This window comes from Peromyscus californicus, unplaced genomic scaffold (assembly GCF_007827085.1).
Source record: "Peromyscus californicus insignis strain IS unplaced genomic scaffold, ASM782708v3 Scaffold_14__1_contigs__length_90479793_seg_2, whole genome shotgun sequence".
Taxonomy (NCBI): Eukaryota; Metazoa; Chordata; class Mammalia; order Rodentia; family Cricetidae; genus Peromyscus; species Peromyscus californicus.
The window spans coordinates 22,566,183-22,667,787 of record NW_026294436.1 but is presented as its reverse complement, the minus strand read 5'-3'; the positions used below and the strand labels follow the sequence as shown (position 1 = coordinate 22,667,787).

General features: G+C 51.1%; 2 protein-coding genes across 2 annotated transcripts; one reads left to right on the top strand and one right to left on the bottom strand.

Moving 5' to 3' along the window:
• The first annotated feature begins 10,022 nt into the window (after window positions 1–10,022).
• On the top strand, window positions 10,023–55,693 carry Pkp1 (plakophilin 1). The gene is made up of 14 exons (XM_052736564.1): window positions 10,023–10,383; window positions 20,193–20,299; window positions 37,925–38,322; window positions 40,817–40,961; window positions 42,535–42,742; window positions 43,547–43,724; window positions 45,091–45,205; window positions 46,761–46,916; window positions 47,642–47,818; window positions 48,928–49,081; window positions 49,394–49,580; window positions 50,090–50,174; window positions 51,596–51,702; window positions 53,142–55,693. Exons 1-13 carry the CDS (start codon window positions 10,182–10,184, stop codon window positions 51,668–51,670), a joined length of 2,187 nt encoding a protein of 728 aa, XP_052592524.1. The 5' UTR covers window positions 10,023–10,181; the 3' UTR covers window positions 51,671–51,702; window positions 53,142–55,693.
• A 27,231-nt stretch (window positions 55,694–82,924) lies between these two features.
• Window positions 82,925–95,254, bottom strand: Tnnt2 (troponin T2, cardiac type). The gene is made up of 13 exons (XM_052736704.1): window positions 95,214–95,254; window positions 91,562–91,680; window positions 89,595–89,687; window positions 89,323–89,358; window positions 88,421–88,454; window positions 87,370–87,433; window positions 87,039–87,155; window positions 86,311–86,388; window positions 85,731–85,841; window positions 84,332–84,441; window positions 83,755–83,845; window positions 83,462–83,502; window positions 82,925–83,165 (listed from the first exon to the last, which is right to left on the bottom strand). The coding sequence occupies exons 1-13, from the start codon at window positions 95,252–95,254 to the stop codon at window positions 83,120–83,122; spliced, it is 981 nt and encodes a 326-aa protein (XP_052592664.1). The 3' UTR covers window positions 82,925–83,119.
• Window positions 95,255–101,605: the final 6,351 nt, after the last annotated feature.

Below are 101,605 nucleotides of genomic sequence, written 5' to 3'. Positions count from 1 at the left end.
CCTTTTATAAGCAAGCAAACCGAAACTCAGACAAGGCCAATGACTTGTCCAACGTCACACAGCAAGTTGGCAGCCAAGCCAGGCCCAGAACTCTGCTCTGTTTGTATAAAGTCAAACAAAGAGCAAAGGACTTTTGCCGCTTCTGCTCACCAGCCCTTCATACCTCATTGAGGCTGGACAGGCTGTTTGGACTCTATTCTGGTCATCTCTTAAGAAGATATCAATCCAGAAAAAAAAAAAAAAAACTTCCTTCTATACCCTGGTGGGCCTTCAAAACCACGTGCACTGATGGGTAACTTGATCAGACCCTATGCTGGCTCTATTCTTGGACAAGACCTCAGTCTCCCCATTATTACAAAGTAACAAGTGGCCTCCGCAGACCCTGACTGCTGTCTGAGCTCCCCGATGAAAGGCCCATAGAAAGACAAAGTCCTATTATGTTTCCTTGTGTTTAATTGTGGCGGCCTTGCTTTGCCTGCCTGCAGACATCCCATTAAGTAGGAAAGTATGAAAATGACGGGCCGCCAGGCTGAGAGACTGGCGGTTATTAGAGGCTGGGCTCCTCTGACTTCCTGGCAGAGAGGCGTAACTGGCTTCATAAATTCCTCCTGGCAGAGCGGTGACGTCTCCGTGGCCGCCGCTTCACTTTGCTGAGAGCGCCACTGGGGGCTTAGTCCTTCCCTCAGCTCGGAGTGGAAACCAAGTATCAACACAGGTGCAGGAGGGGAGGGCAGGGAGTAAGTGGTTGGCTCCCCGGTGCTGGGCGAGAGCTGGCCCCTACACTGTGCCATTGTGAGGGGATGGTGTCGTTCTGGCACCTTTCCTCCCTAGTCTTGGGTCCCTATCCCCACCAAGATGCATGCCAAGTGACTCTGTTGCTGAGAAAGGCTAATAGCTCATGCTATCCACTGGGGAGTTGTAGGGCCAATATCAACATCACGTTCTTGTGCTCAAGCTCCCATGATCTTGTATCTTGGAATAGTAGGAAATTATTCTCCCTCATTCCGGATGCCATAAACCCAGAATCGTTGGCCTGGCTGGCTCTATCTTTTCATACATATTTCTTACAGTTTTCACTGACTTTCTGATCCCTTACATGGGGCAGCAGAGGTCTTATTATTGCCTCCGTCTCCACGCAGTCTCTTCTGTGACTCAGACCTCCATCCACCTTTCTCTTAGGAATATATTTGATGTGGGCTGTGGTTCAGGAAGACCTCTCTCCCAAATGCACCATACTCACAAACTTTAGTGGTAAGGATATTGATATTTGGCAGGGACACTACTCAACCCACTAAAAATGTCCCCCGAAGACTATGCCCTTTGGCAGCTTCTTCCTCCCAGAGATGTCTTAAGGCGTGTATGGTGTGGCCTGGAGGAAAGTTGTTTGTCTCAGGACCATAGCAAGCACCTCAAGATCCAGCCTTGCCACTAAGTGGTGGTAGCTTTGGGCAAGTCATATTCCTTCTCCAAGACCCAGTTTCTCGTCCTCCCAATGGGAAGAGGTGTGATGAGGAGGTGACCATACTTCTCAGGGAATTGAAGGGCAGATCGCAAGAGATATAGGACAAGAAGCCAAGTCCATAAAACACTAGACGGCTTTAAACGTTATCAAAACAGATGGATAGGCAAATTTACCTGAACCAGCAAGTGGTCCAGAAAACATTCATTCTTTGTGAGAAGGCAAATGATCACCCTTTGTAACAATAAAGACAAAACCTTTTGCCCTGAACTTCGAACCTCCTTTCCCTGTTTCTGTGGTCTCCAGAATTCTCTGGATGCTATGGGCCTTCCAAATCCTGTTCCCACGTCCATTCCCAGCATTCTCCTTTCCCTTAGCCTGATCTCTCCAGCCATGGACCTGGGATATCTGCCTAAGCTGAGTTTCAGGAACCAACAGGAGAATCCTGGGGTCATACCTCATGCCAACTCGGCTCCATTTTATTGACCAGCGTCCAAGAGAGTAGGAGTGTGGATAAAAAATCCTCCGTGGTAAAGGCTACTCGGTCTTTCTTGGCATAGCAAAGGCTCTCTCGGAGCATGCCAGTCAAGGACGGGATAGTATTGTGGAGAGCACACCCAGATGCTGCTTTGGAAAGGAGTGAGACGTGCCTTCCTCAGATCTTCGGCCTCTCCTCCCTCCTCCCTTAGCAGCTGTGAGGACAGTGGAGTCCCAAGTTTGGGGATGATTAGAAGAACAAGCTATCAATGGATTCCCTCAAACCCTCAAGGGCTTTTTGTCAAACTAGGCCCAAGCCCTGACTGTACCCCAGCAGTATCTAAAGTTAAGGCCATGTGGGTGTTTTCCGACACGAGATCTGGTGACAGGGATGTCATAACAAAGCATGTGAATGGAATGCCGGTTGCCCAGATAGGCAGTTATCAAGCATTTCAATATTCAGAGCGCAGTAGTGGGTATGCTGGTGATGCAAAGAGCTTGGAGTGCGCCGAGGGACAGCATGGTGCACCAAAGTGGGCACCGGGGTTGGCCATTTGCTGTAAGACGTGAGAGAGGGGGAGAGGGGCCGCTCCAAGGTGAAGGCATCTTGAAGGTCATTGGGGGAGCTGGAGATGGACAGGCCTGATTCCAGTGGGCTCTGGTGCAAGAGCAGCTTTGTCCGGGAGAGAGAGCCAGAGTGACCAGGCGTGGCTCCCGCTCAGGACCAGTGGGTGGGAGACTCTAGACCCTTTGTTGCAGCCCACAGCTTGGGTTTTATTGAGCACAGGTGGGGGAGCTGCTGTGGCTTGTTCTTGGTGATGTTCACAAGAAGGTGCCTGGCTTTCCATGGGAGGCTCTGGCCGGACTGATGGGGCAATACAGATGGGAGGCATTGACACTCAGCAGATTCTTAGCCTGGCTGAAGGCCCTGGAGTGTCTTGGCTCCCACCGATGCCCATCCACGAGCTGGCAGGCTGCCTGCCCAGCAGCTCAGAGCAGAAGCAATGCAGGGTGCCAGCTGCATTGGGTGTGGCCGCCGTCTGCAGGCAAGGGCAGGTGACTCATCACATCATCATCAGCAGGCTGTGCAGGCCTGGGGTTGGGACTGGGCAGGTGATGGGAGACAAAAAGGAAGAACACAGGGCCCTTCTGGGCTCTCAGGCACACACCCCAAGCAACTCCCACCAGATGCAACTCCCACCACGGCCTTTCCCTGGGCTGTGGCTCCACCTCCTGAATACTAGCAATTCTCGCAGCATAAGACATTACAAGGACATTATAAGAGCGGTACTTCCAAGTTCAGGTCTGTTCCAGGCACTTTGCTCTCTCCTCTGCTTCTAAAACATCAAGCTTATCACCCCATACCCACCCCACCATCTACCCAAAAGGGGGAAGACCGGTGCCCCTGAGGTGGGAGGAGGCAGGGCCAGACACCAAGGATGTCCATCACAAGCCTACCTCTCCAGGCCTCCCGCTATCAACTCACCAATTCCAATAAGTCAAGGGATTCACCAGGTCTCCGAGAGCCCCTCGACCTCCCAAGTATCCATGGGGAATGACAGGCCACCATTGAAATAAAAAGAATTAATTCAAAGAGGGGAGGGAGGGGCAGGAACAAACAGAGAGGGGGTATTTAAGTTGACCCTGGAAGGGGGTATGACCCTGCTCCAGAGAGGGAGGGAACATCTGAGGGACCTACCCCTTTAAGAAGCCAGGGCCTGAGTAGAGTATATGGCCCTGGGTAGTATGGAAGACTGGCAGCTAGATAGGAGGTGGAAGCTGCTGGAGGAAGAAGCAAGCGCTCATGAAGCCCTTATCATGCTTCTTATTAAGCACCTACAGTATTCCATGTACCGTGCAGTGTGTGTGTGTGTGTGTGTGTGTGTGTGTGTGTGTGTGTGTGTGTGTGTGTGTGGTGTCTATATGTCTTATGGCTATAAGAATCCCGTGAGGAAGGTTTTGATGTTACCAATAAAGAAACTGAGGTACGGAAAGGCTAAGTGGCTTACTGAAGGTCCCACAGCTAGCAGTGGCGAAGGCATGGTTGCACCCCTTGTTCTGCGGGCTCTAGAACGCCATTCTTGTTTTCCCAGGGTCCTTCTTGGAGTCTATTCTTGAAGTGAGCTTTGGTGTCTGGGTAAGGTGGGGACTGACGGAACCCTGAGGTCCACCGGGGGGGGGGGGGGGGATCACAGGGCAAGACTACTAGCTGTAGGCTGAGGCCAGAGGCAAGGCGGGGCCTCGGGAAGGCAGACCGTGCCAGGAGGGCAGAGTGAAATCTGGGTTGGCAGGAGGGCAGGGCGCAGTGCGAGTCTGGTGCTGACAGCAGCTGTCAGCCAGCGCTGGGTTGAATCCCTGCTACTATTCATCGCCCTCCCTCCCTGCTGGCAACCGCCCCACCCACCCCACCCAGAGAGACCAGAAGGGCAGCTCGGAGACAGTCCTGGTGGCCCAGGAGCCCTCAGTGCACACCCAGGCCTCACCCCTCGGCTGGCTAGCCCAGCACGTCCTAGATTCACCCAGGACCTCCTACCCAGCCCCTTGATGTCTCCTCCCTCTGTCAGCCCTGCCCCCCAGCTCTTCCAGGACAGAGCTGGGCTATGTCTCTGCCCACAGGTACACCGCCAGTTTCTAGCCCCAGCCAGATGCTCGAGTCCTCCAATTGGAGTGCTTGCCAAAGGGATGTGAGCATGGCCGCTGCTGTTTCTAGGCTTCTTCCATTCCCCCATCTCCTGGACCATGGCTGAGAGCTCCTGTATGCCCCCTGTAACTTCTAGGACCAGTGGTCTTGCAGCCTGGGGAAAGGTGGCATATGGTCTCATCATGAGTCAAGGTGGAGTCTGGTCCGTTTCTGGTCTGGTACCTTGAGAGAAGCCAAGGTTCAGGATTTCTGAAAGGACTCACCATAGGGTCTCTGTGAGGCATGGGTTTTGGAATCCTGGTGAAATGAGTTCCAAGATGGAGTTATTGTGCGCTATCCTGGTCAACGCAGCGTTAAATAAATTCTGGGTTCCTGGAGTAAATTTACCCCGGGAACTGAGAGAGACAGGCTCCTTGTGTTCTCATGGACACCCAGAGGTATGGGCTAGGAGGTGAGCGTGCATTGCTGAGATCCCTGCTAGCAGGTGGAGCTCTTAGGGGAAAATGGGCTTTAGAGTCAAAGGCTGGTGGTGACCTGAGCCCAGCTGACTCAAGGGTCTGGGAAGGGTCTGTATCCAGGCTTGTTCGTGCCCAAGATGAAAAGTCAAACAAATGTTTATGAAGCACATGGACACAGGAAGCTGCAATGAACGACAGTGTCTTCCCCTCAAACTGCTCAGATTCACAGAGGCTCCCGGGTCTCATGAAGGAGGCAGGGGGCCACAATGGGCTCCAGGAGGGAGACTGAATTTGGCTTGGGGATTGTACTTCAGGGATAACAGGGATGAACATGGCAATAAGGAAGGAAGTGGACAGTTTGTCACCGCCTTTAGTAACACCCGAGAATGGCTTCTCGTTACTCTTAGAAAGTTCAACTAGACAGAAGTCACAGAGTGAGTCCTGCACTGCCCAGTGTAGTGGCCACTGGCAACGTGTGGCTACCGGGTGCTTGACGTGTGGCAGGGTTTTAAACTGCATGTGGTTTTAACTGAGTGAAGCAGCCCTCACAGACATTTCCCTCACTGCAGGAAGCTGGTCAGAATGGTGCTGCCTGTCTACCCACCCATGCCTACCGCCTCCTTGTCACTGACCTACGGGTTCCGAGGGTATGCCAGACTTGCTCAGCAGACCACCGCCTCAGTGCCCCAGGTCTCAGCCTGCTGGCATTCTCTGTCCTGGTGGCTCCAGTCACCTCTCTGGATTCTCTCTCACCACTCATGTTTCCCACACGGTGCCTAATATAATTTGCAGTAATTTTGCTAGCTCATTTAATAGTTTGTCCTTGTGCATCCTTTAGGAGGTAAGCCCTGTGGGACACAGATTGGGAGTTTCTTATTGTGTAAATTCCAGGGACTGGTGTGGCCTCGAGCTCACTTCGGACTCAGTCCACTTAAGTGGCTGACTGAGGATGCTCCATGCGGCGGGAACATGTGAAGGCATGGGAGCAGGCATCAGCACAGGGGTGGGGAAGCCACGGAGGGCTAGAAGAGAAATGAAGGGTAAGGAAGGGCACACATGTAGATTGGGAGGAGGGGATGTGGATGTCACAGGGAGGCTGAGTCCTGAGTCGGGCAGCCTTTGAGAAGCCTGCTATATGGTTGAAAAGGCTTGACAACAGAGCCAGCCCCATGTCCACTGTTCTGGAACGTGGGACACATGCAGAGAGGTGGGCTAAATAAGGAGGGACCATCCTGACAAACACAGGAGTCCAGAAAGCAAGAGTATCCCATCTTTCATACCCCTGGGGATTCTATACAGTTTGAAATACAGGTGGAGATGGTCCACTCATCTAGTAGGACTAAATCTAAGCAAGAAGAATCTGCAGCCCTATTGGAAGTAACAAGAGCCCAAGAGACCTCGGAACCTTCTCTGGGCCTTCCTCCATTGGCGGGGCTTCCCCACCACGCAGTAAGGAGTTGCTCAGTAAATAATGGTTGAATAAACAAATCCACCTTCCACCAAGACCACAAGATATTCTCTTCTCATGAAGACTGGGAGAGAGTCTTGAGTGTTGAGTGAAATCTGGGTCAATTAAACGCTGTAGGCAAGTGGCGGACAAAATTAGAGGTCCATTCTTACTCATTCCTTTCAGTGACTTTGAGGATGCGATGCTGCTTGCATTGTTTCATAATTAGGTCAAAATAAATTTCTTCTAGGAAGCTTTCCCCAGACCATTCCTTTAGCTTCCAAACTCAAACCGACCCATCAAAATTCTCTCCCTGTCTAATTGCATGTTCAACTATCTCCCGAAAGCATGGCCATAGAGCTCCGCTTGGGCGGCAGCACCTCGGCCACATTCTGCACCTGAGAAGCACTCCCTTCTTTTCCGACTAATTTCTGAGATAGGATCCTCCATGGAGTGGGACAGGAGGGAGAGAGACGGTGGAAACACAGGATTATTCCCCTTCATCTGGTCCTGTAGGGGTGACTTCACTGTCCCTTCTCCCCTTCTCATAGCTTACAGGTTCTTGGCTCTGCCAATGGCTTAGCTTCAAAGTGTGTTTTCTCACATGAAGAATAACACCTCTCGGGATGGTTTGGGGGATGGGAGACCAGATAAAGAATACACACAATGTAGACCAATGTAGACCTTCTGCCATGCACAGCGGTGGGTGAGAGGGGCTAGTCAGCACTCCTGTGGGCCCTGACAGGTTCTGGTTCACTTTGGTGTTGGGAGCATTGGGGACATGGGTTTTCAGAGGACCTGACTCGAGAGTCTCCTTTTCTATAAACATCGCAATGATATCACAATTACAGCGTTAGGATTAGGGTGAATACCAAGATCTGGCAGATACGTCCCGTCGACTTTACAGGTGTGGTGCAGGCGACAGAGGACGTCACAGAAACGTTAAGGGACACCATGAGGGAAGTTAGGGATATAACCCAGCTTGCCTGGCTTCCATGTGCTGGAAATCAATATTTCTAAAATTGGAAGAGTTTGGAGCCTGCCACTTGATAAAGAAATGACAAGAAGACAGCCGAGTGCTGCCATACTCTGGATCCAGCTGTTTGTGCTTGGCCTCACCTCTGCCAATTACTAACCGGATAACCTTACAGTGCCTCAGTTTCCTCATCCAAAAGAAGAGAAGTGCTGGTGCCAGCACCAAGTTCACAGGACCATTCTCAGGCTGGCGAGGGCTTGGTCTGTAGGCAGTACCTGTCGCAGCATATTAAATGCTGCCCATCGCTATCGGCGTAGTAAAAATGATGTCAGGATCCAAATCATACCTCGGGAGCGAGACAAATTGAATTTTACACCTGGAAAAAAAGTTTTAAAGGTCATCAGTTTGGACGTCCATGGACTTGATTTTCATAAGATTATTCCAATCACCCACTTCAAGGTCCTGTGCATTATAGAAGATAGCAAAATTATCACTATTTAAAGTCTCAAGGTTTAGTATAGCTAACACATTTGGTCTCAGATAGTCCAATGGATGATATAATGGAGCTGCATTTTTATAAGCTGTCCCTGTGTACTTTGTTGTATACTTGGGCCCTTAGGTAACCAATGTGTGCAGCATTAAATGCCCATTTTATAGGGCTTTTCTAAGAGAGGCTGGTAGTGTGAAGGAACAAGCAATGGGCCAGAAGCCACCAGGCCTGGGTAGAAGAAAGGCTTTGTCGCTTACTCACTGGGGCACTAGGAGCAGGCTGCCTCTCTTCCTATCATTACAGTATGGAGGCCGTCAGGGTGATGTACACGTCTGTCTGTGCTGGATGGAAAATTAACCAAGGGAGTGATGGCGAAGGACTGAGATGTTTAACTTTAATATCTAATGATGGCATGTCTCTTAAGGTTTCTTTTCTTTTCTTTCTTTTTTTTTTAAACACAACCCCCGTTGGGTGGTGGTGGTGGCGCACGCCTTTAATCCCAGCACTCGGGAGGCAGAGGCAAGCGGATCTCTGTGAGTTCAAGGCCAGCCTGGTCTACAGAGCGAGATCCAGGACAGGCACCAAAGCTACACAGAGGAACCCTGTCTTGAAAAACCAACCAACCAAACAAAAACAAAAACAAAAAACCCCACAACCCTCAAATAGAAAACTGTTTCCAGAGGAAGCCATAATCTGCTTCATAATAATCTTTTATGCAGGTGGCTCCCATGAGTGCCCTCTGGGGAACAGCTGAGCTGCCTGTATGTAACACCCACTTCTCTGGAAGAGAGGTGATGACCTGCTCGGTCACAGTCAGCCTCCTTGGCCATTCCTTGATGCATAAGTAGCAAGAAGTCTTACTTTGTGATTGCCCCTTCCTCTGCAGATTAAAGGAGTGAACTACAAGGGACTTTTGTGGGCTAGGAGCTACAGCTACACCCGAAAGCAAGCCCCAAAACAGTCACAGCTACGGAGACCCCTAAACCTAAGCTGACCAGATTGCACGGCTACATTCTTCAGCGGTGGATGTCCAGAACCAGAAACCTGAGTCATCAAGAAGTGCGTAAAATACTTCCAGTATCGCTTGCTTCCGTGGGGAAGGCTGGGTGTGAAGCCTTTTAGAAAGATTGTCATCAAAGGGCTTTTACGCGTACTCAGCTGCTGTTGCACACCAAAGTCACTGCTGTGGGCTCCCTCCATAGGATGCTGCCACATGCTTGAAACATCCCATGAACGTTCCAAGGTTGTTGGTACACAGAGGAGAGCACACACAGTCCCTGGGTAGCAGGCACATAGTAGGGAGTTTTAGAGATGAAGCGGTTTCCAGTTTTTCAGTAAGGGTCTGAGTGGGTTTCAAGTTAGAGTTTATCAGAACTTTTCTTGAGTGCCTATTGGATGCCAGGCATTGTTGTAGGAGTAGTCTATGGCATTCCAGAGGAGATCCACTGTCGACACGATTTCTCCGGTGGGTAGATCCACAAGTGACAGCAGTGATGCTTTGCGGTTTTTTTTTTTTACCCTAAGTTTCGCCTTCCTCCTGCCCAGACTTCACTCCCTTCAAGCTGAAGGCTTCCTCAGTGTGGAAGGGGTTTGTTCCTGTAAGACTGAGCGGGCCAGGGGCTGTGTTTCTACCGTCAGCCTGGGCGCCCCCATGGGACAGGGCTGGTCTCTGCCTTGACCTCAGTGCTGGAGGAGCACGTCGCTTTAGGGGGCGAGAAGGGGAGCTGAGCCAAAGTTCCCTTTTCCTCGACAGAGGTCCCCCTGGGTCCTGAGCTGAGCACGCACTTTCTCCAGGAGCCAGCAGGAGCAGGGCCGAGGGGCGTCTCCCCTGGACCTCAAGGGAGTGGGAGAGGAAGGACAAGGCTGAGAGCTTTGCACACCGGGCACTGCCCCTCCCCGCACCCCCCCCCCCTCCAACACACACCCCAGCGCCCTCCCCGAAGAGGCAGTGCCCTGCAGCTTGCGTCTGAGCGGCGGGCCGGCGGAGTGGGTGGCGCAGGGCAGGGGTGGTATATCCTGTCTGACGGAGGGCGGGCCCCGCCAGTGCCTGCCGAGGGACGAGCCGGGGCGGAGGCGCCAGGAGCAGCAGCCGGGAGCCTCACGCGGACCAGCGCTCTATGGCCATAGGGAGCCGCTGAGAGCAGAACACGCGCCCGCACCCCGCTGCACCGCACCCCGCGCCTCTCGGTTCCCCCGGCCCGCGCCCCCCACCCCGCCCCACCCCACTGCCACCATGAACCACTCGCCACTCAAGACCGCGCTGGCGTACGAATGCTTCCAGGACCAGGACAACTCCACGCTGGCTTTGCCCTCCGACCAAAAGATGAAGACCGGCACGTCGGGCAGGCAGCGTGTGCAGGAGCAGGTGATGATGACCGTCAAAAGGCAGAAGTCCAAGTCTTCGCAGTCGTCCACCCTGAGCCACTCCAACCGAGGTAAAGGCGCGCGCGGCGGCGCCCGTGGGACGTGCGTCCCTCCCGACGACGCGCTTCTGTCTGCCGGTGGGGACTGAGCGTCAGTCCGCCCCGACGGGGTGTGTGACCACAGCCCAGCTCTCAGGCCATCGCCACAGGGTGGACTCGCTCGCCTCGGGCTAGCCTGCGGCTGGAGGTCGAGTTCGCTGTGGGGTCAGGATGGGTAGCTCACTGGGGGACGCGGCTGGGAGTACTTTCGAGCGAGATCTGAATCCGGAGGGCTCTCTTTTCCTAATCTTGCTCCGGGGGGGTACCAGTCTCCCATTATCTTTAAGTGTCTGTCCTGAGGTCCCAGACTCAGCGCTCTCACCTACCTCGCGCCTACCTCCCCCATCTACCTCCCCCCGCACCCCCCCCCCCCCCATGGCTCTTTTAGCCTCCAGCTTGCACCCAGGTTCAGAGGGATAATATCCCTGGTGGAGGTGGTCTGTGGAGCGGGGAAGAGAGTGACTGAATTATTGTGATCGAGTCTGGGTTCAGGAGAGGCATTGTGGGATGGGGAGGTAGTCAGGAATCCATCTTCCCCCACTCCTAACTAGTCCCTGCCACTTTACCTGGAGTCTCAAACCAAACTGGGAAGATGCAATGTGACTAGAAGGCCATCAGGGAAGGAGGGCCAGGTGCCTGCCTTCATTCTCTAATAGCTAACACTGAGCCCCCTTCTCCTGACCCAGCTTAAGTAGAAAACAGTGTCAAAGCGGAGATGAGTGTGTGTGTGTGTGTGTGTGTGTGTGTGTGTGTGTGTGTGTGTGTGTGTGTTGTGGGGGGCGGGGGTGAGTCCACTTCACCAGTTTGGGCTTCCAGTCCTGTCCTCATCCCAGGGCCTGCGAGTGACAAGGCCACAGATTGGGGAGGGGAGGGGGTCCCTGAAGCTGAAGGTGGAGACAAGTTGTTAAAGTAGAAATTTTAGAGTAAAATGTCCATGCGAAGGATTCCCAGTGAGAAATACGCCAACCTTTGGTTATCAAACATCATCAGAAAAACTCGAACGTGTTGCTTTATTTTTATTATTTAGCCAAATTGAGCAAAATGCTAACGAGAGGGCACACTGTGAGCCAGTCCAGGTCAAGCAGGGCATGCTTATTAGAGACAGAGGAGACAGTGTTGGGTGGGGGGCGAGGGGAAGACTAAGGAAATAGGCCTGCCAGTTCTCCAGAGTGCCCAAGGCCCATGCTCTCTGCCCGGGGCATGTGTTCTCCTTCCCCTCTGCTCCCCAGTGACCCCTGGGCAGCGCTAAGGGAGAGAAAATGGCTGTCGGCCGACTCTGCCACTTCCCACACCGAAAAGCTTTGCTGTTGGCCGTGCCCTTTGCCCTCGTCTGGGCTCCTGGCTCCTCTCCTACCAGAGGTGGCTCCTCGCCTTTTATGGAGTGTCTTTGTCACTGCTTACTAGCTTCATTTGAAAGCAGGTTTGGAAGGACAAAGGGCCTCGCCACAGCCCAGGGCACAGCTTAAGGCCACCCACTCTTCTCTGGTGCGCGCTTGACCTTGTCTCTTTCCACCCTTATCCTACCAGCCTCAGCTCCTGGCTCACAGGGCCAGGAAAATCTCAAACTGGGTCCATGGGCCCCCCTCGTCCCTTCTCCCTACCTATCAGGATGTTTCCTGACATCCGTCATCTCAGAATGCTGCTTCTATCTAGCTTGGTCTTTGTGGGTAACCATCTGAGGGTGTCTCTACCAAAGGTCCCCGAAGGGGATTCAGCCAGGTGAGGGCTTAGGGCTGACCCTGTTGCCTCCTGCTGCATACTTGCCTAGAAACTCTCCTGAGACTGGCCCTGTAGGTGTGTCTCCCTAACCTCAGCCTCTGGGGAGGTTCCCAAAGGGGGCCAGTTTTCCCAGCTGGAATAGGCGGTCGGGGCACTCAGATCTGGTGTGTCTGGTTTATCTGGCTTTGTTTTCGTCAGATTTCTCCGTGCTCTTCATCCGAAAACGCCCAAGCATTCTGTATTCGCTTCACGGCCACGCTGCCCTCTCTTTCTCCTGGTGATTTCCATGCCAGGAGACTGCTTTGCATCCTGGCAGAGACCAGTTGGCAGCTATGGAAGTCATCTGCCCCTGGACACTTGACTTCTCACACGGTCTTCTCCTGGCACAAAGCCATTGGTTTCCATGGGTCTTGAGCTCCTGACCTCAAATCCAGGGCCTCTCTGGTTAGAACCCAGCTCTAAAGAAAGCTGGCCCCACCCAAAGGGTTGCTTGGCAGAATAGCCACTGCTCCTAGTGTCCCTGGTGAACAGTCAGAACATACACCCATGACCCTGGCGGTTAGAAAAGGCTTTTCCTTTTTCCTCAGACCCTTGTCCACCAGGTCTATCCTTGTCACCTCGCTCTTTTTAGGATGGGGCATTGAGCTGTTGGGGGGCTGGAGAAGGGATCTGGCACCATTTAAAGGTACATCTCTACCTATTCCCTCCTTATTCACGGTAGACCAGATTCTTCAGCTTGGTCATGAAGTCCCCAAGAGGGTTGAAGACCATTCAGAGGAAGGTGGTTGTCTATCAGCTGGAACTGGCCATGAAGTTGCTCCCCTGTGTTCTCAGGGTGTCTCTTTGTGTGTCAGGGTGTTAGGTATTTTTCTTCCTGACTGTGTGGGAAATAAGAGGCACATGGTGGTGGGGGGTGGAGTTGTCAAATTTGCTCAGCAAGAGATCTTTGCTAGGGACTGTTGATGTCCCTAAGGGTGGGGAAGGCCCTCTGGTTGTTGTTGATCTGTCCTATGAGGGTGAGGGGCTGACAATGAGTGACACCTTTCAGACTTATACAACTCATTTGGAATCTTTTCCAATAGCTTACCCATGATCTCATTTGATTCAAACACAACACCTGCCACCAGGACATACAGGTCGCACACAAAGTTCCATAAAGGGGGCTCCCTTCTTTCTACTGCTTCTTCCAAGGAATCCAGCACGACCAGCATTTGAACTGTACGATGTTGCCTACTTAACTACCTGTGATTCTAAATTCCCAACTCGGGCCAGAAGTTCTTCCTTCTCGAAAGTGGTGCTTCCCACTAAAACACACAGTCTTTATTCCCCTGTGCTCAGAGACTGGAGTTTGTCTAGACTGGTGGAGGTGTCTGCTCACCTTCCAAGTTTCCCGCCTGCAGCCTCATGCCAGCTCCTCCATGCTATGAAAGGGCAGCCTAGGGCAGCCCTGCCTTTGGTGACTTACGTGTTTGCATTTGTCTGTGTCTCAGCATGAACCCCTGCCGAGGAAGGTTCTTTTCTTTCCACTCTTGAGAGTTGCCCTTTCCTGGCCACGGACCGTGGGTAGACAGCACTGTGGGGTTGTTTTCTCGGGCGCTAAGCAGAGATGAGCGATGGTAAAGGGCTTTTGTGTTTAAGCTTGTTCCAGAGGCAAAACATACTAATTAAACTTCAAATGAACTAATTCTGTTTCTTTACCATTCTTGGCTTGAAGTTGGGGGTTTTAGCCAGTATTTCTGTTGACCTGTTACAACACATGCAAAAATGTGGAGTATCCCGGGGTGTTTTGAAGCAAACACTGTTTGTTTTCCTGGATCCCATCCTCTGCTAAGCTGCCAAGAGAGTTTGTCAAAATGCATTGGAGGGTAAAATGGGAGAGCGGTGATCACAGTGCCAGGTAACCTGTGTGGTGGGCTGCCCTCCCAAATGGTAAATACTAATATGTCATTCAATCTAGGTTTAAAAATCTGAAAAGTGTTTCTGTGATGGGATATAACTTCTAGAAAGTATATGATGTTTGACCATAATAAAGTGGAAGGATGTCAGATATTCTTATTTGACATTTTTTGTAGGTTTGTGTTATATACATGTACCTACATTCTTCACATGGATATACATGTTGTAGACATACAGTTACTCTATGCACATGGATATATACAATTACATATAGACACATGCTCCAATATACATGAATATACACACATATGCACACATATATGTACAGTGACATGCATACACAATGCACATATACATATGCATATACATATAAACACCACACATGGACATACATTTGCATGCATACATTTAGTGCATGCATCTATGTATACATGGGTAGATTTTATATTATGAATATATTCCCACACATGAACACACACATTTACCATATCCATCTATTCACAGAGGCACACACAACACATCCTGTGCATGCACATGTACAGATACACGCAGAGCACATAGCCTAGGCATGCACACACACCACACCTTGCAGCTTGTACTGTGCCAGGAATCCAACTTGGCTATCACTAGTCTCTACCGAGCCCTCTTGGGCAAGTCACTGCCTTTCTCTGGGTCTCTGCAGCTGTTGGGAATTGGGTAAGATCTTATCAAAAGTGCTTTGTGCTCTTTGGAACTAGATTTGCAAGTCCCTCCCTTGGTCAAGACTTTGCTCAGACTGTCTGCAGCCATGCTCTTCTCCGGGCTTCCACTTGGTGCGTCTCTAAGTAAATACCCCAACTAGCACACAAAAGTAAAGTTCCCATCAGCTCATCTCAAACTTGGCTGCAGGTTGGGATGACCTGGGAATTTTTAAAAACAAATCCTTAGGTCCTGCTGTCTGAGGCTCTGATTTAGTCCATATAGAGGGTGGCATAGGAAGCGGTAACTCTAAAACCCTCAGCTGATTCTCCTATGTAGCGAAGTTCAGACCAGCACAAGGAGTCCCAGCACCTGACATACCGCTCACTCTCTCTCTTGCTCCCCTGGTGGAGTGGTTGCTAGTGATGGGTTTTACTCCTGACCACAGCTCAGTTCCCTTGCCTACTTTAACCCACCATTCTGCCCATGCCAGATCTGCTTCCATAGAAAGCTCTACGCTCCACCCATGCTGTGGGTTCTGTTGTCGCCATACAGGTTCCATCAGAAAGAACAGGCTCTGGCAGGGCTGGCCTTAACCGTTGCTCAGCAGAGCCTGCCGGAACCTTACGAGGCTGAGGAGAGGGTGCCTAATGAAGGCAGCAGAGTGTGTTTTGTCCTTTGTGTTGTGTGCATACACCCAGGAAAGGCCAGGAACCACAACGGAGTGCTTGATGAGGTTGCATTGAACTGTCTGCTCTTCCTGGGAGCCTCGGCACCAGAGAAGGAGAAGCAGTTGGCAGTGTTTCCCGTGGCCAGGCAGATGCTCAGGGAACAGGCTAGCCCAAGTCCTGCTGGGATACTTGACCATCCGTTCTCACAGTCCATTTCCCCCCGACTCTTGAACATCTTGTGAGGGGATAGTGTCACACTTATGCAGAGACATTATTGCCTCATTTAAATTCCTCTTGCTGTGGCCCTCGCTGTGGGCACCATAGTTGAAGAGAGTTCAGGGGTGGAGGGGTAAGGACTTTTTAAATCTGAAAGACTATGGGCTTCTTTTTCAAGATCTTTATATTGAGGAATAGGTGAGCTTGATTCAGGTATAGAAGAAGCAAAATGCAAAAAAAAAAAACAACAAAACAAAAAACAAAAAACCACATCAGCCTTATGGGAGAGAGATACAGACTTCCAAAGAAGTTTCCCTCTGAAAAGTCCAGCTCATCAAAGTAGAGAGATTTAGGAGAGAAGGGAAGCAGAGGAGTTTCAGATGCTCTCTGCCCCCGAGGGCTGCCTATTGTTCAGGAGGGATGTGTCCTGAGGTCCTTTTTGATGTAGAAGCTAGACCGGGGCTGGAGGTGAGGTGAGTCTGGTTCAGTACAAGGTCCCTTGCTTAGGGAGCTCTCAGTTTTCTAGAAGAAGGGTATGCATAGGTGCGTGGACACACACACACACACACACACACACACACACACACACACACACACATATTCCAAGAAGCACACCAGCCAGCACAGCTAGAGTAAGGGCAGCCATTGGACCCAGGGCTAACGCAATTGTGATGAAGGTCTGGAGTACCAAAAGATGGGTGAGATCACTGATAGCTGAGTTTTGAACAGGGAATTGATTGCAGAGAGGGGCATTACTCAAGAATGCTTCAAGAGCAGTGTGTGTAACCTGCTTGAAAGCTTGGAAGTGGAAAAGAATGCTTTGCCCCTCCTATGTGAACCTGCCTTTCAAAGATTTTTGTAGCTGAGAAAGCTTGGGTTGCCCACACGACACAGGAATGCCAGCCAGTCTCATCTAAGGCACGGAAGAGAAGACGAACACAGTCTTTTGTCCTCAGTACAGCAGACTGACATGGTTTCACACAGTGAAATTCTACATTGATGCAGGCTGAGGCAAGCCACTCATACTGATTGTCGAACAGGGAAATTCATCGATGTTCTAAGGCGTTGGGGTTCTGTGTGGAGGCAGATGTGTGTCCCGATGGTGATGCCCAGGTTGAGATGGCTGCCAGCATCACTGAGAAGTCACCATTATTTTTGCTCATGGCAAATGCACCTCCGTAGGGACCAGTGGGAAGGCAGGAACTGGTCAGGAAGGGCAATAGGATTCTGAGGGGTGAGCTGGATGTTCGGATCCCCTCCCTTTACCCTCACTCCCAGGATAAAGAATCCTTCTCAAGGAGGTGGACTTGAGCCTCTGTAATTCCATACATCCCCGTCTCTTATTCCAATTAACACTGCCCTCCAAGAACCTTTGGGGTAGAGGAGGCCCTGGCTGATAGAATTCTAAGACTATTTGGCATTAAATGGAGGTGTTGAGCCCCTACGGTCCAGAGTACCTTCCCCACAGGACTGGACAGGAAGGAAAAGTGGTACCAAAATGTCCAGCTCAGGCCAATTAGGCTTCCTAGGAGTAAGTTTTGTAGAAGTAGAGAGACCAGGTGGAGAGTGAGCTCTCAGGGTTACACTTATTGAGAAGCTCCATGTGCTTGCTGCTGAACTTAGTTTTTAGAGGACCTGGCTAACCCTCCAGACACCCTGGGGTCAGGAGAGAGGAAGTGGTTTCTGTGTGAGAACAGCTCATCTTCTCTCCCTGACGACGGCTAGACGTGATTCGGAATGTGTCACACCTCTGGATTCCTCCCCACCTTCGCCATCCCTCCAGCCGTGCATCCACCTTCTGCCAGAAAAGCTGTGCTGGCTGGCGTAATGGCCGCCTCACTCTCACAGGGAGCCAAGCAGCTCCCTAATTGCAGATAGGTTTTGGAGGATGCCTTCAGACGTTGCCTGGAAGGAACCGACCCAGTGAGAATTACAGCTCAGAGCTGTTGTCACCTGAGTCACAGTGAGACATGGGGACTTGCTCTGGGAATTACAGAGTATCTCATGCCCTGCTTCCATCTGTTCATATGTCCGTGTGTCTATCCACGTCTGCCTCCATGGCACAGTTCCTACTTCACCTGGAGAATGTGTAGGAGAGCAGCCAGCAGACTGCGGTGGCACACGCCTTTAATCCCAGCACACGGGAGGCAGAGCCAGGTGGATTTCTGTGAGTTCGAGGCCAGCCTGGTTCTACAGAAGGAGATCCAGGACAGGCTCCAAAACTACACAGAGAAACCCTGTCTCGAAAAGCCAGAGAGAGAGAGAGAGAGAGAGAGAGAGAGAGAGAGAGAGAGAGAGAGAGAGCAGCCAGGCTGGTGAAGGGCATGGAAAGGGGAGATGCTTTATATGACCTGTGGGTGTCAAGTCATGATGGTAGATTCCCTCTCACGGGGGTGGAGGCCTGAGTGGGAGCCTCCAGGAGATGATTCTTAAAGTAGGAGGCCTCCCCGGGGCTTTGTTGAAGTATCTGTCACCACCCCAGAGTTTCCATCTGGAAGTAGCTGGCTGACCCATACCTGCCCTTTGCTAAGAAATGCCTGCTCAAGAGATGTGAGCCAAGCAGACACTGGCCTGCCAAGCTTTGGAAGAGATGACGGACATGGGCTGGATCAAGGCGGGTGAGACCTGGAGGACAGCTCCTTGGAGTCCTGATGATGTCTGTGCCTGGCTGTGGCCCCTTCTCTGGTGACCGAGTCCACAGGATTCTCCCTGTTCCTTATGAAAACACAGTCTGTCCAGAGGAGCAGCTGCAGTTTGGACAGACAGGAGCAAACTTACTGTACCTGCAGAGGGCTGGGAGTAAGTCAGAGGCTCTGTGGACCAGGCAGAATCCTAGGACTTCACTTTTAGGGGAAGGCCTGCACCTGGGCCCTATGGGGTGGGATTCTGGGACTCTATGGATGGAAGAGCCCCTAGAACGACCCCGAAGCAGGAGGCAGAGGAGGTGGGGCCAGTCTCAGTTGTCTGCCCATCTTCCTTGAAAGATAGACATTATCTTAGAGAAGCTTCCTGGGATGCCATCAGGCACATGTCACTATAGCCACAGAGCTCTGGGAGTGTATGGACCGTTTAGGATGCAGAGAAACTGTTTTTTACAGAAAAAGAAGCTGAGGCCCAGGGAGAGCTTGTGGGCCAGGCCAGGACCAATTCCAACCACTAGGCTTCTGGGGAAAACTACGACTGTCACAGCTAACATCCCGAAGTCCCACTCACCCTTCAGGATCAGGAATGGGAATCAAGGGAAATGCCCTTTGTCATGGGTCTGGCGCTGGACAGAGGAGATGGCCCTAAGCAGGATGCTCGCCTGATTATGAAGTGCCAGTCTTGTTCCTGTTCCCAGTTCAGACAATTTGGTTCCTAGGAAATGACCTAGAGCTGGTGGGTGTGGCAGAAGTGTAAGGGCTAATGGATTCAAGGGAGATCAAGGTCCAGGCCCCCTCCTCCTTAGAGAGGATTTCTGATGGGGAAGTCCAAGCATCACTTTAGAGGAAAGGCGTGCACATCCCTTAGAGGATATGTTTGATGAGAGTAAGGAAGACTTGCTATGGACATGCAGGCCAGAGAACCTTGGCTTATCTTTCACAGAGTTCTCAATGTAGCCGAGGAAATATGGACACCAGGTGGCACATGACTTGGGGTACAAGAGCAGGGTACAGCAGAGACTAGAGGGACTGCCTTGAGCGGGGGCTGGTTAGTAAGGGGTTCCTGAAGGAGATGAAGTCTTGAGCCTCGCTTTGAAAGATGGATGGAATGTGATGGCTATAGCCCGGGAGAGAAGACGGATTCAGCGCAGGGGGACTATGTCACTGAGAGCCATGTTTCCTGACATTAGGACCTCCAACAGACCAGCTTGCTCAAAGTTGGGGCTGTATGGTAGGCCTCCCCACTCCCTGCCATTCTGTGAAAGGAAGAAGGAAGGTGGGTCCCTGCCACGAACCTCAAATCCAGCCTGCTTTTTGTGATTCAAAGCCACTTTGCCGCTAATAACCCTAATGACACCGTGTCCTCCCGCATAGCCTGTCATTTGTGGATCTCGAAGCACTGTGAAGGCATTAATTAATCCTCACTGGGCCTTTGAGGTTGATTATTGCCCCCCTTTACCAGCGGGAGGACCTTAGAGAAGGAAGGGGCAGGTTACCTGATCACCCGTGGGGGCTGGGCTCGGGCTGGCATTCACAGTCCGGGCAGAAGCGGACTCTAAGCAGTGTGCACTGCTGTGTGGCTCTGACCTTGAACCTCTGGACCTGGAATGTCGAGATCCTGCCTTCCTTCCCCATGCATCTTTGTAGAGCATGGACTCATGATTCCCTGTGTTGGAACTGCCGTTCTCCAAGGCTCTCCAGGCCAGCTCGTGACCTGTAGGTGTCCATTTCTCCCAAGGGGTCTAAGAGCTGTCCTTGTGGCAGTCTGGTGGCTCTTTGCTGGGCCCTGGCTATGGAGGATGTGAAGATGGGCATGGCTGGTAGATGGCACCCTTCCCCAGGAACTCGGACTGCTTCCCTCCGTGGAGGTGGTGGACCTGGATGTGGATGATACAGCGGGAGCAGGGATGGGTGAAGATGATGGTCATCCCTGCCCTAACCTCCCTGCTCTTCCCTCCAGGTTCCATGTATGATGGGCTGGCTGACAATTACAATAACTACGGGACCACGAGCAGAAGCAGCTACTTCTCTAAGTTCCAGGCAGGGAACGGCTCCTGGGGCTATCCGGTAAGGAACTGCTTCTGTTCGGAAAGATCTAGAACGTCTGTGGACGTGGTCTGGGATTCCCGATGCAGAAAGCTTTCACTGGTTGCTCAAAAAGAGAAATGCAGACTTCAGCCAGTAAATGAGGACTTCAGGTCTGACGAGGGCTGTTCGCTGGGCTATCGCCTCCCAGGGAACTCTGTGCAGTCTCCTTCGGTGCTGATTGGGGATTTCTGGGTCTCTCAAGCATTTTACAAGTCTGTTTCCCAATGTTTCTGATTTTGACCAAGGGGATGTGAGAAGTCTGAATTCTGGAGGTCCTTTGTAGACAGGTTTTTAGGGAAGTCCTGAAGTAGTCTCTCTCTTCGTGTGTACTGTTGGTCAAAGAAGGACCCAGAAGGTACCTCTGAGACCAGGAGATCTTGTCCATTGCAGCAACATCTGCAAAGGCTGCCTTGGCTTGGAGAAGAGCTTTGCTTGAGTTGACTAGTCAGAGACGTATGAGTTCAGATTCAAGCCCTGCCACTCACTGAGCCTGTGTCTTTGGGTTTCAACTTCCGGGCCTCAAGTTCCTCACAAGTAAAGTGGCTATTATAACAAAGTCTTCTTGGGTTATTATCAAGATTGAATGAACTAATACATATAAAAAGCAGATACAGTTTGTAAGGTTTTAAAAAAATTAATGTGGGTAGAGATAATTCTAGATCCTTCAATCCGGGGTCTGGCTCCATCTTTCTCGACGCCCTCCACCCACCTGTCCATTTCCTGAACAGAGACCTATGGAACTGAGCTTGCTATAAAGCACTGTGGCGGGTGCTCTGGATAAATCATATGAATCAGTGCGTGTTTCATCCTATTCTAGAACTGGGAATACTGGGCTACCTGGCACTCAGGGTTTCCCAGATTCCTCAGATTTCATGAGTTCTGTTTACTTTTGCTAATTCCAACATTAACCTGCATTGTTCTTGGAAATTCTTACGTGAGGCTCAGGGATAAAAGATGTGCCTCTATGCAAAGCTGAGGCGGTGTCTTCTTGGGGTCCCAGGATCAGTAGCATTTTATTTTGAACAAATGATCACAGATGTCACTCCAAGTTGCTGAAGATCCTGGAGTCCTGTGTAAAGAAGAGTGGGGAGCAGGTTTGTGAATTCAATGTTCCTTCACTGTGGCTTGATTTCCTTTCTCCATCAGTTTTGTTGGGGCTGACTGTGGAGGATGTATCTTCCACAGGTGTTACACTCTGGAGACGAAAGAAAAGAAAGAACTCAGTCTGCTACAAATTCATTTCTCATTCCTTCTTTGTGTGGAGGGGGCATTTATATCCGTTGTCACTCTCAGGACAACCGAAATTTAGTTGATCAAACCAAATAAGTTTGCAGAGCACTCATAGATGTGAGATGGCTTTAATACAAAAGATGATGTCCACATATATTCAGAAAATACTTTAGTAATGGAGAGTAAAGGGATTAGCTAAAAAAAAAAAAAAAAAAAAAAAAAGCTAATAACTGGACCTACTGATCCAAGCTAATAATGCTGACATGGTCATGGTCGTGCTAACAATATACATGTTCCGTGTTACCAGGCTGGAGCTTAGAGTTTCTGAGCTGTTTCCACTCTCCTCTGTGACTCTCGATAAACCACTCTGGGCATCAGTTTTCTCCTCCGTAACATGAGACTGATGGTACCAGTTTTTCTGCTTCGTTCACATGTTGCTATCATGCTACATTAACTATGTTATCAAACGGAGCGCGTAACCATGGAAATGTGGGAGGAGGTGTTTCTAAAATACCTCCTATGGCCTGTGCCTTTCTGACATTTTCTTCTAGATAATTAATCCTTAGTTGTCTCATTTGCCTTTTAATGCTCCCAAACAGCCCCCACACCTCCCCTGTGCCCATTTTCTGACAACCACTGAAAATCCTTTTCCTTCCCCGCGCCCTAAGGCCCATCCCTCTTCACTCCTTTGCTGGCAACCCTGCAGACATGACTCATGACAGGGCAGCTGCCGAGGCTTGTCCCGTCTCCTCTCAGTTCAGGAGAGGCTATGGGAACAGGGAAGAGCTGAGCACACACGAGGATTTGGCGGAGGGAGGGAGGGAGGAAGGGAGGGGGGCTGAGGAGAGAGGAAGTAGAATAATTGATATTGAAGCCAGACATATAATCAGCTGAGCACTGAGAAAGACCAAGTGGGGTCCAGATTTGGAAAGGGAGAGAGTGGGAGAAACCGTAACAATGATCTGTGGTGTGAGATAATCCCATGCCTGTGGATTTTCCCAGGGTTGGTACAACTAGCATGGAACGTTGCACTTCCCACCCTCTGGTGAAACCAATATGGCAGCCCAAGGCAGGGAATACAGGGAGGAGGGTGTGGTTCATTGGCACAGGCACCGTCAGGAGTTTCTGAGAGCTGGTGAAGGACCATTCCCTACAGACACATTCTGTTCATTCAATCAGTCAGCCGGCTGGCACTGAGCAAATGCTGGACTCAGCATCACGTGATGCACACTGTGGATGAAACTGCAAAGACTCCCTTTGTCCTCAGTGAACTGCTAGTCCAGTTGGGAGAAGCAAAGACCAACAGAAACAGAGTAGATAATCATTTCTGTCCTGGAGAACTACACCAAAGCCCGGCTCAAATGTTTCTAGAACCTGTAAACGTTTTTTAGAAGGAGCTATTTCCAGTGTGTTTTAGAAGCCACGTAGGTACCAGTGACTTCTTTATTAAGATGATCTCTGTCAGATTAGAAGCAGCACAGCCCACTTGGAGCACTTCATTCCTTGGGTTTGGTTCCGATTCCAAATATCACACCATTCTCAAATTACAAAGCTTTATCACTAGTGAGTAAACATGTGTTTTAAATGTAGAGGGATTCTATAGGCAATCCTAAAAGAAAAGCCTAATGATATTTTAAAATCAGTAGTGTCACTTCATATTCTGAATCATCAACAGCCTTCTAATTTAAAAAAAAAATCTTTTCTGTTTCATCTATGACCAAATATATTACAAATTTTAGGAAACTGAATAAAAAGAGTCCTATAATGAAGCTTCAAATGAAGTGATTCTGACCTACAAGAAGCGTCCTACAAGGGGCTTAAAGAAAAGATTGGTCCAAAGAAAACCATTTGACTCAGCGTTCCCCTCATGATTGTGGGTCGCTGCAGCCTCCTTCTTTAGAGACAGGAATTTGCCCAAGAGTCCCCCAGGCCTCCGGAAGAGGGAGGAATCTGTGCAATGAGGCAGAGTGTCCCCACACCGGACACCTCAGGTGGGCTGATGCTGTCCCAGTTCTCAGAGTCAGAGCAGTGGGCTTTGCATTTTACAGATGAGGAAACTCAGGCCCAGAGACAATAAATGACTCAGTGGAGGCCACACAGATGTTTACTAGTATGGCAGCCTAGATCCCTGACCTACTACCTGCTAACCTGGGAGCTCCGCTTTCCTTATTCCGGGTGCTTATACTTTGTGTGGTGATCATTGTATCGGTCTCCATAAACCTCTGTGTGTCGAGATGGCAGCTGCGTTTGAGGGACTCACAAGAGATCCACAAATCCAAATCTTTTCATTGCTCTCTTTCCCTGCCCTCCAGCCAAAACTGTCTCTCCTTGAGAGAGTCTAATGCTAACAGGAGAAGGAAGGGAATGGTCATATTTTCTCTTCCTAGACTCAAACTCTGTTCATTTAGCAATAATTATTAATAGGGAGTGGTCATAGTAAACTTGTAGGGTAAAACAAGTACAACAAGTAAATGGTTTGGTAAATAATTATAATGAAAAATATTAATATCAGAGATTCAAACACAGCTATGAGTGTCCTGTGTTCTCAGTTTGGTACGCTAAGTCATTCCTGACATTAAAACAAGTGTCCATAAGAGCTCCTCTACTGGGCTATGGACCCAAGGAGAATGACGTCAGATGCAGTTGTTTCTAGTTGGGAAATGGAGGCCTTTTGGTCCCTATTTGTTAGACAGCTAATATAATGGGTCACTTGAATACCCTTGTCTGGGTCAGGTAGACCAGGGTGAAGGGAACAGAGAACCGAGGCCATTTGGAAAGCATGGCTATTGTATTCCAAAGCTGTAAACAGTCACGATCATATGGGTCTGTATGGATCAGGTAGACCAGGGTGAAGGGAACAGAGAACCGAGGCCATTTGGAAAGCATGGCTATTGTATTCCAAAGCTGTAAACAGTCACTATCATATGGGTCTGTCCCAGATGCAGCTAGAGTTTTCCTATTTTTAAAGCAAGAAACACATCATGAGCATTGAGTTATTTTGAGAGTGTTCTTTAGATGTGGATTGAACTTGACCATCCTTCCCGGGATCTGATCTATAGAGGAGAGAAGTCATGGGGATAATACCAGCCAGGAGTTCTGAAAGCAAGGTGAACCATGGTGTTTGCCATATTGAACCACACACATCCAGCTTGGCAGTCCTGAGGTGAGAATCTCTAGGAACATAAGGAGAGAGAATCCTGTCTTTGTCCTGGATCTTTCTCCTGGCTGCTTACCTAATTGATACATCAGTGTTTGATGTTCCCTTCATGACAGAATCTTGTGGTTATGCACTAGAGACCCTTTGCGCTGAAGAGAACCAAGCCTGTTCATTCTGGACCCAAAGCAACCTGTGGGAGCCCCTGGTACAGCTGGAAGGATGGCAGTTGTGTCCAGCTGCAGTGGGAAATAGAAAGCCCCAGCACTGTGCTGTCTGGGTTGAGGGTTCATCTTCTGTCAGAGTTACACTGTTGATTATGCAAAGGGCTGGATTGTGGACCGTACACTGCAGAGAGGTTGCCAGGACACGTGGCAAGATCCTTTGTCCTGGGAGCAGTAAAAAGAGACTGCCCTTGCTAATCCATAGTTAACAGAGGCTGTGACCCAAGATAGCATGATGTAGGGGAACAAGCCCCAGGCTTGGCTCAGGACCTTCAGCCCACATTCTGGCTCTTCCCCTTCATTATTTGTGTGACTCCAGGCATGTCCTTAATCTACCTGAGCCTCAGTCTCTGAAATGGGGAAAATCTCTTTCTCAGTGTAGTAGGAGGACTGTGTACACAGCATACCTACATAGCTGTGTGATGCTTGGATTCTAGTCTCAAAGAGACTGCTACAAGATGAGGGACCTGAAGTGGCATTTGTTTTTCAACACGGAATAAGAATCTTTGATTAGCTTTTTGCCAAAGGCTAACATGGGGCTCCATGGGGCTTGAGAGCTCACTAGTGACTCCTGAGCTTTGGGGCTGAAGCCAAATCTGGGTGGCCCCTGGTTGGAGTTGGTGCAGATCCTCTAGCCCAGGGGCCCTGCTTCAACCCTCCAGCTGACTGAAGGCTCTGTACTTCCTGCTCTCATGTGACCATCTCTTCCCACCAGGAAAAACGGAAGTTAGTGAGCTCTTGCAATAGCTACACGAGTAACTACTTTACCTTAAAGTTCAGACTCTCCACCCCCCGCCCCCTCTCCCCAGCCCTGAGTGCCACTTTCCAAGTGTGCAAGCTGGCACCTTTGGCAATGCCTGCTGGCTGGCCTCTGCCTTTTCCTGCAAAGTCCAGGTGAGGGAAGATAGAGTAGACTCCGGCTCTTGCTCCCAAGGAGGCATGGGTCCTGCTCTGTGAGGGAGCGATTGATGTATCTGCCAACTCAGTGTCCTTGCTGCCAGCTCGTGACTCACCCCCACCCAGCCTTGCGAGATAGGAGGGTCCCGCAAAGGCCCCAGGCTATCACCCAACAAGAAGAGGCAATGATCCTGCTTGCCAAAGGACAGAATGTGCCTCAGAGAGAAAAAAAGGAGGTAAATGAGTCGGCGGGTGACTTGGGAAGTGACCCTTCCCTGTAAATGTGGCATGTCTCTGCCAACTAATTGCTGCTACAAGGATGCTCCTGGCACTTCAGCTGTGGAACTTCACCTGTGACAAATGTCCACATCCAAAGAGACAAGCCATAGTCCATCAGAGTGGCTCTGCTTACACCTGAAACATTTCTAGGTTGGGCAGCTTCCTTTTTATGCTTCTCCCTTCATAGCTGACTTAGCTTTCCCAAGTAGCTTGAGGCTATACTTCCCAGCTGAGGACCTCTCAAGTCTAACATCCATAGCCTGAATCCTTCTTTGGGGAGGAGAAGTGGAGGATGCTCGCTATGCAGGCCCCATGGTCCTACAGAGGTAGGAGGGCATGATCATGGTATGTAAATGTGAATGGCATCCCTGAGTACGAGCTTCAGATGGGGGACCCGAGAGGCCTCTAGGAGATGTGAAATGTTGAATTGTGTGGAAAGAGAGGAGAGAGGATGGAGAACACAGCAAGGTCCTGGGGCTAGGTAGGACTGGGGAATGAGATTACTGCTCTGGCTATCCCAAAAGAATGGACATCACCACACCAGGTAGCAACTTGTGTGTGGCCAGCCCCAGAGGTCTTACAAGCCGCCCCCTCGCCCCGCCCCCCGCTTTCTGCAGCCAATCCCCGAGGACCAGAACTCACACTACCCCTCAAAGTGAATTGAACATGTCAACTTACCTCCTCCTGGATCCTCTGGTCCCCATGAGGGGCTGTAGGAGGGGTGAGTGGTGCGTTATTAGGGACGGAGAGGGAAGGCTGGGTGTAGAGCTAGCCCAGGACATGGTCAGCAGCCCAGGACATGGCCAGCAGCAGGCCCTTCTTAGAAAGTCCCCAGAAGAGAACGTTACTGTCTCCTGGGACAGCAAAGCCAGGTTCAGCTTGAAGGATCTGCTGTAGCTTCCACACAGTTCACGCAGAGCTCCAAGGCTAGTGGCCAAATGGGAAGAACCAAGGCTTAGACTGATTCACCAGGCTCAAGTCCTTCCTTCCTGACTAGGGATTAGGAGGCGCTTCAGAAAGCTCTAGTCCCTGAGGATGGGATAAGGAGGAAGCTTCCAGAACAGGTAGCCTTTGCTCTCTTCCCCACCCTCACATCTTCTAAGTACAGTCTCCAAAACTTTAGAGGGAAGACGTGAAGACTCCAGAGGAACTGGAAATATCTCTAGTTTTCTCCAGCAGTGACTAAAGGAGCTGTGTTTGGGGCCCTTTGGGGAGGGGGGCGGGGGCTGACAAAAAGCCATCTACTTAGCCAGCGAGTCTTAAAGTCCTTACACTGTGGTTAAAGACAAAGAACAGACGAAACAACTGCCTGAGAAGGGACATAATTAAAAGCTAAATTCTACAGCACATGCTGACTTCAACCTCTCTAGGCCTCAGTTTCCTGGTCTGTAAAGGAAAGCTGGGAAGGGTGGGGGGAACTGGGCAGGGCAGGTGATTGCCAAGCCTTCCCAGCTGGAGTCATAGGGTTTGGGGATGTGGTCCTCAGGTTCTGGATTAAAACAAGCAGGAACATGTAGGGCTAGCTCACCCCTCCACATTCTCCGTCAACTCAGATCATGTGATAATCCCTGGGATTAGGGCTGTTTTTTTTTTTTAATTCACACAGAACATTCGTTCATGTTTTCATTCCCTGACTTGATTCCTTGGGTGTCCGTGAGATGGGCGGATACTCAAGCACTTTTATTCTGATTTGATTTGCAGGGGAATTAAGTTGCAGAAAGGTGCAGGGGCCTGCTCATGACCTCACAGGTGGAGTTGGCAGAACTGAGTCTGGAGCCCAGTGGCCATGAAGGGGTGTGAAGAGTGAGGAGAGATAGGAGCCAGGAGGGGCAGGAAAAGATGGGTGGTATCTCTCCCCTGCCAGCCAGCCCTGAGCCAGGAAGTGGGGACCAGAAGAGGGGCCATAGATGTGAAGTGGTAGAGGCATTTTCTGGTGCCTCTATTGGTGAGAATTTTCCTTTTGTCACCGAGCCCAGAGAGACAAATGCAGTAGCCTTTCCCAGGTGGGTGGAAGAGCTATCCCCACCCTTCACTAGGGTGAGGCTCAGCTTTCTCCCCCAGGGCCCTGGCAAGTCTCTGCGAGGCCTGCCTGCCTACCTGCCCCAAGAGCGCAAACTCAGCTGAAAAACAAAATCAAATCTGGTTGTGGAGGGGCAGGGCGGGGAGGGGATGAGAAGAGACACAGGTGGGGAAAGAAGCAGCTTGGGGGCCGCCCCTAAACCCCCACCCTATGTTCCGGGGAGTGGCCTTGAAGGGGAGGAAGACTGGGCTGAGCCAGGTTGGCCAGAAGGGCTATGATTTCAGCAAGGACTGAATCAATGTCTGCCGAAAACCAAAAGCCTTCTGGAGCGGTCTGCGATTGGAGAAACTGAGGCTGAGGAAAGGAAGCTGATTGCCCAAGTCTGCACACCTAGGCGGGGGGAAAGAGGACTGAATCCAGGTCTCCCGATCTCGTGCTCAGAGTTCTCTGTCCCTGGGTGTCTTAAGTTTCTTTTTAGCCACCGTAATATTCCCAAAACCTAGGTCGTGAGCACTCAAGGATCACAGTTTTACAAAATCATCATACCAACTATTACTTACTGTTGAAGGAATAACTTTTCAATTTCAGTGCATTTCCTTCGCAAAGAAACCACAGATCACTAAGCCAGATGACACAAGCAGTATTCTTTGCTACTAAAGGAAGGCCCGCCATGTCCTTGATAACCCAAAATAACAGAACAGCGCTTAATGCTTGTGAGGTCCATTTGTTCCCCTGGAAAGGTTGAGCTGTTTTGCATTGAAAGAAGTGTTGCTGAGTAATGAAGACGCACAGGGAGCCATCCTTAGGCTCAGGGCCATCAGACTGGAAATACAGGCGTTTCTATGTGCTTCAATGATGGCCACTGCCTGTGACCTAAAGTCCTCTCACAGCCACCAATGGTGCATGGCGAAAATATGTGAGGACTCTGAGTCATGAGACAGCCATGTGGGATGGTTGTCCCACGCTGACTCCCACCCAGGTCATGCAGAGAGCTCTGTGGGCCAAGGAGAAAAGCACCTTGTGGAGCTCCTGCCCCTCAATAAGGCCAGCAGCCCCATGCCTAGCCGGACACTTTCTGCGAGTGGAGTATGTATGTAAAGAGGAGGTCTCTGACTTTAGTGTCTGCCAAGGGCCAGGCTCTGTGGAATGGAACCCCCCCCTTTGGGGTTCAGGGACAACCCCCAACTTCTTCCACCTTCACCTTAAATTCTAATCACTCTTTTGGAGGTCCCACAGTGCTGGAGAGAGAGTGGGAGTGCTCAGGGAGAAGCCAATGACCCATACTTTCCTCTTAACCATCCTAGAGTCTTGGAGCAGGGTGGCCCAAGCCACCCAAATCCAAAGAAGTCCAGCAATAGTTGGCTAACTCCAAAGGACTCCCACTGCCAACCTTAGCACAAACTCCTGTGTCCCCCACACAACTTATATGACACAAAAGTGCATTGGGAGCAAGATATGGCTTGAGGGAACCTGATCCTCCCCTCCATCATTCCACTCATGTCCCTATACAGAACATACCGGCTCTAACAATCACAAGGTTTCCGTTGTCCTGGTGTCCTTTGGCTCAGAGGGTCTTTTCAGCCCTGGCTTTGGGCAGTAGACTTGTGTGACACCAGTGATCAGCTAAGTCCCTTGTTTCTTTCTCTTTTTTCCCCCACCCCACAGCGCTGAAGATAGAACCCAGGGCCATGCACATGCTAGGCAAGCATTCTACCCCTGAGTTTGCCGCTCCACAAGCTCTATTCTCTACTTAAATATATTCATGATCTCTCAGGACCCATAAAAAGAGAAGAGGCAGGTACCTCCTAGGCCTGGACTCTGTCAGAACCAGGCTCACCCATAGCTAGAGAAACCTTTGACGTTTCGGCGGGGGGCCACCTAGGATAGAAGCGCTTTGCCTTTAGCTCTTGTTGTTTCGTTTTGTTTTGTTGAGATAGGTTCTCACTAGGAAGCCTAGAATGGCCTGGAATTCATGGTTCTCTTGGTTCAGCATCTGGAGTGCTAGGATTATAGGCATGTGCCACCACATCCAGTACTCTTAGCCCCTTATGCCTTGTTCCGTCATTACCAGACTCTATTAGTTGGTGTCTGGTGGCTGGAGGACAAACTTTGAGAGGAGACCAAAGATCTGGTTCACTATCTACCACATCTTAGCCAATGGCCTCAGACAAGATCAAGGAACTTCTCAAAGATTTTCCTTACATAAGACTACCTCTGGAAAAATGTGTGTTCCTCAAGTGTGTAGGTGGGATGTGTATAGGATGGGTATGTGCCCCCTTACTCCTCCCTCCCTGGATTGACCCATCCCTGGGACAGCTGAGTCGGCCTCCGAGTTCAAAATCCAGAATCCACGACACTGCAATGTAGAATAACTTAGACTCCAACTTATCTGAGTTCGTGGGAAAGAGACAGTCAAGGGCCTGGGCTCTATTGCCACTTGCATATGAGAGGGCCGTGTGTCAAACACCAGCTCAGACTTCCCTTCTAGAAGGAAACATGGGGGACTTTGCAGTTAAGAGCACTGGCTGCTCTTCCAGAGGACTGATGCTCGATTGCCAGCCCTCATGGCACACGGCTCCTAACCCTCTGTAACTCTAGTTCCAGGGGATCGATCACCTCTGTCCTCAGTGGGCACCTGTACTAACAGGCACCTATCCACGGGCAGACACGCACTCCTATACACAGTGAACAATCATTTTCTTTTCATCTTTAAAAAGAAGCATGCATATGAAACCTGGTGTCCTTGTGGCCAAGTTCGTGCTGGCAGCGGTAGGAGCTCGAACAACTCTGCTTCTGGAGGAGTGTGCTGGAGGGGGCCGGAGAGGTGCTGGGTGAGTGATAAAGCAGGGAGCAGGGTTCAGAGACAGCGGGCGCTGGCATGGCATGGCGGCCACGTTGTTATCAAGCGCGGCTCACTTGGATGCCTCCCACTGTATGTGAGGAGCCCCTGTGGGCTTCGTATGGAAGACTTGGAGCCTGTTACAGCCAAAGAGGCCAACTAACAGGGACGTTAGGTGTCCCCAGAGAGAAAGTCACCTCCCAAAAGCCTCCCGGGCTACTGGCTGGAGTTCTGTAGCGTCCTCACACCTGGGTTTCAGTCATCTTGAGGCCCTGGGAGATCTATCTTCAGTTATTGCAAATGTTTCTTAATACTGACCGATGGGGTAAGTGCCCGCAGCTTCTACTCTTCAGTGGTCATGAGAGACGCTGACAATTCTTGACCGGCTTTCTCGTAACATCTACATAGGCTTCCGAGGTGGGCACTAAAAGGTTTTTTAGGTGACAGCCCATGTGCAGTGGCTCATCCCTGTAATCCTAACACTCGGGAGGCTGAGGCACGATAATTATGACTTGGCTATGTGTTAAGACTCTATTTCAAACAAACAAACAAAATCAGTTAACAGAACATATCTGAGCCCTGGGACTAGACTGTGTTGGACTTGTCTGGTGTCCCTCTTCTCAATAAATAAGCACTAGCTGTCAACCAGACACTACCCTTTAGTTCACAGGCATCTCTCATGCTTCTGGGGTGTCCCTGGGAAGACACTGTGGGTTTCAGGGTGTTGGTGATGGAATTGTGGGTGTGTCTCCTCCCTGCCTTTGAGGACTTCACAAAGAGGCGCTCCTTCAAGGCCAAGTGGCACCACTCTCTGCCTGGACGGACATCAGGGATTCTGACCAGTGGGGTTGTTCTCACAACCATGTGCCAGGAAATCAGAAACCCAGCCCAGGGTGGGACCTCTGCTTCTCAAGAGGAAGGTATACCCAGAGAAATCAGGGACTGACACTCTTCCTGATGAAGTCCAGTCTTTGGTGACTCAGGCCTCAGTGGCTTCCTCACTGATGCAGACTGCTAAGAAAGCAACATCCGGTGCCTTTAGGAGAACTCTCCACGCCTTGGGTCCTACGTGCCCCTCTTGGGTGCCTTATTGGTAGAGGACCCGAGTCGGCCAGCACCTAGGAAAGCTCAGCCGAGTAATCGGCCAATCAGGTGTCCCTTGTTACTCAGGAGTGAATGCAAGCTTAGAAAGTTCCAAGAGGGCTGTTGTCATTACTGTGGAGGGTCCTCAGTGAGCACAGGCTGGCAGTGGTAGTTGCAAGATAAGCAACCATGGAGCCTGTCCTGGAGGGGCTTCTGTCAAGGTCCCTTCTCTAGAAGGCTCTCTCCAAGCCCGAGAGGGATGAGGACTCTGTGAAGTTGTATGTGTGCTGGCTTTCATGAGGAGGGCGTGGGGAGACTGCCTCGCTGAACATGGCCCGGCCGGACACTCCACTGGGTGTGTGACTTGCCAGGCAGAGAAGGGTGTGTCCTGTGGCAGAGCCGGTTTGGCCAGCCCCACCTTGTTGGCAGAAGCGTGGTTTCAAAATGGTCTAATAGCCGGGGACATGGACACTCTTTTCATCTTGGCCTGCCTGGCATGGCATACATACACTGCTTCCAAGGAGGTAGGCAGTTTCAGTCTGGTTATCCAGAGCTGAGGTAGAACTTTCTGGGCTCAGCCAGGTATCAGCTATATCCCAGGTCAGCCTAAAGGAAAGTGTCCTGGACCTCAGGTTGCGAGTTCAGGCTGTGTTGCCCTGCTCAGAGCCCTCCTACCCTCCACCAGCTCATTTTGTCTGTGGTGGACCCCGGGGCAAGGAGGCCGTGGGCAACCCAGTGCTCCTCAGCAACCGGAGTCTCCATTCCCAGAAGAAATTCTCCGCATCAGTGGTAGCTCTCCTTTCCCCCTGCTAGGCACAGCTTTTTGGTTTGAAAAGCTTGGAGGACTAACAGCCCGATGGGAGTCACCAGGGAACAGACAAGGCCAGGGGAGACTGGGTGTGCAGCTGAAGGATTCCAGCTGTGAGCACCCCGGGCCAAGATGGGGCCGAGCCGACTTCATGGAGATGACAGGTTTGAGCAGAAGCTTGGGAGGAGTGTGGGGTTCCAAAGCAGGTGGGCAGAAAGCAGGCGAGGCAGGGGCCAGCATGTGTCTGCTGTTGTGGGACAGTGTGAGAGGGTGTGTTTGGGAGGGACAAGATGGCTGGGTAGACGGACTAGAGTCAAGTTGATGTGCTTGCCTGGTAAATAGCAGGGACACATCAAGTTCTCCAGCATGGTTGGTCGGGGCTAATGGAAGCTTTGCCTGAGAAAGCAGAGAGCGATGGTGTGGAAAGGCCGGGATCAGAGCAATGGTTCTCAACCGGTGTGTCGCGACCCCCTTGGGGGGTCACATATCAGATATCCTGTAAATCAGATCTATTTGCGCAGGAGTAAACCGAGGAAATGCAGGCCCAACAGTCGAAGCAGTGGCAAATCAGAAGGAGGAGGCAGACGAAATGCTCAGGTGGACACCACCTCTTCCAGGACGGCTGCTTCCTGTCCTCCCCAGTGACTCTGACAAACAGGAGTTTCTTAGGCCTTTGGAGCCTAAGAAAGGCATTGGTTTACTTTGCTCCAGCTCACTCTAGAACTCACGTTCCTTGCCTACAGAGTGAGTAGTGGGCTCCTGAGAGCTTCCTACTTAACTTAAAGAAGAACAGGGCTACAGAGACCATCAACGTGGGTTGAAATGCCACACTCCTTCAGGAAAAGGGGGGAGAAGGGAAAAAGGCATTTAGGGGCCCGAACAGCCTTAAAGGCAGGGCCACTAAACAACCTGGGTGCCTCATTAGCATAATGAAGACGGTCTTCCTCGGATGCAGGAAGAGCCATGTAAGGAGACAAATGCCTTCAGGCACAAAGCCTGGCTTCACTCTTAGAGTAGGTGAGTAACTAGTCTTAAGTCAGTAGAAGGGAGGGCAGAACACAGGCTGGCTCGGGGAGGCTTTTGGCCAATGCAGTCTGTCTGGCTTGCCTTGGACTGTGGTTGACTTTCAAAAGCCCCACTAGTGTTCCAGGTGGAGAAGCATGTCTCTGAGTCCACACTCTGGGCTTCAGTTGTAGCCACCTAATCCAGCCTGTTGACTGCATGGTCAGTTCTGCTCCTAGGAAGCTGAGTGTCTAGTCTGGAATGCTTTGATTCACAGTCTGTCCCCCCTGAGGTTTGAGATTCCCAAGAAAGCATGGGATAGTCCGACTGTGTGTGTGTGTGTGTGTGTGTGTGTGTGTGTGTGTGTGTGTGTGTGTGTGCCCCCTTTGTATTCAAAGAGGAGGCTGCCAGCAGATTCCTATCTGAGGGTGGGGGTGTGGCTGGAGAGGGACTGGCAGTGAAGTTCTCCCACCTGCTGTGGGCACAGGTGTCCATGAATTCTCTTCTGACTGCAGCTGTTTGCTGAGGACTTAGAAGACAGTGTTTGGGAATGGGGGTGGGAGTGGGATTGCTATCATCTGGAGCCTGGGGGCAGGGCCACCACAAACATCCTGTGGTGCTTGGGCATCCAGACAATGGAGAAGTCTCCTGCCCCAGATGCCAGGAGCACCCATGTAAGGACTACACCGCCTGGGCAGAAAGCCTGCTTCGTTCTCCATGTACCATCTGGGCAGAATAGGTGCCTCTATTTTTCTCCAACATACTTAGACCTGTTCTGTGCTATGTAATGAGCTCAGCATGGGACTCTGAATCCTGGGTGTCCTCTTCCTGGGCTCACCCCCTTATGGATTATCTAGAAACTTCTTTAGAAATGGTGTGGGTTATTAAAAATGCCTGCTATACAACAAGCATGAGGACCGGAGTGTCGATTCTAGCACCCACTTAAAAGCCAGGCACAGCAGTTCACATCTGTAACTCCAGTGCTGGGGGAATGGACACAAGCGGATCACTGAAGTACGTTGGCCAGCTAGACCAACTGAATCCAGGAGCTCTGGGTTCGGTGAGAGAATTTGTCTTAACTAATTAAGACAGGGATGGAAGCAGAGGGGATGGGGAAGTGGCTCAGTCAGTATAAGTTTATTGCCATGCCAGTATGAGGACCTGCGTTTGAATCCCCGGGATTCATGTGAAAAGCTTGGCACGATGGCATGTGCGTGTGATCCTAGCATTAGGGAGGGAGAGCCAGGGGGATCCCTGGAGTCCATGTGCCTGTGTGTGCACCCTCAGCCAGCTCCTAAAGGCAGCCAGTGTGAGAGTCAGAGGGATGCAGATGGTCTAAGTACTCCTGTCCAGTTCTAATTTACAGACATTAGTCTAATGATGCTAATGACCCTCTATGTCATGAACAATTAGGATCTCAGTTAGACAGCTGGAGAAACTCAGACATCCTGGGTTTAAGGTTATACCTCAGGTTATACCCAAGGAGGCCACTGAGACAACCAAGGCAGTGTGACTCCAGTCTGAGCTCTCGACGACCACATCTCCTTCTCATGCCTAAGTCCTAACCTGGTCATGCTTGAGGAGAGTATTTGGATTCCCAAGACGCCACTGCCAATTCAGCCTTAGAGGCTGCAGCTACAGCTGGATCCTGGGCTAGAGGCAGTATGCTTTATCTGACCCTCGGCGGCAAGCACTCAGGCATGTGTAGCACCAGGAGAGGACAGGGTCCAGCTAAGTTTATCTCCTGCTTGTCGAAGTGACAGCGAAAGGCAGTGGAGATGGGAGAGCCACCTCTAGCTGTCATACTCACACAATCCAGCACTGTGACTTTAAAGGCTGGGGTGGGGCTCCCAGAAATGGATGACACTACTGGGGTGTGGCTGATGGGGGGGGTAGGCTGGTACTACAATCTCACAGGGGCGTCCTCGCCCATTCCCTGGGGGCAGCCCACCTCGCTGAGACTTGCCAGGGCCGCCTGCTGCTCCTTTTCCCAGCACGGGTTGCTGAGCCCAGAACCTCTCTCAGGCTTAATCAGCAGGATGGCGTCTTCGCTGGGTTTGGGCCAGGAGAGCATCTGCGCTCCTCATCAGGTGTCTGAGATGACGTCCAGGTGTGTCACTTACTGAGAACAAGGGAACTCCTTGTTGTCTTTCCCTCCGAAGCGCAGCCTGCCTTGGGGAGTGTACAGCTTTCCCCTCCTTCCCTGGAGAAGAAGGCAGAGTGTGGCCATTGCCTGGAGCAGCGGAGGCCTCTTGACATTTTGCATATAATTGTCAAGGAGTCCGGTTCACCTCCAAACGACCAGAAAACTGCCGGCTCCTCTCACCTCTGCCTTACCAACTCCCACAGACCGGCTCACTGTGTGGCAGGGTGGTTTGACCCAGTTGGGGGAAGAAAATTGTGCCTGCTTGGCATGGGGAAGGGAGTGTACCTGCCACCACCAAGGTTAACAGTCTGTGGCTTCTGGGTTTTGGATGCCGTTTCCAACGGGTAGCTTGACGCCCATTCTTTTCGGGGAACTGGAGCAATGGGCCCCTCCTTAGGTCTGTGTGGCTAGATCCAATGTAGAGGGGAAGGGAATCGCTGGTCTCCTAACAGCCTCCCCTGCTGACACACGGTTTGCACCCATTTTCCCTTTCCTCACCTTTCTACCCCATCCCTTGATGAGGGTTGGGTGGGCAGCCTCTGGGCTGGACTTGGCCCTTGCTCATCCCAGCAGAGGTGAGTCCCAAGTCAGCACCTGTATGGAGAGGTTTTATCAGGCTCAGTGTTGATCCTGTAGTCTGAGAACAAGTTCCGGCAGGCAAGACCCGCCAGCTTTCGGGTCTGGGAAAGTCTTCTGTGGAGAGTTCAGTACCAGAGCTGATTCCCACCAAGTCTCCGGCTTGGCAGGCTCCTCCCAAAGAAGTAAATTCCCAGTTGGGCTGTTGCTCATGGTACGTGTTTCCCTTTGGATGAGTTTCTGCCCTGCCTCTTCTCCAGCCAGCCTGACGACACAGCCCAGGGGTCTCCCCATACTCCACCCTGCAGCCCTGTACCCCCTCTGTGTGCACCATGGCTTCCTAGTTAGCAGCTCTTTGTACATGAATAGAATAGACATTTCCAAACGTGCGCAAGGGCTGATGCAGGGCTGGCTGTGTCAGAAGCTGCTGCTGTTTGGGATGGCCTGCAGGGACAAGGCAAGGACTCGAGACAAAAGCCCTTTCCTGAGTGACTATTGAAAGACCCCCCCACTCTGGCTTGCAGCCCCCATCCTAGACTTGGCCCATGTGGTCAGATCAATGGTATAGAACTTCCTTTCACAGGCTTCCACAATAAGAAGTACATTTTGGGTGCTGAAAGATGGCTCAACAGTTAAGAGCACTGTTTGCTCTTCTAGAGGACCTGGGTTCAATCCGCAGGAACTACATGGTGACTCACAACCATCTGTAACTGCAGTTCCAGGGAATCTGACATCCTCTTCTGGTGTCTTTTTGGGCACTAGACATATACATGGTGTGTAGACACATATGCAGGCAGAATACCCATGTACACAAAATAAATTATTATTATTATTTGTTTGTTTTTTGAGACAGGGTTTCTCTGTGTAATTTTGGTGCCTGTCCTGGAGCTCTCTCTGTAGACCAGGCTGCCCTCGAACTCACAGAGATCTGCCTGGCTCTGCCTCCCAAGTGCTGGGATTAAAGGCGTGTGCCACCACCGCCCAGTCTATTTTTTTTAATTTTAAAAAAGAAGTACATTCTACATTGCAATTCAGAATCTACACACTGTAGCACAAAGCAGGCTATGTTACACTCTGTATTGTATAGTTTCTAATATATTTCTTTATTCTATACTTTTGATAAGGGTGGCATAGCTGCTAATATGATCTCATATTCCACAGTGATTCACAACCTGCATCGGAAAAGTAATTTAGCAAGCAGATAATGCCCAAGGTTCCTTTCTCTGCAAATATTTCCAGATCCCTTGAACACTGTAACGGGGCCAGGAAGGGCTGCCTTTGTGGACAGGCAGATCCAGGATCCCAGTCAGGAGACTGACTAAACCTCTCGCCCCTTTCCTGTCCAGATCTACAATGGGACCCTCAAGCGGGAGCCCGACAACAGACGCTTCAGCTCCTACAGCCAGATGGAGAACTGGAGCCGGCACTATCCGCGGGGCAGCTGTGCCACCACTGGCGCCGGCAGCGACATCTGCTTCATGCAGAAAATCAAGGCGAGCCGCAGTGAGCCTGACCTCTACTGTGACCCGAGGGGCACGCTGCGCAAGGGCACGCTGAGCAGCAGCAAGGGCCACAAGACCACCCAGAACCGCTACAGCTTTTACAGCACTTGCAGCGGTCAGAAGGCCGTCAAGAAGTGCCCCGTGCGACCGCCCTCCTGCATCTCCAAGCAGGACCCGGTGTATGTGCCCCCTATCTCCTGCAACAAGGACCTGTCCTTTGGCCACTCGAGGGCCAGTTCCAAGTGAGTGCTGCAGGGCTGTGGTGGGGCCCGGTGGGAGGCAATCTGCTAGCCTGGCCCACGCAGCAAGGGGCTTCCAAGGAAGGGGGCCGGGAGGGCGGGGCTCAGCCTGTGTTCTGGCTTCCCTGGATTCCTTGAGGAATCTCTGGTCTGAGGGGCCGCTGATTAGGGAGTCCTTAGAGTGAAAAGGTCACAGAACCCAGACATTGCGTACACAGGTCTTAAGGATCACAAGTTATGAACAAATGAGAGAAAATTAGCGGGCTAATGGCTGCCATGCCGTGTCTCTCTGATCAGCGACATCAGCAGCACCTGGGAATGCGTTAGGAATACTTGTTCTCAGGGCTGGAGGGATGGTTCTGCAGCTAAGAGCACTGGCTGCTGCTCTTCCAGAGGACCCAAGTTTGATTCCCAGCACCCACATGGTGGCTGACAACCATCTGCGACTCCAGTTCCAGAAGAGTCAACACCCTTTTCTGACCTCTGGTTATGCATGTGGTGCATAGACATTCATTCAGGCAGAGTACCCATGCACATAAAATAATAAAATAAATTTTAAAAAATATTCATTCCTGGGCCCCACACAGTCCTACAGACATCTGGAGGTCCTAGCAATATGTGTTCCAACAAGTCTTCTAGGTAATAGACACACACACATACACACACACACATACACACACACACACACACACACACACACACACACACACACACACGCATGCACGCACGCACGCATGCACACACGCACACCCCACACCATGAAGGAGACCTAATGAGCTGTCCCATAGAGAGCCATAGGCAGAGGGTACTTTGGGGCCACAGTAACATTGAACCTGCCTTTCCAGGCTCAGAGTGCCATGAGCTTTCCAATTGTCCCTCATCACCTATGACAGCTACTCACTTATTTGGCAAACATTTAGGGAGCATCTGCTCCGAGTAGGCTCTGTGGTGAGCACAGCAGTCACAGCCCTGGTGATACAGCCACCACACCTCTGGAGCTCACTCTCAGTGACCGAGGAGCTCTGTGTTCTTCCTATGCAGCCCCTTTCCAGGCAGACCCTGGTGAGGGCCACAGACGGTGGCACTTGCCCAAGGCTAGTTCTATAGGCTGCACTCCTTCTTACCAGCCCCACTGTTCTGAAAGAAAGCAGGATCCATTTAAAGCGGACCTCTAACATTTGAAGTACACAAGGTGTATTTAGAATAACTTGTGAAAGGACTCAGAAGTCCTTCTCTTTGGGAGTCTAACCATGGCGCCATTTGCCCCCAACTGGAGGTCTAGGATTGAGTGGCAAGCCACACAGAAGGGACAGTTGACTGATAAAGGTAAGGTGATGCCTTCTCAATAGAGGTCAGGTGGGCAACTAGCCCACAGCCAGAGAATTCTGCTCCTTGGATGATATTTTTTTCAGAAATGAAGTTGGATTGCTTTAGCTATAACTGTGGCTATTTACTGAGCACCAACTATGGCAAAGTATCAGTTCTGTACAAATGGGGAGAGGGTTCCCACTGTAGATGGTGAAGACATCTGTGGGGTAGGGCTGGGGTAGACATCTGTCTCTGCCCTCCGGGACATTTTCTCTCTGTTCAGAAGCAAAGCACACTTGAGCGGAAAGGCTGCCTGTGGCTGTATACCATGGGAGCCGTGGGAGTTCCCAGACGAGGATTCCCTTCCTTGGAAAGGCTTCTTGGAAGGGAGACTCCAGCCGGCCTAGGCTAGGCCTTCGTGCCTGGAACCGAGGATGTTTTGCTACAACCAAGACTCTTGCCAGAGGCTAGGGAACGTGCCAGAGGTTGCAGTGGAGCCAGCAATCCGTTAAAACAGTGAACTAATAGCCATTTGCTGTAGTTCAACCTAATGCATGCCCTTCAGTGTCTGTCCAAGCAGTGTGAACTTGAACCTGCTGTATGGAGAAGCTGCAGCTGGTTTCTGAACTGGAGAGCAAGCTCGTGGACAGGCTTTCAGGACCTAGTTAAAGGCTGTAGTATGCTGGGTAGAGCAACCCTCTAGCCTCTAGCCCCATGAAAGTTATCCTAACACAGACGAATATGGTAAGTGTGAGGACGAGAAAGACTGAATATAAGAGTTTGTTTGTGTGTGTAAGAAGCTAGCTGGGAGTAGCGGGTGGAGATGGACTAGACAGGCCATTCGCTTTCACTTTCCCAGGATACGGCACAGACGGAATGGTAGGATAGATGGGAAGCTTCATCTCAGGAAACAGGGCCAAGTCTCTGCACAGTGTAAAGATAACTGTCCTGCTCCAGCCTTAACCCACCACAGGGGCTTTATTCCAAGAGAGGGAAACTCCAACCGAACACAGCCTTTTTCCTTCCAAGTAGGGAGCTGTTCACAAGGTGTTCTCCAAGAGAGCCTGGCTGCCTTGTTCTGTTTCCCTGGGGGAAAGGCTGTGGTGGCTGAGTGTACAAGGAAGAATTTAGAGCCTGCTCGCCAGGGCTCCCAGCCCATCCTGTAATATGCTGTACCCCATTCTTCCAGGATCTGCAGTGAGGACATTGAGTGCAGTGGGCTGACCATCCCCAAGGCTGTGCAGTACCTAAGCTCCCAGGATGAGAAGTACCAGGCCATCGGGGCCTATTACATCCAGCACACCTGCTTCCAGGATGAATCTGCCAAGCAACAGGTAAAAGGCCGTACACCTTCCCAGCTACTAGGTCCTGAGTGTGTCAGCCTGGCCCCACATTTGGAGATGAGTGGAAGCATGTGTAGTTGGTTCCCTTTCATGGCACCCAGCCACCAGGAGAAGGAGAACTCCTGGCAAGAGCAGAGCTGCATATTAACCTGCCGAGTAATGCCCTCCTTAGTGGACCTTAGACAGGTGTATTTACCCCACTGGCCATTGCTATGTGAACCTTTCCTACAGAGATATAAACAAACAGCTATTCACCCGAGACAGTGTACCAATGACAGACCAGAGTACTGATCCCACCAAGATACACCCTGGCATATCAATGACTTTCTTGGGTTTATTTACAAAGCACGGATGATGAGTAACTTATAACAGCATTAGTAACCCCAAGCAAGTCTCATCCCAGCACAGATATAAAGACAGAATGCCCCCCTCTCTTCATCTAATCTTTCATATTCTATATACTCTATCACCTCCAAGACCTGAAACCACAGGAACTTACATAACTTGGGCACAATTACATATCTCTGGGAGGGAGGTGTGGGAAGGGGTGGCTGAAATCTCAGGTAAAAATCTAATGATTCTCTCCATCCCCTCCTAATAACAGCCCCAATCTTTTTCTTTTAATCTGCGTGTGTGTGTGTGTATGTGTGAGCGCATGTGCACATGTGTGTATATGCAGTGATCAGAAGACAACTATCAGGATTCAGTTCCCTCCCACTGTGCGAGTCCTGGAGATCACCAGGATTTGAACTCAGATCATCAGGATTTGCGGCAAGCTCTTCCATCCACTGAGCCCTTGCCGCAGCCCTCAGTGAACACCGTCTTGAGGGTCTCTTAGAAGCAGTTGCAGCTGCTGTGATGAAGATTGTAAGAGCTGTTACTCTAGGAGACTTGTGTTTACAACAGCCAGGGAAGAGGCCCATGGCTCAGTGACAGCCATGAGTTTCCCAGAAATCCCCTTCCTCAGATTCCACTCAAGGATATGACTATCCCCCCCCCCCCCCCCCCCCCCCCGCCATCCCCGTCTCAACTCCCTCCCTCCCAGCTCTTTCCCTCAGTGAAAAACAAGGTTCGTTTCTGCCTCCCACGCTTGGCTGTTGGCCAGCTAGGAAAACACCTACAGAACACAGTACAGCCATGTGTGCCACAAGTGGCTTCCTAGAAGCCCGGGTAGTTTTCATCAAAATTTCAACCGTAGGAGAGTTTCTGTGGCACCTCCGGTGTGTCTACGTCCCCTTAGGATTCTGAAGCATGGCGGTACATCTTCTCATCTGGTCTTTAGCGTGCTTCAGAAGAGGAAAACAGGGCTCCAGACAGAGGAGAGACTTGCTAAGGGCCTCGAGCAGGCTATGAGGGAGCTAGGCTCTGAATTCGGGTCTTTGGCTTTCTTGTCTGGGTCAGTTACCATTAACTCATTGCTGTTTATTTGTTGTGGTTGGCTTGTATGCTTCTGAACTGATTTTTTTCTTTTTTTGGCCTGAGAAACAGCTGCTTTGAGTAGAGAATAATTGTCTCAGTCTCCCTCCCTTTGAACAAGCAATAATGTGGGCAACTCTCTCGGCAGGTCTATCAGCTGGGGGGCATCTGCAAGCTGGTGGATCTCCTCCGCAGCCCCAATCAGAATGTCCAGCAGGCTGCTGCTGGGGCCCTGCGCAACCTGGTGTTCAGGAGCACCACCAATAAGCTGGAGACCAGGAGGCAGAATGGGATCCGTGAGGCTGTCAGCCTCCTGCGGAGAAGCGGGAGCACGGAGATCCAGAAACAGTTGACCGGTAGGCTGTTACAGTAGAGAAACCAGGGTGGGGACTGGGCAAGGCGGCAGGGTATGTCTGTGACCAATCCTTCTAGGCGAGGCCAAGGCACAGCTGTATAGGTCTCACTGGGCTACAATTCGGGAGCTCAGTGGCACTAGCTCCAGCTGGAGTAGTGGCATCCAGATGATGGCCTGAGATGGTGGACACTCTGCACACGACATCTTCAAGACTGGGGTGCAAGGGAAGGAGCCTTATGTAGACGGCACTGAAATTTGCAGGTGATGGAAGGGAAGCAAAGCCAGTGGGGGAGGGGCTAGCAGGCCTTAAAGGTTGGCCTGGCCCTGTATTCACAAAGTACATGAAGTATTCAAGGTGGGGTACAGGACAGAGAAGTCACCGTCAAGACCTTGAGTCAGACTGGAAAGACAAGAATGTTCAGAGTAACAATGCATAAGAATTTCTAGACCAACCTCCATGGTCGATACTTTCCATGTATTGTTTCAGATGGAAAACAGAGAATGTTAAACACTTCCAAGTTCTAAGATATATGGTTAAAACCACTGATCAACCAACTGTATTTTAGGAAGCTTTCGTGTGCATAATTTTTACCTAGACAGGGGATGCTGAGATATTCCCAGACCTCAAAGAACCTGCAGTCCCCAAGGGCACTGAGAATGAGATCACCAGGGAGTCAGACAATGTATCTGATGGGCCAAGCCCACTTGGAAGGTAGCCATTGGCTAGAGCCCAGGCTAGGGGCTGCACCATCAGTCCCTAGGTTTTCAGAGCCCGCCATATTGAGCTGACCATGTCTATGTCCAGGGCTACTCTGGAACCTGTCTTCCACTGACGAGCTGAAGGAGGAGCTGGTGGCCGATGCTCTACCTGTTCTGACTGACCGGGTCATCATTCCTTTCTCTGGCTGGTGTGACGGCAACAGCAACATGTCCCGGGAGATGGTGGACCCTGAGGTCTTCTTCAACGCCACGGGTTGCTTGAGGTGCGAGAAGAGGGCATGTAAAGTCTTTTTGCCCGGGGCCCTTCATGTCAGCCAACATTCAGCCAGAGTAGAGAACATAATGCTCATCCCGGGCCCTGCTTTTTGTGGGCTGGTTCCAGGACAAAGGGTCAGGTTTTACCACTGTCTCTGAGTCTGGCTGTGCCGTGCAACCACCTCAGAGGATCTAGACGGCATCATTGGGAATCTAAGAGTGGAAAAGCCTGCATTTGAATATCCAAACTGATTCAACTAAATCCCCTCCTCCACCCTCAGGGGGGAAAAATGTATTTCTTGTACTATCTTGAAGAGCATTCTTTTATACAAAAGTCTGTTGACTGGCTGCTCATGAGTCACCTCCTGCCAGAGTGCTGAAACCGTTTGCCGTGTTCATTGGCATGGAGATGGTGCTGCCTTGCCCAAAGTTGTTTGAGATCCACTGCAGGGTGTGGCAGAGCCCTGGTGGGATCTGGGTGTGCTGCGGGGTGGGTGCTGGCATGGAGCAGGGAACCATGGAACAAGTTCCCTCGTCGGGTCTCATTTGCTATAATGGAGTTTGTCCCCCACAGGAACTCCAAAGAATTGGCAGAATAGGGGTGAAGTTGATATGTGCTGCTGTGTCTCAGCTTGCACATCTCCCAGCCAGCCTCCAGCCACAGCTTCCGGAGGGCAAAGAGGCTGGGTAGATGAAAAGCCTGAGTAATTCAGGACTTTATGAGGCCACACGGCTCCTGGGTGTGACAATACACACACACACACACACACACACACACACACACACACACACACACACACACACACACACACACATCCTGTACATGCACCATACGCACCACCTAGGGCAGGAGGACCCACAGTGCTTGGGAATGAACACAACCTTTATAAGAGGTAACTACATCTGAACCCCAGGTTAACACCCCACCCACACACACACCCCTGCTAGTTCTGGTCCAGCACCCCCTCAGCTCTGCTTTCCTCAGGCAAAAAGAGCATGCTAGCATGCTGCCCCTTCCAATTCCTGTCCCTCCAGTGGCCACTAGAGGGCAGGAGTGGGGCTGTCAGATGTAGTGGCGCCATTGAGTCTTGTGTCGGGGGACTAAATGACAAGCTATGAAAACTGAGTTCAGAGGAGACCCCCTGCAGCCAGGGCCAGGCAGGCAGATATGGCTAACTGATTTCTTCTCCTTCTCTCCTTTTTCTTTATTTTCCTCTCTCCTTTCCTCTTCTCCCTTACTCCTGTGACAACTTCCAAATTCTGCTCCGTGCTCTCTACTGGTCCCCACTACATGTCCCCACTGCACTTGGCCCTCCTGCCCTGCCCTCCCATCACCCCACCTGCACCCTCCTCCTCCCTGGTTCTCTCCTGCAGGAACCTGAGCTCAGCTGATGCTGGCCGCCAGACTATGCGGAACTACTCAGGGCTCATTGACTCCCTCATGGCCTATGTCCAGAACTGTGTGGCTGCCAGCCGCTGTGATGACAAGGTGAGGGTACGGGCCCCTAGTGACACCTCTGTCTCCCACTCTGTTGTCTCTGACCGTAGCTGCAAAGCCCAGGGCCACACACTTAAGTCGGGAACTCTCCTGGTCCTGACGTTTCTCTCTCTGAGAACCCGTGAGTCAGGTTTACACTTTCTGGATGCTTGTGGAATCTGCCCCAGGGACAGGACAACAATGTAAGTGCTTCCTGCTTGAGCTCAGGGGCCACCCTGTTATTGTGGTGCTGAGCCCGTAAAAGTGCTCCCAGGACCCCCATGTCCTTTCCAAGACGTAACTCCTTCCAGCACCCCCAGAAAAGCCATTGGCAAGGCCCCCTCCTGCCTTCTCTAGACTTCTGGATGCAGCAGCCTGAGCAAATTGATGGGACAGTTCATGGAGAAAAGATGAACTGGAGGCTAGGACACATCCTCAACAGCCGGACAGTAGCTCAGGGCACAGTCCCCACACCCAGGTCACCAGGAAGGTCAATGGAGGGAAATTTTTATCTCTTGCTTCCTTCACTGGAAGGGATAACAAGGCCTCTAAGACCAGCCTTGTCATTAACTACAGGAAAAGTGCTTTTTTTTTTTCTTTTTCCTGCTCTGTGTACATCTCCTGTACCCAGACAACCCTAAGCAATAGAAGTCAGACTCACCCTGACCCCAAAAGTGACCATGCCCTTAGCCTGGAGGCTCACCACAAGCAAATGCAGCTGTGGACCCCCATGCTTCTGTGAAGTCCCGGGTCCCAGCTCTCGTTGTTGGTATGCACATAGCATCTTTGATGTTGGGGGCTGAGGGATGACCATGGGAAGAGGGGACAGGAAAGATGGCGGTAACTAGATACTTTTAAAGCCAGAAGAAACTGGGACTGCTTCTAAAGGAAGTCGCTTTAGAAGGGGAGACGCTTTTAGTCTTCAGGCCCACACGTGGTCTGTAGCAATGGGAATGGTCACCTCTGTTTGCTGTGTGTGCTACGTGCAAGGCCCCATGGTTGGTTTTTCTTCCTGTACAATCATCCCTCAGTAACCATAGACATTGGTCCAGATTCCCATGCACTCAAGCCCTCCTATAAAATGAACACGGTATTTGAATATAACCTATACGCGCTCCTTTGTACACTTTAAATCATCCATATGTTATTTATGAAACCTAATACAATATAAACGCCAAATGAATAGTTATTAATAATGCCAAGAAAGAAATCTATACTCAGGAATACCTTGTGTGTTTTTTTAAAATAATTTCAGTTTGGGGTTGGTTCATTCTGTGGGTGTAGAATGGGGGCCTAGTACCTACTCTCCCCCACTAGACAAACGAGGTGAGAATAGTCTGTTTTACACCTGAGGAAGCTGAGGACCATCAAGGTGAGTCATCATAGAGGTACAAGCAGCCAGGAGGTGACTGATGAAGCAGGACTCCTGACTAGTTCCCAGGGTATGCCTGAGAGATCTTTCCCGACTTACAATGGCGCAGGCCACTGTGAATACTCCGGGTGGGGGGCAGGCCCAGAAGTCTGTTGGGACTGGGACAGAACTCAAGCCTCCTCTGCTTGCCCGCAGTCCGTGGAGAACTGCATGTGTATCCTGCATAACCTCTCCTACCGTCTGGATGCCGAGGTGCCCACCCGCTACCGCCAGCTGGAGTACAACGCCCGCAACACCTACACTGAGAAGTCCTCTACAGGCTGCTTCAGCAACAGGGGTGACAAGATGATGGTGAGCGGTGGCCACTGCAGAGGCGGGGCCCACTCCCCAAGCACCCACCAGGTCCACCTCCCCGCAGCCCTCTTCTCTAGGAGCCAAAAAATGCCCTAGAGGACAAGCCCTAGGCAAAGCCTTGTTCTGGGAAGCACACCACAGTCCTGCCACCTCCTAGAGTGCACAGAGGACCCTTGGAGGCTGTAGGAGTCCAAACCACCCAAGGGAAACAGCTGGAGGCCCCTTTCTGTGGGCCTCCATTCCTCTTATTACATAATGGGGAAATCATCCTTGTCTACCCCTAACCTCTGAGGCTGAGGAAACAATAGAACTCTTACCATCTTGGGCAAGGGATCCTACCACCTCCTGAGCCTCCCAAGAAAGATGCTGTAGATGACAGTCGGGATGTAGAAGCCAAGCTCCAGGCCAGCCTGGAGATCCCAAGATAGATAAAATTCTCAGCATCTTGCTGCCAAACCTAGCGTGGCCTTACATAGTTGGAGGCTCAAGGATGAAGCTACCCTGGAGCACACTTCCTGAGATGCTGCCCAGAGACCATCTAGAGAACAGTGGACCAGTCCCTCATTTGGGGGAGCTCTGGAATGTGCAGAGGAAAGGGGGTTCAGGGAGCAGTCTTCTCCCATCCTTCCCCGCAGAATCCACAACCTGGGATTGGGGCAGAGGTAGAATGCTTGGGTATGCTACATCACCAGATCCCTCACTGCCCTGCTGTCTGTCTGCAGAACAATAACTATGACTGCCCCCTTCCTGAGGAGGAGACCAACCCCAAGGGCAGCAGCTGGCTGTACCACTCCGATGCCATCCGCACCTACCTGAACCTCATGGGCAAGAGCAAGAAAGATGCCACCCTGGAGGCCTGTGCCGGGGCCCTGCAGAACCTGACAGCCAGCAAGGGGCTGGTGAGGAGGCTCCCTCTCCATTTCTCCAGCCCACTCCCTGCATTTCCCGCCAAGCCTATCCTTTCCCTGCCCGAGTCTCTCAAACGCATCTGGCTCTGAGTAAGCCTCGAGCTGCAGATGTGAGCATGTCGGACCCTGGGCTGGTCACCAGAGCAGTGATGGGGGCAGACACACCTCTGCCCTCTGAGAACTCCTGGGTAATGCCCACACTATAATCTCGTGTCCTATGGGCACTCAACCACTTGGGCTCCGCGTGCATTCGGGGACAGGGATGAGGAGTTTGTTTAGCTAGAGAAATCCCCATGTGATGAACTGACAGAAAAATAGGCATGAGCAGATTCAGAGAAAGCTGTGACTGAATCAGCCTTGGAGTTCAAGGTCGTGATGGTGCAGGGGAAGCCGTAGAATACTGGGGGATGACCAGCTGTTGTTACCCAGATACACTCAGGACAGAAGAGACTTGGGGAGCAGTACACATGGGCATCCTGAGGGTCAAGATCACCTCCGGGTCTTAGAGGAGGAGCCTGGGGTTCTCAAGGACACCAAACTGGCCTAGATTAGGTCACACCAGGATGTGGGTTTGCAGCCCAGATAAACTGGCTTACCTGCAAGGGATCCCCGTTCTATCTCTATATTGACCCAGACCCCTTCTGAGCCATCTTGGTCTTGGGGAAGGCCACAGTAAATGTGCATTGGATTCTGTAGAGGTTGGGGAGTTTGAAGATAATCAGACTTTTTAAAATTGTCACATGCCCTTGGCCCCAGGGTTTCATGGAAACAGATAACTGCCCAAGAGAGGCATCTCACTGTGAGTGAGAATGGGACACCGCCAGTCTAGACACTAATCCTGGGTCACCATGAGTGAGAGAAATGATGCGTCCCCTGCCTACCCACCAGAGCTTCCGGTTGACCAGGCATGGGGACTGGCCAGGGGCAGGTGAAGCCTGGCTGTTCCATAGTCACTCGGGTCTGAGCAATTTTGTTTCCTCCCAACTTTAAGGGTGAAAGAGAAAAGGCTTGGGGTTTCTTTACTTGGGGTTATCTGCCTCTCTACTAACCATGGTGCCTGGAGGCCACAGGTCAGCTCCTCCCTGGGTCTTTTCTCTCAGATGTCCAGTGGTATGAGCCAGTTGATTGGGCTAAAGGAAAAGGGCTTGCCACAAATCGCCCGCCTCCTGCAATCCGGCAATTCAGATGTGGTGCGGTCCGGGGCCTCTCTGCTGAGCAATATGTCCCGCCACCCTGTGCTGCACAGAATGATGGGTAAGATGCCTGTCGTCCACCTAGGACACACAGGCCTGAATTTTCTAGAGCCTTCTAGGAGGTCATCCTCAATGTATTCCATAGTATGAGTATTCTGAGGGGAATTTGGTCCAAGAGAAGCATTAGAGTAAGAGGGAATTGTCACTTGATGGGTGAATCTACAGAAATCCATGGGTCCTGTGGGTCTTTGAGGGGCTACCTTGCTTGCTGTCTGGCAGAGAACTTTGAGTACTGAGGCCCTTGAGGGAACCCCTCTGCCAATCCAAGGCAATCCTGACCCCATTCCCCAACTCCTTTTTTTTTTATCTCTAGGAAACCAGGTGTTCCCAGAGGTAACCAGACTCCTCACCAGCCACACTGGCAACACCAGCAACTCTGAAGATATCTTGTCCTCAGCCTGCTACACTGTGAGGAACCTGATGACCTCTCAGCCTCAGATGGCCAAGCAGTACTTCTCCAACAGCATGCTCAACAATGTCTTCAACCTGTGCCGCAACAGGTGGGCGGAGAAGGGACCCACTTCCCCTCCCCACACAGTAGCTCCCAGGGAGCAGAGAATGTGCCCAGGGGAGGCAGGGGCAGGCTGAGGAAGACATTCTAGAAGCTGATGCTGAAGGGCTGTTGCTTCAGACTCCAGTGGAGGGAACAGAGTAGTACACTTCTTAGCTGGGGATATGTGGGGCACTAGGCTGTCCAAGGTTCATCAGGAAGCATAGAAAAGTGAGATCTAATTGTATGAGAACTTTCTCCTGCTTCATGGGGCTCTCTCTTCACCCAGGGCTAGAGAACTAACCTCTAGAGTGCCTCCAGATGGGCCGGGGTGTGAGATGTGCCCATTGTATAATGGCTCAGGCTCACTGTCCCCATTAGGGTTCCTCTTTCATGCACTCAGGGCCTCCCCACATCTCTGGACCCTAAAGGCGTGGGGGAGGGGGGATGGTGGCCAGAGAAGGGGTGTTCCCGTATCATAGGGACTTTGATCTCACAACCCACTTCCCACCTGTACAGCGCCTCACCTAAGGCTGCAGAGGCTGCCCGGCTACTCCTGTCTGACATGTGGGCCAGCAGGGAGCTGCAAGGCATCCTCAGGCAGGTAAGAGCATATGCCAGTGGCCCACCTGACTAGACTCTTCCCATGCTTGCCCCGTACTAAAGTCCCAGCAGATTGGGAAGGGAGGGAAAGGTTTGTGCACTCCAAAAAGCACGGAGAGACTGACTCCAGAGGAGAGTCAGGAGCAGATGTGAGCTGCAGTGAGTGTGAGCAGGACTCTGACCAGAAGATCTACCACAGGTGCCATGCAGCTGGGAGGTGGAGGAAATGTGAGAAAAGCCCAGTGTAAGAGCACTTAGAGCAGTGGTTCTCGACGCATGAGTTGTGGCCCCTTTGGGGGTCAAAGGACCCTTTTACAGGGGTCACCTCAGACTGTCCTGCACAGCAGATATTTACATTATGACTCATAACAGTTGCAAAATTATAGTTATGAAGTAGCAACGAAAATAATGTTATGGTTGGGGGTCACCACAATGTGAGGGAATGTATTAAAGGGTCACAGCATTAGGAAGATTGAGAACCTCTGGCTTCAATCAAGGTGGCAAGAAGGCTGGACAAAGGGCATACCAGCCATTTGGGAATGTAGTATGTCCTGGAAAGGCTCAGGGCTCAGTACCAGAACCCCTTCAGTTTCCACTCAAGAGTTTGCCCTTGTGCCTTTGGCACTGGAGAGCCACTAGGCCTGTCCTCACTGTCTGAGACCTAGAAAAGCCAGGTGTGGTGGCACACACCTGTAATCCTTGCTCTGGGGAGGCAAAGGTAGGAGATTCAAGAATTCAAAGCCATCCTTGGTGTCTTAGGGTTCCTACTGCTGTGATGAAATACCATGACCAAAAAGCAGGTTGGAGGGGAATCAATCTCACACAGGGCAGGGACCTGGAGGCAGAAGCTGATGCAGAGGCCATGGAGGGGTGCTGCTTACTGGCTTGTTTCCCATGCTTGCTCAGCCTGCTTTCTTATAAAATCCAGAACCACCAGCCCAGGGATGGCCACACCCATAATGGACTGGGCCCTCCCCCATTGATTACTAATTTAAAAAAATGCCTTACAGCAGGATCTTATGGAGGCATTTTCTCAATTGAGGTTCCTTCCTTTCAGATAACTCCAGCTGTTTCAAGTTGACATACAACTAGCCAGGACACTTGCCTATGTAAAGAGGGCTACATGAGACCCATTCTCAAAAATAAAGAACTCTAATCCTTTGCTCGATTTCTGCAAACACAAACTCAAATGTGCAAGAGGAATTCCAAATGCAATTCACTAACGGCACTGATGTTCACGGCATTAGGTTTTTTAAATCAGGTCCCTTGTGGCCCAGGCATACGTACACAGTGGTCAGAGCACACTGGTGTATCCAGAGTCTAGATGAACCCACAGATGTTAGAGAAGTAGCTCCTGACCAGGCATCAAGCCCCACCCTGCTTCTCCCATGATGCATCATGTGTTTGTTTCTCCTCTTACAGCAAGGTTTCGATAGGAACATGCTGGGAACCATAGCTGGGGCCAACAGCCTCAGAAACTTCACCTCCCGGTTCTAAGAAGAGACTGTCCAAGCAAGTTCAGCTTGCAGGTGAGAACTGGCCTGCCCCGTGGCAAGGGACGTCTCCAGGCCCACCGTCGCAGCCGCTCAGAGAGGCTAGTAGCGCCTGTGCGCTCTAGGGAGATGCATCATTCGTCTTGGCAAGCAGTTGGGCTCTGACTAACTAGCAGGGCAGGAAGGACAGCCATGTAGACTCCTAGCTGAGGACATGGCTGTCCCATCACAGGAAATTAAGGATATGTGATGTTTTATCAACACTGGAAGGGCCAGAGCTCTGTGAAGGACTACTAAGTATAACTGGGTAGGTTGCCCACTGCACAACCCAGGTGGTGCCACTCAGGAGTGGGTTATATACTAGGGGGAGGGGTCACACTGTGCCATTCTGGGTTCGGTCAGCTATAGCTAACTTTCCATCCTTATTTTTTTATTCTTCGATTATTTTTTTTTTTATGTGTATGAGCATCTTGCCTACATGTATGTCTGTGCACTTTATGCGTGCCAGGTTTCCAAGGAAGCCAGAAGAGGACATCGGATCCTCTGGAAACCGGAGTTACAGACCGTTGTGAGCCACCACAGGGGTGCTGGGAATCAAACCCGAGTCCTCTGGAAGAGCAGCCAATGCTCTTCGCCACTGAGCCATCTCTCCAGCCCCTCCATCCTTCTAAAACCCATTTTCATCCTGCACACACTTTGTGTGGAAAAGCTTTGTTTCCAGTTGATGATTCTAGAGACCAGAAGCCCAAATCTAACACTCTGTCAAAGCTTTGTAAGCTGAACATTCTCTGGAATCAGCTGGAATGCTTGCTACTCACGCTCTGGCCTTCCATCTTGTCAATTCTGACTTGAGAGCCCTGAAGTGGGATGTAGGAAAATGTATTTTTTTTTTTTTTTGGTTTTTCGAGACAGGGTTTCTCTGTGTAGCTTTGCGCCTCTCCTGGAACTCACTTGGTAGCCCAGGCTGGCCTCGAACTCACAGAGATCCGCCTGGCTCTGCCTCCCGAGTACTGGGATTAAAGGCGTGCGCCACCACCGCCCAGCTGGAAAATGTATTTTTAAATGGGTATCCGAAGGGTTTCTCATGCAGAGAAGTCAAGAACCACAGATAAACATTGAAGCAGACACCTTTGGGAGGGTGTAAGTGAGAAGCAGTGTACAGCATGGGCCAGACTTTCTGGTATAGCAAGGTCTCACTACATATAACTCTGCATGTTGCGGTTGTTGGGGATTTAACCGAGGACCTCACACATTCTAGGCAAACACTCTACCACTAGCTTCTAACCTCTTTTGCTTATATTTTATCTTGAGATAGGGTCTTCCTAAGTCTCCCAGGCTAGCCTTGGACTTGCTCTGTAGCCTAGGTTGGCCTTAACCATGTGATCCTGCTGCCTTAGCCAAATAACTGATATTGCAGGCACACACCACCATGTCCGCCTTTCAATATACCCTAACCTGACAGTTTCTCTTTCTAGAAAGACATGACCCAGCTCAGAAGACCTCAGGCCTTGAGGATGGGTTAACTGCTTCATCCTGTGCAGTATTTGGAGACGTCCAGACGCAACCGAGAGCAACCTGAAAACTGTGGATGATGGAAATAATTTTTGATTCTTTTTTTTTTCCTTAGGGGATCTGGGAGGCAAGAGGGTTTGGGAGGTTGGGTGGGGGAACTTTCTTGAGTTAAAGGGGCTTATATCTGATGTCAATACTTTCTTCTCTGAGAAACAGTATATATATATAATGTGTATAATGTAAGTATGTGCGTGCGTGCGTGCGTGCATGTATGTGTGTGTGTGTGTGTATGCCTAACAACATAACCAACAACTGCAACAGGCTAGGTATGCTGATTCTTTGCAGTTCACAGACAACACAGAGGACTCTCCATGTCTCCCTTAAAGACAAGAGCCACATGTGTTGGGCTAACTGGAAGTATCATGTGTCCAGACAGGGGCCCTTGCCGGTCAAGCCACAAAGAGTTCAGCAGCCTTTCTCTGCCACTTCCCAGATGGCATGAGAAGGGGCAGTAGCCAGGGCCGAGGCTAATGTTCCCTCTTAGGAGGCAGATGGGAGCTCCAGAAGGCGCAGGATGGTTGTCACTTGCTTAGCTAGGGAACAGGAGCCAAGAGAGAGGCTCATCATTCTTTGGGGTTCTGCAGCCACATGAAGCCTTTAGCCAGCAGAGCCCCAGATTTCTGAGAGCCTGCAAGCAGCTATTTCAGGAGAAAGAAAGCGAGGGTAGTGCCTGAAGTCAAAGAGCTACGGGAACAGGTAGCTGTTCCCATCTTCCGGGGGGATTAGGGCGGAAACAGTTGGGGACCAGGCAGCTGCCCGCTCAGGCTTCTCATAGAACAAGGGAGGAGAACTGGAAATTATCTGTGATGTGCCTCAGACCCAGCCTGCTTAGTGTCAGGTGAGAGAATGCTTGGGGGGTCCCAGAGGCTGAAGGTGGGGAATTTGGATGGATGGACCAGGAAAAGGAGGTGTCCTGTTTGGCATCAGCCAGCCCACATCCTAGCCCTCAGCCATCCCTCTTTCTCCCTGAACCCTAATTGTCCTGTCTGTATTCTGTCCCTGTGAAACAAAGAGGCCTATCGGGGTGGAGGCAGCCAACCCCCCCCCCAACTTTGCACTGCAGACAGTAGTAGCCAAAGAGCGCCTGAGAGAACCCCAAGAGTGGACCTGTCTGTGTCAAGGTCCCTAGGACAGATAGTGGGTTGGGGCAGAGCTGAGCCGCCCCAGGGCCTCTCATGTCTAGGCTAGCACCTCTCAACTAGCATGGTTAGCATTGGGTAGATAAGAGTGATCAGGGCCACACCTCTTTCAAGGAGGATGTAGGGTGCTTCCTGGCCCACCCCACTTCTTACCCCAGCAGTAAGACTGTAAACATCTCTATGGCTCAGGATAGCTTAGTAAAAGATCTGTCCACTGAGGATGGAGGTCAGATAGACGAGGACATTGTCCCTGAGAGGAGTCCTAAACTATCTAAGCCAGTGTGCTCTGGCATTCTGAGCCTGTAACACCCTTCCCAGTTTGGCTCATGTTAGAATCTGCCTCCTGCCTTCTCCAGTATCATTGTGGGATGCTACCCCATTACACTGTCCTTGAATAGGTTTTTTTGGGATCTCCCTTGCCAGTCATTGGGATCCAAAACAATCCATTTCTTAAAACATGCCATTGGCACACTACTCCATGCCAGGCAGTGTTCTAAGGAGGCACTTAAGGTACATCAGTAAATGAAACCTCCCACACCCCAGTCCCATAGAGTGTGTGTGCTCCCAAGGAGAAAGGATACCCAAGTCCTGGGCCTTAGGAACCGTCCCCTTCTTAAGTAAGTTGGAGAGAAACATGTAGAACATCCAAGTCAGCTAGTAGAACTGTTTTAGACCCCGAGCAACGCCCTCCCTTCAGCACGGTGCTCACTTCCTGCAGCCCAGGGGCTTAGTTTTCCTTTCCCTAGAAGGAAGGTTAGGTAGGCCCACCTTTTGCTTTGGGGATGAAATGGGTGCCTAGACACCCAGGAGCCAGGCCTGATGATGGTAACTTCCTCCATGATTTCAAGCGTGGCCCAACTCACGCCTGTCACTCAAGAAGGGTAAAATTAATGGGGCTTACGGATACATTCCTAGAAGCAGGAAATAAGAGGCTGGCTGGACTTTATGTATCCCAGACCTACCTTAGTGTTTTAATTCGAATTTGCTTCCTATTTACGTGCCTAAAACAAGTTACAGTTGAGGACCCATAAGAAAGGCCTTCCCTGACTTTGGGATTTCCTGTGAGAGATCCAACTATTGGCCACCTGCAGCCACCCAGTGGGGGATGGACCAGCCACCCAGATCCCACACCTCTTCTAAGGACCCAAGAGGACAAGGATGACCTGTGCATGTCCACTCAGCTCCCGGCTGGAGCTCTGGGCTTGTGGTGTCTGGGAATCTCCCTCCAGCCCTTACTCTCCTGGCTCTGTCTTGTATGAGAACCTTGTGCCAGCCAGGCCCTGTTTCCTTGTATGATACACCATGTATTTGCTTTGTTGAAATATAGGAAATCAATAAATTGATAGTGTTTCTTTGAACATCTTTCAAGCTTTGTATTATTTGGGTTACTATTAAGGGGCGAAGGGCCTTCTCTCCAATGTCTCCTCTTACTGACTACACATCAGGCAAGGACTGAAAATGTCACCCAAGAGCATGCATAGATACCTGCTCCACTGCAGTTCATGTGAACACCAGGATGCTGGGGCTGCAGTCCTCATCTACAGATAGGTAGGGCTTAGGAGGGAACAAATCTGACTGATGTCATCCAGGTTACAAGTGGGAAAGTCATTCTGAGCACAACCCCATCCATCCAGGCAGAATTCTGTAGGGAGGAAAATTTCAAGGGGGAAGACTCGGATTCATGTTTTCAGAATGCCCATGCTGCATGGGTTCCATGTTAGCTGCTGGAGAGCTGTGAACACAAGGGATATGGAAGTCCCCCGGCATGGTGTGGGCTGAGGGCCATCGTCATCTGTGAGAACCAGGGATGTCTGGATTGAGAAGGGGAGATGCTAATCCATGGAGGGGAGCTTTTCCCATCCTGGAAGGATTATGATTAACAAGGCCTCCATTAGAGCATCCTGGGATATCATGGTGTTTGGTAACGGCACCACTCAGGAGATAACTGTGGCTCTCTGTGACCCACACCATTAGATGTACTAGGCTGGAGTTTCTGGAAATGCTTTGGGACCTACAGACTTACACTGGCTGCAAAAAGCAGGTCAGATTACAAAATCAGTAAGTGCCATCTTTATGCATGCTTTAAAATACAACTTGGATGCTGACCGGCAAGTGGGGCACGCCTTTAATCCCAGCACTTGGGAGGCAGAGCCAGGCAGATCTCTGTGAGTTCGAGGCCAGCCTGGTCTACAGAGCGAGAGCCAGGACAGGAACCAAAACCACACGGAGAAACCCTGTCTCAAGAAACAAACAACAACAACAACAAAAAAAACAAAAACAACCAAACAAAAAATACAACTTGGAGATCGAAATCACACAATTTAAAATGTACACAGTTCTGACCCTCTTCAAACTGAACAACACCCAGACCAAGAAATGGTACAGGACCAGCCCTCAAGCCTTCCTCATGGCTCTCCTCTTTCTATCCTGTGGGGCATTTACCCACCAACCCCACAGCTCCCCAGAGTTTTCTTGAGTGTGAGCAGCAGGAAATATTAGATAGAAGGATTTATATTGTGGAGAATATTGCGGAGATAAACAGATAGAAAATAAAGGATAGCCTTGAGAGGGCCTGGAACCTATTCCAACAGGCCCTGTCTCTGCCCCAGGGTTTTTATAGAGACGCCAAGGGGTGGAGCAAAAGACCTCCCTCCAGCACAGCCAAGTGCAGACCATCTCAGACACCTGCACTCAGGCCCGTGGTCCTAATCATCCTCCTCTATGCGGACCTGCTGGGTAAAGCCACAAGGAACCTGAAAATGGGCTCCCACACTATCCCACCCTCAAGGAGAGCATGGCACTACCCTGACTTCTAACACCTTATTTTAATTTTGTCCTTTTGAACTTCCTATAAAGGGTGCCAATGCTAAAGCCTGTTCTTCGTTCTAGCTTTAGCTCAGTAACATGTGGGTAAGATTTATCCATTCCTGATGCATGCCTGGTTGCTGCTGTCCTGCTGCGACTGTGCCACAAGGCAAAATGCCACACGGCATTGCCGTCATCCTGACATCTTTATGTACACATGCTCAGAAGCGAATTATAGATTCATTGTCTCACTTTCCCAGAACTACTTACTACATACGATTATTGGGAAATCATAACGGTGTAGAGATTCAGTGTTACCCTCAAGGTGGGTACAGGCGTGCCAAACGACTACAACTCTAAAGTCCCAATTCAGCTGTCCTTGACCAAAAAGGTGACGGGCCTTTCCAGGGGCAGGCTGATGAGTGTGGGAGGGTCTTGGCTCCAGGATTGGATGGACAAGAACAAAGGGACACCAAGGACACGGGACATCTGAGAGGTGAGAAGGAAAAGGCTTCAAAGACCTGGAAGCCGAGGGTCTCAGAGCCCATGTCCACACATGTCCACGTGCCTGACCTCAAAGCCACTTCCTCCGGTTCCTTTTGCAGCTTACCTGGTGGGGGGCTGGACGCCCCAGGAATCAGGGAACTAAAGCATCCGTCTTTAAAAACAGTGCATTCTGCTGCCAGCACAGTTGGAGAAGGGTGAACAGATGTTGGGCAACAGTCTTCTTCTTTGAAGAGCCACACAATGACCCCTTTCACTTTCAGAGCCCCGAGGCACTGTTTTCTGTCTGGATCTGCACTTCTCTTCAGTAACCCGGGCAGAGCACGGGGTATCAAATTCCAATCAATAGATGAGCGGAAACTGAGAGCTGGTAACCAGCTCAGAGTCACACAGGGAGGTTACAGAAGTACCAAGCCTGGATCAGACCCAGGACTCCTGCCTGGGTCCTGAGTATCAGAACATGCGGAGGAGGCAGCCAGACTGCGCACTATCAAATCTCCAGTGAATCAGGGTTCACAGAGCCTTGAGACCGCGTAGGCTTGCACATCCTATGAGGGGTGGTTGCTGTGCAGACATGCAGGAGAATAAGAGTTCTGATTCACAGACTGTCTATCGGATGCCAGGAACTGCTACAAGCATCATCCAGTCTAGAGCTGGCAGGTTTGGTTGGTTAGAACATGGAGCTAATGAGCCAAGGGCTTCAAGGCAAGAAATGTCTCCGTGACCCCAGCACGTATTCCCCACCCTGGCTAGTCATCCTGCGGACACCAGCTGGGTCAGCCTGTGTGTACACGTCCCTGAGAGATGGGTTGGCCATCTTGAGGATGCCTGTGAAAGCTGAGGAGCCTGCGACAGGGGATCAGCAGAGAACCCCACACTTTATGCTTCTAACATGTTAGTGGTTCCTTTAGTCAACCAGTAAGAAATTTCACACTTAAGGGGTATGTACTTTAGATGGTAGTGTGTTGGCCTAGCATGCACAAAACCCTGGGTTCACTCCATACCCCTGCATAAAACTGGGTGCGGTGGTATGTACCCACAATCCCAGGACTGGAGAAACTGAAGCAGGAGGATTGTGCATTCAGGACCAGCCTGGTCTACAAAGTAAGACTCTGTCTCCAAGCAAACAAACAAACAAACAAAACAAAATAAAAGCTTCAATACTGATGAATTAGTAAATAATTTTTAAGATTTGTGTCTGCTGGGCATGGTAATTATCTGTATTCCCAACATTCCCCACTGCTTAGGTCATCCTTGACTACAGAATGAGTTAGAGGCTAGCCTCGGCTACAGTGAGCCCATGTATGTGGCTCTGGATCCTCTGAGACTCAGACTCCTGCCCTCTGGGACCCGTGTTTTTCTGGAGGACAGTTAAACTGCAGACAACAGATAGAAACTTGACCGCTTGATCTGTGACCGTCAGCAGAGTGAACACGGACACGGACAGACAGACACTACAAAGCTGGTCCAACCATGCCCACATCGCTCACTCACAGTTCAGAGAGGCAGAGAGGCTGAGCAACTGGAACCATGGGAACTCCGAGGAACCATGTGGCTATGTGTGTATGTAGGGTCTTGTAGTATTGTTTAAGAAGGAGGGGGGAGGGAGGGAGAGGGGAGAGAAAGGATTTCTTCACACTGGCTGTTTCTCTTGACTTGTGTCCTGGGAATGTGACTGTCACCTGCCAGGCAAGCCCTGAAGACTCTTCTGTCTGTGACCTGGATATGGATCAGTTCCAAAGGAAAGACCTGGAAGCGGATGGCGAGCCTAGCATGCCACCTCCTCGGCTGGCACCTGTGATAACAGCCCCACCCACCACATCCTGCCAAGGGTCCAGCTATCTGCTTTGTTGGGACTGGCTCAGTCCCAGGAACACTCAGAGCCAAGCAGAGCGAACCAGGCAGGACCTGTTCCGAGTGTGTGTACACGGTGTGCGTGGTGAGAACTAGACTCAGAAGCGGCCAGGAGGCAGGCTAACTGGGAAGGGATTTTCTCAATTTCAGAAGGGGCTGTGGAGAATGGTTTTCGATTTTTGCCTAGAAAAGGTTTCTGGAGGACCAGAGCCTTTTCCCCAGGCATTTCTTAAAGAAGGAAAGATGAGAAGCAGCAAAGGATTGGGACACAGGTGTTCATCCTTGTCTCAAACCCAGGTAGCAGAGCCAGGCTCAGTATGGATTACCCTAACAGGACTCTTCTTGTAACCCTAACACGCGTGTCCAAGAATACAATGAACAAACTGATCCCAAGTGCCCCAAGTTCTAAAGGGGTTTTAGGACATTTGGGCCAGGCCTTCCTTAACAAAAAACCAGAGGGCTTTTAAACCAGAGCTGACAAGAGGAGCAGGGGAGCATGGAGAGCAGAAGATGGACCCACAGACTGGACACCTGGTCTGTGCCAGTGAGAAGGAACTGTGAATAAAAGCCGAGGTGAAGCAGGAGGGCGAGGCGCCGGGGCAGGCAAGGGCACCCACAGATGGAGAGCTACCCCATCAGGGTCAAGTGATGCCAAGGAGCGTGGAGGAAGGATGGAAGCTGGGCCCTGGGCTTATGATTCCTTCATTTTTACCCCCTCCTCCTCTGAGGTAAAATATAGATACAGTGGAATGCACAAACCTTAAAACACATCATGCCTTGCATCTCTCAAACTCACACACCTGTGCAACCCAAAGTCCATGTCATGACCTCAGAAAACGCTACGCACATGCTCCGGGTCAGTGTCCTCCCCAGAAGCAATGCTGTTCCGTAGTTCTGATGTTCTCTCCCTCTCCCTCCTGCCTCCCTCCCTCCTGCCTCCCTCCCTCTCTCTCCCCCCTCCCCCTCCCCCTCCCTTCTCTCCCTCCCTTACCTTGAACATCCTGGTTAGATGCTTATCTGTTTATCTCATTACCAATTTCTGCCTGTGCTAATTTTCTGTCTGTTCCTTATTATTTTCTCCTACTTAATTTATTTTGCCTTTTTGCCCCTAAATTTTTGTTTGGTTTGTTTGTTTGTTTTTTTTTCTGTTTGTTTGCTTTGAGACCGAGTCTCTCTCACTTTGTAGACCAGACTGGCCTCTAACTCAGAGAGATCCTCCTGCCTCTGCCTCCCGAGACATGTCCTGCTGCTGCCACCGCCACCCATCCTTTTCTAGATTTTTTAAGTAGAAACTTAGGTAATTGATTTTGGGCATTCCAAGCACTGTTTTAGATGCACTTTGACACACTGGTTACTTCTTTTGTGGGTTATTGAGAAGAGTGTTACTTATTTTAAACATTTGGAAAATTCTATATACTTTTTATTTATCCATTATAAGCAAAGAACTTATTCCCTATTCTGTATGATTTCAATTCATCTAAATATATTGAAATGGTCAATTTATTTTATGTCCTGACATATTTTCTCAGTGAGTGAATTGTGTACAGCTGTAAAACACATATGCTGTGTATTTATTGAGTGTACGCATACGTCTGTTTGCTATGATTTCCCAGTGGATGTCATCCTCAAATGTCCTTGGTTCTGATGGCTTTCTTTGGGGTTTTTTGGTTGGATGTTTGGTTGGTTTGCTGGCTTGCTTTTTGTGTCATTAGCAAATATATTCATTATGCAAAATTATGGGTTTATTGATGACCTCTTCATACATATATATCATGTACTTTGCTCATTTTCACCCCCACATTACTCCATTTCTCTGTCTTGTTCCTTCCCACTAGTTCCCATCTTCTTCCCAGACAGATAATCTCCTCGTGTGTGTGTGTGTGTGTGTGTGTGTGTGTGTGTGTGTGTGTGTGTTCTAGATTTTTGCATATGAGAAAACATACAATAACTGTCATGCTGCATCTGGCTTATTTCCCTTAGCACAATGATCTCCAGTTCCATCCGTGTTCCTGCAAATTATATAATTTCATTACGGCTGAATAAGATGCCATTGTAGTGCTGGCAAGATGGTTCACTGGATAGAGGTGCTTGCAGCACCCACATAACAAGCCAGACATGAGCAGGGGCTCCCGTAACGGGGCGGGGACAGAAAGACTCCTGGAGTCTGATAACCGACATCCTTCAGTTCAGTGACAGACCCTGTCTTACAAAAAGAGATACCACGCTGATTCCAGGGGGCTGGGCCATCACTTGGGGCCATGTTGGTGTCTGAGGACCTCACTGCCACTGGGGCCATGCCAATCTGGGTGGCCTTCACTGCAACCTGGGGCCAGGATGGCATCCAGACCTGGGGGGCTGCCGAGGACCACGTCTGGGTCAATGGTCCTACTGCAGCCGGGGTCTGTGTGGAAGTCAGTGGCCCATGTTGCCACTAGGGCCCACATGGAGGCCTGGGGTCTGGGAGGCAACCTGTGGCCTTGTTACATCCAGAGCCATACAGATCTGGGTGGCCTGTGCTACATCCAGAGCCATACAGATCTGGGTGGCCTGTGCTGCCACCAGGGGCTATGTTCTCATCTGGGCCCAGACTGCTGCCAAAGGCCATATCTGGGTCCGTAGCCTTATAGTAGCCATGGTCTGGGTTGACATCTGTGGCTGCCATTGCCACCAAAGGCCATGTAGATGCCCAAGGTCAGGTCAGCCACCTGAGTCAATGTTGGCATCTGAGGGCCATGCTGCAGCCAGGGCCATACAGATCTGAGTGGCCTGCACTGTTACCCAATGCCATGGTGACATCCAGGCCGAGCTGCAGCTGAGGGTCACGTCTAGGTCCATGGCCCTACTACAGCCAGAGTCTGTGTTGATGCCCAAGGCTCCTCTTACTATGGAAGACTATGCAGACGCCCAAGGTCTGGGGCCACGTTGGTGTCTGAGGACCACGCTGCCGCTGGAGCAATGGTGACATCCAGATCCGGCTGCTGCCAAGGACCGTGTCTGGGTCTGTGGTCCTACCGAGGCCAGGGTCTGTGTTGAAGTCAGAGGCCCGTGTTGCCACCAAAGGTCGGTCACATGGAAGCCTGGGGTTGGGGCTGCAGCCTGAGGTCTTGTTGGTGTCCAGGGGCCATGACGCTACCACAACTGTCTTCATCTGAGTGGCCAGTGCCTCCACCTGGAGCCAGGATGCTGTCTGGGCCGGAGTTCCTGCCAATGGTCATGTCTGGGTCTGCAGTCCAGTTGCAGCTGGGTCTATGTTGATGTCTGTGGCCTGTGTCACCTCAGCGGTGGCCATGTGGGATAAAATCAGAGGGTCATGCTGAGCTGGCCCTGAGAAAGCTGGCCCTACCTCTTGCTGGACACTGCAACAGGAGAGCTGGCCTCTACCCTCATGGGAAAGCTGCACTCAGGAGAAATGGCCCCACTTCTCACCTTGCATGAGGGAGAACTGACCCTAATGGTGTAGGCACAGGGGAGCTGGCTCCATCCCCTCACCTGAAGCGGGTGGTCCACAGCAGGGCCCTGGGTTGCCCCACCCTAACATCTACCCCATCTAGGACCTGCTGGAGCTCATGTAGGGACTGGTCCTGTGGGACAATACATGCAGGATCTTCACGAGTCGGGGCAGCTGCAGGCTGTCCCAGAAGAGTTTTGGTGAGGATCCAGTGGTTATGTACCAGAAGCCAGAGACCTTGAATCGGACCAGTGACTCATTGTAATGAACATTTGCTAGTTGTGGTGGTTTTAAAGAAAATGGCCCCAAAGGGAGTGGCACTATTAGGAGGTGTGGCCTTGTTGGAGGAAGTGTGTCACTGTGGGGGCGGGCTTTGAGGTCTCTTTTTCTTAAGCTTCCGTCAGTGTGACAGTCAGTTGACTTCCTGTTGCCTGGAAGTCAAGATGTAGGACTCTCAGTTCCAGCACCACATCTGCCTGCACGCCTCCATGTTCCCCATCCCGATGTGATGGACTGAACCCCCTGAAACTGTGAGAGAGTCACCCCAATTAAATGTTTCCTTTGTAAGAGTTGCTATGGTCATAATGTCTCTGCACAGCAGTAAAAAAACCCTAACTAAGACACTAGTAAAGCTGATTGGACAAAAGGGTATTCTATGTGACACACCAAGGCTCCCAGTGTCACCAGGACAAAAATGAAGAGGTGTTGAAGAGGCGGGAAAGATGCAGAAGTGAAGAGGGTTTTTTGTTTGTTTTTTGTTTTGTTTTGTTCTTGTTTTTGTTTGTCTGTTTGCTTTGTTTTTTTTTTTTAATTTTCCTTTGGTGGGGTGCTGCAGGGTGGGGGGAGAATATGAGAGGACTGGGAGGTGAGTGGAATTAGGGTGCATGATGTGAAATTCCCAAAGAATCAATAAAGAAATTAGGTTAAATTTTAAAAAAAAAAAAAGGTGAAGCGTGATAGAGCAGGACACCTAATTGCCTCTTCCCTTCTCATGCACAGAGGCAAGTGCACCTGCACGCACGTGTGCACACACACACACACACACACACACATAGACACACACACACACACACGACGTACAGACACACATACAAGCCAAAGGATGGAGGTGAGTGCCCTTACTTGACTTTCATTCTTCAAGGACATTTCTCCAGATACAGGATTCTGATGGATGGTGGCGCTCTTCTTCCATCACGTTAAAGATGCTGTTTCTCCATCTTCTCACTGCCGTTATTATTAGCAATCATGTACCTCTTCTCTAAATGTATTCTGTCATCTTTTCCACTTCCCAGACGTTATTGTTTCAGTCTGTAACAACAGCACACCCGGATGTGGCTTGGCTCGAGCAGGTCCTGCTTGAGCTCTGCTGAGCTTCTCAGTCTGTGCGCTGTCTTTCAGCACACTGGGAAATTTGGGGCCATCCTGTTTTCAATTGTCTTTATATCTCCTTTCCTTTCTCCTCCTCTCGTGCTGGAACTGGGGTTCAAGATGTGCTGGACCTCTTGCCATTGCTCCACGGATCAGTTTCTAGTCCCTGCTCCTCAGGTGCGTCCATCCCTGTTGATCTGTGCTCAGGTTCAACGCTTCTGTCATTTCAACTGTGAGCTTGAACCTGTCAGTGGACTTTCATTTTACATACACTTTTCAGCTTTAGAATTCCTATTTGGTTCTGTTGAATAATTTTTTACCTTTTGGAAATGTTCCTTTTACATTTACAGATGTTGCTTATTCATTACATTTTTCTTCACATCTTCTAGCAAAATTATTATTTCTGTGTTTAAATTATCCAGTTCCAATATTTAAATAGTTTGTTTCCTTTTATTTCAATTATGGATCACATTCTCTTATTTATTTATTTATTTATTTATTTATTTATTTATTTATTTATTTATATTTGCTTGTTTGGTTTTTAGTTTTTGTTGGTTTGTTTTGTTTTGTTTTTGATACAGGGTCTCTCTATATAGCCCTGGCTATCCTGGAACTTGCTATGTAGACGAGGCTGGCTTTGAACTCACAGAGATCTGCTTACCTCTGCCTCCAAAGTGCTGAATTAAAGGCCACCATGCCCGGCTATATTCTCTTATTTCTAATTTGCACCCTGAATGTAATGAATGATATTTGTGTATTTTCTGGGTTCTCCTCTTCGCCATCTGAAGGATACTGACATTTTGTCAGGCCGTTAACTGCTGAGCTCAGACTCCAGCCTCCATTTCCCTTGTGGTGACCGGCAGCTAACCTTTGGTCAGTCCTTTGGGGTCTGTATGAGCTACCCGGGTACTCTTTCACACACGTATGGCTGAAGAGCCAATCGGAGACTCAGGTGTGGTTTATTTATCATTTTTAAATGTCTACTGCATCTTTACTTCTTTCAGTGTATGTAGTGTCCATGTCTGTGTGTTGCACACATGCAACACGCCACAGCACACATGTAGAACTCAGAAAACAACTTGCAGGAGTCAGTTCTCTCCTTCCCCCAAGTGGGTTCTGGGGATTGCACTGGGTCTTCAGGCTTGGTGGCAAGCACCTGTACTTGCTGAGCCAACTTGCCAGCCCTTAGTTATAGCTCATATTTGAAACTGAAGCATTTGCTCTGAGACTGTATCACATTTGCGATATCCTTTTTTTTTTTTTTTTTAAGTTCCTGGCTGCCTCAGACAGTCTCCTCTGGTTCTTAAAGCCAGTGAGATGACAAGCTTCGATTTGACTCTTAGTCTACATGGAGCCAACTGCAGCCTGCCCTTGGATGAACATGGACAACTCACGGAGTGATTTTTCTTCTCTCCTGTCTGCCTTTGGTCGGTCTCCGACATCTTTGGGTGCTCGTAACTTTGCTTACAAAGTTAAGCAGAAAAGAAACACGTCCAGAGAAGGCTCTCTCCTACAAGATAGACATACGTCTGGAACACCGCTCAGGAATCATTACCTAGCTTTATGGCATTCCATTCTGCCTTGTGCCGCTGAATAGGAAAAGGACCCTATCGCAATTCTGGGTTCACAGTTCCAAGAGGTACGCAGCAGATTTGTTTCCTGATAAGCTATCTACAAGCTGTAGTGCTGCCAAAGAAGTCACCCTACTTTCAGCCCTGGCTTATTTATACTCTCACACAAAAACTGGAAGTATTACTCTACACACCACATGCTCAAGTACTAATTGATGGCTCTTGGGAGTCCTAAAGTAGTGTAATACTTCACTCACTCAACAGTGTCTAGTAAAGGCCCCTTAAGTACCAAGTCCTGCCAGGCTTGGCGGTGCATGCCTGTAATCCAAGCACGTGGGAGGAAAAAGCAGGAAGAGGCCTTACAAAAAAAAGACAGTGCAAAGTCCTGGGCTATGTGCTAAAAGTGTACTGGTGTAGGAAAGGGGGGGAAAAAGGCCAGGTCTATTTGGAAGTCAGAAGCAGGAGGATTGCTACAAGTTCAAGGCCAGCCTCATCTACATAGGGAGTTCCTGGTCATCCAATGCTGCATCGCAAGACGCTGTCTCAAACAACAGCAAAGGAAAGAAGCAAGATAACCTTCCATCAGTACGCTGTAACTGCTAAAGCTCTCCTACACAGGTGAGCAGCCAATGGCAAACTGGTACACGTCGTGAGGGTCTCCATCTCAATGGCAGTGGTTACAGAGGTGAGTGCTCTCGTACTCACAGAAATCGTATGTGATTCGGGGCACTGCTTGGAGCGTTCCAGTATACTTTAATTTCTGTCTTCTTGGATGAACTCATATGACTCACAGCGAAACCCTGAGATAAAGTGGAAAGGCACAACCATCCCATCACTGGACAGCTCAGCATGGTCAGAATGCAATCATTTGCAAAATAAATGGCCACTAAATGGTCGGAGCATTTGGAGGAAGACTATTGTACATAGAGCAAGGCCAGGTCCTCAGGAAATTCATACCCATTGGTTGACAATGCATTATCAGTCATACTTATCAGTTCTGTGATAAAGTAGAGTTATCAGAAACTTAAATACTGAAGGAAGCCATGAATGTTGGGTGTGTTAATATTATTTGAAGGTTGTTCTTTGCCTTATTTTACACTTTAAATTTGTATTCTTCCCATTAATAGACGTGAATAAAATACAGAAGATTCCTTAAAAGAAAGAACAAAAACCAAAAACACCAATTTCACACCTCCAAACATGTATCCTGTTTTAGCAATTCCTACTTTTGAACAGTCTTGTTCTCACTTTTTTTTTTTTTTTTTTTCCCGAGCTGAGGACCAAACCCAGGGCCTTGTGCTTGCTAGGCAAACGCTCTACCACTGAGCTAAATCCCCAACCCCTCTGTTTCCACTTTCTTTCACCTGCCAAACTCCTACACATTCTTCAAAACCTAACTTAAAATGCACATGCTCCGATTTGTGACTTCCTCTGCTACAATTCCTTGACTCTGTACGCACTCCAACCTAAGTTTTCATACTATTCTACTGATGTCTCTGTCCTAAGTGGCATGCCACACCCTTGTGTCAGCTACCCTGTGGCCACAGGCTTTCATCTAGTGTAAGAGTTTGAGGTCTTCAAGGAAAAGGAGTAAGTTGTGTTTGTTACCATATCCCTTGTGCTTGGCAAAGCTTCTGACATAGTGTTTATTGATTGAATGAGTGAATGAATGAACATCAAACCTTACACCCCTGTCCCATTCTACAACTGTCTCTTCAATGCTGAAATCATTTTAAAAATCAGTACACTGGGGCCAGTAAGGGGGGAGGAGGGAGGAGGGAGGGGGAGGGGGGAAAGGGAGGGGGAGGGGGGAAAGGGAGGGGGAGGGGGAGGGGGAGAGGGAGAGGGAGGGGGAGGGGGGGAGAGGGAGAGGGAGGGGGAGAGGGAGAGGAGAAAGCCATGCCTCCTAATAGTGCCACTCCCTATGAGATTATGGGGGCCAATTACATTGAAACTACCACCCATGACTAGAGTATTTGAGCTGGAAGTTAGAAAGTAATGGCCCAAAGGTGCACTGCTTGAAATTGAAAATACATAGAAATTGTTGTTCATGGTCACAGCAAAACTGGTCAGTCATGGGGGTGAATAGCTAAGGTAAAAGGACCAACCAAGCTCTTGGAGAGAAGCGATCAAGGACCAAGAAGCCGGGACTGTAGAAGGATCACACAACGTATATAAGAGAATCATTAATCGGTGGAACAAATATTGAGAAAGTGGTAGTAGATCTTGCTGCAGGCCACAAGCATATGAAATAGAGATTCAGCTGTCTATGATAAAGCTATACCTAGAAGGATCTAAACCAAACTCTTTAGGGAAATGACGGGAGTGTCTGGGATGTCTATCAGTGTCTGCAGCAGAAGGGACAGTAATGGTGTAGTGTACAGACAGATGTTTGCTAGCTATTGAAATAAAGGCTCCAGAGCCCCGGCACACCTCCGTTCCAAGACCAATCAATCCATCGCCATTTCCAGGCAGATGACAATCAGCTGCTGGGGATGAGGTGAGCTTTCTTCCTTCCCAACACTCTGACGACACGTTAGAGGGAGAAGGGGTTTACACAGTCCATTCCTAAAGTCATCTAAGTCTAAACCCTGTGGACCACCAGATCTGCTAGTGACTAGTCTACCTCTCAGCAAGGCAGGTGGACAAAAGGGGCTCTCTGGAGGCTGGTGCCGGGGACACTACAAATGTGCCATGCCGGTTCCCACCAGCTTGTGACCGGTTTTTACAAATCAGGGTTGAAATGGCGCAGGGGGTGGGGCATGGATATGCAGGTGTGAAGAGGCAGAGGAGACTGTCTGGATCTTTAGCAGACAGGTGGGACAACGTCTGTTGTCGCTCCCTGTTCATAGGAAACAGGGATCCCGTGACACGCACATGCCTTGGCTCGGGAGTTCCGTAAAGTTCAAAACCATCCTGAGCTACAGGTGGTGTGGGTTTGTTCGCTTTTAAGAAATAAAGACTAACTGGAATCGCTACCCACCCATCCTCCCAGATGAGTGATTCTGCCCTCATCTTTAATTCTTCCCTTCCCATTCAGGCAGCAGCAAGTCCTGATGACTGAACTATCCTCAAGCCCGGCCCTTTCCTCGCTCTATGCTGCCACCTCCTGGAAGGCTTCACTCCCATGCCTGCCCACAGCCGCCCCTAGGCACGGGGTGTGCCTCCACCAGACCCATCTGGCAGTAACACTAACCACACCCTCCACCTTTTGGGAAACATCGGCCAACACCGAGCTTCCCGTCCACGGATCTCTCAGGCCAACCTCTGTCTATCTGCTATGTCCCCTGTTTGTCTCCATTCTCTGCCTGGGCTTCCCCCAATGGCGTCTCCCCAGGAGCTGCACGGATTCAAGGCCACTGTCCCTGTGTTGCTTCTGTGGCCTCGTGTGGCCTTCCTCAGAGTGCGCTCTGTCCATCAAAACTCTGTCCACCCTCCAAGAGCCGACTCCCATGCTGTTCCCTTCGTGAGGTCTTCACATTCATGCCACTTCACGGGCCGTGACCTGTGCCCGTGGAACGATGACCCACTCATTTTTGTGTCTCAACACTAGCCCAGAGTCCATCCCAGAGTGTGTGCTCAGCACTCTGTGAGCTCCGAGTGTAGATTCAGCCTTTCCCAGAGAATTGATTTTGAAAGCCTTCCTGACTCTCCATAAAGATCCGATCCATTTCTGCTGTCTGTCTGAGCCAAGTGCCAGCTCTGAGACCTCTTCTCCAGGGAAGAGACCCCAAGATGTGCTGATTTCCAGTCATGTCTAGTTCCTGTGACATCCACCGGCTGGCCTTGTCTCTGCCCACAGGGCCGATGGAGAGTAGGTCTCTCTTCCTTCCCTAAGGCAGCCATCCTATGCCTTCGAGTTTTCTCATATCCAACCCGCACAGTTTCTTCAGCCCTCCCTGAAAGGTGTGGTTTCATGTCCCTCTCCATGGTCACCTTCTCTGAACGCATCTCACGTTGTCATCATTTCTCTTAAGAACTGGAGCGCTGATTAGAGGAGGGGACAGAAGCTGTCATCTAAGGGTATCAAGTACAGTGTGGGGCTAGAATCCAGGTTTGAAGCATCCATTTCTAGTGTGTTCTGCCATACAGGACCGGGACCACCAAGTGAGGGTGGTTTCTAAGACTCCTTTTCTTTTCTTTTCTTTTCTTTTCTTTTTTAAAGCACATTCTTTTGTTTGTTTGTTTAATGGTTTGTTTTTGTTTTTTTGTTTTTCAAGACAGGGTTTCTCTGTGTAGTTTTGCACCTTTCCTGGAGCTCACTTTGGAGACCAGGCTGGCCTTGAACTCACAGAGATCCACCTGGCTCTGCCTCCCGAGTGCTGGGATTAAAGGCGTGTGCCACCACCGCCCAGCTTACGACTCCTTTTCTTAGAAATTCATGTAAAGATCTCTCTCTCTCCCTCCCTCCCTCCCTCCCTTCATCCCTCTTCCTCTCCCTCCATCTCCCCTCCCTTCTTGTAAACCTAAGGATAGAAACCAGGGCTCTTGCATGCTGGGCAAACACTACCACTGAGTGACATTTCCCGCCCATGAAGATCTCTTCTGACTGCACAGGCCCCACACGGTCAAGCTTCTTCAGCCCACATTGGCAGCCTCCTCAGGAAGCTAACGAAGAGCAGAAGACAATAGGCGTGGTGGGTTGCTATTTAGAAATGGGGTTCCCCAGAGCTGGAGGATTCTGCTTTGGGATGCATTTATTCTCAGGTTATTCTGAATACAACAGGAAAGAGGCCCAGATGCCACAGAAATGGTGTCTCGATGTGACCATCAGGAGATCGCCACGGTCGATACCCAACCTTGGAAACCTCCTCAATAGCTTCTTTCTACCAAAATAAGGGAGGTTCCTGGGGGGCCCCCAGTGCTGCCGCATTAGGTCATTGTCTTATGATCTTGGTGTCAGTGCCGGGTTTCTGTCACTACAGATCCCAGGGTCCCCAGAATCTCTGCAAACCCCAGACCTTGGCCCCAGCTCACTGGCCAGAGAGAGAAGCCCTCAGCACTGCATTCCTGCAGATTCCCACAAGCTCCCGGGCCAGCCTCCTCAACCACGCTGTTAGTGGCGGGAGGCGGTGGTTACAGAAGCCATGAGTCAGGCTGTCGGAACCAACCCTGCCAGTTCCACCTTCCATCCAACCACAAAGTCAGCAAAAGGCAGTCCAGGGGTTGGCTGGAAACCGCTGTCGCTACATACTCTGCAGGTGGGCAAGGCAAATGGAATTTGCCCGTGTGAATTGTCCTCCCTCCAGATGGACCACGCCTTCCTTTCCGACGGCTGGCAGCAGCGAGTCTTGTCTCCTGCAGCAGGGACTCCAACTCTGGAGCACTTGCTGGAGCACTTGCTGGAACATAGAACAGTTGAGATTCAAAACAAAAGCAAGAGAGGTGGGGATTGGTGTGTTGTCACTGCCCCCCCCCCCCCAGCCCAGCCCCGGCCAATGCCACTAACCCACCTGGGAAATGAGCGCAAGGGTCCATCAGGGACAAAAGTGCCTCCAACAAGAACCTTAGCCATTGGTGTGTGGGTGTGGGAGTAGAGGACTTAAGGGATCCTGACATCATTTGTATAGGCTCACAGGTGCTAAGTGACAAAGGTGTGGATTTTGGAAGCTCTGAACCAGAGTTAAGTAGTTTTCTTTGCTCATGATTTCCAGAAGCTTTACTGCGCCGAGGTGTTTCGGGGCAGAGAGAGTGAGAAGAGAGACAACACCAAACCTTCCCGTGAGCCTCTGCAGAACGCTTTTTAACAGAATGCTGACCAAGGAACCATCTGGGCTACAGCCTCAGATTGTTTAAGCTCACATACAGAGAGAGATTTCATATTCCTAAGCCAAGGGCTCCCAGAACACACCACGGCAAATCAGTACACAAGGAGAGATCTGTCTCTGCTAAGCCTGTGCTGGGAATGGGGCCTTGTGTGAGGACCCTTGGCAAGTCCAGCCCTTTGCCAGCCACGTGAATGGGCTGGTACAGGAGTAGGATTCGGGTGTCAGACAGGTCCACGGGCTGCTCTGTTGTTCATGGAATTGGACATGCTCTCTTCTCTGTCACCAGTCTGTACCAGGGGACATACGGTCCCAGACTCTGCCTTTTCAGGGATTGAACGCCTCAGCAAACCATCAGTCAGAGGACCACCCTTTGAACAGCAAGCTCCCAGACATCCTCTGAAAGCTTCCTGGAGGGGCGGGCTGATTTGAGTGGAACAACCTGGATGGAAAAGGCAGAAGAAAATGGAGTCGGGGCTACAGAATGACGTGAAAGTGGGGGACAGTTTATCAGCAAGGCAGGTTCTGACAGCTGAGGCATCAGGGAAGTCAGGTCCTGCAGAGACCTGGACCTTACAGATAGGAATAGAACGGGAGACTCAAGCAATGGCTGCAGGATGCACTACAACACCCAGTCATTGGTGAATCTCTCACAGGCACACATTGTGACAGACAGGGATGGTACAGGGACTGGAGACCATAGCCGGGGTCCCTGCTGACCGCTCTGTTAACAGGTATGATTGGGCTCCGGGTTCCTCTCTTCAGAAGAAATCTCTGCCTTCCTGATAGGAGATGGGATGTCATCAACACCTTTTACCTCCTGTAGCTGGTCGGCTACACTCAGCAGGGAGGCAAGGCAGCATGGGCTGACTCACCCCACCAGGACTGTCTTCCCATGACCTGTAAGTCCCAGGCTTGGCAAGGAGAGGGAAAGGGTGGGAGGAGGGGCCTAGCTACAGACACCCTATGGCTCAACAGGGTGGGAGGAAATGGGGACCTAAACTGTGGGAGGCTAAGGGAAGCGGGTAGGAGGGGGAGCACTACACTGGAGCAAGAACGGAGGAGGCCAGGGGACACCTGCCATCCCACAGTGTCCCAGAGATCACAGTGAATGTTCACATGCTTCCACCTCGTGCTGTTTTGAGCCTGATATTTACACAAGCTCGTTTAATCCCCACAAGAACCTGGTGAGGTCATTGCTAATATCATTCCCATTGTGTAGAGGAAGAAACCCAGACGTCGTAACGCTGCCAAAGCCACTCAACAACTATGTGGGGGAGGTGGCATTGAACCCGAGAAGCCTGGTGCCACAGCTTGTGCCTCCAATGACGCTCCAGAAGAAGCTGATTCTGGGCAACACGTGACTTCTCCTCTCCCTGCTCCCCCCCCCCCCCCCCCCCCCCCCCCCCCCCCCGCTCCCCTTGACCAAGTGAACAGAATGCAGAACAGGTTGCTTGCTGGTGGCCAGGCCCAGAACACCCTGACTCCAGGAATGACAGTCGGCCCTCACGAAATCTCTTCAGGCAATCTCTCCTTCATGAAAGCCTTTTTGCTCACTCCCCTTCTGGCTGAAGTAACCCTGGCTTTATCCTAGATGGACCTCTTCAGACATCCAGCTGCTCCCACCCGGGGCTCCAAATCTCTTCACCTTTCAGAGTCGCAAGACTCTGACTTTTCTAGAACACCGCCTTGTGTGCAACCTGTTCAACAAGAGGCCAGGACTCTGGGAGAGAGTCATTCATCATTCCTCATACCCAGAGAGTAGTCACTGCGTGTCACCAAGTGCCACCGTGTGCCTGGTGAACAAAAGGCCAATCCCGGCTCTGTTGTGCTTTCGCTCAAGTGGAAAGACGCCGTGAAGACAAGCTGAGCCGGGGCAAAGAACAGCATGTAGCAGCAAAAACGAAAACCCCGAAGGGAGCATGAAAGGGAAAGGGACAGACAGACCGACAGTAGAGCACTCGCAGAGCCGGCTTTGGTAGCCAGGGGTGGCCTCCCTGTGAGCCCGGAAGACCTGAAGAAGGTGGAGTTGGCTGTGCAAAGTTTCATTCGTGCTCCCAGTGGTCCTTGCCCCTCTGGGGGCTCGGCCTGCTGAACTGCGGGGTCTGTGGCAGCTTCCAAACCACCACAGTCGCTCTTGCTTCCTACACTTGAGTTGTTCAGACTCCCTGGTCCAGCTGGAGCTTGCTCTCCAGGCCGCTGTTCTTCCTCCTCCTCTGACCAGTACAGACTAGCCTGGGGGGTGAACCGGGAGGAGGCGGACCACTGCCCTGTCCGCTGCCGGGAAAGGAGAGGGCTGCGTCTTGGTCTCATGGCTGTCTTACAGCTACCCTGGGGTAGATGCTCCAGGTTCCTCTGACTTTGTGCTAGACTCAGAGAGGGTCAGGGGTAGGTGGGTGCAGGGGCACACAAGGCCTGTCGGAGGCCAATAGTGAGTGTCAGTCCCATACAGCAGCATCAGGGACTGGAGGGTCTCCCACCAACTCTCCAGACCCCAGCCCTGGGCCAATGCTGTGATGCATCCATCATCTTCAGGAAAGGTACCTTATCATACTGCCTGGCCTCTCATAGCTTTCTACAATCAACCCCTTCAAACTGCGAGGGCAAGGATAGTTGCTTGGAGCCTCTGGAGGTAGGAGAGACTCGGCCAGTTGTCCCAGGTCCCTGATTCCATCATGGCCTCCAGAAGTCTAGAGGATATCAGGAGAGCTTTGATTGCTGGACCATGGGAGGCAGGCCTCCCCTAACAAGACAGGGCCATCCTTACTAACAGTCATCCATCTGACTCTACAAGGGACCCAGAGTCCATCCCAGATGCAAGCCACACACTGTGGTTGTAATTTGCTTGCCCAGACCCTGGGCAGTAGTCATATTCCAGAGCTATTTGGCAGGAAATTAGAGCTTCCGGGAACCCCAAGAGTGGCCTAGGACATCATTATTAGAAGGGAAGGCTCTGTTTCTATCCACCATACACAAGAAGCTGGTGTCAAAATGCAGAATGGTTATATCCCCAAGTACACTGCCTATCCAGAGGATTTTTGTCATGAAAGAAAGAGAGAGAGAGAGACAGAGAGAGACAGAGAGAGAGAGAGAGAGAGAGAGAGAGAGAGAGAGAGAGAGAGAGAAAGAAAGAAAGAAAGAAAGAAAGAAAGAAAGAAAGAAAGAAAAGAAAACTTGGTTGCAAGTTTTCTTTCTCTGAAGTAGGGACTTGACACCCACTAGCCAACCACCCTAGGCTCCCTGGTGAGTTCTAGGCCAGTGAGACCGTGTCTCAGGAAGCAAGTAGACCACACCAGGGGAACAATTCCTGCGGCTGTTCTTATGTCCATCTCATGTATGTGCACACACATGCACATGTACCCCTGCACTCAAATAAAACAAGACGAACTAAAAATAAAACGCAGATCCCAAAGACAGCCCCAGCTGCCCAGTATAAGGGCAGTGCTGTAGGGAACATCATGGGGGAGGGGAGAGGAGGGGAGGGGCGAGGAGGGGAGGGGCGAGGAGGGGAGGGGAGAGGAGGGGAAGAGAGAGGAGAGGAGGAGGGGAGGGGAGGGGAAGAGAGAGGAGAGGAGGAGGAGAGGGGAGGGGAGGGGAGAGGAGGGGAGGGGAGAGGAGAGGAGAAGAGGAAAGGGGAGAGGAGAGGAGGAGAGAGGAGAGGAGGAGAGGGGAGGGGAGAGGAGGGGAGGGGATCTTCAAAGGCAGCACATCTCCTCTTCCTTGATTCTGTGGGCTTTGCCTCCACTCTCCCCCACCATTCTCTCACTCCACTTCCCGCCCACATCACCAGCTTGACCCACTAGACATGGCATCTGGTCCAGTCTTCCTGTGTCCCTTCTGGCCCTCTTCCAACTAAAGAGATTTTTAAAAGCATAAATCAGGCTAAACTAGTTGTACACATCTGTAATCCCAGTACTCAGGAGGCTGGAGCAGGAGGATTGCCGGGAGTTGGGGGCCATCATGGACTACATAACGAAACTAACTTAATACTCTCTCTATATATGTATCTGTCTGTCTGTCTGTCGGTCTTTCTATCTATCTCTATCTTCCTCTCTCTCTTTCATTTTCCCCTCCCCCATCTGTGTGTGTGTGTGTGTGTGTGTGTGTGTGTGTGTGTGTGTGTGTGTGTGTTGTAATGTAGGAGCTAGATAGTGGCACTGATCTGTACTATTATCTCAGTACTTGGGTGATGAAAGAAAGAGTATCTCAAGTTCAAAGCTGTCTATCCTCAGGCACATAGAGAGTTATAGCCTGAGCTAAAGAGGCTTTTTCTTATGAATGATAGGTGATAGGTAGATGACAGATAGACAGACAGACAGAAAGACAGACAGACAGATAGATAAGACATATGAAGAGAGAGACAGAGACAGACAGACAGACAGACAGACAGGCAGGCAGGCAGACATGTAAACCAGTGTGTGTTAGTCTTGCTAAAAACTCCCAGTAACTTCCCATGATGCCCTTCCCCATGTCCTGCAAGGACTGACGTGATCCTGGCCAGGCCTGGTCTCTTCTCCCATCCTTTCCAGCCTCTCTCAGTACCTTGACAACATCACATCCCCTGCCATCTCTCTGCTACCAACATCCTCTCCACTCGCTTCCTATGGCTAGCTGCTGTCAACCCAGAGAACCGAACCCAGGGAAGGTTTCTGCAAGGAAGCTTGTTCATCAAACCTTCAGCTAAATCAAGTCCCATGCCGAGCATTTTCTCTTTCTCTCGGTTTTTCTTCACACTTTGAAACAGGCACACACAGGTTTAACTGTATATATGAATTATTTATAGCAAGTCTTTCTAGCTTTCGCTGGTGTAGTATCTGCTTATTATCTCTCTCCCCTGGTCTGCGAAGATCAGTCTTGGTCTGTCACCATGGTAACCTCATAACCAGACAGTAGCTGGCATAGGATGTGTTCAATAAACATGTGTTAAATGTATAGATTAATGAATTGATGGATTGATAAGCTCTCCTAAAAGAAACACCTACACATAACAGACCCAATGCTTACAGAGACATGTGAATTAGGTAAGTACATGACTCCCCTTTATTTCCTTTTTATTTTCTGTGTATGTTTTGCCTGCATGTCTGTATGTGCATCAAGTGCATGCCTGGTACCCAGGGAAGTCAGAAGAGGGAATCAGAGCCCTTCTGGAGCTATAAATGAGTATGAGCCACTGTGTGGGTGCTGGGAACCTAACTCAGATCCTCTGGAAGAGCAACAAATGCTGTTAACCACTGAGCCATCTCTCCAGCCCCAACACACACACACACACACATACACACACACACACACACACACACACACACACACACACACACACACACACACACACACCAACAACAACCATGCTGCTTTTTTATTTTGTTTGTCTGTTTTGAGACAAGCTCTGTCTATGTAGCCCTAGTTGTCCTGGAACTTACTATGTGGACCAAGCTGGCCTCAGACTCACAGAGATCTGCCTGCCTCTGCCTCCCAAGTGCTAACATTAAAGGAGTGTGCCACCATGCCTGGCCACATGACCTTTTAAGAGAAAAATTGTTCTTCTAGAGCAGGAATGCTTTTCGACATAGTGAAATGCTGTTGTCATCTACAAATGCATTGGGTCGTGCTCATCACTTTCCTGGGACCCAGGCAGTCTGTGACCTACAATGTGGACAGCTTGTAATAAAAAGCTATCACTTTGATTTATTACAGGACTCTGTAACTGCAAAAGATAATGTCTGTTTTGCTGTGTGTTCCAATCGTGTTAATAGTTGATGTCCACAAACCAGGTTCTATGCAGGTCACCTACTGTGGGAATGACTTCTGTACTCACTCAGTCTGTTTGGTAGGACACTAGGATCTATGAAGGAATGAGCTATGGCTCTAGGCATCAGTTTACATAAGAAGGGAGAAGAGGGGATCAGTAGCCACAACTAAATGAGAAAAGGGCTTTAATTCACAAACTGTAACCTGATTGACCAACAGTAATAGTGTCTGACTGGCCAGAGAGTGATCAAAACTTTGCAACTGATATGTTTGTGCGTTATTTCACACAAGTTTTCATATGACAAGGATTGGTACGCACATATTTTTCTTTGCATAATCAGAAATCATTCGAATATTTGTTAGCTAGAATACTAAGTAATCTCTTGAAAATAGACTTCCTTCATCAGATATTAAGTGTGTTGCGCAAATAATCTAAAATCATAATAAAAATGATCCTATATGCAATCATAATAAAAGTAATCCCTGCCCTATGTGACCTAGGATGAGTCACTTAACTTCTCTGGGCCTCAATTTCCTTGTGTATAAAATGGGCTTACTTACATAGGACCTAACTTTGTGTGTTATTATAATTAGAGTTTACATAGTACAGTGCCTAGCTCACTATAGACACCTGGTCCATGGGGACTAATATTATTTATTAGTATTATCCGTAGCTCATAAACTATACCTCGTGTCTCAGCGGAATCCATCACTCACTCCGTCATTCTCTGTGAGGGCCTAAGTCAGTGAGAGATGCCAAGCTAAAGGGTCCCCTGGGTCAAATTCTCAAGGAAAAAAATCCTTTGTTCATTCCCCCAAATCTTCATCCCAGTTGCCGGCCTCTTCTGGGAGCTGGCAGGGCATGGTGGGTGGGAAGAATATGAAGCCAGACAGCTCATCCTCAACAGGCCTTCAGACCTGTCACTCTGTTCTGCCAGCCCAGCACAAACTCAGCAGGTCTCGGCCTGGGAACCGCCCCACCCTATGCCTTGCCCACCGCTTTCCTCAAGAGCACCCCAGCCTGGCCCAGGCTCTGCATTGCCCAGGCCTGACTTTCCAGAGGAAACTACTTTGAGATTGGCATGAGCTTAAGGTGTGGCTCCTGTGGCCCTGGCCAGCCCTGAGTGTAGAGCCACAGGGTGGAGCAGGGGCGGGGTGGGGCAGGGTGGGATGGGGAGACACAATGCACACCCGCTCCCCAGGGCCTGGGTGCTTTGCACAAGTGTGGAAACATTTTTCTCCTGAGTCTTCAATTGAGAGCAATTTAAATTCCTGTAGCTGTTGGGGTGGAGGCTGAGAACCTGGGGTGAGCTGGTGGGTGGAGCCAGGGAGGGAGGGTTGAGCAGGGCACCCAGAGCTGACTTCGGGGAATCACAACCTGGGTAAATCCTCAGTGCGGGGAAACTGAGGCCTCTCCAGGGGAAACAAGAAGCACTAAGGCCATAGTCAGAGAAACGGGGCCAAGTGAGCTCGGGAAGGAGAAGCCGTGAGACCAGGAAGGGCATTGCAGAGGCAAGAGTGGATAAAAATGGGGGAAAAGGGAGCTGTGAGATGCCTCAGGGAGTCAGGGTGCTTGCTGCCAAGTCTGAAGACCCGAGCTGAATCCCTGGAACCCACATGGTAGAAAGAAAGAATTGACTCCTCCTGCAAACTGTGCTCTGACATCCACACGTATCCCCACGCATGCGCACGGGCACACACAATGTAATTTTTTTTTTAATTGTTAAAGATAATGCTGACCCCCTTCTCTCTAGAAATAAGATGGCAGCTGCAGCAGGCCAGGCAGTGGCTTCCAGGATCCACAAATCCTTCATCAATCCAGGACATAAGAATGGACTATGGGCTCCGACCCACCCACCCACCAAGATAAGGCTACCTGCGCATCCTATGGTTCCTGAATGCCCTCTTCAGGCTGGCCTCCCTCTGCTGGACCCCACATCTCCCATCAGGTCCAGGGTAGGGAGAGCAGGAAAGGGGCAATGGGAGCTGAGTCCCTGGACTCACGCTCTGTGCCCTGACCCAGGTAGACCCACAACTAGTTCACAGGAGACTCCGACTCTGGCCCAGGTGCTGCATTTTGGTGAGTCTTGGAGTGTTTCTCAACCTATAAGGTCCAAGTGCAGAGAGGGAGTGAATTGACCTGGGTCAGTAGCGGTACCCCTCTCATACCCCACCTTCCTCAGGAACAGAAGCAGCAAGAACTTGCCCAAAGCTCCCAGAGTCAGACTTGGCAGAACCAGAATTTGACAAGTTCTCGGTCCAGAGCACGGGTCTACAGCTTCAAGAGTTGATCTCAAGGCAAGCAGACCCCTAGAGGCCCCTGATTTTAGTGGTCCTGCCTCTAAAGTGGGCGTAGTAGAAAGGAGCTCTTCCCAGAACATAAGATTGAAAACAGATATAAGGGCATGAGTGCAAATCTGTTGGCAAGATGGAGCAAGGGTCTCTAATGCTCCAATCCAGGGCTAAGTAGGGCATGTGAGTGAACAAAGGGCACCCAGAGCTCCTTGAGGACCCAGAGTAGCGAAAGGTGGATAGAGAGGTTGTTCTTGGAGGTGTTTGAGAAAGATGGGCATGCAGGAGTCAGGGTGCCAAGTGTGCATTGGTCCTACCCTCATCTTTCTGACACTCCCACCAATACTTAGGTAGTCATGAGGCCAGCCCATCTTGGCCATCCTGGCACCTCTGGTGTTAGACCCAGTTCCACGGTAAACACAACAGCGATGTAAGGAATGGACGAAACAAGTAAGGCTGTGTCCTTGTGCTCCGGAATCTATCTGGGAATTTCTGTGCACATGTCCATGGTCCCTCTGTTCCCTCGGAATGTCAGGGAGAACGTGGAAGACCACTTGGCCTCATCACATCCCTTGTCTGTTGAATTTAGAAGGGCTCCCTGCCCTGGCTCATCAACTAGGTACGGCCCTGCACTCTGGCATTCTCTTGTTCTCTCCTCCATGAGTAAGATAGGACAGGACCAACTCCTTTGGCTCCACTTATAAGTGAATACTTCACGACCCATGAAGGCCAGGGACTTCAGCCAGGCACAGGGACTCACTTGGATCTAGAATCTAGAAGAATGGAGCTGATAGGGAAAGAGTAGAATGGGAAGGCAGGGGATGGCATGTGAGTTCTTGGGTTCTCCCAGTCAATAATAATTCATTGTGTGTCGTGTATTTCAAAATAGAACAGTCTTCCAATTCCTGAGGAAAGGCTCTCTCCTTCTCGACACCTGAAACAAGGCTAGTACCAAGCCCTGCCTACATATGTGGTGGTTTTCCTACCCACACTGAAGTTTTGCTTGCAATTTAGGCACAGGAGAAGTCTAACAAAGTAAGCAATGGTAAACTAGAACAGCAGTGCTAATATACACCGTAATAAAGAGTTATTTGAGTGTTCCCCCTTCTCTTTTGCCTCACCCTCCCCTGTCTTGACACCTTTTTGAATTGCTTGTGGTCACACTTCTTGGTGACGGAGAGTGACCGAAGGACTGTGTACTGGGGTCGGGCCAGGGGAACTACTAGAGCCAAAAGCTCATGACAAATATCCCCACTACAAAGAAATGGTGAACATCTGGGTTTTGTTTTTTTAAATCTTCCCAATACCCCTGATGACCTTAGGAGAAAAGATACGTTTGGGGGCAGGTTCAGAGCAGAGCAAGAGAACAGGCTGCCTCCTGTTTCTAAGATTTGTAGACACCCCCATACACACCTCCCCCTGGCTTCCCCTCCTTCCCACCAGGACTCAGTAGACACACTTCCCTCCAGAAAGCCCTCCTGCCTTTCACGGCCCTATCTGCACCTTTTATGCCCATCACAGCCACTCCATGACTGGTACAGTGTCCAGCATATAGTCAGAGCTCAGGACATGGTTATGAGGGATGGATGTGATATGGTTTGAATGAGAAATGCAGCCTTCACACACACACACACACACATACACACACACACACACACACACTTCTCTGCCCCACATGCACACCGGCTCATGTGTTTAAACACTTCATTCTCCAATAGTGACACTGTTTGAGGACGTCGTAGAACCTTTGGGATGTGAGGCCTAACTGCCAGGCAATAGACCTTGGAGGTGGGACTTGAGGGTTTGAGGCCCACTCTACCTCCTGTCCAAGCTGCCTGTGCTTCCTGATCCACAGAGCTATGAGCAAGCCGCCTTACGCTCTTCCCTGTGGTTTTCCCACCATGATGGACTGTGCCCTCCGCTGTTGAAGCTGTGAACCAAAATGAACCCTTCCTTTCTTAAGTTGCTTCTGTCTGGTATTTTTATCATAGTAATGAGAATAGTAACTAAGAGAGAGCGCTATGTAAGTGAAGCCATGACCACAGGCTAAGCCCCTAGGACGGTATTCTTTCCATGTCTGTATCACTAATGTCTGTTTCAGGAGCATAGCTCAGGATAAATAGGGAGTATGGTGTCCAGAAAGCAGGACAAGTGATGCCTGCAGGAACAGGTTGACCGATTAGTGTGCACCGGAAGACGTAGGTTGAACCCAGATGCTCAGCGCAATGTGAGGTGAATCCACTATGCTTGGGAGGTCCCAGGGAAAGTTCTGAGACAGAACTTACAGGTGTTGCTGATGGATGGCACAGGGAGACCAGGAGAAAGGATTCCAGCAGAGGGAGGCCTGAGAAAGGCCTGGTGGTGCAGGAGAACCTGCCCCCTTGGGGGATTGCCCTAGAGGGCTGTTGAATTGGGTGTTCTACTATCTCTTGTGGATTATCTATCTGTCTGCTCAGAAACTGTGCTACCATGCTGTCTTCTTAGCTCTGGGATTTTTTTAAATAATGTATCTAAATTTATTTTATGTTCATTGATGTGAAGGTGTCAGATCCGCTGGAACTGGAGTTACAGACAGTTGTGAGCTGCCATGTGGGTGATGGGAATTGAACCCGGGTCCTCTGGAAGAGCAGCCAGTGCTCTTAACCACTGAGCCATCTCTCCAGCCCCAGCTCTGGGATTTTTAAGCCCTGGAAGATATGCAGATCACGGGAAAGGGGAAACTGAGGCACTCAGACTAGCCCAAGCCTCTTGGCAGCTCTGGCCTGAACAGCTGCCCAATGAAACCATCCTTCCTTCCTCCCTCAAGGGTTCCCTGCCCCTCAGACAGTGGGCTCTCAGTGCCCAGGCCAGGAGGAGAAAGAAAACAGGAACCATCCAAAGAGGCTCCATTGTTCCCCAGCAAATGACTCACATGGGGAATGCTCCCTGCCTGTGTGACAGCCCTCTTCCCCAGTATGCTGTTCCTGGTGACTCAGAGGCTAAAATCACAAACCCTGTCCCTGTTCCCACCTCCCTCCTGGGCTCTGAGAGTGTATGTGCATTACTCAGGCATCAGCTTCTCTCCTGTAGGTGGGTAAAAGCTGTAGGTGGGTAAAAGAAGACCAGACCGGCATAAGTTCCTCCAAGCTGGGCAGATATGAGGGTCTTGATTCCCTGTGACGCTCGGGAGAAATGACAGAAACACCCCTCAGTGTGTGCAGTGTGCTGGCCTTTTATTCCTGGAGTGGTGCAGGCATAGGGGTCTGGCAGAGTACGGGCTTCTAGCTGGCCCAGCTCCCGCTTTCCAGAAGGGAGTTTGCACTGGGTGCCTAGGAGGACCCAGAGCTGGCATGCTCAGGGCAGGGACACAGGCAAGGGGCAGAGCTTTGGCGAGAGCAGCGCCCGCCGTCTCTATTTCCAGCGCCCGGTGACTTTGGCCTTCCCACGAGTTTTGGAGCTGCAGGAGAAGCAGAACCCCAGGAGATGGAGGGAGTGGGGGTGACAGTTTCCAGTGGGGCAGAGGGCAGGCTAAGGAAAGCTAAGGGTTGAGATGGACAGCCTGGAGCAGGGGTGGGATATGACAACGGCCTTGCCCCGCCCCATCCCACCCTGCACGCGTAAGCAGTGGCTAAGGCTGAAAGAAGAAAGCTGTGAACGGAAGGAGAAGAGGAAGGGCTGGGGTCCAAACCCTCACAGCAGGACGGGGAAGAGAGAGGCAGGATGCACCGTGAGAGAGGGGCCGTAGACACTTACACTTTCTGGTTGTCATTGATCCTGTTTCGCAGGACGTTGATCTGGAAGGAAAACAGGGAAGATAAAGGATAAAGTGGAGGTTCATTCAGTGAGGTCTGGGAGGGAGAAGGGGGTTCAGCGTAGAAGCAAGGGTGCAAAGCAGGAGGAGATAAGTACCAGAACACTGTGGGGGGGGCGGTGAGTGAGTTGAATGGACTGATGGAGGACGGGGAAAGAGGCTTTGAGGGTCAGCCGTGGTGGGGAGCAGGTCAAACCGGAGCACGGCAGAAGGATGGGCACAGTGAGCAACTCACCTCGTACTTCTGCTGCTTGAACTTCTCCTGCAGGTCGAACTTCTCGGCCTCCAGGTTGTGAATGCTCTGCCAGAGCTCCTTGGCCTTCTCTCTGCGGAAGCCGCAGTGGGAGGGGAGGGAGGCGCATTAAAGACGGTGACTTTGGCTTTCACCCTGGCCCCGACTGGCCTGCATGGTCCCCCAGCCTGCCCTTGCACATTCAGGTCTGCAGAGGGTGCCTCCAGCCTGGGCTATGGGCCTGGCCATTCTGAAATTCTGGGTCCCTGCTACTGTGCCCCGTGTTCAGGGACAGACACCAGGGGCTGCCAGAGCACAGTTCTGAGAGTCCTGGTGCTGTAGAGCATCTAGTTCGATCCTCCTTCCCACCTTCTGCGTGAAGGTGGGCAAGCAAGGACTCAGTTCTCCTTCCCTGTCCGCCAAGCTCCCACGGGAGGCCTGACCTGTGAGGCCCAACCCCTGGTCATGAGCCTTGGTAAATGTGTGAGGGCGGGACTCCCCCTGGTGGTTTACAGGAAGAAGTACCCTCCACCCCACTCTAGAGAACAGGGCCAGAGGCCACCCACCCAACTGGGCCCACCTCAGCTGGTCTTCATTCAGGTGGTCGATGGCCAGGGCCTTCCTCCTCTCGGCCAGGATCTTCTTCTTCTTCTCTCGCTCCGTCTGTCTCTTCCCGCTCTTGCGCTCTGTCTGAAGGGGGTGGGGAGCAGGGATACTTGTCTAGAAATGGCTCCTCCCTGTCCCCTGACCCTCCCAATACCCTGGGGGCGTAGGGCCAGGTCTGCAGAACACCAGGTTCCTATCCTGTCGCTCTAGCAACATGACACACCATCACCTTCTAGATCCCCCCCAGAGAAACTGAGACAGGGGCAAGGAGGGGCCTAAGTGCCCTCCCTCCTCCCACAACTCCTCCTCCAACAAGGTGTGCTCCCCTCCCAGGGAGCACTCTACAACTAAAGGGAGGACTCAAGGCTTCGTACCCACCTGAGCTTGCTAAACCAGGAAACCATGAGAGAAAGACCCAGAGAGAAAGACCAAGACCGCCACAGAGACACGGAGAGAAGCAGGGTGGGAGACAGGAAGACAGTAAGGACAAGGTGATTCGGCTGCTCAGCAGGGACTGACTGCTGTGCCGAGCACAGGTCTGGGGCTCAGGGAGGGAAATGTTCAGAACATTTGCCTGGTATGGTCACTGTGAGGACAGAGACATGGGGGCAGAGCTGGGGGCTTAGGGTATCTGAAAGAAAATATTCCGATGCCTCCATGCATAAAGAAAATCGGGCCTGGTTGGGCACGGTGGCCCTTGCCTTTAATCCCAGTACTTGGGAAGCAGAGGTTAGGTGGATCTCTGTGAGTTCAAGGCTAGCCTGGTCTACAGAGTGAGTTCCAGGACAGCCAAGGCTACACAGTGAAAGCCTGTCTTTAAAAAACAAAACAAAACAAAAGATGAAGAAAGAAAATCAGGCCCCAGCCCTGACGGGGTGGGGGGCTGGAGGGGACTGGGGGGGCTGGGGGGCAGGGTATCTAGTAGGTGTGAGTGTCCATGAGAAAGCACCCCACATCCGTGCAGCACACACTTTCCACGCTAGCTCATTGCCTCTCGGAAGCTGCAGGGCAGGCAATACTAGGCCGTGTGAGAAGACAGGGTCAGAGGGTAGCAGGCCATGCTGCTGTGGGGGCAGAATCAGCTCTCTAACCAGAGCTCCAGGACCCGAGATTCTCTCGGTTGCACCCAGTCACCTTGGGGAGCCAGCATGAGGAGGCATATTAGAGTTCTAACCTTTGCCCACAGCAGAGCCCTCCTAGTGAAGCCACGGTCAGGCTGATAGCCAGCTGGGGGTGTGGGGGCGTGGGGGCTAAGCATGGGGGAGACCTTAGACTTCAGCCACAGCAGTTGGGAATTTCTTCATGGATCCAACCAAAGGCAGCCTTGAGGATACACTGAGATCTCCTGGTGCCCGATGCCGCTTCCCACCTACCTTCTGGATGTACCCTCCAAAATGCATCATGTTAGACAGAGCCTTCTTCTTCCGGGCCTCATCCTCAGCCTTCCTCCTGTTCTCCTCCTCCTCACGCCGGGCCCTCTCTTCCTGATTTCAGGGAGGGCAAATAAACGCATTAGTGTCGAGGGTGGGAATCCAGACTCTGGGTTGAAGCTGGTGTTCTTTACAAAAGAGCTCAGCTTTCTTCCCATTGGACAAGGAGCTTTCTGAGGTACCCTCTGGCACAAGATGGGCAAAGTGGAGTTTACTGAATGGGTAGATGAACTGTTGTATGAATGAGTTAATGAAGCACCGATTCACATCTGTAAAATCCCACCATCCCCCCAGGCTGAGAGGCCCTCTGTCCTCACATCCTGTGCTAGAGAAGGGATGGGAGCTAGGGGGGTCTTAAAATCATGAGCACAAGGCCCCAGCGAGTCTGTCCTATTCATTGGTGTGATACCAACGCTGAGCCAATGACCTGAACTTCTGTGATAAATGCTGCCTCTCAAACTGATGTCATGAATAGAGAGGGCACTGGGACTTCTGGGGCTCCGTGGCTAGTGTGGTCACTCACAGCCAAGCGGTTCTGCCGTTCCTTCTCCCGCTCATTGCGAATGCGCTGCTGCTCAGCCCGCTCTGCCCGCCGCTTTTCCTAGGGAGAGAGGTAGAAACTCCTATGTGTGCCCAGGAGGGGTGTTATCCCCAGTCCAGGGACTGAGAGGCGGCCCTCTTCCGCTCTCAGCCTGCTCCAGGGACCCAGATGGAAGTGGCCCATCACAGGTGGAGACTGTCTCGATTCTGTGGGAAATGACTTCCCTTGTCTCCCTTAAGGGCTGTATCCACGCTCTGGCCCCAGTCCTGGCCCTGGCGGCTTTTCTGTGCTCAAAGATGCATGACTGGAGTGCGCATCTGAGTAAAGCAGGCTGGGTACAGAAAAACAAGGAATCAAATAATCTCCTCTCTCAGACTGGAATTCTGGGTGTCACCTAGGATTGCGCAGGCCGATCCCGCGTCTCCTGCAGTAGTGAGGCAGCTATGCCCCATGGGTAGGAAGGAGGAACAGGGAACACAGACTTGACTGCCGTTCCACAGCCAGTGGTGCCTGGTCAAGCCCAGCTAGAGCCAGAACTTATCAGGCTCCTGTTGGCAAGGAGCATCCGCACCGATAGGCAGGTGGCAGGGACCCAAGGAGAGCAGCATCCAACAGGTTGGCAGCTCGAGGCAGACTGCGGAGGAGGAGCGCGCGGGGGCGGGGGGGGGGGGCGAGGAGGACCGGGTGGACTGTGGAAGATTGACACGTACGATCCTGTCTTTGAGCGAGATTAGCTCCTCCTCCTCCTTCTTCCGGTTCTCAAAGTGAGCCTCGATCAGCGTCTGTAGTTCATTCAAATCCTTCTCCATGCGCTTCCGGTGGATGTCCTGTGGGGAGAGCCTGGCTGAGCCTGCCGCACCCGTGAAATGAGTGGGCTCAAGGCAAAAAGTACTAACCGGGCATGGGACCTGAACCTCTGCCGTCCCTACAGCATCCTGCCCACGGCCTGCCCCAGCCCACAAGATCAGGAGCTCGGTCACTCTCATTGGAGTCCTTGTCCCCACCCCAAGCTGGCCTGTTCAACCCGCAGCCACCACTCACATCAAAGTCCACTCTCTCTCCATCGGGGATCTTGGGTGGCACCAAGTTCGGCATGAAGAGCCTGCTGCAGAGAGGAATGGAGAGTCAGGGGTCACCAAGGCGACTGGGGAGGTGAGGGACTATGTGTTCCTGGAGCCTCTGGGGCTGTCTTCCTGCAGGAGCGTTCACCTCTGTGATGATGTCTACCTCACTTGCTCAGACTTTCAGCGAGTTAATATCATTTTGTTCTCTCACTAGATCTCAGAAGGGGGCAGCGCTGACCCCCATCAGGAAAATGAAGGCTTAAAACTACACAGCTGGGAAGCAGAAGAGCTGAGCTTGGATGGTGTGTCCGTGCCCCCACCCCCACCCCACCCGCGTGGGTCTCTGATTCTTGATTTCCTCATATGCTCTTGGGCCTTTGGGAGCTAAAAGGAGATGCTCCAGGTGATATGCAAGGCAGTCAGCAGAGAGGACGAACAGAGCTAAGACCCACACAGGCCACTGGAGGCCATGAGGGTGCTAAGGCGCCATCTGCTGGCGATATAAGCATTGCCAAGAAGGAAATGCTCCCTCCCCGTGGCCCCACACTCACAGCCTCCAGATGGGGTTCCAGGTATAGGACAAAGCTACCCTGTTCTGCCCATTGGTAGCTCCCCGAAGCTGTCATGCCTAGATTGGCACGGTTTCACTGCTTGGCTCCCCGGAGTTTGCACCCCTCTCCCCCTAGGTCCCACCCTAATTGAGAGGGAGGTCATCCTGTGGGATAGGCAGCGTGTCTGTCCAAGGCCATGACTAGCCCTTCCCCATTCTGTAGATGAATGCAACTCCATCCATGTTAGGACATAATTGGTAGTGAAGTTCAGGGTGCAGTTTCATCTCCTGTTCTCCCCCGCAGGCAGAGATCTCTGGGCAGTATACAACCTATTCAATCCCCTGTGGTAGTCTGTGTCTACCACAGCTCCTGCTCATGTTCGCTATATACCACATGCACGCCTGTCTCTTTCTCGTCAGCCTCCCTAACTGCCCTCTGCCCCCAGGGCTTTACTACAGATAGGTGCACCCCACTCACCTGGGCTTGGGTTTGGACTCCTCTGCTGGACCGTCTGGAGGAGAGAGAAGGGCGTATGGGGTCAGCCAAGCCTGAATATTCCCAGTTCCGCCCTGAGCTGGACACCTGTGGGTCTCTGTTTCCCTGCCTGCACAGGGAGTCTCCCGCAGCCCGGGTAAATCTGGACTTCCATAGTCACCAACAGGCATGAAGGCAGCCTGGAGGTGAGGTCACAGAGCATGACCGGCCGTGTCTACAGGGAGACTAGACCTGGGGCCTCAGAGTCTTTGCTCATCTGTTCTGGGTTGGGAAGATTGCTTCTCAGACTTCACAGTGATGCAGGGGCTTGGGGGAAGGTTCCCAGGGGCTCCAACCCTAGAGCCCTTCTCAGGTCTGCCTCAGTGTTTTGGGCCCTGGAGTGCCTGGTGGCCACAGGGCCAGGGAGGTAGTGGGCATGATTCCAAGGCCTGGCTGGCTATCCCCCCAAACCCCCAAGCCCCCAACCTCAGTGACTGGAGCCAGCTGATAGAGGCTGCAGCCTGCCAAGGACCTTGATGACGATGTCACTACAGCATGGAGCATCTATATCTTGGCAGTCCATCCTACCAACACCAGACCTCACTGGCATTGCCTGGGTGCCAGGAGCCTGGGGTGTGGATGTGACTTCTGAGTCCACTACCCTGCACAGACTAGGGGGGCTAGATGCTGGTTCCTTCTTCTTTTGGGCACTAAGGCCCCTTCTCTGAGGTAAAGAGGACAAAGGTTCAGAGCAACCCAACCCCTGCAAGTGCCACGAAGTTCTGTCTTCTAACCCTTTCCTGTATAACTTCTGGTAGAATCCCCGGGCACAGTCTTCCTCAAAGCTACTATGAGAAATTCCCCTGTCATGTCTGACTCCTGTGCTGATACCCAGCAGCACTTACCTTCAGCGTCTTTGGCTTCTTCATCTGGACCAACCTCTAAACAAAACATGAACAATCAATAGAAGTCCTATTCTGAGCTCATTTCCCTGAGAGCACTCCCATGGTCAGGCACGTGCGCCTCTTCGTTTGTAGGGTCAGCCATGAAAGAAGCACTGGACTGCTGCACCCCCCAGCCCAGCCAGGAATGGCAGGCACACAAACTAGAAAGCACCTGGACGACTGACTTCTTCAAACACCACCCCTGAGGCCCTTGTCCCCTTACCCCGGCGTACCTTCTGCTTTGGTCTCCTCTGTCTCAGCCTCACCCTCGGGCTCAGCCTCAGCCCTGTCATCCTCCTGCTCCTCCTCCACGGCCTCCTCTTGCTCTGGAGAGGTGAACCAGACACCATGAACAACCAGGCCCCTCTCGCAGCAACCAGACAGCACCCCCAGAACAGAGATCAGCCTGGGAGGGGTGGGAGAGGACTAGTAATATCCAGATTCACATGATTCGGGAGCCTTGGCCTCGAGTGACAGAAGGAAGCTGCTTCGTTCCCCGTTGGCACCAGAAGGCAGCAAACTAGAGCTCACAGCCACACCCAGCCCGGGACAACTTCTGTAAGCAAAGGTTCGTAGGCACATAGCCTCATTCACTCATCTACACTCTCATCTGTGGCTCAACCCTACAAGTGAGGAGGTGCAGCTGGGACTGTGGACCTGCCGGCCCAAAGAGTTCACTGTCTGCTCCTTTGCAGGAAAAGTGAAGCCCAACAGAAGGGTACCATCTGGCTGGTAAGTGTCCCAAATTTGCCACCCTGGGAGTTTGGAAATCAGAATGAAGTCTTCCCCAGTGTGGACACCTATTTGCCATCTGGAGGTTTCTGGACAAGCCAGATATTCGGGGTGGGAGCACTGATGTGGTGGTGGGTGCTATGGGGAGCACCAGCGATGGAGGACAGCAAGACTCACTGCTGGGGACCAGTTGGGGTGAAGGACTATCCAGCCTCTTTCTGCCCAAGTTAGAACTTGCTCCTGCAACCTCCCTGGTGATATGATTCCATTATCTTCCCTAACTTTTCACCCTGGAGGCTCCAATCAGCCCCTGGCACCACAGGACAGGTCCTGACTAAACTGAGGTGCCAGGGAAGGTCTGCTGTGAATCCAGGGACTCTTCAAGTCTACAGAACCTTCCTCCATATCTAGCAGAAACCAAAGCCACGAGGTTGTGCGGGTGGATGAAACGCCCAATATTTAGAGAGTTGTGCTACCCAGAAGGCTGCCAGGAATTTCTATTTTCATCATTTGCTTGGCAGGATGTGGACCCCGCCTCTCCCAACATTCAGAAGGGACAGACAGATTAGGGAGGCAGGATGCCATCCAGACCATGGCTCGGCTTGGCGGAAGTGCTTGTAACATTCAGTGATGGATAGGCTGACAAGTGGTGGCCCTTGGCAGAGGGAGAAGAAAACACCTCATGACAGAAAGAACCATCAGAGGGAAGAGGGCACCTCCACCCGCTCTGCTCATCTCCTCTGGCCGCCTTTCCTAGGACTGGGTCCTCATGGAGGTCTGGGGTACTTCGTTCAACCCTGCAGGAGGTTTGCCAGTAGCGTGAGAACAGAGGAAGATGGCCAGTTCTGGGGTCCACCTTGAGGCCCCTATGCCGGCACCTCTTCCATACACCCTAGGCTTCATCTCTCTGTGCCCTGTGCCCTTGGTCCAGTGGTCACACAGAAGCTCAATGAGCAGGTCACACTTAGGGCCTCCCTTGGACATCACTGTGGGAAAGCTGGTCCTAAAATTAAGCCCCATTCTGTCTCCTTTGCCCTCCTGTTATCCCTGAGAGCAAGTCCAGCCTCACGCCACCACTCAGCAGCACACATCTGAAGGCTTACATCACGCCCTCTCTGCTCTGGCTATTCACAATCTTCTCTGCTACTCTTCAACGACTTTGTCCTCAGAACCCTAACCCTTTGGCCGCCATGCCTTGGGCAAAGCAGGGAAGGTCCTCCCACATGGAACACTGCCATGCACGGCAGAGCAGTTGGGGTTCATTCGTGCCCTAAGAATCCCTCTGTGACCACACGTGGAGCACAGCCCAGATCCTTCCCACTGCCCACCCCAGAGAAAAGTCAAGAAGGAAGGGAAGGAATGGGCAAGGGGTCCTAGGGTCCTGGCTTGAAGTGATGGACCTTCCTAGCCCAAGCCCAGAGCCCAGGGGAACAGGAGAGCAGGGGAGAGGACAGAGGAAGCTGTGTACCGTCTTCGTCTTCATTCCAGTCTTCCTCTTCCAGGCACAGGAGGTGACAGCCGCAAAGGGAGCAAGCGGAACAGGTTAGTGTGCAGCAGACAGCCTGGCGGCGGCAGCGCAGGCCACAGCCAGCCCAGAGTTAGGCCTGAACTCCCATCCCCAAGCCAACACTCAAGCCACATGGCAGGCAGGCTCACTCCTCAGTGACCTCCCCACGCCTCAAGTACAGACACCATGACAGTCAGTTCCCAACCACTACTGAGAACAGAATGCCTAAAACCAAGCGGAGCCTGGCACCTGAAAGTGTTCAGCCCTGGCCTGCTTCTAGGCTACAGACCCAGCTTCTCCCTCACTAAGATAGTGGACCCCAGTATCAGAAAATGGGGAAAAATTTACTCCCTCTCCATCTTCTCCTACATTCCTGCCCTGAGTGAGTTTTGGGACTATCCCACAGAACACCCACAGACTCCCAGAATCACATCTAGGACTACCACACGGGAGGCCATACTAAGAGAGCTGGCCTGGCCTGTTGGAAGGCATGGACTCATAATCTGAGGAGGCTGACTACGTTTCCCCATTGTTCTCCATGCAAATCTCTGCTTAAGGAAGAGTTTAAGAAGCCAGCCTTTAGTGGCACACGCCTTTAATCCCAGCAGGCGGATCTCTGTGAAGTTGGAGACCAGCCTGGTCCACAGAGCTAGCTTTAGGACAGCCGAGGCTACACAAAGAAACCCTGTCTCGAAAAACCAAAAAAGATGTGTATGTGTGTGAAAGAGGTGGGGGTGGGGGGGTCTTAACAGCAATGGGAAGATCCTTTGCCCTAGAAAAAAGGCCTTTAGGACTATCTGCCTTGTAGGTTTCAGCCGCTCATCTGGACCCTTCCTTTCTGAGCCAGAGGCGATGACTTGGACCATTCAGGACAAGTAAGACAGAGGCAGATGCTGCAAGGCTCTCACTCGACCGAGAACTTTGACTCCCAGACAGAACCTGCTGTGTGTGTGAGGAGTAGTAGCCAGGCTGAAGGTCCCAAATCTGGCTGAAGTCTGTTTCCCAAACCCTACCACCAAGAACCTGCTGTAAAAATCCCCCAAGGCAAGGGAATCCCCAGAAGATGAAGTCCCTTCTATGGGGAAGTTGCAGGCAGCTGGGCTCTTGATTCAAAACACGTTTTTGAAGCTGGACGTGGTGGCTGTGGCTCATGCCTGTAATCCCAGTACTGAAGCTGAGGCAGGGAGGTTGCCACAGCTTGAGACCAGCCTGAACTAAAAAAAAAAAAGCCTTGGTCTGGAGATTATCTCAGTAGTGGAATGCTAGGTGGGCCAGGATGAGAGATCTTCCTAATGGCTCCTAAAAACCAGAAATGGCATCTGTGGACCCTTTGTGCTCATGGCTCCTATTTGGCTACATGACCCAGAATAGGCGTAAAGGAGCAAGAGCCTCCTCACTTTTCCCAGAAAGCCTGAGGAGTGGGGGAGGTGTGGCTCCCTAGACAGTCAGAGACCCTTTTCCTTGTGTCCACACAGGACATGACTTTCCCAAACCACGGCAAGCTGGGCTGCAGACTGGCTGTGGCGTAGAAGCCAAGAGCCACAGGGTCATTCTGGGCCTTCCAGGAGGAGAGAGAGAGAGAGAGAGAGAGAGAGAGAGAGAGAGAGAGAGAAGAGCCCAAGACAAAGAGGGTGACATGTCATCATATCGAAGACGAGGGGACAGCAAGATGGACCTTTGCCAGGTTGTAATAAAGCTTCATGCCCATAGGAAATGTCCCAGGTAATGGAGCACTTTCATAGCCACGTTTTCAAAAGCAGTCAATGGAATGTGCTTCGGTTTGTTCATGGCATTATGGCTGTGTTTGTTTAATGGGCTTATTTTTTCTAACTTGGAATTTAATTTAACCTTTTACACATATGGATGTTTTGCCTGCACTATGTCAGTGCACTTGTGTGTATGGTGCCCGTAGAAGCCAGAAGAGGGTGTCAGATATCCTGAAACTGGAATTATATATGGTTGTGAACCACCATGGGGGTAGCAGGAATTGAACCTGGATCCTCTGGAAAAGCAGCCAGTGCTCATAAGTGCTGAGCCATCTCTCCAGTCCACATATCTTGAGATATGTGCTGAAATAATAAAGTGCGTATCTGGGAATGGTTTGTGGTGCCTCCTCAGATCAGCTAGAGTAGAGATGAAAGGTTGGCCACATGGTTAAGATGGCAGAGGCTGGATGACGAGAGTGTGAGGGCTCATTATTCCTTTCTTCCTGTCTTTATACATTTCAAAGTTTTCATGGTAATATATATATATATATATATATATATATATATATATATGCTTCATACACATCACACACATATATATGTGTATATACATACATACATACATACATACATACATACATACATATGTGTGCAAAAGTGATTACTGGGGACATCTCTGCTCAGCTAGGAGTTCAGGGCAAAGAAAGACAAGCTGTAACCCCAGAAACACTGGCCTCCCAAAACTCCTCTCTGGTTCCCCATGTGCCCGAGGTACATACCTTCCACAGCTTCTGTTCAGAAGAGAAGTCCACGGCGAAAGAGAAGAGAGAAGATGTGAGTCAGTTTCCAGCCGTATTGCCCTGCATCTGTGTGTGCATCCCCATGAGCGCTTACCTTCCTGTTCCCTGCGTATGAAAGAAGACACTGTTAGAACCGGTACACATGCTACACACACACACACACACACACACACACACCCCTCCACACAATGACCTTTCCTTGAAGCCAGCCAGCTGCCTTTTCCACTCCCTTCTTGTGCAAATGGCACTCCATCTTCTGGCTCGCCCTGCAAAGGCCCCCAGCAGCCTGGCCTACCCTTCCTAGCCAGCACTATTTGCCACTGTCCCTCGCAAACCTCTAAGTCAACAATCATCTCAGCCTTCTTCCCACTTCCGCCTCTCGCCTCACCTCTGAGGTTCTCCCGGGCAGTGCTCCTTTTCAGAAAGCCTCTCTACAAATGCTGCCAGGTGAGGCCTACCTTCTCCATGCAGCTGCCTCTGACCATCCCAGTACCCACTCTCCCTCTTCCCTGAGCTCCTGCGAAACCTCGGCCACATCTGCCCATTACATCCCTTTGCTAAGCCCTTCCGTGGTTCATATCTCAGCAGCCCAAATGGAAAGGAGGTTCTGTGTGGGTCCATCTGACCTCCCTGGTGGCATCTCTACTCAGAATACTTGTTGGATTGCCTAACTGTAGCTCATCTTTGGCTTCTCCAGGCCAGGCCTGTAGACAGGTACTCTGAGGGACTGGGGATCTGAGAAGGAGGGATACTGCTGTGCCCTGGGGCAGGATGAGGGAGGCCACCATTTCTGTGGCCTCAGGAGAGTTGTTGAACTGTTAGCAGTTTCAACAGGTCCAGAGTCTCAGCTTCCCCCCACCCCCCCCCCGATGGCCAGTGGACTAGCTAGTAAGACCCTGCTGGTCCTGGAACCGGGTCCTGTGTTCCCAAAGTCCCCAGTCTGAGGTTGCTAACCAGAGCTACAGAAATGGGAAGGAAGGGGAGAAATCCTGAATCCAAGTCCTGGAAGCAGGTGCAGCCACTCCTACCAGGTCGTGGGGGTTGCTGGGCAGCTCACTGGCTGAGGATGGGGAGACCGTACGCAAGGCAGGACGCTCCGATACTTACTCCTCCTTGTACTCCTCCACCACCTCCTCCGTGTCAGACATGGTCTCGGCTCTCCCTCCGGAAAGAGAGAAACATCATTGCAGGCAGTCAGAGCGAGGCGGCTGCCCTCTGCAGGAGCCTTCTGCACCTAGCTATAGAGGGCTCAGAGAAGCCTGGGGATGGGTTCACTGGGTGACCCACGGGACAAAGCCAGTATCTCCTTCTGCAAGGAGGCAGCCAGGACCCCTGAATCACCGCAAGGCAGCAACTGGTGTTCCCCCATTCCTGGCCCCTGAGCAGGCATGCCACCCTGGACTTCTTATGTTCCTCTTTGTAAGTCCCAAAGAGATGTTAGTTGTGTTCCTCGCTTCCCAGGGGAACAGAGAGTCCTAGTGGATGGCACCCTATTTCTGTTCTCACTATGTATTTCATCCTGACACAGCGCTCCCTTGGGGTACGGGTGACACCAACTCTAGCCCTGCACAGCACCGAACTCAGCAATTACAAGAGATAAACAACTGGTCTGTTCTCTCAAGCTACGGCTTGAGAAAAGCCGACTGCGATGGTCATACGCTGTGTGACTCCATTTATAACGTTCTGGAAATGGCAAGATTATAAACGTGAAGAGTAAGCCACCAGGGCCCATGTGGAGGGCAGGAGGGAAGTGGACATGGTAATAGACATATGCACCAGGGACCCTTGCTGGCCTTTTTGAACACTGCATATTTACTTATTTATGTGTGTGCACATGAATATGACAGTGCGTGTATGGAGGTCAGAAAAACAACTGGTTTTCCTCTTCCACCGTGGAGGTCCCAGGGGTGGGACTCAGGCTATCAGGCTTGGTGGCAGCTTCTTTTACCTCTGAGCCATCTCCCAGGTCCCCTCGTGGGTCTCGACTACAGGGATGAATACATGAACATACCCAGGTTAAAATGGTGTAGAACTCAACCCACACAAAGCGCAATTGAAGCTGGGGTGGTCTAAGTGAGAGCGTGGATGGACTGGATCTGTCTGTACACAAGTTGTGATATCACATTCTATAGCTTTGGAAATGTTTTGTCTGGGGATGCAGACAAGGGGACACAAGAAACTTCTCTGTTTTCTTTCTCCCTTTTTTGGACCTATTTTTATTTTTTATTATGTGTGTCTGTATGTGAGGATGTACACACATGAGGGCGGGTGCCTATGGCGTTCGGAAGAGGAATTCAGATTCCCCGAAGCTCAGTTACAGGTGGTTGTGAGTCACCCGACGTGGATGTCAGGAACCCACCCTGGATCCTTAAATATGTGCTCTTCACTGCTGGCCCGTCTCTCCAGCCCTTCTGAATTACTTCTTAGACTTGAGTGTCAAGCTGCACAATCTCAATGAAGATTCCAGCTTTAAAGCTTTCCTGGGAAACTGGTTGAACTATTCCTGTAACTGTGGCAGCAACAGCGCTGGGTTCAGGCTCTCCTGCGTTAGTTTGCTGAGATGTGGGTGTGCTTGTAGCACGGTTGAACCACGGTCCTCTCTGAACGATGGAGTACAGACATCCTCCGTAAGGGACTGTATGAGGATCCAGCGGATGTTAGTGTGTGGACGCCTAGGCACGGCCAGGTGTAATATTGTCCATTCATACTCACAAGAAGCCACAGGGAGAGGTGGAAAGAGCAAGGCCTCAGTGCGAGAGTCACCTGGTGCCCTTGAGTGTGACCTTGGAAAGGTCATTTCATTTTCCTACACCATAATTCCCTTTGGGAAAGTTCTCCTCCCCTGCGGTGTATGCAACAGAATGAACAGATTGGAGATAGTGTAAAGTGCCTGGCCTGAGAACGAACTCAACCGGTATTATTACAAGCCAGTTCCCGGAGGCATATCAGTGCCTAACCTGAGACACTGTCAGGTTGCCTGAAATTTGGACAATGCCCCCTGTTGTTACAAATGAGAAGGAGCACACGATGTGGTGGGCTCGAGCAATAGAAGCATACTGATTGACAGGACACCCCCACAGCTTTCCCTTGTGCCCTGCTTCCTGCCCACACTGAAGCCACCCCCTGGGACGTGATTCGATGTTGCCAGTATGGAACGGTGGGACCCGGATGGTGCTGCCCCTGCCTTCTCCAGCTTTCCCTGTATGTCCCAATGCAGGGAAGAGGGCTGAGACCCAAGCCAGGCACACATCTATGGACATCCATGAAAGGCAACGTGTTGCGGGATTGAACTGATGGTCAGCACAGAGCCACCCTTGAGACTGGGCTGTTTCCAGAAAGCTGGCGCTCGCCAGATGTTCTGAGACTCAAAAGTCACTGCAGCTTGGGATTGGTCCAGGCCTGCTTGGTTGCGGACAAGCACAGCAAGTCCCCACTCGGCTCCCTCTGCTGGAGTAGGACAGAGACAGTGGGGACGGGGGCGGAGGGGGGTGGGGTGGGCTGCTCAAGTGGAACTCTGGACAGCAGCCCTGTGCAGTTCGTCACTCTGCCCCCCCATATCCCCCCCATGTTAAGATAGAGGAATAGGGATGTCAAATGTGTAAGGTGTCTCAACGGGGGTGGGGTGGGGGGTGAGCTGTATTCTACTGAGAGAAGACTTGAACACCAGATGACCTCCACTTGGATCTCAGAGTGAGCACGGCCACTCCTGAGCCCAGGAGTCTGGTAGTAGACTCATCTTCAGTGAGACAAACCCCAGGGGTAAGCAGTCAGGACCTGTGAGGAATCGGGGGTGTTGGAGGTGACGGGGAGAGTTCTTGGGGGAAGGTGTGTGGCTGCCCCAGAGCTTATCACCGCCAGCTTCTCTCCTCCCTCCCACCGGCTTAGAGTCACTGGACATCTTGCTGAGATCAGAGGAGGTGGGATCAACTCGGGCTCCCCACCTTGTCCCCAGGAACACCATCCAGCTCCCCAAATAGCACAGACCACAGACTGCAGAGTCTGAGGAATGCTTCCAGCAGAGGGGGCACACCTAAGCCAGGGAGGCTGGGAAAAGAAAAGGGGAGGCTGAGCCTGAGGGCTACAGAACAGGAGGAGATGGGGACGCTGGAGGGGTGAATATGAGCATGTCCCAAGGGCCCTACCCTCCACCAGCTTCTACCATCTGACCACGCTCTCAGCAAGCCACAGGGGTCACCTTTCACTGGTAATAAAGCAAAACTACAGAGAAACAAAGAAGACCCTCTCTGGGGAGCAAAAGATCCACGTTTTAAACCCAGCTTTTACTGTGTGGCCTTAGCTAGGTCACTAAACATCTCTGAACCTTTACTTGATTTACCTATAAAATAGATTAGCTTCAGATTCTGGCCTTGCAGTTTCTGAGGAGCGTAGGCTCTGTCCTTCAGCCCTGGTCCACAACATCGAACTGGGATCTTCCTAAAGCTACAGCTGTTAGCCCAGGGGACGGAGGAATCAGCACAGGGTGCAAGGGAGGGGCATAGGCAACTTGATCCCCTCAGATTTTTCTGCCCTGAGAAGAGGAGGATCTGTCCTGTGAGAAGAGGGTCAGAGGAGGAATCCTGGAGGTCAGGGAGCTTCCCAGCTGGACTCCCCGTGGAATGTGCTGGAAATTTCTTCAACTCCAAGCAAATTACCTCCCAAACTATCCTCCAATATGCCCAGAAGTCAGAAAGCCTGCTACAATTCAAAGGCACAGAACAAGAGCAAGAACACTGGAAGGGACATAGTGGGTCCCAGGGATAGCCTTGACAGTGCTGACAAGCTTAGCTCGCCTCTCCTGGGAAAGGGATCTTAACCACCCTTGACCTCCTCCAGGAGCGGAATCATACCCAGTCCCAGATGCTCAGTGGATACAGTGCATCTGCTTGGAGAAGCCCCATCAGGCCCACATGCCTCTGGACATTTGACCTTTCCCAGGACTCCCAGGGCAGCATCTTTCCTGGACAGGAGAGCTGGGTCACCAGGATTCGTTGGCAAATATAGCCATGATCTTAACCCTGCTCTCTAGGCCTCCAGAAGAAAGGTTCGGGTGGCCCTTAACCTGAGCAGTCTGAGGATCCCTGTTGGCGAGGGTTCTGTTGTATTTAGTGGCCCAACAATGATCTAGGCCACTCCGCTCATGAAAAAAAGTAAGATCTCTGGAGAGGATAAGCAACCTTCTGCAGACTTTAAAACCACACAGTGTCTTTAGTGGCAGATCAGGACCTCCCATTCACTTCTCATCGAGAACGCAGGCTCTCTCCACTCCACGGCACTCATGTTGGAATCTATCCTGGAAACAGCTCCTTTGAATGTGGAGGTGTTCTCCCCCCCTAGAATGGGCCATGGATTTCCACCAACCTAGGACCATTCAGAGTGGACACAAACCCGTGTCAGGGAAACAGCGCCGAATCCCTCACATTCTCCTACCTGCCTCCGCCTTTCCCTAGAACATCCCCCCAGCCTTACCTCTGAACAGGGGCTGCACACGGGTCCTGGGGTATCTGCTCAGCCTCGGCAGGGACTGACCGAGGGCAGGGCATGGAGAGGACTTTAAGCAGGCATGTGGGCTGGGACCTTGAGAGCCAAGCCCTGCGGTGGGAGGAATGTGCATCGGGAGATGGGAAGAGGGGGGGACGACACAATGGAGGGTGTTGGCTGCTATTTTGGCAGGTGCCAGGCACAGGGCTAAAGGAACAAGTACCCCACGCCATATAAGCTCATGTGGTCCTCCAGCTGCCCACATAAGCTATTTTAAACCAGAGCAGATATGCTGGGAACATAAACCAGCTGTCCCTCTTGAGAATCCTGATAAAGCAGATGCCAAAGCCCGGGGTGGGGGAGGGGTTGGGAGCAGGGTGGGGGGCAGAAGTCAACATTAGAGACACTTCAAGAGCCCTGGGGAGCAGAGGGCAAGAGCTGGGGGGCAGACATCTTCTGGGCTGCTGGCTGCTGCTGCTGCTGCTAGACCAAGTGGCCTCGGGCAGATGGCAAGCTCTGCAGGCCTTGGAAAGAGCACCTGGAAAGTAGTCTCCATGAGCCCCAAGTCACACGCCAGGTCCTCCTCACAGGAGTGGGCTCCAGCAGCCAGAGGAGGTTGGGCACAAGAATGGTAACTCTCCTTAGTCTGGCAGCAGGAGTATGAGTGGGGTGCAGAGAACCATTGTGCTTTCCCTTCAGGGTTGGAGACTGGGGTCCTGGTGAGCAGCTTTGTCCAGCTTGCGCACTAGATCAAAAGGCCCGTAAGACCAGGACCCAGCTTTTGCTGTAGCCGGAATGTTTACATCCCTCAGCCCACAGAGGGTGACTGGCACAAGGTGGGATGCAGGGTGTGATCGAACTAAAAGAAGAAACTAAGTTGGGAGGCAGCTGAGCTCTCCCCCAAAGTCTCCCTCCCTCCACCCCATCTTCTCAGTAGGTCCCACCAAAGTCTGAAGAACAAATACCTCCGTGGACCAGGCCCAACTTCCCAGATGCCCCGAGCCCCAAGATCCCTGACCCTTCCAGACATTGTTAGTGACTCATCCTCTTGCTTTCCATACCAGACTCACCCAGCCTCTGCCCTTCTCTTCTTTCCTGACCATATGCCCAGCCTCTCCTTTAGTTCCACCACTTAAGAGGGACGGGGCTGCCCTTGTGTGAAAGTCCTTGTCAGGACCCTCTGCCACAAGATGTCCACACTTCTAGCCAACTTACCCATTATTCAGCTGCCACCATTCCCTTCCCATGGTCCCCAGCAGCCTCTGAGCCCAATGACTTTGATCCCCAGCTCCAGGCTTATCCTGAGCCGTGTACCATTCTGCCAGCAGGTCAGCAGCAGGACCAGCTGGAGCCACAGGCCTGGGGGCAGCATCCCAGGAAAGGAAAGCTGGGGGGTTGGAGCGGGAAGGCTTGGGAAAGGCGGAGGGAGGGAGAAGACTAAGAAGGATAATGAGACGGAGCCAAGCTGGCCTCATAAAGAGCATGGCAGCCTGCTTCCCATTCGAGCCCACCAAGCCCCATTTTGCATTGTATCTCAGTCTAGAATCTGCTGGAATTTAGGAGTTGCTCTTCCTAAGCTCTCCCTGAACTTAAACTACTTCCCAAGAAAGCCCATAACCTTTCGGACAGGCCATAGCCAGTCTTCATGGATGCCCAAAGGAGGAATCTGAGCATCTACCTACAGAGAGCACCCTCCTCTGGAAAACCAGTAGGTTCCTAGTATCAGGAGACCCTAGGTGTGGGGCTTCATCCAGACAGCCACTGCTTGGCATCCATACTGGTATATCACAGAGTAGTCCCAGAAGCAACTTAGAGGTCTAGTCATGACAAATAATGTCTCAGCAAATGAGCAGAAAATCAGAACTGCGATGATTTGAAGAAGCATGTGAGTTGGTGCATGCACACTGGGGTACCCACCCAATGACAGGATGCTCCTTGGGTCCCCAGGCCATTGCAGCAGCAGAGTGGGGAGGTAGACTTACCTCCAGGGGGCACTCAGATGTCACTTCCTACACACACAC

Excerpts from the sequence above, each read along its gene's own strand:
- Pkp1 (XM_052736564.1), top strand. The coding sequence starts at position 10,182 with ATGAACCACTCGCCACTCAAGACCGCGCTGGCGTACGAATGCTTCCAG. Across the intron at positions 10,384-20,192 it reads CCTGAGCCACTCCAACCGAG|GTTCCATGTATGATGGGCTG; the intron begins GTAAAGGCGCGC and ends TCTTCCCTCCAG. Across the intron at positions 42,743-43,546 it reads GATCCAGAAACAGTTGACCG|GGCTACTCTGGAACCTGTCT; the intron begins GTAGGCTGTTAC and ends GTCTATGTCCAG.
- Tnnt2 (XM_052736704.1), bottom strand. The coding sequence starts at position 95,254 with ATGTCTGACACGGAGGAGGTGGTGGAGGAGTACAAGGAGGA. Across the intron at positions 91,681-95,213 it reads GTGGAGGAGTACAAGGAGGA|CTGTGGCCTGCGCTGCCGCC; the intron begins GTAAGTATCGGA and ends ACTCTGGGCTGG. Across the intron at positions 85,842-86,310 it reads AACGGCAGAACCGCTTGGCT|GAAGAGAGGGCCCGGCGTGA; the intron begins GTGAGTGACCAC and ends CCCTGAAATCAG.